Source organism: Adiantum capillus-veneris, chromosome 29 (assembly GCF_014529385.1).
Source record: "Adiantum capillus-veneris isolate H3 chromosome 29, ASM1452938v2, whole genome shotgun sequence".
In the NCBI taxonomy this organism is placed as follows: domain Eukaryota; kingdom Viridiplantae; phylum Streptophyta; class Polypodiopsida; order Polypodiales; family Pteridaceae; genus Adiantum; species Adiantum capillus-veneris.
Genome location: NC_140959.1, coordinates 9,181,156 through 9,325,334, shown reverse-complemented (window position 1 = coordinate 9,325,334; position 144,179 = coordinate 9,181,156). Strand labels below are relative to the sequence as shown.

Genomic DNA, 144,179 nt, shown 5'->3' with positions numbered 1-144,179 from the left:
CACACACACACACACACACACACACACACACACACACACACACACACACACACACACACACACACACACACACACACACACACAAGCTCCCTTTACACAAAGAGAACGAGGGACACATGTCAGCTCCCTAGCCCAGATGCCCACAAGGTGTACCCAATTCCTATTGGATGGCCTTGGAGGTTGACCAATGAGAATTAGGCTAGAGTAAATCTAGTTTAGTTAATTTAAAAACACTTAATAAAAGAACCAATGAGAATTAAGCTCTCTAGAAGACTATTGGACAGTCTCCCAAGGGGTCCAATGAGCATTCGGCAGCCCAATGGCTTGCCTGATTCCTAATGGACAGGAGGCAAAGGGGTCCAATGAGAGTTTATTTGCATTTATCAATTACATAAAGCTCTCACAAAAGGGGAAAGGGGGACACATGTTAGAAGGCTATCACTTATTCTGCTTAATTATCATTGGCTAGCCCTAGGGAGGTCCAATGAGAGTGGAGCATGAGCAAATAGCAAGAGGGGTCGACCAAGAGAGAGAGGGGGCTGATTTTTGCAAGGCATTATCACACACACACTCACACAATCTCATGTGTGAAGTAAAGAAGACTCTCTCTCCTTCTCAAGCTTTAATGGAAAGCTTACCACCTACTCCAAGCTTGTGAGAAGGGAGGCCTACACCAACAACTCTTGGCATTGTGATGCAAATCCAACCAAGAGCCAAGCTTCAATGCATGCTCATCTCCTCTACCATGCTAATTACAAAGCTAAGCTATGCTAATATGAGTGATTATGTGAGGAGATGTACATCTTTCTCGTAAGACTACTCCTTCTTCCTCTCAATCTACTCTCATACCCCGCTAGCTCTCACCATCTTTGAAGGTGTGTGAGGTCTTGGGTCTGAGACCGGAGAGAATTGATGTTGTGTTTGATAAGTGTTTTGCTTAGTGTATGAAGCTTTCATCTTCATTGTACTAGCTAGTCTTGAAGGAACACAAAGAATTGTATTGTACAATGTCTCTCTTGATGGGAGAAACCATAATACAAAGCCTTTTGGAGGGGGGACCGGCTCCATGTATATCCGGTCCTCAACTGTTGTCAATAGCTTAATTTCTCTCTCTTTTGAAAGTATTGTTCATGCTATCTAACTAGGTGTTATGCTTTTTTGTTGCTCTCTCCACCCAAGCACTCTTGTAATTCTCGTTAGGAATCTATTCTAATGAAATTCCCACTATGTTCATGCTAATTTCCGCTACACACAAGTTTTTAGGCCATTAAATGGTACATTGGTATCAGAGCACAAGGTTTCTCTTTTCTTGCTCAAGAAGGGAGGTCCTCAAGCTAGCTATAAATGGTTGGTATTATTAATTGCCTGTGAGTAAGTAGAATAGGGATTTTCAGCCTTGCAGTGCGCCTGCCTTCGTGCAGCTAACGGGGCATCACCATCGAGAGCTATGGTCTTAATAGTGGAGTCCTACGGGGCTTGCCTACGGCTTAACCACTATTGAGCTATTAGAAGCTTGACAGGAGCCGGTGCTATTTTGGTGTTGAACAACCCTCTCTTCTATTCCTTGCAATTAATGGTATTCGAGCCACGGGTACAATAGCTTGAGTGCTTTTTCTAAAGGGGTAAAGAGGAGTAGCAACTAGGGCTTGAAGTGTCAAAGTACACCTAAAAAGGTTACACCTAAAAGTTGTTAGAATGGCTAACATTAGTAAAGAGAGTGAAATTAATGTTGATAACTTTGATTTTACTAATGAGCAAGTTACTAATGATGCCCCGATGCTTATTAACTATCTTGTTTCTAGGCTTCAACAAGCCATGGGCAATCCATCTCTCCAAAGTGAAGTGCAACGGCAGCTCCGTGCTCATGGGATTCTCCAAGCTCCCCACCACGATGAGAGAACACCTAGGAAGCCTCCTTTTGAGACTTCCAAAAGAGGTCTCTCTCCGATTCGGGAAGAAGAAGAGAACCCATACGAAGGGCTCAAGAATTTACTTCTTGACGATGCATCTCCTTCTCAAAGGAGAACTCAAGAGCCTCCACTGAAGGAACGAGAAAGAAGTGAGTCTCCCGCCACCTTGGTGGAGATGGCTCCACGAAGACGGCGGGGTAAACGCTCTCCATCACCTCCAAAACGGAGAAGACCATCAATCCCTTCTCCACACCGTAATTCAAAGCGGGATGACAAAAAGCAAGAGAAGAAAAAGGCGAGAAAGAGGACACCCTCTTCTCCATCTTCTTCATCCTCTTCCTCTTATGAAAGTGATGGTGAAGACGATGAAGATTAAGAGAAGAAAAAGGCGAGAAAGAGGTCACCCTCTTCTCCACCTTCCTCAAATTCTTCACCTTCTGAAGAAAGTGATGGTGCAACCTTTGAACCATCAAAAAGAAGAGGCCATAGGAAATCCTATGCCGCATGAAAGAGGTCGTCCAAGCTGAAGAAGTTCAAAGAGGGAGGGAAGAGCATCTCTTTCCTTACCTATGATGGCACCTTTGGTGCTACGGACAAAGTCTTGGCCTTCATCCAACAATTTGATGCGACGTTCGGAGATGAGGGCTCCACGGAGTCCTCTAAGCTACGGCATGTAGCTATGCACTTTCAAACGTCCGCCAGGCAATGGTGGTCTAGCCTACAAGCCAACAATGAAGCTCCACGAACCTGGAAAGCTTTAAGAGTTTCCAGTATGAAGCAGTTTTTGGCCACCGATGCCAAAGACAAAGTACTCACCGAATGGCAAAGCTTAAAGATCTCTCCCTATGAATCCATCCACAAATATGTAGACGAGTATTGGGACCTACAACTCAAAGCCACTGTCTTCAAAAAGTTGGATTTTGGAGAGCAAAAGCAACAATTTTGTGCGGGCTTAACTGAAGAAATGGCGGAGTATGTCAACTCCCAAAGGCCACGTACCATATCGGCGGTAATACACCATACTATGGTGGCCTCTCGAATCAATTTCCAAACGGGGGCTAAAAGAAATAATAAGCCCACGGAAAACAAGGGTTCCAACGAGCCTAAGGGGAAGGACAATGTCCAAAAGTCTCCTAAGGGCAACTCCAACAAAGCTAAACAGAAGGGAGTTTACAAAGGTAAAAACAAACTCTCTCCTAAAGAGCTTGAGCGTTATCGCAAGGATAACCGGAGTTTCAAGTGCAGCGAACAAGGGCATGCGTACCGCGCTTGTCCCCAAAAGAACACCCGCCATGATCCTCCTAGAGCTACCTTGGTTGAAATCCAAGAGGAGGAGAATCACCAAACTCACCACAAAGGATCTCCTCTATGCCATGCTTGGGGAAAGGTGAGAGAACATGATGCTTTTATTCTCTTTGACCCTGGTTCTCTCACAATTTTATATCTATAGAGTTGGCCACCAAGCTAGGCATACAAGCCTATGAGATGGAAGATGTCCTAACCGCAGATAGTGCTTTCAAGGGGCAAGAAGCTTCAGTCACTCCCTTAATCAGGAAATTGAGGCTTCATGTCCATAGCTATGTGGACAAAGAGGACTTCTTTATCTCTCCTCTCAAGCATGAGGATGTAATCCTAGGGGCACCATGGTTTGATCGCCTGGTTGCCAATGTTAAATTCCCTGAAAGGAGAATCTCCTTTAAGTTCAGGGAAAAAGATATGTATATAGATGCTAAGGAAATGGGTAACACTATCCCCATTGTACATACACCAACTTTCAACAAGTCAATAAAGAGCTCTATTTCCGTGTACATGATTTTTGTTAAAGATTCTCAAAATGAACCTAATGCTTTAGCAAAAGAAAATAAAAGCAACCAAAATGAATTAGAGTTATCCAATTTTCTCAGGGGTTTCAAGATGTCTTTATTGGCGACATCCCTTGTGAGCTACCTCCTAAACAAGGTAATGATGACCATGCAATTGAACTTCTTCCAGGAAGTTCACCACCTAACAAACCTCCTTATAGAGTTTCTCAAGCTCAACAAGAGGAGATTATGCGGCAAGTGCATGAGTTAGTTGAGAAAGGCATGGTTAGGCCTAGCTCATCTCCATTTTTCTCACCTGTGCTATTAGTGCAAAAGAAAGACGGCACATATCGCATGTGTGTCGACTATAGAGCACTAGATAGGATCACTATCAAGAATAGGTTTCCCGTTCCACGGGTAGAAGACCTACTTGATAAGTTACAAGGATCAACCTACTTCAGTAGGATTGACCTAAAAAGTGGCTATCATCAAATAAGGATAGTTGATCAAGACATTGTAAAGACCGCATTTCGTACCACGTTTGCTCTTTACGAATACATTATCATGCCTTTTGGCTTGACCAATGCACCAACCACATTCAACCGCTTGATGGAGAAGTTGTTCAGGCCTCATCGAACCCTCACTAGAGTGTTCTTTGATGATATTATCATCTACTCTAATTCATTAGACGAACACAAGCAACACCTCCAGGTAATATTTCAAGTTTTAAGAGAGAATAAACTTTATGTAAATCAAAAGAAAATTTAATTTTTCTTGCAAGAGATTTAGTATTTAGGTCACATTATTTCTCAAGATGGCATCCAAATGGATCCATCAAAGTTAGAGGTAATAAAAGGATGGCCTAAACCAAAAGGAATCTTCATGAACTAATAAGCTTTATAGGCATGTGTGCATACTATAGATGCTTCATAGAAAAGTTCTCACAAATTGCGGGACCATTACATGACCTAACAAAGAAGAGCGTTAGGTATACATGGTCTACTAAGGAGAACAATGCTTTTGAAAAGCTTATCTCTCAACCTGTGCTTACATTACCGGATCTCTCAAAACCATTTGAGGTCCAATGTGATTCTTGTGGTGATTGCCTTGGAGTTGTTTTTCTTCAAGAAGGGCACACCATAGGCTATGAAAGTCGAAGGCTCAACCCAGTTGAGCAAGATCTAGGCATATATGAAAAGGAACTCCTTGCAGTTCTACATGCCTTAGACTCATGGAAGCACTATTTATTGGGGACTCCTTTCATTCTGCGAGAACGGATCACCAAAGTCTTAAGTACTTCATGACGCAGACCAAGCTCTTCGACAAACAAATGAGGTGGGCAAATTTCCTTTCGCAATTTCATTTTCATATTGCTCACATTGCTAGCAAGTATAATCAAGTAGCATATGCACTCTCAAGACGGCCGAGAGTAAATGCGGTTTCCATAGCAACTCACAATGATCTATCTTCAATGATAGATGAGTATGCTATTGATCCCGATTTTAGAGATGTGATTTCAACCCTTGCATTAGGAAAGAAAGAAGAACCATTTACTTTACAAGATGGTTATCTTCTCTATGGCAATAGACTATGCGTTACTAACTCACTACGTGAGAAAGTAATGTATGAATCTCATGCTCCTCCTTATGCGAGGCATAGAGAGATTCAGTCTACCTTAAAGGGAATTGAAACATATTTCTATTGGCCTACCATGAAAGGGAACATACAAGAGTATGTTTCTAAATGTGTGGTATGCCAAAAGACAAAATTTGATAGAGGGAAGCAACCTGGATTGCTTCAACCCTTGCCAATCCCTAATTCACCATGGGAGAGCATATTCATGGATTTTATCTTTGGATTGCCTAAGTCTATCCATGGGAATACAGGAATATGGACGATAGTAGATAGGTTTAGTAAACAAGCTCATTTTATACCTGTCAAAAAAACTATCAAAGCCCATCAAATGGCAACCCTCTTCATTTCACAAATTTTCAAGTACCATGGCTTGCCAATGTCCATAGTGTCGGATAGAGATCCTAGAATGACCAATAATTTCTAGAAGGGTCTCTTTGAGAATTTAGGGACAAGGCTAAACTTCTCTTCGACTTATCATCCACAAACGGATGGCCAAAGTGAAATAGCTAACCTAACAATCCTCGATCTACTAAAAGCCTATGTAACGGAAGTAGATCAAAGATCCCAATGGTAGAAGTACTTACCCTTAGTGGAGTCTGCTTACAATAACACTGTACATACTTCCACGGGAAAAGCACCTTTCGAGGTAATTGAGGGAAGATCAAAAAGTCCCTTGCTACTTAAGGTACATGGGAAGATCTTCGCTACAGATGAGTATAGCCGAGACCTACAAGAATCTTTTCAAAAGATTAAGGATTCTATCTCTATCTCACAACAAAGGCAAAAGGCTGCTGTTGACAAGCACAGAAGAGCCCAAGACTTGAGCCCAAGACTTTAAAGAAAATGAATGGGTCTTATTAAAATTTCCCAAGGCTTGATTAAGGCACACAACGGGCAAGAATCCTACGGGACACTAGAAGTACTATGCTAAACTAGAAAAACGGTACTATGGTCCCTTCCAGATTCTTAGGCCAATCAATGAGATGGCCTATCAAATCAAGTTGCCCAATCATTGGCTCATACACAATGCTTTCCATGTGAGCCTATTAAAGCCTTACAAAGGAGAGCCACCTCAAGAACCAACTACTGAAGACCCACCCGAGATCGAGGACCAAGAAGAGGTGCTACAACTCGAGTCCATTCTCCGACATGAAGACAAGGTACTAAGAGGCGGTAAGACTATCCGACGATATCTTATTAAGTTTAAGAATTATCCTTTTGAAGATGCTAGATGGATGCAAGGCATACAATTAAAGGATAACCTAAACCTTGTCAATGCTTACAATGCCTCCCAAGAGTAAGCAAATGTACAAAATGTTAAAAATGAACAAAGTTTTTGTCTTATAAGACTCTCTTTTTCTTTATTGTGCACAAAAATGAAGTAGTATGCATGCCTAGATCAAGTTTGCGGAGACGACGTCTCCCAAACACTAAGTAGAGCTTGTCACTCTACTATGGAATATTGATAGGACTAATGTGCAGACATGTTTGCGGCAGCCTCAGGCTCTCAAGCGCCAAATGGACTAGTCATCCATTGTGGAATGATGTTGTAGGGTAACATAGGGATCCTCTACCCGCTAAGAAAAGGACTAATGAATATGCTTTATCTTCTCTACCCATAGTCGAGGACGACTATGATTTCAAGAGAGAGGTAATGTCATAATAATCAATATCTAATTCTCCTAAATGATTTTCTCATGTTAAACTGATCATTTAATATGGGGAAGTGCCAGGGGAGAAAAAGCTAGAATATTGGTTAAGCTAGCAGGCCGGCCACAGTAGGGATCCAAAGGAGGGAAAATAGGGATCCAAAGAGGGGCCATCTACAAAAGAGCCATGTGCAACAATGGGCTTAAAAGACCCTAAGGTTCAGCCCATTAAGACTTCCAAAATGCTAAGGTTCCAAAATTCAAAGGTTGTGTCCAAAGGTCAAGCATGGGGGGAATTGGATGCTTTGTGTGTGTCCCAAAAGTCTTTATCAATCCCTACAAAGGAGGGGGCGAGCCTTGGGAGTAGGGGATGAGAGAGAAACTCTCTCTCTCTCACACACACAAGCTCCCTTTACACAAAGGGAATGAGGAACACATGTCAGCTCCCTAGCCCAGATGCCCACAAGGTGTACCCAATTCCTATTGGATGGCCTTGGAGGTGGACCAATGAGAATTAGGCTAGAGTAAATCTAGTTTAATTAATTTAAAAACACTTAATAAAAGAACCAATGAGAATTAAGCTCTCTAGAAGACTATTAGACAGTCTCCCAAGGGGTCCAATGAGCATTCAACAGCCCAATGGCTTGCCTGATTCCTATTGGCCAGGAGGCAAAGGGGTCCAATGAGAGTTTAGTTGCATTTATTAATTACATAAAGCTCTCACAAAAGGGGAAAGGTGGACACATGTCAAAAGGCTATCACTCATACTGCTTAATTATCATTGGCTAGCCCTAGGGAGGTCCAATGAGAGTGGAGCATGAGCAAATAGCAAGAGGGGTCGACCAAGAGAGAGAGGGGGCTGATTTTTGCAAGGCATTATCACACACACACTCAAACAATCTCATGTGTGAAGTAAAGAAGACTCTCTCTCCTTCTCAAGCTTTAATGGAAAGCTTACCACCTACTCCAAGCTTGTGAGAAGGGAGGCCTACACCAACAACTCTTGGCTTTGTGATGCAAATCCAACCAAGAGCCAAGCTTCAATGCATGCTCATCTCCTCTACCATGCTAATTACTAAGCTAAGCTATGCTAATATGAGTGATTATGTGAGGAGATGTACATCTTTCTCGTAAGACTACTCCTTCTTCCTCTCAATCTACTCTCATACCCCGCTAGCTCTCACCATCTTTGAAGGTGTGTGAGGTCTTGGGTCTGAGACCGGAGAGAATTGATGTTGTGTTTGATAAGTGTTTTGCTTAGTGCATGAAGCTTTCATCTTCATTGCACTAGCTAGTCTTGAAGGAACACAAAGAATTGTATTGTACAATGTCTCTCTTGATGGGAGAAACCATAATACAAAGCCTTCTGGAGGGGGGACCGGATCCATGTATATCCGGTCCTCAACTGTTGTCAATAGATTAATTTATCTCTCTTTTGAAAGTATTGTTCATGCTATCTAACTAGGTGTTATGCTTTTTTGTTGCTCTCTCCACCCAAGCACTCTTGTACTTCTCATTAGGAATCTATTCTAATGAAATGCGCACTATGTTCATGCTAATTTCCGCTACACACAAGTTTTTAGGCCATTAAATGTTACAGAGTGTGTTACTTAGTATGGAATGGAAAGATAGATAGCCCTAGAGTGATGGGCGTATATACAATGCTCGGGGGAAAAACCTCCTAAAGAGGGAAAAAATGCCCCGACGGTCCTAGTGTTTTCACACACATCACTACCACATGTATATGGTAAAACAATTAGGGTTGCAGAGAAACGCACACAGCTTGGAGAAGATGAAGGAAGCTGAAGGCACACAATAGAGAGTGTGTTACTTAGTATGCAATGGAAAGATAGATAGCCCTAGAGTGATGGGCGTAAATACAATGCTCGGGGGAAAAAACCTCCTAAAGAGGGAAAAAATGCCCCGACGGTCCTAGTGTGTTCACACACATCACTACCACATGTATATGGTAACAAATCCCCCCTGGAGTGATGCCGCGAAAGAGAGCTCGCGCATGAGTAAAGGGAAGTGCCATGACCTTAGGACATGATCAGTCCACAAAGGGGAGTAAGCCCAAAGCTTTGCGGAAAGCTTCAAGCTTCTCACGAGACAATGCCTTTGTGAAAAGATCTGCAAGGTTGTCCTGTGTTGGCACATAAACCAAGCTGATCTCTCCTGCTGAGAGCCTCTCCCTGACATAGTGGTAATGCACCTCTAATGTGCTTTGTGCGAGCATGAAAAACTAGGTTCCTCGCAAACTGCCAATGCGCTCTAACTGTCAGTGTAGATAGTGTTGGCAGTGTCCTGTCCAACACCCAAATCAACCATATGGCGTCTGAGCCATACACACTCAACCGTAGCTGTGAAGACTGCCCTGTACTCAGCCTCACAACTCGAAGTGGCCACAGTAGGTTGCTTGTTGCTCAACCATGATATACATGAACTGCCAAGCATGAAACAAAAACCACTTGTGGACACTCGCGTGTCGAAACAACCAGCCCAATCTGAGTCCGAAAAAGCATGTAAGTCTGGCGGAAATGATCCCCCCTTGGGATAAAACAAGCCAAGATGTAAAGTGCCACTAAGGTAGTGGAAAATCCTCTTGACAGCCTGCCAATGCTTAGACCCTAGGCTATGCATAAATCTGCTGACCTGTGAGACTGCAAATTGAATATCTAGCTTCATGTTGCATACATAAATGAGGCAGCCAACAACAGTTTGGTAAAGAGTGAAATCAGCATGATCGCCAACATCATGTAGACTCAACTTCAAACCTGTTTCCATGGGAGTAGCAATAGGTTTGCAATCCTCAAGTTCAAACTTACATAGCAATGTCTCTATGTAACTTTTTTGACACAAGGCAATACCACCATCACACTGCTTAAACTGTATACCCAAGTAATGATGCAACAACCCCAAATCTTTCATCTTGAAAGTAGCATTCAAATCAGCCTTAAATTCAGCAATATGTCTCTCAATTGGTCCATTGATCAGCAAATCATCGAATAAAGAACAACAATGAGAAGTAGATCACCCTCACGCTTTACATACAATGTGCTTTCTGTTGGACTGTTACGAAAGCCTCGTTTAACCAAATGAGTGTCAGCTTCCTCATACCAAGCACGAGGAGATTGCTTCAACCCATACAAAGCCTTCTTACATCTGCACACTTTGTCCTCTTGTCCTTTTATGACAAAACCGCGAGGCTGCGTTACATAAACTTCCTCAAATATGTCACCATTCAAGAAAGCAGTAACAATGTCTAATTGATGTACATCCCAACCAAAATGAGTTGCCAATGCACATAGAAAATGCACAGTAGTCATACGACAAGTGGGAGCAAAAGTCTCTTCATAATCTATGCCTTTTTGTTGTGCATAACCCTTTGCAACAAGTCGATCCTTATGGAGATCGATCTCACCATTCGGCTTGCGTTTCAACTTGTAAACCCACTTCGTACCAATGGCCTTTTTGCCAGGAGGCAAATCACATAAAGTCCATGTGTCATTTTCTATAAGTGCATCATATTCTGATTGCATGGCAGCCATCCAATTTTCTGAATTCTGTGCTTCATAAAAAGACAAAGGCTCCTCAACATCATGTAAGCTAGACACAACCAAAGCATAACAATCTGATGCATAAGATGGGTGGCGAGAGCCAGAACGAGTACGACTAGACAAAGGTGCATCCAATTTACTGTCACGCAAAGTGTGCACCAGCCATTTTGGCATACCTCTAGCGTGCTCATTTTCAGCCCTTTCCTCATCAAGTACATCATGTACATCTGCATCAGTAATAGGTTGATCTGTAACATTTTCAGAAACCCCCATAGGCTGTACATTTGCCTCATTGGAAATTACATTCGTATTTCCACCACTGAAAAGAGGCAACAAAGTGTCATAAATGTCTTGTGAGCTTACATTACTGTCTCTAGTACATGACAACAAGGGTTGAAAAGAATCTTCCACAAATACTACATTCCGTGAAACCAGAATACACTTTGTTTACGAATGATATAACCTGTAACCTTTGCTTTCAGCACTATAACGAACAAAAATACATTTGACAGCCTTGTCATCCAATTTTCTACGCTGTGTTTGTGGCACCAAAGCATATGCCAAACAGCCAAAAACACGCATGTGCTCAATAGAAGGCTTTCTATCATGCCATGCTTCATATGGAGTAATAGACTGCAAAGCTTTTGTAGGACACTTGTTAAGTACATAAGTGGCACACATGATGGCCTCAAGCCAAAAAGAATCTGGAAAAGCTTGACTTTTGACCATACATCGTGCCATTTCTTTCAATGACCTGTTTTTCCTCTCAGCAACACCATTTTGCTGAGGTGTATAAGGCACTGTACATTGGTGTTATCCCACGACTAGCCAGAAATGCATTAAATTCATAAGACATATACTCCCCCCCTCGATCGGAACGGAGGGTGCCCATACTACATTTCGAGACATTGAGTCAACCATAACCAGAAATTGTTTGAAGCACATAAAAACTTTGGACTTTGCTTTAAGAGGAAATACCCATGCATGCGTGGAGTAATCATCAATGAAAGTCACGAAATACAGGTAATTGCCCAAGGACGGAGTTTGCATGGGCCCACAAACATCACTATGCACAAGCTGCAACCTGTATGTGGCCTGAACTGAACCATCCTTTGGAAACTTAGAACGCTGCATCTTACCCAAAATACAGCCTTCACAAACATGTTTGGCATGTGCTTCAAGAGGCGGCAAAGAAGCAACCATATCAGATTTCTGCAAACGCAACAAACTGGCAAAATTCAGATGACCAAAATGTGCATGCCAAAGTTTTGCATCTGAAATAGCCCTTGAATCTGCAACAGCATTTGCAAAATTTTGTCCACACTTGTCATACAAAGTGAGCTTATACAGCCTACGGCACAAAAGGCCAGATGCAACAATTTCATCACCAAAACTGAGATCATGAACTATACATCTGTCATCCACAAATTTGACTACAAGTCCTAGCAAGTGCGGATACAGACAAGAGATTCTTCTTGATCCCAGGTACATAAAGTGCATCAACAAGTGTGAAGGAACTGCCATTTGCAGCAGTAAGCACAATCTTTCCAACTCCCTGAACCGGATAAGAGGCATTGTTGGCACAAGTGTGACTGAATTCCCATGAGGGACAGACTCGAGAGAGGTAAAAAATTTACGATGTGAGGTAATGTGCTTTGTAGCACCACTGTCGAAATACCACACATGTGAATCTGCAGCAACTGACAAGCATGCATCATGGACAATAGGATTGTAAGTGCACTCTGCGCTAAAAGCCCATTCTGCATCAACATCAGCAACACAGTCTCCTTTCACAGAAGACTCAACAATGGCTGCATTTGTAGTGGAACCAGCATTTGCAGTGGAACCACCCTCTCTCTTCTTAGCCTCTTTGGCCTTCAACTTAGGACACGATTTGATCAAGTGATCATTAGCTTTACAATAATGGCAACGCATCTTCTTTTTGGCCTTATCACCAGAATTTCCAGACGAATTGCTGCCAGCAGAAGCATTAGGAACAGAAATTTTGCCACTCGCAGCAGAACCATAAGAAGTGGCCGCATTGCTATTGCCACCCTTTCTTTGAGAAGCAATAAAAGCCTGTTCAACTGCACGCTGCCTAGTTCTATTTTTTCTCGAAAGTGACTCTTGCAACAGCAATGTGCATAATGCATCAAACTTGACAACGTCAGGATTTCCTTGGGTCATCAGTCTCCAAGTACTAGCAAAAGTCTGGTAGGAATCTGGTAAGGCATCAAGAACAGTCTGCACAAGGGAACTGTCTGAAATGACTTCACCTGCACAAATAAGTTGCTCATTGATATCGTTGACACCAGCAAGAAAGTGTCCATATCATCTTCCTCATGCATAATCTTCGACTCTAGCTCTTTACGCAGCAAAGCAATTTTAGCCTCATTGCAGCTTGCATAAAGACCTGCTAGAATATCCCAAGCTTGTTTTGCAGATTTTGCTGAACGAATGTGAGGAACAATGGTACGCTTCACAGACAACGCAATCAATGCATGAGCCTACGCATCCTTTACATCCCAACGAGCTTGTTCTGCCATAGACAAAACAACTCTAATAGCAGCAATCCTTGCAGCAAGACCTGCAACATCCTCAACATCGCCTACATCCTCAGAACCAGGATGTACATCAATGCCTTGCACAATGTTCCAGACGCCCTTTGACACAAGAACATGTTGCATCATATAAGCCCACATAGGGGAGTTGTCCCCATCCAACCTGTCCTCATCAACAAACATCTTGAACACATCTGTGTTGTTGTCAGCCATGGTAAGTGCTGCACTTGATGTGAAAACTGCCCGAAAATAGGAGAAACGGAGCGGGAACAACACGTGCTATATAGCACAAACCGTAGAAGACTATGAGGCACCTGTTATGCAGAAAACGGCACTGACAGAAATTTTGCACAAAATGACGAAATAGCCTGTGCAGTACTGCCTGTAGTGGAAACGGAGGCCGAAATGACCCCGTATCAAAAATCTGAGCAGATTGAGCTCTACAAGTTCTCCCGAAAGTTTTGTCGACCTGCGAACGCTTGCCAAAGCTCACTGAAATCGGAGAAAGTGAGCAGGCGTGTGCTGGAGCAGTTGGCGACTAAGCCCAGAAGGACGCAACCTGCTCTGATACGAATTGTTGGAATTGGGGTTGCAAAGAGACGCACACAGCTTGGAGAAGACGAAGGAAGCTCAAGGCACACAATAGAGAGTGTGTTACTTAGTATGCAGTGGAAAGATAGATAGCCCTAGAGTGATGGGCGTATATACAATGCTCGGGGGAAAAAACCTCCTAAAGAGGGAAAAAATGCCCCGACGGTCCTAGTGTGTTCACACACATCACTACCACATGTATATGGTAACAAGAAAACCAATATCTTGGAGACAACTTCTACTAGGAGATTCCGGAGGTATCCTGACCTGCTATTTGAACCTAACGAGGACTGAGTTTTTATGGATCATCTGGAAATCGAGAAACAATTATGTGTTTAATGTGGCTTACTAGGCTCCTAGCCTGAAAGCTCTCTTTGTGGATTTCAATCTGCAGGTCTTCAAACTGAAAATCAATGAAGTCAAAATCCACTATCTGAGGAACATGATTATCAAAGATGCAGAGAAAGCTCATACGGCAATGGATGAGGAGGATCTCGACCTTCCCATCAACAAGAGAAAACTGTTGGAAATAAGGAACATGCTGGTTGCCAACCAGGAAGCATGTCAGGCGGCCTATGAGGTGGTCTCCAAAGCTGAAAAATTCATGGAAAAAATACAGGACATGATTAATGCCTTGAAGGATTAATGTGGTCTGCAATACTGTCTAGTATGCATTGGGTTTGTTTATGTTGTATCTGTTCGGCATTACAGTCACTGTTATGTCATAGTTGTTCGACATTACAATTATGTTATATCTGGTCGGCAATACAATCAGGTTAGTTTTTATAACAAGGGAGAGTCTCCCTGGGGAATCACTCGGTCATGTGATGGATCATGGCAGTGATGTAATTTTTGTCTTCTCTCGTAACTGTTAATATAAAATTCACTGCTTTGTCGGGGAAAAAAAAAAAGGACTAGAGTTTAGTGCGACTTAAAACTTAGCGTTTTTAACAGCTCTCTCTCTCTCTCTCACACACACAGGTGGGCGTGGGCGCGCGCGCACATTCTTCCTGCCTCGCAGACACCATGTTGCCAAGCACAGTTTACGACAATGCCAAGGTTCGTCGCAGATCGCAGTTTAAGGTAAGATCTGGTGCCATGCTCATCCGATCTCTGAATGTCGGTCATGTGCCATTGGATTTGTAAGCGGATACGTAGTACGATAGCATCATGCATTTGTTTCCTCACAGAAGGACTTCTCTTGCTCAATTTTTTGGATATGAAGGCTTCTAGCTTGAGGTGAACATATCAAAATCTCCTTGCATTGCAGGTCATGACGCAATCATTGATGAACCGGGGCATCCGATGCAACTGTGGATCCTGCGGCATTGGAGGCATACTAGGGATTTTCATGCTTGTAGGGCTATTGTACCTTACTATTTTGCATTCGTCAGATCAAGCAAGGCCTCTCAGATCGTTGCAAAGCCTTAATTTACAGAATTCAAATGGCAAGGAGAGCTTAATTACTGAAGAGAAACAGTCTTTGTATGGCCGCCTTGGGCGCAAACCCCCACGTCTTCCACCTCGCTTGAAGTTTTTTGGTAGTGAATCATCACAAAGCAACCCGCTCAACCGCACCGATGGATCAGATCATGCTCACATGCTAAAGCAGAAAACTTCCATCAACTTGCTTTGGGAGAATAGGCAAGTGAAAGTTGTTGAAGCCTTTCGACATGCATGGCATGGATACAAAAGATATGCTTTGGGGTACGATGAATTGAAGCCAGTCAGTCATGCTGGAGAGGATGGTTTAGGTGGCTTGGGGGCTACAGTAGTGGATGCCTTAGACACAGCCATCATAATGGGTCTTGATGATATTGTGACAGAAGCAGGCACGTGGATTGAGAAAGAGCTTCAAACAAGAATAGAGACGAAAGGCCAAGTCAACCTCTTTGAAACGACAATACGCATTCTTGGCGGTCTTCTAAGTGCCTATCATTTAACTGGTGGAAGTAACAACACGACAACTGTAGCTCTAAATGCTAGTGTCACCATTCCGGGGCCAAAACCAGAAGTATACTTAGAGAGAGCAATATTCTTGGCAGATAGGCTCATGTCGGCATTTTCGGCGAGTCCAACAGCCATCCCTTACTCTGATGTTGTCTTGAGATCTAGTAGTGCTCATCCTGCTGTAGGAGATGGTGGGGCAAGTAGCACATCGGAGGCGACAACTTTGGAGCTGGAATTTGGATATCTTAGTGAAGTTTCGGGTGACCCTAAGTATGGTGCGGCTGCAATGTGTGTTCTGCAACATTTTAAAGACTTGCCCAAAACAGATGGATTGGTGCCTATCTACATCAGGTAATTTCACTGGCAAGTTGATCATATGGCTGTTAATAGGGTGCCACAAATCATTGTCTACGTAGCCTAGAAGGTTATTTTTGCAAGAATGTAGAAGAAAAGAATTGAGTTTTGAGAGCATTGCATTAAGTTATGCCCTTTTGTAATATAGTGTAAAATTCACTCACGCTATATTATCATCTGTTCAATATTCATCTTTTGTCCAATCTTTTGCAGCCCGCGCTCTGGGAAATTTCACGGAGGAAACATCAGGCTAGGCTCTCGTGGGGATAGCTATTATGAGTACTTGCTGAAGGTTTGGCTGAGACATGGTGGAGCTGTATCCAACAAGAAGTCTATCAGTTTTCTACGGGAAATGTACGATGAGGCGATGGAAGGTGTGAAAAGCCATTTGGTTAGGACATCCAAACCTAAAGGGTTGAAGTTTGTTGGTGAACTACCTAGTGGTTCAGGGGGCGACTTCAGTCCAAAAATGGATCACTTGGTATGTCTCATCTTCTCCAGCTCAAATGTAGGACATACTGATGTTTTCATGGAAAGATGATGGCTTGTTCTTGGAAAAAAGGTGTGCTTCTTAGCAGGAAACCTGGCTCTTGGCGCAACCAGGGGACTAATAAAGCAGGAGGCAATGGACAAGGGATTGTTTGATGCTCAAGATGTGGAAAACTTCCAGTTGGCAGAGGATTTGGCAAAGACATGCTATGAGATGTATTCTGTGACTGCAACTGGCCTTGCCCCTGAAATTGCCTACTTTCATATGGATGTGAGTCTCTTCTTTCTCACATTGAAGCCTTCTTCGTATGCATGCAAAATACTTCATTTGAATGCATGCAATCTCTTCAAGGCATTGCTTTAATTAGCCAATCTTTGGGCGTACACACAGGAAGAATACCCTGAGGGTTTAAGTGGAGGAAATGCAGGCTCAGAATTTAAAGAGGACATTATTATTCATGTTCGTGACCGGCACAACCTTTTGCGTCCAGAAACAGTGGAGTCTCTGTTCATTCTTTACCGAATCACTGGAGACTCAAAGTAAGTTTTGTGGGTTGCTCAAGTGGATGTTCTAGAATTGTAAGAGCAAGGATTCTCATCCAATTGTTCTTTACTTCTTTAGGTACCGGGATTGGGGATGGAAAATATTCCAAGCATTTGAGAGCCATACGAAAGTCGAGTCTGGCGGCTTTAGCTCTCTGGATGATGTGACTACTATTCCAGCCCCGAAGCGAGACAAGATGGAGACATTCTTCCTGGGAGAGACCTTGAAGTATTTTTACCTTTTATTTGGCGATGCTTCTGTGTTACCTTTAGATGAATATGTATTTAATACAGAAGCTCACCCCTTGCCGATTGTCTCCTTGACTGCTGCTCAAGCTCAATGAAGATAGCAAGGTGAAAATAGCAAGAACGCTTCTACTGTGGGAGGTTTTTTTATATATCCCACACTATCTGCATGAGAGGTGAATGCCAAACTTCTTGTGAGAACCACAGAGTTTACCCAATTTTGTTGCATTCTGGAGGGCATAAATACTGACTCGGTTGTAAGGATTGAATCCCAAATTGGGCCTTCATAACCCACAAATTGGCAGTGTAGTCATTGCCTTCCTTGTATAATTGTAACATGAGCAAAGGATCAAGAGAATGTATGAGGATGTTCTCTTTAAGCCCTTACACCCCCAGCTATTGAGGGTTATAGAATATTTCACAATTTGTTTATTAATTGAAGGGTCAACCATTTCTAATATGTCATTGTAGCAAGACATTCCTTACCAACCTTTCCATACTGAAGTCACAATCACATTGTGGCTACATTACCAAGTAGAGCCGCTAGTGTTATTCTTTGTCAAAGGCTGCTCTGTACATATGGGGATTGACCTTTTGAAGCAGGAATTTTATGATGAGATTATAGACATCATAAAGAGGAAGCGGCAGATACCATCTGGCCACCGGTAAGGATTGTTTTCATCATTTTGCCATTTGTTTGTGGGAGACAGTGTTGCTTCACTTTGTAGGCACCAACTTGAATTTCATTACATAAGTCAACATCATGTGTCATATAACATGGTGAGGATCAGTTCAGGCCTGCCCATTTGTGAGGATGTGTGTGAGACAGTTATATTCAGGCTGTTGCAAGAGCTTGAAGAGCATAGCCTTGAGGTTCCTCTAGTCAGTCCTTGATGGCAGGCCAGCTATGGATTTTCTGCCATTGGGCCTCTTTCCATTCTTGTCATGAAAGTGGAGTGGTCTTGTGCAAATTTAGTGCCTCTTGTCCTCGACTAAAGCTCCACTTGATCAATTGTGGGCCATGCTCGGTAATTTAAGACTTTGCTCGATACAATATTTTTCTATGAAATTTGTCCCCTTGATCAACACAATGGCTTGCTTAAGTCTCTACATGAAAATGAGTTTTTCTTTCTAAAGTCCTTTTCATAACGTGACTTATTTGTGAGTTAGTCATCAATTGCTCATATGTTGGTCCTAAGTCACTATATCTTCCTCATCTAGAGCGATGTCCGTTTCGCTATTTTGGTTTTGGAATACCACGTAAACTAGTAGGAATTGACCTATGGTCTTTCTATATTTATGCTTCATAGTACTAAAAAGGCTTTGCCATCATCTTTTATACACTATACCGAGAGTTACAAGCCTTTCTTAGATGTTTTGTCAGTCTTTGAGTGTTTTGTATGTCCCTTGGTGATTTTTGGACATGGTAGCGTAAGCATATTTGTTGCTCCACAAATATTTATGAGCTTTGGTTAATTAATTATTATATGGAAGTTTGCATGCATTTGAAAACGCAATGGCAAAGCACAGGTGGATTCCAACAATATTGTTCATGCGAAGTTTATAGTGCTTGTGTTGTCTGCTCTCAAACATGATAATGTTTTACCATGGCTTCCAAGAGCACCTTGGGCAGAACTTGGAGAAAAAGAAGGCATGTCAGTAAAGAAAGATTTGATAAGAGATTTACATCATAAAGGGCAACAATGCCTTTTGCTTTAGACAAGATTCACAACTTTGATCCTTGAGTCAATGCTTTCCAAATACATGCCAAAAAATGTTAGATTTAGTTTGTTGGTAATTCCTTTGCTCACAATACTCAAAGATGGAGACGGAATAGCTTTAATAAAGACTATTACTTGGGTATAGCCTTTGAATTTGTGTGACTCAATTGAGAATATGAAACCTTGCAACTCAAAACCTTAGAGAAGACATTTTTTAAAGTACAACACTAAACACTCTCTCTCTTTGAAGAGAAGAGGGTTATCAGCTTCAATTAGACATGCAACCATAAGTCAGTGAAAGCCAATATGGTAAAAAATGCTTACTATCTCATTACTAGTACACACAATTGCATCTTTTTGGAAATTGAAGAATGCATCGTCTACATAAGTTATGCTTGAAGAAATTTGCTACTGTTGACTGACGCGATGGAGAACCTTGTGTACCCTTCTATCGTGCGCGCGCGCACGCACACACACACACACACACACACACACACACACACACACACACACTCAATCCTACTACTATTCTCCACAGATGATGCATACAACCTCTTACCAATCATGCATCCTCCTCCTCCTCCTCCTCCTCCTCCTCTCTCTCTCTCTCTCTCTCTCTCTCTCTCTCTCTCTCTCTCTCTCAAGAAAAGTGACTAGCACGAAAGAGATGATATTTGAACTCCATAGCCAACACAACGATAGCATAGAAGGAGAGAGGAAATCTTGCAAACTATTGGTCTAAGTACAATTCCCAAAGTGAATGATAGATACTTAACACTCGGATATTCGATGTTGAACTAAAAGTAAATGTGCCAAAAATTGTAGACCTCTCTTTACATGAAGTTATTACCTATGAATACTCATCCACACAATGGCAAAGGCTTGTTCCCCTTGCGAGTTTATTTCCTAGCCGAAGTTACTTATAAAGTTATTGATAAGGAAATAACCATACGAGCTAATCTATTGGGAGTCGAGCGACACCGTTGTATGTCCACAAGTGTACACAAGCAAGAAGTGTATGCCAAAATTACAGAACATCCACGACGACCTTTAAGGAAGAGAAGCATAGAGTGAACAAGAAGAAGAGCACTCAAGAGAAAAATCAAAGTCCAAAATGAGTCACTAGTTGTGATTGTAATTATTTTGTCCCTATTTATTGAAATCATATGCACTTAATCATGTTGTTTTAAATAGATAGCCTTGGGATAAGCTCACTATGTTAGATAGTTTTTTTTGAGTCCTTTTGAGGGTTCCAAAGTTGGAGAGACCAATCACATAATATTGAAATTTTTGTGAACACAAAGGAACTCCATAGCTTCCATATCCTTTCAAGTGCTTCTACCTACTTGTATTTTCGTCCTTCCAACCACATGCTTCTTCATGCATGGTGGTTGAGAGTTTGAATAGAAAAAATGGGCTTGTCTATCTCTCTTTGTGCAATGTGTTTTGAAGTAGCTATTTAAGCATGTTTTCTAATTTGAATGCTCAATCCTTGTGTTGTGCTCTTTGAATCATCACTAGTGCTTAGGTTGTGCGTACTAGTGGCTATAGGGTAGGAAGCACGATTGGTAGTCCACCCTAGCACATACACTTGCTCTTTTGTGCACACATAAGGTGGCTACAACATCCTATGTTGCATTAGGTGAGAGTGCATTGAGAATTTGAGCTAACAAGCATACTGCATTGGTAAAAAAGGGCATCCATTGTGCTCCAAGTATTGTAGTTCATTGATTAGGAATGGTAGAGCTTGCAATGCAAGCATGATGCATCTCTCAAGACCACCAATGTAGTGGTAGGTGTACATAGTTTTGTGCTCTAGGTTAGGGAAAATTTTCTTGTTTTCCAAATTGACATTTTAGTTGTTTAATGCAAAAACTATACTATGCTGGCCACACAACATTCTTTTGGTACTATTTTCGGAGATTGAGAGAAGAAATAAAGCTTAAGAGAAGCATCATTGTTTGCATTGCATGTTCTTTGTGCCACATTTCACTCACAAGATTAACATTAGATTACGCATTAGCTTAGTAATCACATCCTTGAGTTAGAGGAGACTCGAAAACCCTCCATGCATCTTTGTAGTTGAGACATTATCCCAATGATTAGGTTTAGGTAAGTAGAATTACATTTAAGATTAAGAGAAGGATGAGAGTTAGGGTTAGCTAGTAGCTTAGGAAAGTGTGTATCATGGTTAGCGCTTGCAAGAGATAAGCCCTCCCTTTGCCTTTATTGATTAAGTGTTAAGTATGCCCTTGCTGATAAGTGCTAGATATGCCTTTGCTAATATCATCGTAGAGGGACATTCCAAGACTTTATATGGGGAGAAAGCCTCACTTTGCATCTACAAAAATGGCCCATATGCTCTTCTATTTCCCATTGCTTGGGCATAGATTTCTTAAGTGCATTCAAAGAGACCACATCTAGAGAGAAGCCCTCACTCAGCATTTGTTGAAAACTTATGCGGCATGAAAAGTGCTTAATAAAGTTCATTCCCGGTATCTATCTCTTGGAATGCATTGATTGAAGGACATGCTTGCCTATCAAGGTAGGGGTTTGAAGTAATTGATGTTTTTCGTGAATATGAGTAGAGGATTTCTTTCATGATATACTTGCAACTTGAAGCATGAGGCTCTATACAAGAAGCCAACATTGCTTTGCTCTACCGTGTGTATCACTCATAGAAGCAAAAAAAGTGCTTCACATTGTAAATGTCATCCTTAGAGTAGATCAATTGCAAGATATATTAAATAGGGTAGTCAAGGAAGCACTATTCTATTTAGAGAAAATATGAAGCGACTGTTTGTCTCCAAATGCAATCACATATGCTTGCATGTTAAAGGCTTTCATGATGAGATGGGTAGTTAGAGGCACTTGCAAAATGATGTGATTGGAATTTCTTTTGTCAGCATGCATGACATGTGTGGTCAACTAACAAACGTTTTTGATGAGCTTTCGATATAAGATGTGGTTTATCTTGGAATGCATTGATTGCATACTATGCTGTGTACAATAAGGTAATGCAAGGAGGAACCATTGGGATGTTTTAAGCAAATTCTCTTTTGTAGTATATGTCATAGCATGGTTAGGGAGAGAACCTCTAGGTTGTTTTTGTTGCATGCAATGACCTATGAAGACATGCCCAACAATGGCAAGGTATGGAAGCAACCAAGCATGGTGAGGAATAGTTCTTGTTACGATGTGCTAGCTCTTGGATTGCACTTATTGCAAGATATGTAAGTCTGGCAAAGAAGTTCTAGGTTGTTTTCATTGGATGCAAATTGAGGAGCTATACGTAAACAACAATAGTAGTAGGAGCCGAATTGCTAGAACTTGTAACATTCTCCACAAAAACGGGGCATATATCGTAACATTTAACAAATTTCCATACACTTTAGAAATGACTACATGCTGCATCATGTAAGCCCACAATGGATAGTTTTCTCCATCCAAATTTCCATGAGCTGACAAAATTTTGAAACATCATTGCTATTAGCCATAGTGAAATACTAAAATTGATGAAGAAAATGCTAAAATTAAGTAGAGACTAAAGGGAAACTTTATGTGCTATTATATAACACAAACCACATTAGGCTGTCAAAAAATTGTTATGAGAAACTTTGCAATGAAAGAAATTTTGCACAAAAGGATGAAATTACTTGTGCAGTGCCTATAGTATTTGGATCGGAGATTGACCAAGCAAGGTTGCTAGCAATACTATTTAGCTAATTATGACACTAAAATAGTACTAAAATCTAGCAAGCATAATGCCATGTGTGTGATTCTTTGAATGGAATGCCAAAAATTAATGCTATTAGTTTAGTTTAGAATGCATTACTTGATTGAATATCAGAGGTACAAAGAGGGATGCAATGTGTCATTTTCTCATGTGTGTTCCATACCCACCCCTCTTTATTACACAAAGGTAGAGAGATAGGGTACGCGCGCGCGCGCGCGAGAGAGAGAGAGAGAGAGAGAGAGAGAGAGAGAGAGAGAGAGAGAGAGAGAGAGAGAGAGAGAGAGAGAGAGAGAGAGAGAAGGGGGAGAGAGGTAGAAAAAGATAGCATAATGAACCATTCATGTTGGAAATGAACATTGTGATTGCATTAGATTAACTTTTGAGTATATACGGCCTTCTTATGTAGGGAGCATAGGTGACCTTTCTACATCTCTAAAAGAAAGTTGACTTTTCTTCAAAGGGTAAGGTGCTATCTTGGCCCTTCACCCTTCACATGGCCTATAGGGCATCACATGGTACACATGGCCTATAGGGCATCACATGGTACACATGGCTTATCACATGGCTAACACATTGGATAGGGGGAGTTTTTGAAGTGCAACAAAAAATAAAAAAAAATTCACACCTCAAAACCCTCCCCATGTGGGTTTTGCTGCACAATATGCTGATGATGATAAGTAGTATTCACACAAACTACCTCTCCTCAAAACACACAAAGGGTGAGGTACACAAATTGTCTCCCCTCACACAAAGGGTTTAGACACACAATCCTCCTCTAGAACACACCTAGATAGAAGGAACACCAAACCTCCCCTACACACAAATTAGGTTTGAGGAGCACACTCCTCCCCTACACAAAGAGGGTGGCACACAGTTGATGCTACACAATTTTACACACAAGGCTTATGGTTGTTTGTTGTTTGCCACACCTTTTATTGATATTTGCATTTTTGTTGTTGTTGCCATGTGCTTGACTGTTGTGGATTGCGTTCAAGCATTGTTTGTTGTTGTTGCTATCCTTTGTTTGTTAGTTGGTTAAAATTGCATGTGATGGTACTAATGATCATGTGAGGTTTGTCGTAGATGAATGATGCCTTTGTGATAGACATGACATATAACCCAATGGTGCACATGATTGTGGCCCATGAGGAAGATCTTACCATTTTGAAATGGTAGTGTTTAGACCTCTCACAAAAAATAGGCATACATGCGAACACATAGGTGTGTACATACATTCATTGTAGACTTTGTGTGCATGGATGTAGAATTTGCATATACAAGAGGTGTGTTATAGTTCAAAATCAAGATGGTGCACAATGTGGAAAAGAGCTCTTGTGGCTTTTGAGCCTGTGTGCAAGGCCTCTTACTACAAGGTAGCACTACTTCCATAGTGGGGAGAGTTCTTGTGGGAAAGATGGTGCACAATGTGGGAAAGATATCTTGTGGATTTTGAGCCTGTGTTCAAGGCCTCTTACTACAAGGTAGCACTGATTGCATGGTGGGGAGAGCCTTTTAATGAAGAATTGATGTTCCTCAACCTTTTAGGCCACTTTCCTTCTGGCAAGGATATCCCCTATCCTACCTTAGGGGTTCTTGTATTTTTTCCTTTTTTCTAATCAATTAAGCTCTTTTATTTAAAAAAAAAACTACCAAAAACCATGTCCTCAAATATACGTCAAATCCACAAAAAGTGACACAAACCATTGGCCCGTGTTCAACCATCCACTTGTGCACGGAAGGTCTGTGTGCTCTCAAGGGGACCTCTCTTCTTGTCAACCTAATCAACGCTCCAAGAATCCATACAAACATCAAGACACATGCTCATGCCACAGAGAGAGAGAGAGAGAGAGAGAGAGAGAGAGAGAGAGAGAGAGAGAGAGAGAGAGAGAGAGAGATTTCATTATCATCCTCGGAGGTCAAATATGACCTATGGGACCAAAGTTACATGTGATGTAGTATGTGTGTGGCTGATGAGTGATTCTTGATGCTGCAAAATTGTGGTGATGAGAGTCACAATGGAGAGTCCAAACTGTGGGTTGAGAGAGGAAAGTATGTAGGTCTAGGTCATGGCCAAAAATGTGAGGGAAGCAAGTTCAGATGTGACCAAAAGCTGAGCACTCTAGTAGTGTATGATACTCAAACTCTTGAACTTGCAATAAGCATAACGTGCACACTCAGACTCTTCTCCATTTGCCCAACACCCTGTCTTGCATCGAAGGAGTGGGAGCTAAACCAAATGGCTGCAATAGTGTGTATCACTAACAAGGGGATATGCTTAAGCATGTAAGGGTGAGTACGATTTCCTCTTTCAGCAAAGAACACGGTTTTGTAGTTGGGGGCAATATGGGTGGTGTAATGTATGAAGCGTGACCCCCCCAAATTTCTCCCAAGACGTAATACATTGTAGATGTAGAAAAGCTTTATGCACTTGGGAGTCTATTGAGGCATCATGTAGCAAGTGTAATACATCCCATCTTCTAAACTACTTCTTTATATCTTGCATCCATCCCGTGCTCAAGATATTGCTTTTATGCATCTTTTGAACTTTTTTGCTTGCTTCCCATGCAATTGTAGGAAGTCAATGTGAGGGGTTTGATGCATATTTATCATGTACACCACAACCCTTTCCATGCCCATAACCTCAATTGGAAGAGATCTTGACTCAAGAAATAGGAGCATCCATGGTGTTTGTGTCTTAACTTGGAGAAAGTATGTAAGAAAATGCTTTTGGAGAGAGAGAGAGAGAGAGAGAGAGAGAGAGAGAGAGAGAGAGAGAGAGAGAGAGAGAGAGAGAGAGAGAGAGACTCATCTATGCATAGGTAGCCACGAGTACACCATGGCCTTCTCTCTCTCTCTCTCACACACACACACACACACACACACACACACACACACACACACACACACACACACACACACACACACACAGAGAGAGAGAGAGAGAGAGAGAGAGAGAGAGAGAGAGAGAGAGAGAGAGAGAGAGAGAGAGAGAGAGAGACTCATCTATGCATAGGTAGCCACAAGTACACCATGGCCTTCATACACAGGGACAAGCTGCTGATTTCAATCGATGTTGTATTATGTTCATTCATTTACATATTTATAACAAACTTATTGTGTCTCTTCGTGCGCTCACACATGCAAATGATTATTACTTCCTACACTCCCCCTTAATACAAATGCCAGCATAAGGGTAAGTGAGAATCTCATGCTCAGTGCACATGTGTGTATGATTGTTTATCGTGTTTATCAAATTGTGCTACATCTAACCATAATTGCTAAGCATTAACATGTGTGCCTAACTAATAGTGTGTGGTCTTTGTTAGAAGCTTGAAAGCTGCAACTCTTGTCTTGAGGTGATTTATTGGTTCTCGATGCTTCTTGATATTAAAACATACTTATGATTCAATTTGATGTCAAAGCATACTTGTGCTTTTCTCTAACTTGTCTTCTGTTTCTCCCCCTCAAGAAGAGAATACTTCCATGCAAAATAATTAAAATCTTTAGTAGCCTTATTAGATTAAGTATAACATGTTTTTTTGATAAAAGTAATAATGTACTAAAAATTTCAACAAAATAATGTTATGCACATAATAATTTTACCTTTTTCCTTGTCCAAATCTGTTAGCTGTTTTTGGTACATCCAATGCCTCAATTTGGGTTTGGATTGATTTTTCAAGTCCACTTAATGCGGGTTGTGTGTGGAGAGCGATGTTAACTCCATGCTTGATGGCCATGTGGGTCCTACATTCTCTCCTACATGTCCATATAATGCCTCTATTTGGGCATGTGAGGAGTTTCCTCACCTTGAGAGGGTGCTCTCGTACACTTATGCTAAACTATGGTCTCTTTGGTTTCCATGCTTGCATGTCAATCTTTTGGCTAATCACTTTCCCATTCATTGTGAGAATATGGCCTTTCAGTGCCTTCATTGGGCAATAATTGATTGGTTTCTTCGGGGCAAGGCCTTGATAGGGCATCTTAATGCCTCATTTGGTATCTCAACGAGCAGCTTGGGTGTTTGTGTCTCTTGCATGCCTATGGCATGTTTGGCATGAAAAGGTTTCTTCATAGTTTGGGCTTTGGAAATGTCATCATAGATACTCAAAGCCTAGATGAGAATTAATTGAGAAATGTGAAGAGCTTGGCTTAAGGAGATGTGGAAGATATGATAGGAGTAGGATATGAACATGGAATGGACATTATGGATAGAAAGAATATGTAAGCAATAGAGGAATATGATGGGTACATCAATAGCAGAGGGAATAAAACATTGTTCAACATTAAAATATTATAACGATCAGCTAGGATTTGTCACATAAGAATCGGCTAGGGATTTCTCATAGGGAGAAGCTATTGATGGGGCTAAGAGAAGGTGGTTATGGTTAATTTTTTCATTTGATCTCAACATGTGTAAAGGTTTATAAGAATTGATACTCAAGCTAGTGACTTTTGTCAAGAGTGTCTTGGACCTCATTGGTGTGGATATGCATGCGGCCGTATCATTAGGCTTTATGTGTCCTAGATCAAGGCGTTCATTTCAGAAGCAAGGTATGCAAATCTCTTGACATGTTGAGAGACCAAACAAGTTAAAATATCGTTTATCAAGAACTATATTGTGCAAGGATTTTGCCAATATTTTAATAGTATCTTGATGTTCTACAAACAAGCATAAATCGCGACAAAATTTGCAAACATGGAAATGGTGGAACCCAAAGCTTGAAGAAGCATTTTCTTTACTAGTAATTTAGATGTTATTCTTTTTTGGAAAAAAATAATAGATATTACTTGAGATGCTTCAATTATTTTAGCAATAACATCAAATTAAGTGTGTGTGGACACATGGTGGAATCAATTATGCGTACTTGTTCCAAAACAAGAAAATGTGCAAAATAAGCAGATACGTAGAAGTCCAATTAACAAAGCAAAACAAGAGCTACTAGACATGCATGTGCAAGTTGAAGGTGGATGAGCGGTGAATGTGTAGGTGTAGAGGTGGTTATATGTAGGGTGTCCCCATAAAGGAAAAATAAACCTCAGGGGAGGGGCTTTCTTTTTGACCAAGAAAAAAAAGGAAAAATAATCCGACAAAGATGGTAGCGAGGTTCAAAAAATTGAGGGTGGCTTATTGAGGAGGCAAATGGAAGAGGATTGGTTCCCTAAGGTGGGTTGCAATGTTGGTGCTCAGTTTATGAGGAAAGGAGTTTGTGAGGGGAAGAGACGAAGTAGGTAAAGCTGGTGGTGTAGCATGAGTTGATGGATGCTATGTCAATGTTGTAAAGGGACATAGGGTGCTGAGGGAGGGTTCAAAGTGGGTGGAAGGCTTGGAGGTGCTGCAGGAGGGTTCAAGTTACACACAAGGGGTTGGGTATGTTAAGTCCTGCAAATATGCAACAAGGTGGCACTAGTTGTTGGGCAAGGGCTACTGAAGATGGGCTTGCAATGCAGCAAGGTGAAAGCATGTTTAGACACCCCTTTGTAAGTAAAAGTGTAAATCCCTTTTGGCAGAGAGGGAAGAATAAGGCGGACGGGCTTGGAATTTTTAAACGTATAGAAAACTAACTTGTACCATTAAACGCTATTGAACATTCTCTCGCCTGCCACTACCTATGGGCTCTGTTTGCTCAATGGGTCCCTCCCTCCCTAGGACTATTCTTGTGCCATCTCTCTCTCTCTCTCTCTCTCTCTCTCTCTCTCTCTCTCTCTCTCTCTCTCTCTCTCTCTCTTTGTGTGTGTGTCTCCTCCATTGCCTCTACTTTTGGGCTCCTTAGCTATGCTTGTCTTCCACATTAGGGCTCACATTGAACTCTATCTCTCTCCATTGTGGCCTCTATAACTGCTTCAAGGTGCACCATATCCAGTAGCTGCTAGCTTTCTCATTGTCTGGCCGCTGCAGTATCTCAACAACGTAGCATCTTAGTGTTCTCTCTCTCTCTCTCTCTCTCTCTCTCTCTCTCTCTCTCTCTCTCTCTCTCTCTCTCTCTCTCTCTCTCTCTCTCTCTCTCTCTCTCTCTCCCCTCCCCCCCCCCCCCCCCCCCCCCGAGTACTATGGCTATGTTTTGATGGTCTTCTTTGTTGTTTCATTAGCCTCGTTACACACATGGAATCACACGATGTCAGCAATGGCAATACATATACCCTATATCTTCCTCCATTGTCTATTACACAAGACACCCCAAAGGAACTTCTGCCGGGTCTACAAAACTACTGGGTTACAAAGAAGAGGGAAAAAAGAATTACTTAGAATAGGATGGCACAAATGCATGAGGATGGTGACATTGATGAGCGAGAGGCAAAGAAAATATGTAGCGTAATTGCTAAGTGTTGGCGTAATCAAACAAACGGGCCTTTTGAGGGTCTTCAAAATAAGATTCTATAACAATTCCTCAGTCATCCAACATTCTCATTGTTGCAACCCACATCGAAAAAAATCAAGAGAGTAATTTTCTCTAAGATTTTTCATACATTATCTGAGGTGAAGACACCTCATTCAAATAATGAGCTATTTTTGAAATGGGCTACTGTCTTGGCATGCCTCAATGGAGCAAGTGGGGGTAACAATCAAACAAGAAGTAGAGATGTTGCCAAGGCTTTAAGACTTCACCAAAGAAATGTCATTGTTGCCAGTTTTTGGCTGTAGCATGATGTGGAGGAGGGGCACTTCCTTAGACACTTTTCACTGTCAACTGCATAAAAGAAGCATCTTAACAAACCAAAATAAAGGAAGCATCTTAACAACCAAAATAAAAAGAAATTTGGTCGATGGAAACCCGCATCTCACCAAACAAAAAAGATGTTGTTCGAAAGAGAATAGGCAAGAGTGCGCATGTACTACATCCACTGCATCTACTTGATTTGCCTCAGTTGTATCAGCCTGAACATCTTGAGAGTGTGTCATAATGCTTTACTTACTGTTATTTAGGTGCATTACTATGTGCTTGTAATAGAATGCATTTACAGCTTGAAGGTGCCTTCAACTGTTTTCATGTGTATGGTAGTCCATTATAGTACTTATTCGTGCTATATAGTGCTTGATTGAGATCGATAAATGACTCCAATTGCTTATGATTGCCTATTAGTGCATCCTAGTGCTTCCAAATGTCCCATAAATGCTTAAGGGTCTTTCAGGTGCTTGACAATCCATTCTTGTGCGTTACCATGCCAAGTGCTTCTGAGTACCTCCATGTGTGGGTTAGTGATTATAACTGCTTCTTAGTGCTTTAAAAAGATTTCAAAGGCTTCCAAGTACTTGGAAGTGCTTCCGAAGACTTTTGAGTGATTTCAAATGCTTCTTTCTAAGTGCTTCCAATTTCTTTTTAATGTTTTATAGTGCTTTCAAGTGCTTCCATTAGCTTCTAAATACTTTAGAGTGCTTTCAAGAGCTCAATACAAACTTCAAGTGCTTCAAAGTTCTTCTGAAGAAAGTCCTTTGAGTGCTATTATGTACTTCCCAATGCTTCTCAGTGCTTCTAGTTCACCCCAATGCTTCCAAGTGCTTCCCAGTGCTTCTGAGTGCTTTCAAATGCTTCCTAGTGCTTCCCAACGCTTGTGAATGCTTCAAAGTGCTTTCAAATGCTTCCAAGCTCGTCTGAATGCTTCTCAGTGCTTCCAAAGCTTCCAAATACCTTAGAATGCTTTGGGGAGAAAATGAAAGACTCCAAGTGCTTTGAAGTGATTCTGGAGATAGTCCTTTGAGTGCTCTTGTGTGCTTCCAAATGCTTCCATGTGTTGCCGAATGCATTCCAGTGCTTACCAATGCTTTTGAAGGTTTTCAAGTGCTTGCAAGTTCTTCTCAATGCTTTAAAGTGCTTTAAAAATCTTCCAAGTGCTTTCAGGTGCTCCCAAAAGCTTTTAAATGCGTCTCAGTGATTCCAAGTGCTCATGACTGATTCCAAGTGCTTCTAAGTGCATCTTAGATCTAGCTATATGTGTTTTACTGTGATTGCAATTAGTTTCTAGTACTTAATATTGTGTCTTCTATTTCACAGAGAGACTTCTACATGCAATTCTAGGAGGCTCATCCTAATAATATGATCACCCTCAGATGCTTCGAGAGTCTGAAGCCATACTTCATATGCAAGTTGAAGGATCGCAAATCTTCCTGATGTGAATACCATGTTTAGCTTTTATAATTCAAGGAAGCCTTTGATCAGATGCACCGGGGAAGATACATGCTACATGGAACGTCATGCTTTTGCATGTGTGTTGTTTGCAATTCCCATGATGGAACAACGCAGGTGCACATCATCGAATGCCAAATCCCCATGCTTAACAGACCTATGGGAGTCTGTATTGTGTCCAAAGCCCATTGATAGTGCTTATCACCATAGAAAATGTCTTTTAGGAGAGGCAAACATTGTGGCATAGATAGGCTGTTGTTGTATCTAGGTGAATAGAGTGACGATGTCTCTAGGATGACTTTAAAGCTTTTTGATGAGGTTTCTACATAGGAAGTGGATGAGAAATGTAATAAAAAATCCCAAAAAGACCTCGTGGTTTGGCAAGTCATTCCACCGTGTTTTGTTTCCTTGCTTCAAAGCAATTAATGAACTTCAACAAACACAACTATATGCACAGATGGCAAGCTCAATAATTCAAGGAATGTTTAGATAACTCTCTTGACAATGTAGTGGTGTCTGTAGTGGATTTTGTAGGGAACTACTCCTTCAAGGTGCAGAATGAGAATGCATTGGTATTTAGCTCAACTCACAATTTTAGTTCACATTTCATACTTATGCGCTTGGTGCCATTCAAAAGATGAGTCACTTCTACATCTTTGATGACAAAACACATGACACTTTGTTTATGCATCACTGTTTCTTTTGCACATTGAGTGGCTGAAAAGTCAACTCTATAGTGTCAAGTGACACTGGGTGTGATCTAATGGTGCCGCTTCACTATTCAAAGCAAGGAGACCATTCTATTTTATAGGCCGATTCTTCAATATGACCGGTATCAAGATGATGCACAATTTCTTTGCTTTTGGCCATGGAAAGGGTGAACACGATAGGGCTGGTGCAGTGCTCAAAAGATCTCTCACACATGAGCAAATGAAATATGATGGATTTGCAAAGTGAGCTGTATTTCTAGCTATATATACTTCTTCTTTTTTGCAAAATCTAATCATTTCAATCTACCCCTAGCTGGTTGTACTAAATTTCTAAATAGCTCAAGGCTAAGTTGACACACTTTTTTGAAACACTGATTTGTGATCAAGAGGACTGTGTAAATTAATTGAAGAAATAACATTTCTCCCAAATTGAATCTACTCAAAACTAATCAATAATAAAGGTTAATACGAGAGTTTCAAGGCATTGTGATTGAAGCCTTTGTCATATAAGTACATTTGCATGATCCTCAGTATGAGTTGGCCCTATAAAAGAGGTTGCCATGGCCTTTCTCTATCACACATGGAAGCTATGGAAAGCTTGTAGGTTGAAAGAGAGAAGGTGAAGAGAATAATGGTAATTTGGATTATGGTTATGTCTTCTCTTGAGGAGAGAATTGTGTGTAGGTGTGTATGAAGAAGGATTAGCATTGGCTTTTCATGGCTCACTACCAAGCTTGCACTATCAAAATGTGTAGAGAAATGAAGTGAAGTGAAGCGTAGCGAAATGAAGAGAAGAAGTGTTTAATGAGTAGGGAAGGCCTCTTTTTAAGCTTAATTTGATAAGGCCTTTAACTTATCGTGATAAGTTACTTTACATATTTTGATATGCTTTCTTCCTTCTCAAAGCTTCTCCAACAAACTACTTATGCAAGAAGCTAATTTCCTACAAGTGGCTTATGCATGAAGCTACTTTTCCTACAAGTGGCTTCTTCAACAAGCTACTTTCAACTAGTGGATTTTTTTTTCAACAAGTTACTTTTTCACCTTACCCTATTCTTTTTTTGTTTTTCTTATGCACATTTATATTTTCTTGAGATAAAACCAATATCCCATGCATTGGTTATATCCACGTTCCCATGGTGAAAACAGAAAGTGTCTCATGGATAGCTTTGCATTGATTATACCCATGTTCCCATGGTTAAAACCGAAAGCGTCTTGTGGGTAGCTAGGGTGCTTTACTCGATCGTATTCGGAAAGTCGACGGCTTAGATATTTCAACAAGAGTAAGGCTAAGAGGAGGACCTTACATATACAGGGTTCTTCACTTGGTGAACAAAGTTTTTTGGGCCAGTGATCAATAACCTAACCTCCAGATTTGTAGGCTACTCAGCCATCAAGCTCAAGAACAGAGTCACTACGCAATTTTTGCACGTTCCAGACAAAGAAAGAAAGATCATATATGAGAAAGCTTTACATGCACGTAAAGATCACCTCGCCAGCCGTCAACCCAAAGATTATTTTAACCCATAAAGCTATGTCAAGGGACAACACAGGCGAGGAGGGAGAGAATGTTGGCAGCAAGCTAACTCGGATACCATTTTTCGGAGATCTCATTATAAAAACACTTATTATTTTGATGAATCGGAAATATTATAACTCCTATTTTTTGGATAAACTTTGTAATTGATGAGCCGGGGCTACAAGCTTCCAGATTGTATCAACCTGTCTTTAGTTAGAGCTCCCAGAATATTAGTTTTGACCACCAAAAACCTTGGCTAAGGTATAAAAGCCAATTTTTGTAAGTTATTATTAAGTTTTTGGATAATAGAAATGCAGTGTGAGCTAACAATGCTCACTTCTCTCTTCTTGCGCTTCCTACTCCCTCCCTGGTTGTCACATTGCAATTGCGTATGTTGTGTTGCAACCGCAAGTAAGATCTCTACGCATTGATGTAAGCATTTCATGGTATTTTGTAGCTTTTGGCGTCGCAAAACCACGGCCTAATTTCATCATAAGTAGGAATTTACGCTTCAAAATCAAAAACTAAGTATAGGCGGGGTATTGGGGCATCATTGCTAAGCATTTATGCATTCTGGGTCAAAAACGACTAGGTCAAAAACTCACTGCTCTTAATAATCGCAATTTTTCACTTGACCTAAAGTGAGATTTGAGACCATAAGCATGTGTGCTTAGGTCTTATAAACATATCTTAGAAGTTTTGCTACGTTTGGATGTTGTCTGATGCTGTAGCAAATGTGATTTGTTTGCCAATGAGTGATTGGCTTTTGGTGATTTCTGTCATCTGAGTATAGCCTAAGTTAGATGCGAGTTGTTTGTTGTTTTCCAAGAGATTGAAAACCTCTTATAGCCTCTATGCACTAGTTGAGTCAGCTTCGTCCCATGGATTGACAATTTATTTGTGGTTCTCGCTACATCTGCAATAAGATAGGAGTGAGGCTAGACACCCGTCCCACAGGGAAACACATATCTTATAAGGAGAGTCATCAATTAGCATCGTTCTTTGTGGATACATCCATAACCCATGGAAATTTTGGCTAGAGGCTTGAACATTGCCTCAATGTTTGGATTGTTGGGTCTAAATAATTTTTAGCTTTGGGCAACGTAACAACCTTCTTGATTCCAAATTGCAAAAAAAGGAAATTTATCTCTAGCTAAGTTTTCTAGTGCTCTAATGATTTGAAGCACATTGTTTCGATTAGCTATTGACCAAATTGCAACATTAAACCTCTCCAATATAGTCTTTAAGAATTGGATGCAACCTGGCCTCAATATAATATATCGTTTTGAATCTACCTGCACTGACTCATGATGTGAGGATGGTTGAGGAGAACGTTTCAATAATAGACCATTTAAATCCAATACAATGTGAGTGTGGATATCTCAACAGCTGAACTAGATGAAGTAGCAGCAATTGGCAATGAGTGGTGAGCATACTTTTCACTCTCTCTTAATGTAGGTTGCATTGTTGCATCACTAATTCCTTTATTCTTGTCATTGCAAGCTTGCTCAAGCTACACAACACCAAGCTTTGGTATAGAAGTATCATCCATCTTGGGCATATTAGAAATAATAGAACCAATGGATTCTACAATTGCTGACTGAACTATAGGGGCTTTATTCATCCCAGTTTGCGAATCCGAGAAAACACACATGCCATTGGTTGCTCAAAAATCACTAGAAATTATTTCACCATTTTTACATGTAGAACTCAAAGTAACGATCTTATACAAGGTAGAATCAATATTAGAGTCCTTGCACCAATTGATACACAAGGCACCAGTTGTTCAAGTTGACAAATAGTCCCAATGATACATGGACACATTCTTTTGGTTTGATGCTTGAAGATAAGCCTTGATGCAAAGGTAATAAATTTTCATCAAAAGTATGTCTTACTTTCATATGCACACTCATACAATGAGGACTATTTATATAAACCAACACATTTGTTTCTTTTAAAGAACCAAGAGTACTCCATCTATGCTTCTTTGAAACATGGAGAGAAGCAAGCTTCAGCACTTGGCCAAGCTTGAATCCATTGAGACTAAGACAAAAAAGAAGCTTTACCATCTGCCCAAAGTGGGGTGTATAAGAACATGGAGAACATTGATTTTTTGGTTTGAAGGTCCACCACTCGTTTAAGCTATACATTTGATAAATAGTGGACAATTTAGTCTAGTAGTCCAAAACATGCGTAGCCTTAGGAAAACGATGTATACCACTTGTCTAAGATGGGCATGGGGAAATGCTAATAGCTCCACCACTTGTCCATCCTAGGTGCCACGTCCACACCCAACCTCTAAGGCTATATCTTGAATGGTTTTTTCTTACCATTTGGATAACCCACGATATGTTGCTAATAAGATATTTTGTTCGAAGATCCACCACTTGTCCAAGCTAGCTCTATTGGAACATGAATAGAAGCAAAGATCCACCACTTGTCCAAGCTAGCTCTATTGGGCCTAGCATAGAAGAAAAGCTCCATTGCCTATTCTATCTGTGATTCTTTGAAACATGGAAAGAAGCAAGCTCCACCACTTGGCCAAGATCAAATCAATTGAGATTGGGACAAAAGTAAGCTTTAGCATATGTCCAAATTGGGCTCCATTAAAACATGGAGAATCTAAGATATGATGGACATTGAGTTTTTAGTTTGAAGGTCCACCACTTGTGCAAGCTACACTTCATAGATAGTAGACAATTTCTTAGTCTACATTGTCAACATGCTTAGCCTCAGAAATACAAGGAATACCACTTGTCTAAGATGGGCATGGAGAAATGATAAAAGGTGCATGACTTATTCATTCTTAGGATCTAAGCGCACGGTCCACCACTTGTCTATCTTGTAAAGCTTAACCTTGAATGGTTTTTCTTTCTCAACCTATACAAAGGGTTTTATTTCAAGGTCTATTGCTTGTCAATTCTAAGCTCATCATAACATGGAGAGAAGAAAATATCTACAACTTGTCCAACCTTTAGTAGCATGGTCCACCTTGTAATGCTTGAAGGTCCACCACTTGTCCAAGCTAGCTCCATTGAAGCATGGATAGAAGAAAATATCCACCACCTATCTCAGCTATGCTTCTTTGAAGTATGGAGAGATACAAGCTCCACCACTTGGCCAAGCTAGGATCCATTGAATCTAGGACAAATGCAAGATTTACCATACGTCCAGACTTGGCTCCATTAGAACATATGGAACTAATGCTTTGTCTGAAGGTCCACCACTTGTCCAAGCTACATTTCATAGATAGTAGACAATTTAATCTAGTAGTTCACACTGTGCCTATCCTTAGAAATACAAGGTATACCACATGCCTAAGATGAGCTTGGAGAAATAGTAATAGGTTCGCCACTTTCCATCTTAGGTGCAACGTCCACACCTGTTTTCTAAGGCTTTAGGCTTGAATGGTTTTTTTTCACCATTTGGATAGCCTATGATATGTGGTCAATGAGGGGTTTTGTTGGAAGGTTCACCACTTGTCCAAGCTGGCTCTATTGCAGCATGAATAGAAAAAAATCTCTACAACTTGTCCAGGATAGCTCTATTGGAGCTAGCATAGAGGATAAAATCCACCACGTAATCCATCTATGCTTCTTTCAAACATGAAGAGAAGTAAGCTTCACCACTTGGCCAAGCTTCAATCCATTGAGATTAAGACAAAAGAAAGCTTTACCATCTGTGCAAAGTGGGGTGTATAAGAACATGGAGAACATTGAGTTTTTGGTCTGAAGGTCCACCATTTGTCCAAGATATACACTTAATAAACATCAGACAATTTAGTATAGTAGTCCACAATGTGTGTAGCCTTAGGAAAACAATGTATACCGCTTGTCTAAGATGGGCATGGGAAATGGATAATAGGTCCACCACTTGTCCATCCTAGGTGCCAGGTCCACACCCAACCTCCATTAGGAAAAGTTTGGACTCAAAAATGGGCCTTGTAAGAATTGTTGATGTGGCATAGCTTTCAAAAAGTGGGGATCGGTAATTTTTTTGCAAATAAGATCCAAACTTGTTGGAGGTTGGATATTTAGAATCTACTTCTTCAAATGCTATCTATTGATATATAGCATGCATGTATCGGACATTGCCTTCATGTAGATCTAGAAAAAGGTGATTTTAGATTACCGTAACGGCCTGGATGATTGAAAAAAAATGGCATAGCTTTCATAGAAGTCATCCAAACTTTTCGGACCTTGGCTCTTTAGAATCCATTTTTCAAGAACTTTCCAATGATAGGTCATATCATGGGGTTCTAAGCAATATTTAGAGGGGTCTATCGGGTTGCTTTCTTTTGTACAACTTTGATGATGTGGCACTCTTAAAAGGCCCAAAAATGAGTTCAAAATTTTCCTAATGCTAAGGCTATATCTTGGGACAAAAGTAAGCTTTACCATATGTCCAAATTGGGCTCCATTAAAACATGGAGAATCTAAGATATGTCATACATCGAGTTTTTTGCCTAAAGGTCCACCACTAAGCTAAACTTCATAGATAGTAGACAGTTTACTCTAGTAGTCCACAAGGTCAACATGCTTAGCCTTAGAAATACAAGGTACACCGCTTGTTTAAGATGGGCATGGTGAAATGATAAAAGGTGAATGACTTATTATTTCTTAGGATCCAAGCGCACGGTCCACCAGTTGTCTATCTCATAAAGCTAAATCTTGAATGTTTCTTCTTTCTCAACCTATATAGAGGGTTTTATTTCAAGGTCCACCTATTGCCCAATCTAAGATCATCAGAACATGGAGAGAAGCAAAGCTCTACTACTTGTCCAAGAGATATTGATCAAAACATGGACAGAAGCAAATATCTACCACTCGTCTAAGCTTAGATACATAGATAGTAGATGGTTTAGTACAAATCTACATCAACTTTCCAACCTTTAGTAGCATGTTCCACCTTGTAATGCTTGAGGTCCACCACTTGTCCAAGCTAGCTCCATTGAAGCAATTGATAGAAGAAAATCTCCACCACCTATCTCAGCTATGATTCTTTGAAACATGGAGAGATACAAGCTCCACCACTTGGCCAAGCTAGGATCCATTGAATCTAGGAAAAATACAATCTTTACCATATTTCCAGATTTGACTCCATTAGAACATATGGAACCCATGCTATGCTGTATATTCAGTTTTTTGTCTGAAGGTCCACCACTTGTTGAAGCTACACTTCATAGATAGTAGACGGTTTAGTCTAGTAGTCCACAATGTGCCTATCCTTAGAAATACAAGGTAGTCCACTTATCTAAGATGAACTTGGAGAAATAGTAGTAGGTTCACCACTTGTCCATCCTAGGCGCAACGTCCAACACCATTTTCTAAGTCTATCTTGAATGTTTTTTTTTTCACCATTTGAATAGCCTATGATATGTTTTCAATAAGTGGTTTTGTTTGAAGGTTCATCACTTGTCCAAGCTAGCTCTATTGGAGCTAGCATATAAGATAAACTCCACCACATACTCCATCTATGCTTCTTTGAAACATGGAGAGAAGCAAGCTTAACCACTTGGAAGCTTCAATCCATTGAGACTGAGCTAAAAGAAAGCTATACCATTTGCCCAAAGTGGGCTCTATTAAAACATAGAGAACATTGAGTTTTTGTATGAAGGTCCACAACTTATCCAAGCTTTACACTTAATAAATAGTAGACAATTTAGTCTAGTAGTCCACAATGTGTGTAGCCTTAGGAAAACAATGCATACCACTTGTCTAAGATGGGTGTGGGGAAATGATAATAGGTCCACCACTTGTCCATCTTAGCTTCCAGCTCCACACCCAACCTCTAAGGCTATATCTTGAATGGTTTTTTCTCACCATTTGGATAACCCATGGTATGTTGTCAATAAGGGGTTTTGTTTGAAGGTCCACCACTTGTCCAAGCTAGCCCTATTGAAACATTTTTAGAAGGAAAGCTCCACCACTTATCAAAGATAGCTCTATTGGACCTAGCATAGAAGAAAAGATTCATCACCTATTCTATCTGTGCTTCCTTGAAACATGGAAATAAGCAAGCTCCACCACTTGGACAAGCTCAAATCAATTGATGTTGGGAAAAAAGTAAGCTTTACCATATGTCCAAAGTGGGCTACAATAAAATATGGAGAATCTAAGATATGCTATACATTGAGTTTTTTGCCTGAAGGTCCACCACTTGTCCATGCTACACTTCATAGATAGTAGATGGTTTACTCTAGTAGTCCACAATGTCAACATGTTTAGCCTTAGAAATACAAGGTATACCGCTTGTCTAAGATGGGCATGGAGAAATGATAAAAGGTGCATGAATTATTCAGTCTTAGGATCTAAGCGCATGGTCCACCACTTGTCTATCTTTTAAAGATAAATCTTGAATGGTTTTGCTTTCTCAACCTATACAGAGGGTGTTATTTCAAGGTCCACCACTTGTCCAATCTATGCTTAGAACTTGGAGAGAAGCGAAGCTCTACAACTTGTCCAAGCTAGACTGATCAACACATGGAGAGAAGCAAAGCACTACTACTTGTCTAAGCTTAGATACATAGATAATAGATGGTTTAATATAAAGCTCCACCAGTTGTCCAACCTTTAGTAGCATGGTACACCTTGTAATGCTTGAAGGTCCACCACTTGTCCAAGCTAGCTCTATTGAAGCAATGGATAGAAGAAAATCACCACCACCTTTGCCATTTCCCATCAAAGCTTACTTTTGAATGCACACTCATACAATGAGGACTATTTATATGACCCATCACATTTCTTTCTTTTAAAAAAGCAAGAGTGTATGATTGATCTTACTCTTGTTCTACATTTAAATCTTCCAAAAAAGAATAATTAGAAACATTGATAGAAGCAAAGTTCACCACCACTGCTCCAAACTAACATAAATAAATGAGTGTTGTTTCAAGGTCTAACACACTTGTTTGAACTAGACTACATGAAAGGTCCACCACTTGTTCAAGCAGTATGGGCTTGGTTTGAAGGTCTACCACACCTCTTTAGATTTCACATTCACCTTTTGTCAACATACGCCTCTAACGAGTACTGAAAGTACAGAAAATACAATACTCCCAGCCACCGTCATCACTTATCCGTGCTAGGCTCTAATGTAGAAATTGAAGAGGATATTAATAGGAGGTCTATAACTCATTAAAGTCAAGCTCTTAAGTCATTAAGTCTAGGTTAGGGTTTTTTTAAATCTAAGGATTCACCATTGAAAGAGTAATTTATCCTACACTTTCAAACCTTTAATTCTTACAATAAAAAAGATAGACACAAGTAGCACTATATAGAGAAAAAATTAACATTAGTACAAGGCCCACCCGCTTTAAAGAGAGGAAAGTATTAAATCAACAACAAGAAACATTCAAATGTACAAGAACTTTAAATCATATGTCTTTCCATTTCCAAAAAGTCCTCCATTGACAAAGGAGGTTGCTCTTCTTCTTTTGCTTATTCTTCTGGAGGAATCTCCTCTCTAATAGACACATTGTCACCTGATTGCAAAGCTGATTGTGCTGGTTTTGAAGGCCAACCCACTCTTGTTTTTGGCATCGGACTTAGCAAAATCTAGAAGCCTGATTGCTAAGGTTCTTTGCTCCTTCACACATTCAACTAAGCACATGACTTACTTTTTTTTTTATAGTCCTTCTAGTGCAACCAAAGAGCCATGACCAAAGAGATCAACAAGCTTGCGATCTTCAAAATAATATGTATGAATGTACTGCTTGACCAAAACTCTTTTTTTAGCTTCCAAATATTGCAAATTTGACATGTTTTCATTTGCTACTTGAAGCAAAGAGCAATCAATTGGCATGGGATGTTCCTCTGATCTTCTTCTAAGGTCTTCAAATACATCACCTTGTCCCAAGATGGAAATAACTACAAGGAACCGAATTTCTCCTTTACAAGGTGCTAATGGAAAGTGATGCAAGACACCACAACAATAGTAGCTCACATTATCTCCCATATTTTGAAATGCACATTGCAATTTTGTGAGTTTAGAGAAATCTACAAATGCAAGAAAGACAAATCCAAGATCTATTGATCCTCCAACAATAGCCAACATCCCATCCAAAGCCTTGTTAAATGTCTCCTCACTCCACTGCAAGCTGTCTCCATGATGTATTGCCAAATCTAAGCCGCTGATAGGCATTCTGTTGTCAAAGTGGCGCTTCAAGTAGAGATTTCCTTCCATCTATAGGCTCATCACATAGATGGACCATGAAAAATTTGAAGACTCTGCTTTCTCCTTTTGAAGATGAATTGCCCACAACATATATTTCACTGCTTCCTCGGGGAAAACCATTTTCTTTGTTCCACGCTTCAAACTAGATTTTAGCCATTGCTCACATAGCGTTATAATTGTTTTATAGACTATATCATTGATGTTATACATGTTGACTACTTCTTCCCAATCTCTACATGGTGATGACTCATTCAAATCATTGAAACCCTCAAGAAGTGCATCTTGAATGAACTTGTCTTGCTTGAGTTTCTTGATTCAATCATACATGTCAATTACATCACCATCTTTTGCAGTCTTCGACAATAATATCTTCTCACTTTTTATTTCTTCTTGAATAACTTGTACCTCTGATTCCTCAAGACCACAAAGGAGTCTAAACACAGTTGCTGGGAGTTACTTATCCTCCTCTTCTAGCCTTTCAATGACTTCTAACTAGCAGTCATGTATTGGATCGGAATATGTCACCATGTGTGCTTGTTTAGAAATCCAGCTTGCTCTTGCACTCATTTTGGCCAATCGAAGAAAAGCCTGAAAAGAAATATAGCAACAATTAGAAGATTGAACACTAATTCTAAATTATACACTATAGAAAGAAGAAAGAAGCCACTTATCCAACACAAGATGCATGTCCCCTTGCAACTCCAGTTGGTTCCCTCGGTGGTTGGTTTGAAAAGATCCAATTGACTTCGCAAATGTCTCAATATCTAATTGTAAGGTTGCTTAACATACATTGCTTTCGCCTTGTCATTTGCAATAGCAGATATAGCAGGTGAAACAATTGGAGTTGCATTACAACGGTGCAAGACTTTTTGGATCGATACACATCAATTAATCTTTGAAATACTTCTTTGTTTTTTGTTGTTGTTTGCAGCATAGATAGAATGTTGCCCATCAATAATCCAATAGTTGTAATCTTGTAGTTTGTCTTCTTCCACCTCTTCTATTGTCATAGGAGTAACCCCCTTTGTCTTTGAATCTCGAACATGCATCAAATACACACACATTGCAGGCTTAGTTGTACTCCACAAAAATCCAAACACCACGGTTTCAACATGTTTTTAATCCATAATACGAGCATTATAGTGATCAGGAGCATGCCATCAATTTTGAACAGGATGTCAAATTCTCTATATTGAAAAGGAAATTAATTTATATACTTATTCATTCCACCTGTATATTTTTTTTGTCCTTTCATGGCCTCAGCCTCTAAAACTTTTGGATTTACAATTCTTATCTTTGATGTTGAGCCTTGCGTTGAGGATGCCAAAGCGAAATTGCTTGTAATGCATGAAGGTCCACCACTTGTCCAAGCTAGCTCCATTGAGGCAATGGATAGAATAAAAGCTCTACCAGCTATCTCAGCTATGCTTCTTTGAAGCATGGAAAGAAACAAGCTCCACCACTTGGCCAAGCTTAAATCAATTGAGATTGGGACAAATGCAAGCTTTACCATATGTCTAGACTCGGCTCCATTAGAACATATGGAACCCATGCTATGATATACATTGAGTTTTTTGTTTGCAGGTCCACCACTTGTCCAAGCTACACTTTATAGAAAGTAGATGGTTTACTCTATTAGTCCTCAATGTCAACATTCTTAGCCTTAGAAATACAAGGTATACCGCTTGTCTAAGATGGGCATGGACAAATGATAAAAGGTGCACAACTTATTCTTTCTTAGGATCTAACCACACGGTCGACCACTTGTCTATCTTGTAAAGCTAAATGTTGAATGGTTTTGCTTTCTCAGCCTATACAAAGGGTTCTATCTCAAGGTCCACAACTTGCCCAATCTAAGCTCATGAGAACATGGAGAGAAGCAAAGCTCTACCACTTGTCCAAGCTAGAGTGATTAGAACATGGAGAGAAGCAAAGCTCTACCACTTATCTAAGATTAGATACATAGATAGTAGATGGTTTAGTATAAAGCTCCACCAATTGTCCAACCTTTAGTAGCATGGTCCACCTTGTAATGCTTGAAGGTCCACCACTTGTCCAAGCTAGCTCCATTGAAGCAATGGATAGAAGAAAATCTCCACAACCTATCTCAGCTATGCTTCTTTGAAGCATGGAGAGAAACAAGCTCCACCACTTGCTAGGATCCATTGAATCTAGGACAAATGCAAGATTTTCCATATGTCCAGACTCGGCTCCATTAGAACATATGGAACCCATGCAATGTTGTACATTGATTTTTCTGTCTGAAGGTCCACCACTTGTCCAAGCTACACTTTTTAGATAGTAGACGGTTTAGTCTAGTAGTCCACAATGTGCCTTCCCTTAGAAATACAAAGTATACCACTTGTCTAAGATGAACTTGGAGAAGTAGTAATAGGTTCACACCCAACCTCATAGGCTATATCTTCAATGGTGTTTTCTCACCATTTCGATAACCCATAATATGTTGTCAATGAGGGGTTTTGTTTGAAGGTCCACCACTTGTACTATCTAGTTCTATTGGAACATGAATAGAAACAAAGCTGCACACACCACTTGTCCAAGCTATCTCTATTGGACCTAGCATCGAAGAAAAGCTCTATCACCTATTCTATCTGTGCTTCTTTGAAACATGGAAAGAAGAAAGCTCCACCACTTGGCCAAGCTCAAATCAATTGAGATTGGGACAAAAGTAAGCTTTTGATTAGATGCCCAAGGTTGTAAGTTGGTGAATTTCAAATGTTTTGTGTGTTAGATCACACCACAACAAAAACTCATTATAGAAAGCATATGCATTGTTCATTTCAAGTTTGTCTGCTTTCAAGTTTGTTTTGCAAATTCGAAGGGGGGAGTAAGGGGATAGCTTCACTAATGTCGTGACCGTGTTGCTTGAACATAAAACTCCCAAAGCTTCCATGGAGATGCCCCATGGATGGAAAATGATGAAAAGGGACCAAAATGGGATTCATTGAAGTCGGGGATAACTTGAAACTTTCGTAGAGACAAAACCTTAAACTTCCATGAGATCCGTTGTTTTCTTAAGGTCTTGTTTGAGTAGAAAATTAAAAAGAATTACGAACTAAGGGTTTATAACTCAAGCAGCTTAATCTAAAATTTAAACAAGGATTAGAAAACTTTGTCGAGAAGATTGACGTGGATAGCCCTAGCATAACATAGCGATTTAAGTGTGAACTTGTCTTCATGTTTGGAAAAAGGTTGACGTAGGTGTTTACGTGTGGAATACAACGGGGGATGGTCTTTTTCGGCTAGGACTGATAACCATTGGTCTATGTTTGAGCTCACGGTTCATTCATTGCCATAGAAATGGGATTGAATGGGAGCGTGTTCTGGTCGGGTGGATGTGACCCGCGGATGTGTCTAGAAATCGGCCTAGTCTGGGTAGGCCAGATGCCGACAGGAAAAGGAGGAAGGAAAAAGGATCCATGGAGGGATCATGATAAGGGAGGAGGATGTGATTTAATTAAGGAACTCTTCAAATTGTTTGGGAAAAAGGAACCTTGGAAAGGCTAGGATCCTGAATGGGCTATTCCGCAATTGTCCTCATCAGCCGGACCTTTGCTCTTCTTCTCGGCATTATCGCTTTAAAAGAAACCTAAAGTAGATTATTTTTGAAGCCTTTCCCACACAAGATAAAGAAAAATAAGAATTGGAATCTGTGTAAAGGTACTGCCTTCTCACGTGGCGGAGGAGACAGGATACCCTGGTTCTGGGACGAGGATAGGGATATGCCTGGAGAAGTATATGTGACTGCTTGAAAGGTAACTAGATAATCTTAATAATATTAAAGGAAAAAGGAAGTAAAAATATTCTATAAAGGAAAAAGGTGGGAACGACCTGATAAATGCACATTTGCAAGGGTATGCAACAGTTTGCATGCTACTTTCAAATGATGAAAATGTATTCTTGGTTCGCCATGATTGGAATACTGATTTCTAGTATTATAATACTACCTTGTGAAGGTGCATTTATCAAACGGTTCGGTGGGTTGGCGGATTCCGGAGGGTTAATTGTTGGCCAGAAAGTTGAACCCAATTTTATGTTGTCTTAGCAATTAAGTCCAGAGCGGGGGAAAAGGGATTCTGATCTACGGAGCGGGGAACAACTTGGGATCGAGGGATTCGTGTAGATTATAATACACTCACCTTAGGGGAACGCATTGACGGCTGTGTTTGGTCCTAACCGGGAAAAAAGCATCAATGACCTTGAACCAAGGGTGAATTAGAGAACTCCCAGCAGTTGACCTTGGAAGGTTGAGTTCCAACTTAGTCTGATGACTTCGATTGGTAAGTTTGACGGGTAAGCAAAGGTTCTTCCAGGCTTAGGGATCCATATGAGAGAAAGTGAATGTTATCACCCCCTTGAGTTGGCATCAAAGAGCAGGAGGAGTCCTGTCTTGGTGTCGGTCTCAAGCGTGAGAGATGTCAGAGATCACGGTGTATCCATGTGGAGATGGTACAACCGGTCGTCCCCGGGCATGACCCTCACAAGTGGTATCAGAGTGTAGTTTGTGTCCTTGGATAGATAAAGGTTTTAATGGACTCTTGTAGAAAAGGGTGAGGTAATGGAAATTAACTTCTTAAATTGCAGATGATATGGACCTCTCAAGAAGAGGAAGTACTCAAAATTGTCCAAAAGCAAATGGAAGAACTTGATGTCTAGAAAGTACTAAAGAAGTGCTAGCCTATATCCGTATTTATTTCCCTGAGATGTATAAAGTTTTTGGCATAATAGAAAGAGAAAAAAGAAAAGCTTTAAACGAGAGAAAATAACAAAGAGTTTACCTTTTTGAAAGGTCTATCTCTAAAAAGAATTTAACTAGTCTTGTATACATGAAGGTTTTTCAACTCGATTGCTAAGAGGAAGGATATTTTTTTGTCATAGCAAAATGCCACGTAGACTCACAAGGAGTCAGGCTGCTTGGGATTTACCATTAGATCATGCACCCCTTGATTCACAAGTGCCACCAACACCCCAAGCAACACTTGTGCCACATTCCAACCAGAGGATGCTTGCTGCAGCCCTTGTAGAGGATTTTGGGCATGACAAAGATCTCAAGTCCCTTCTCAAATCTGTGCAACGGCATCCATGTTTAGGCACGGGTCTGATGTGCCTACCAAACTAGAAAAGTGGATAATTCAGATGGATGACTACTTTGCTCTTGCTGGTTACAATTCAATAGCTCAAGGAATAATGGGAAGATCCAAGCAGGAAGGACCATCAAAAACATGGTGGAAGCTCAACTGTCAAACTCGCCAACTAGCAGAAGTGACTCAAAGTTGGGATGAGTTAAAAGCATCATCTCAAGGAACGCTATCTTCCCCTAGACTACTCCACCACTAAGATGAATGAGTTTCTTTCATGCAAGCTGGGGAATAGGTCTGTCGAAGTTTACTATGAGGAATTTGTTTGGCTTTCGTGATATGCTCCTCTCATGACAGGGGAACAAAATCTAAGTCGCTTCATCCTTGGACTTAGAGGAGATTTGGCTTCCGAAGTATAGTCCCTCCGACCTGTTTCACTTGGAGACACTTTAATTCGGGCCAAGTCAAAGCATAAGAGCCTTTTTAAGGGAAGCACCAGAACTAATAGGAAGCAAGAATTTCCTTCTTACCACGGTCAGCCCTATCAAGCAAATAAAGTACCATTTATCCCAAAGCGAACTGCCCAACCCCAACCACCACCCCACCTTGTTCGTGTGAATGCCCTTCCTATCACACTCAAAGTTGAAGAAAAATTCAATGCTACAAGTGCCTAGAGTTTGGTCATAAGAAGGCCGAATGCCCTAAAGGAAATGAATCCAATTATTTGGTGCCTCCTGCTAACTGTCTGAATCCACCCAATCAAGAGGGATAATTGAGAAACCTTCACACCAGAGGGAGAAATCGAGCGCATGCAAGACCTAATCCTATGCCTCATCTTCATGGAAAAAAATCCAACCAACAACCCACCTAGATCATTAACTGTGAACTTCATTTCAATAAAGGATGAGATGGAGGAGCAAGCCCACATCTATGCTGCCTTGGACCCCAGTGGCCGAAATTGACAATTCTCCATTGTTGAGACTAAGGGATAGTATGAGGGTAAACCTCTTTCCTTTCTTATTGATTCTGGTAGCTCACATTCACTTTTTGTCACCTAACACTGTAAAAAGATTGCAAGTCACCTCCCAACCCACAGGCCGTAAGTTATGGGTTTCTCTAGCAACAGGATCCACCATTCTGACATATGAACAGATGGTAGACCTATCCTTTCAACTAGAAGGTCACTCAACCCAACAGAGATTTAGAATCCTAAAGATGGGCCGATTTGAAGGAATCTTAGGGATGGATTGGCTGAGCAAAAATAAAGCCAACATCCATTGTAGTGAAGGAAGCATCTCTTTTTCCAACTCAAAGGGTGAACAAGTCTTAATGCAAGGTAGAACAGGGAAAGCTCCCTTGAAGGTGGTCAAACCCAATCGTTTGGTTAAGGAATTAGAGAAAGGACTGTCAATTTTTCTTATCAGGCTCAATAAACTAGAGACCAAATCAAAAGAATCAGAGCCTGAATGGATAAATGAATATCAAGATATTTTTCCACAGGAATTGACAACTCTTCCATCACCTAGGGAATTAGTACACGAGATCGAGCTCATTCCTGGTGCCCAACCAATAGCAAGGACTCCCTATAAGATGTCACCTTCCGAATCCATAGAGTTGAAGAATCAGTTGACTCAGCTTTTGGAACAAGGTTTCATCAAACCGAGCGTCTCTCCCTGGGGTGCTCCTATACTCTTCCAAAAGAAGAAAGATGGAACGTTCAAACTTTGCATAGATTTTCAAGGCCTAAATCAGTGCACTGTCAAGAACAAGTACCCCTTGCCTCGCATAGATGAGCTGCTTGATGGACTCGGTGGTTCCAAACTTTTCACCAAGATTGATCTCAGGTCAGGCTATTACCAAGTTGGGATAAAAAGGAAGGATATTCTAGAAAAAAGCTTTTAACACAAGGTTTCGGCATTATGAGGTGATAGTGGATGCTTTCATACAAGGTATAGGTGAAATCCTACAGCAGGAAGGCAATCCCATAGCTTATGAATCACAACAGCTCAGGGTTCATGAGAAGAATTATCCCACCCATGACCTCAAACTACTGGATGTGGTTCATGTCCTCAAAAAGTGGAGACACTATCTTCTAGGTCAAATGTTTGAGCTTGTTACTGACCACAAAATTCTCAAGTGGATTTTCACTCAGCCAGATGTCAATATGCGACAAAGGCGATGGGTTGAGTTCCTACAAGAGTTCACTTTTGAGATCAAATTTAGACCAGGCAAGGAAAATCAAGCTGCCGATGCTCTAAGCCGACGAGTAGTGGCCCTTGCCATTACACTAGTCCATTCAACTCTCCCCGAAGAAGTTCAAAATGCCCTCTCAACTGATGAGCAATTTGGTCCATTGATCCAAGAAATCCAAGCTCAAGTTCAGAAAAGATATCTAGAAGGCTACTCTATTCAAGATGGAGTCTTATTCTTCAAAAATCGATTGTGCATACCTACGTGCTTAAGGATGCAAATTCGAAAGGAAGCTCATGAAACTCCCCTTGTAGCTCACCCAGGTTATCACAAAATGTGTGCTTCTCTTAAACAGAATTTCTACTGGCCTAAGATGAAAAAGGATACCTTAGAGTATGTTAAGAAGTGTTTGGTATGCCAAAAGGTGAAGGCTGAAAGAGTTATGATTCCTGAGAAGATACAACCATTGTATATAAGGCTACAATGAAGTGGGAGTGCATCAGTATGCATTTTGTAACAGGGTTACCCAAGACTGCTCAAAATTTTGATTCAATTTTCGTGGTGGTGGATAAACTCACCAAAGTAGCTCACCTTGTTCCAATCAAAACCACTGCCTCTGCAACAGATATTGCTCAAATTTTTGTAAAGGAAATGATCAGATTACATGGAATACTTGCTAGGATAATTAGTGATCGTGATGCTAAGTTTACCTCTAAGTTTTGGAAGGCCATGTTCCAATCCTTAGGCACTCAATTAAACCTTAGTTCAACCTATCACATCCAGAGACAGATGGACAAATTGAAAGATTTAATCAAGTCTTTGAAGATATGTTGAGATCATACTGTAGTCAACAACCTCATCTTTGGATCAAGTTTTTACCCTTAGTGGAATTTGCTTATAATTCTTCCTACCATAGAAGCCTAGGAATGTCACCATTAAAAGCTCTTTATGGACAAGATTGTATCATTCCGCTCAGAATGGCCGACCCAAGTCTCCCAGTACCTACAACAAAGAATACACTTGAAGAAATGGATCGTCAAATCCAAATTATAAGGGAAAACCTTAAGAGAGCAAGTGACAGGCAAAAGAGTTATGTTGATTGACATAGATCCCCCCGGATTTTAAACGTAGGAGATAGTGTTTTCCTTAGGGTCAAGCCAAAGAGAAGTTCACTCAAATTGGGAAAATACAGCAAGTTAGCATATAGATATTGTGGACCCTTTGAGATTTTGAGAAGTATAGGGGACCAACCTTACGAACTCGCTTTACCTCCTCACTTGCATGTGCACAATGTTTTTCATGTTAGCTTGCTAAAAAGATATGTTGCAGATCCCCTTCACATCCTAAATGACGAAGATACTATTCTTATCACACAGGAAGAATTCCAGATGGAGCCAGAACAAATTTTAGACATGAAGGAGCGGAAGCTACTACATCGAACAATTCAGGAGGCTTTAGTCCAGTGGAATGGCTATCCCATTGAAGATGCCTCTTGGGAAGATTGGGAATGCGTTACTTCTCAGTTTCCTCATCTTTTTTATCAGGATTCTCCTCTTTTTTGTACTCAAACTAAACCATGTTAGCCCATGTAACTACAAAATCCAAGTTCTATCTTACTGAACTTTTGTAACTTGACCTTTTGCTAAATAATAACAAGATTAGCGTTTTCCTTTACATCTTGTGACTTGGATCTCTGTATGGAATTACAAAATCAATAAATAGATTTCGCTAAGTTTGAAATTCTCTCAGGGACTTCTATCAAATACAAGATATAAGAACTCATAACCAATTTCATTATATCCATCAAGAAAAATAAGAGAAAGAAGGACTTAAGACAGGCACCAAGATCTTAGAACATGATGAACTTGTTAAGGGATATAACAAAGATACATTTTTTAGAGGTCAATAAGCCCATCACAAGCAGGGCACATATTAGGCCTCTCATCAATAGGAAAGATTCACTGTAAAATTATTGCACTAATCTCTCTAGTATGAGGTGTGAAGTTAGGGGAATCCCAAAATCCGAGCCAATAAAATCGAGCAAGGGGGAAACCGAGCAAAACTTATAATTTTTTTGACACAAAATTGAGCAAACCATAAACTTTGCAAAAGTTACAATGTATTTTTATATCCTTGTGCAATATATTAGTTGTATATATCTTGGAATTTTATTGGGTAAAGACACTCCTTACATAGTTTCTTTACATATAAAAATAATTTTTAAATTGTTCTATCACTAACACATGCCAAAAACCTTCCATCAACATTGAAATTAACCAAAAAGGTGTATCACATCTAAAAATCAAAATGGAGAGCGCAACAACTAAAATACTGCCGCACAATTTGAGGCAAAAGTTAATACCGATAAGCACATATCACCCGAAAAACTACTTCTCAAAACCATTGCAACGTCCACAAGCCTTTAAGGTTGCATTAGCACCCATGAACCTCCAAGTGCTTGGACTAACTCCAATTTCGTTAGAGCAGCCTGATGCATGAACTCAGGAGCATGAGGGTCAAGGCCAAGTACTTGCAGAAATATGAAATAAATGTGCTTACATGGCATATACACAAGGCGCTTGCTTTCTCGGCTTTGAAAATCCTCGCAAGTACATCTAGGAAAATCTGACATTGTCACAGAGTATGTCACTCCCTTTGCACTTGACCCCACAGTCTTAACATAGAAAACATGTGTTTCATTGCAAACCACAATGACCTCTCGCACCAACTCTACTGCCATGGTTCTACCCACTTCAATCTTGCCATGAAACTCCTTTGTTAATCGTGATCTCCATTTCACAATCTTTCCATCTCTAAATTTGGGACGAACGCTGCTAGCAACTCTTTGGTTCAATGGAACTGTTTCATGCATTTTTGTTGCTGATGTCACTCCTGTTTGCAAAACAAAACCATTGGCTTGCAATTGCGTTACCTCTTGAGGTTGCAAATTTGTGCCCTCTGCAACCACCCAAACACCGGGAACTGGACCTGGTGGCCCTTCAACAATGCTGTGAACCTTCCATGTGTGCATGTTATTGGAGTTACAAAACTAAATGTACCCTTCCACAAGGCCTCCCTGTTGTGAACCAGATGGAGGATATTTTCTGTGACTCTAAAAACAAGGAGTTGGCACCCCTATTTTGGCATCCATTGAACAATCATTAATGAACCGCCCACATCGAGCTTGGCTGCAATATTCACCTCCATTGTCGGATCTGAGGCATTTAACCATGGTACCTGTTTCATTCTCCACAAAGGCTTTCCATCTTTGAAATATGGAAAATACATCGGACTTATTCTTCATGACATAAACCCATGTTTTTCTAGTGGCATCGTCTATGAATGTTACATAGTACAATGAGCCACCAAGTGATGGTGTACTTGCAGGACCCCAAACATCAGAATGAACCAACTCAAGTTTTTTATTTTTTCGTTCATTTCCTGATTTTTGAAATTTCACCCTCTTTTGTTTACCATAAACACAATCTTCACAGAACTGTAAGTCCACTTCTTTCAAACCTGGTAGAAGCTTCTTTGTTTGAAGGATTTGCATTCCTTTGGCACTCATATGCCCAAGCCGGTAGTACCACACCGCACTGTCAACTTTTGTAGTCAACACGAAGAGCCAACAGCCCGTCACCACTAATAGTGCTAAGAATTCTAGATGGATATCTTGTCATCAACTACAAAATCGGGGCTTCTACAAAGGAAACAATTAGTTATGGATAAAAAAGTGTTAAGTATGGAGCTTGATTTACCCTTGTATTTTTCTGTGGTAAAAGCGCACATTTGTAAGGACCCCATTATGAGGAGAAGCCATTGTGCGTGAAGGTAAATCACTCACCGGAAACCAAAATTTTCATAGTAAAAAACCAGGGGTAACTTTAGGGGCCTCGGGGGTGGAAGCCCCCGAGACTTTTTTTTTCACTCATCGGAATATTATGGCCGGACGGCGGCCGGAAAGTGGTCGGAAAACAACCTCGGTTGGCCGGTAGTCAATGGCCGGTGGCCGGTGGTCGGAAGTCAATGGCCGGTGGCCGAATTCAAAAGCAGACTTGTCTTCTCAAGGGTGGCCACACATGGGCGGATTGGAGGGTCCGATTTGGACTTATTCACACAAGGGCGGCTACACATGGCTGCCTCTCATAAGAGAGGGCAACCCTTTTGGCCTATAAAAGGAGGCCATTTCTACACACCCATAAAAGTGTGAAGTTGATGCAACAAGGTGAGTGTGAGGTGGTGAGAGTGAAGCAAGGCGGGAGCTCCATTAAGGGTATAATCCCTTTGTAAACTCCTTCTTGTTTTAAAGTACTAAAGCCATTGAGTGGTTGCTTTCCCGTGGATGTAGCCCACGGGACGTAGCCCACATTGGGTGAACCACGTATATCGTGTGTACTGTCTCTCTCTCTCTCTCTCTCTCTACTCTATAAGCTTGTGGTGGCTGCTTTCCCGTGGACGTAGCCCACATTGGGTGAACCACGTATATCGTTTGTACTCTCTCTCTCTTTCTCTCTACCCTATAATCTTGTGTACATAAATTTGTCTCTCTCCATTAAGTAATCTACTCAATTATCTATTTAGCTACATCTTATTTCCTAACAACTGGTATCAGAGCAAGGTTTGCTCGTAGCTAAATTATCTCAAGGAAAGGATTCCTTGAATTGAGTGGGAGTTATGGCGGAGGAAGGGAAGCTCAAGATTGAGAAGTTCAATGGCAAAAACTACCAACATTGGAAGATGCAGATTGAAGACTATCTCTACCAGAAGGACCTCTATTTGCCACTAGGCGGCGGTCTTGCAAAGAAGCCCGCAACGATGGTAGATGAAGCATGGATTGTCCTTGATCGAAAGGCACTGGGAACAATCCGGTTTAGCTTAGCGTCAACGGTGGCCTTCAATGTTTCGGAGATGAAGACCACGGAGGACTTGATGAAGTCACTTGACGACTTCTACAAGAAACCATCGGCATCCAATAAGGTATTTCTTATGAAGCGCTTGTTCAATCTAAAGATGGCAGAGAATGGTTCAGTTGCGGAACACCTAAATGAATTTAACACAAACATAAGTCAACTTCGATCGGTGAAAATCAATTTCGATGACGAAGTGCGAGCTCTCCTTATACTATCATCTCTACCGGATAGTTGGGACAGCCTTGTGATGGCTGTAAGTAATTCTATTTCTGGTACAAATACTCTTAAGTTTGATGATGTTGTGGGTGTTCTCCTAAGCGAGGAAATACGAAGGAGAAGCACAGGAGAATCATCAAGTGCTGCACTGCCAGTGGAAACAAGAGGAAGGCCTAAGGAGAGGTTCAAAAACCAAAAGGGTCGTGATCGCTCAAGGCGGAGCAAGTCATGCACAAAGTCAGTTCTTGAATGTTGGAACTGCTGCAAGAAGGGCCACGTCAAGAAGGATTGCTGGTCAAGAAGGATTGTTGGTCCAAGAAGAAGAAGGAGACAGATTCTCAAGACAACAAGCCAACATTGGAGGCCAATGTGGCAGGTAAAGTAGAGCAAGATGCTCTAATTCTCTCATTAGACAATGTGTCTAATTCCTGGATAGTAGATTCCGGGGCTTCATTCCATGCGACACCACACAAGCAACATTTCCAAGACTACACCAAAGGTAATTTTGGGTATGTATACTTGGGAGATGATGAAGCTTGTGAGATTGTTGGCAAAGGTACAGTTTCTGTCAAAACTGCTAACGGAAATGAATGGAAGCTTAAAGATGTTAGGCATGTTCCTTCTCTTCGCAAAAATTTAATCTCTACAGGACAATTGGACGATGAAGGTCACAACATTGCATTCGGAAACAAACGGAGGAAGATCTCAAAGGGATCTTTGGTGGTTGCCAAGGGAGAAAAAGTCGGTACACTTTACTTGTGTACTGTTAGCACGCAACCTTCAGCTTGTGCAGCAACTACAGAAGTTGACAGTGCAGTGTGGCACTACCGGCTTGGGCATATGAGTGCCAAAGGAATGCAAATCCTTCAAACAAAGAAGCTTCTACCAGGTTTGAAAGAAGTGGACTTACAGTTCTGTGAAGATTATGTTTATGGTAAACAAAAGAGTGTAAAATTTCAAAAATCAAGAAATGAAAGAAAAAATAAAAAACTTGAGTTGGTTCATTCTGATGTTTGGGGTCTTGCAAGTACACCATCACTTGGTGGCTCATTGTACTATGTAACATTCATAGACGATGCGACTAGAAAAACATGGGTTTATGTCATGAAGAATAAATCCGATGTATTTTCCATATTTCAAAGGTGGAAAGCCTTTGTGGAGAATGAAACAGGTACCAAGGTTAAATGCCTCAGATCTGACAATGGAGGTGAATATTGCAGCCAAGCTTTTGAAAGCTTTTGTGCTAGCAATGGCATTCGGAGGCAAAAGAAAACCCCAAGGAGACCTCAGCAAAATGGTATTTCGGAAAGGATGAACAGGACAATCATGGAGCGAGCACGAAGCATGCGGCTACATGCAGGCCTACCGCTTGAGCTTTGGGCGGAAGTTGTAAGTACGTCTGTGTACTTAATCAATCGGTCCCCCTCAACGGTATTGGATGGGGGAGTTCGAGAAGAGGCATGGACAGGTAAACCGGTGAATTATGCACTTCTCAAAGTGTTTGGGTGTGAGGCTTTCATGCACATAGATAGAAGCCTAAGATCAAAGCTAGATGCAAAGTCCAAAAAGAGTTTCTTCATTGACTATGGAGAAGGTGACTTTGGGTATCGCCTATGGAATCCTGAAGATGGTAAAATCTTAAGGAGTAGGGATGTAATTTTTAACGAACAAAATATGTACAAAGATTACTTGGAAAGAAAACAAACAAAAGAAACAGGTGATGAGTACATGGAGCTTGAGGACGGTGAAGACTCAAGGACTGCAAATGGTGACAATGTGCAACAACGTCAACCAAATGATGAGCCTCAACGTATTCCCCGAAGATCTACAAGAGCAAGTAGATCTCCAGAAAGGTTTGTTCCTTCCTTCAACCATATCTTGATCTCAGATTCTAGAGAGCCAGAATCATACGAAGAAGCTATGCAACATGAATCCAAAGAAGAATGGACGAAGAGCATGCAAGTGGAGATGGACTCACTACATCGCAACCAAACATGGGAGTTGGTTGAGTTGCCTAAAGGTAAGCGGACACTTCAAAACAAATGGGTGTACAAGCTGAAGGAAGAAGAAGGTGGGAAGAAAAGGTACAAGTCTAGGCTTGTGGTAAAAGGGTTTTCTCAAAAGAAAGGTATTGACTTTAATGAAACATTTTCTCCTGTTGTAAAAATGAACTCAATTAGGCTTGTCTTAAGCCTTGTGGATACTCATGATCTAAATCTCGAGCAAATGGATGTAAATACGGCATTCCCTCACGGTGACTTAGAGGAGGAAATCTACATGCTTCAACCAAAGGGGTATGAAGTAAAAGGTAAGGAGAAAATGGTTTGCAGATTAAAGAAGAGCTTGTATGTTTAAAGCAAGCATCAAGACAATGGTGCTTGAAGTTTGATCGATGGATGTTGGATCATGGATTCACAAGATGCAACTCGGATCACTGCGTCTACACGAAGAATTTGGAAGATGGGAAATTCATCATCCTAATGTTATATGTTGATGACATGTTGATTGCATGTGCTAACATGCAGGACATCAAAGACCTAAAAGAGGAGCTGTCTAAATCTTTTTCAATGAAAGATTTAGGTGCTGCAAAGAGGATACTTGGTATGAAAATATCAAGGGACGGGACGAAGAAGACAATAAATCTATCTCAAGAAGATTACATCAAGAAGGTACTAGAAAGGTTTGCAATGCAAAATGCAAAACCAGTTTCTACACCTTTGGCTGGTCATTTTAAACTAATGAAGGATATGTGTCCAAAGACACAAGAGGAGATAGCCTATATGTCTAAAGTTCCATATGTTGCAGCGGTAGGTTCTCTAATGTATGCTATGGTCTGGACAAGGCCAGACATTGCTCATGCAATGGGAGTTGTGAGTAGGTTCATGGACAACCCAGGTAAAGAGCATTGGCAAGCTGTGAAGTGGATACTTAGGTATTCAAAAGGGACAACAACAAATGCTTTGTGTTTTGGAGGAACTGATATTTTTCTAGAAGGGTATGCTGATGCAGATATGGCAGGTGACAAAGATACTCGAAGGAGCACTACTGGCTATGTGTTCACGGTTGGAGGCACAACAGTAAGCTGGGATTCAAAGCTGTAGAAAGTGGTTTCACTTTCTACCACGGAAGCAGAGTATGTAGCAATGACGGAGGCAAGCAAAGAAATTCTATGGCTTCACAGATTCTTAGAAGAGCTTGGATTCAAACAAGACAATTGTGTCTTGTATAGTGATAGCCAAAGCGCTATCCATCTTGCGAAGAACTCAGCCTTTCATTCAAGGACAAAGCACATTGAGGTGAGATATCACTTCATACGCACTCTTTTGGAAGAGGGACAGCTAAAGCTAGAAAAGGTGCATAGAAGTGAAAATCCTGTAGACATGTTTACAAAGGTGGTAAACAAGGAGAAGTTGAGCTTTTGCTCATCTTCAATCGGCATTCAACAGTCATAGGTTTTGTTTGGAGATCAGTCTCCAAGTGGGAGATTGTTAAGTATGGAGCCTGATTTACCCTTGTAATTTTTTGTGGTAAAAGCGCACATTTGTAAGGCCCCCATTATGAGGAGAAGCCATCGTGCGTGAAGGTAAATCACTCACTGGAAACCAAAATTTTCACAGTCAAAAACCGGGGGCAACTTTAGGGGCCTCGGGGGCGGAAGCCCCCGAGACTTTTTTTTTCCCTCGCCGGAATATTATGGCCGGACGGCGGCCGGAAAGTGGTCGGAAAACAACCGTCGGTTGGCCGGTGGCCGGTAGTCAATGGCCGGTGGCCGGTGGTCGAAAGTCAATGGCTGGTGGCCGGTGGCCGAATTCAAAAGCGGACTTGTCTTCTCAAGGGCGGCCACACATGGGCGGATTGGAGGGTCCGATTTGGACTTATTCACACAAGGGCGGCTACACATGGCTGCCTCTCATAAGAGAAGGCAACCCTTTTGGCCTATAAAAGGAGGCCATTTCTACACACCCATAAAAGTGTGAAGTTGATGCAACAAGGTGAGTGTGAGGTGGTGAGAGTGAAGCAAGGCGGGAGCTCCATTAAGGGTATAATCCCTTTGTAAACTACTTCTTGTTTTGAAGTACTAAAGCCATTGAGCGGCTGCTTTCCCGTGGACGTAGCCCACATTGGGTGAACCACGTATATCGTGTGTACTCTCTCTCTCTCTCTTCTCTATAATCTTGTGTATGTAAATTTGTCTCTCTCCATTAAGTAATCTACTCAATTATCTATTTAGCTACGTCTTATTTCCTAACAAAAATCCTAGTGTCCATCAAGTCATTGAGAAAAAGAAGCAAATGCAAAAGACAGTCACACAAGGACCAAAAACAAGATGGGTTCCAAAATTGATAGTGGAAACTCAATCGCAAGGAACCCAAACACATCAACAACCACTTCTTATGCAATATACAGCAAAGGCTACATCAGTCCCTACAAGAACTGAAAGGACTTCTTTCACAAAGCAGTGTGAACATACAATAAGCAAGTCAATAGGAGCCAAAACATGCCAACCTACTTGACAAAATGGTGGCATCCAATAACCAAAACAATGGAAGAAGCCTAAATTTCTAGAACATATGGAATTGGGTTTCTGGCCTTGAACATGTAAGTCCAAATCGCCATTAAAAATACATGGCATAAAAGTCAAAGTCGTGCAGCTAAGCCACTAAATGAGCAAGGTGTTAGACCTAAACCTTCATGTAATATTATATGTGGTCTATGTGTCTTAGTTATTCTAGGTATTGCTCAAGCTGGAAGAGTTGAGCATAATTATGTTGTGTCACTCATGCTGGTATAGGTGAGCATAAGAGTCAAAGTCATTGTAGTATAGTGGTAAGTGAAGAAGGAAGTCCAAAAGACACTCACACACTTAGCACAGTGAGGTATGAGTGGACAAGCTTCTACATCAAAAACCCTTCTCAGAAACGTGGAAGCTATTGGGATGTTCTTTGATGTCACAAGTGCTACATTTTTTCCTTGAAGCACCCATCAACTCCATCTTTTACACTACATGCTTTTGTTTGAAAAATTTCTTGTATACATATAGAGTGTCCTATAATTGGCACTTGCATTAGGCACTCTTTCTTTGTTTCTTCCAAGCACTCACCTTGCATGATAGGTACTTCAATTCCAAATGCTCAACTGCAATAAGAGCGTATATCAAAGGCACTTTTTTCACATTGAGTTTTTTCCCTTTGGTCATCCAAGTTCTAAGACCCTAATCTAGAAACCCTCATCATCAACTTCTTGTATATATTCCTTCTATATCAACAATAAGGAAATGGCTATCCAAGTCATTTGTAAAAGAGAGAAACAGTTGCAGGTCTCCATATGCTTATCAAGAGCATCTTTTATCTTCAAGGGCGACAACAAAGCTCCATTAAAAAATGGCAAGTTAAAGAATGGCCTACAATGACAAGCAATGAAAAATTCCACAAGAGATTCATCAACAACAATCAAAAGTAGCTCACACAGTGCTTCAACATTGGTGACCTATTGCAAACAACTCAAATTGCAGTGGACCTTGAAAGAAAATCCCTCATAAACTCCACACCACAAAGAGGATTAGTTCATCTTTACAGAGGCTAAGAATGGCAACAAAGAGGAGAACGCAAAACAAGACAAAAAGCTACCTCAAACAATCAAAGCTCAAATCATGTATGAACAACACGGCAACTATGCATCACTCAAGGAAGGGGGGGAGCGTCATCAACAACAAAGCACTTCCCAAGCTAAAGACCAACCTTGAAGACAAAGTTGAAGACAACCCTATGAGGGGGAATGTTAGGAGACAGACCAAATGGGCGTCCACCTGGCTGGACACGTAGCCGAAAACCACAATTGTACTCTATTATTTTGTCGAGCTAGTGTAGTAATACTTTGTGTAAATCTTGATTCCAGAGTAGTGGATCAATTCCCGAAGTTGTAATGCTGTAATGATATTTTGTAAAGGTCCATGTGAGTCGGCCACTGGCCATTTAGAATGCCCTAGGTATAAAGGTCAATAACCTTATTGTGAAAGAAGGCTTATCTTTAGAGAAGAAGGGAGCTCTAAAAACGTACCCTCAAGGTACAAAGAAGTTCCAACTTGTAATCATCGCAACTAATGATTGGGTAATTAATTTTCACTTTAAAAATGTGCATTGTGTTCCTCTCTCTTTGCTCTTTGATTCAAGTGTAAGCATCGTCAGTTTTGTTGAGGTATGTGACTACGCATTAGTGAGCCTAATCATCAGATTTGTGTGCTTAAATCATTGTTTTTATTCATTTTGACAATAGGAGAGTGTTCCTAGACCATAAGGTGACATTTCTATATGTTTTGTTGCAGGATTTAGGACCTTTTTCATGATGGATTGTAACATTTAATGGCCTAGTAACTTGTGTGTAGCGGAAAATAGCATGAACATAGTGAGCATTTCATTAAAATAGATTCCTAATGAGAATAGCAAGAGTGCTTGGGTGGAGAGAGCAACAAAAAACATAACACCTAGTTAGATAGCATGAACAATACTTCAAAAGAGAGAGAAATTAAGCAATTGACAACAATTGAGGATCGGATTTTCATGGAGCCATTCCCCCCTCCAAAAGGCTTTGTATTATGGTTTCTCCCATCAAGAGAGACATTTTACAATAAAATTCTTTGTGCTCCTTCAATACTAGCTAGTGCAATGAAGATGGAAACTTCAAGAACTAATAAAAAAACTTATCAAACAAAACATCAATTCCCTCACGGTCGCAAACCCAAGACCTCACACACCTTCGAAGATGGTGAGAGCTAGCGGGGTATGAGAGTAGATTGAGAGGAAGGAGTAGTCTTACGAGAAAGATGTATATCTCCTCACATAATCACTCATATTAGCATATCTTAGCTTAGTAATTTGCATGGTAGAGGAGATGAGCATGCATTGAAGCTTGGCTCTTGGTTGGATTTGCATCACAAAGCCAAGAGTTGTTGGTGTAGGCCTCCCTTCTCACAAGCTTGGAGTAGGTGATAAGCTTTCCATTAAAGCTTGAGAAGAGAGAGAGAGAGTCTTCTTACTCTACACATCAGCTTGTGTGAGTGTGGTGTGGATATTGCCTTGCAAAAATCAGCCCCCCCTCTCTCTTGGTCGACCCCTCTCGCTATTTGCTCTTGCTAGCACCTCATTGGACCTCCCCAGGCTTAGCCAATAGGATTTCAGGAGCATAAGTGATAGCCTTCTGACATGTGTCCCCCTTTCCACTTTTGTGAGAGCTTTAGGTAATTAATAAATGCAATTAAACTCTAGACCCCTTTGTCTCCTGGCCTATAGGAATCAGGCAAGCCATTGGGCTGCTGAAAGCTCATTGGAACCCTTGGGAGACTATCCAATAGTCTTCTAGAGAGCTTAATTCTTATTGGTTCTTTTATTAAGTTTTTTTAAATTAATTAAACTAGATTTACTCTAGCCTAATTCTCATTGGTCCACCTCCAAGGCCATCCAGTAGGATTTGAGTACACCTTGTGGGCATGTGGCCTAGGGAGCTGACATGTGTCCCTGTTTCTCCTTGTGTACAAATGAAGCTTGTGAGTATGTGTGGGTGTTCTCTCTTATCCCCTACTTCTTGGGCTCGCCCCTCCTATGTAGGGACTTGTGAAGACTTTTGTACACACACACACAAAGCATCCAAATTTCCTAATCTTTGACCTTTTGACACAACCTTTGAATTTTGGAACCTTAGCATTTTGGAAGTCTGAATGGGCTGAACCCTAAGGTCTTTGGAGCCCATTGTTGCACATATCTCTTTTGCAGATGGCCCCTCTTTTGGATCCCTATTTTCCCTCCTTCAGATCCCTAGTGTGGCCGGTCTGCCAGCTTTAACCAATATTGTAGCTTTTTCTCCCCTAGCACTTCCCCATATTAAATGATCAGTTTAGCATGAGAAAATCATTTAGGAGAATTAGATAGTATTTATTATGACATTAGCTCTCTCTTGAAATCATAGTTGTCCTCGAATATGGGGTAGAGAAGATAAAGCATATTCATTAGTCCTTTTCCTAGCAGGTAGAGGATCCTATGTTACCCTACGACATTGTTCCAGAATGGATGACTAGTCCATTTGGCGCTTGAGAGCCTAAGAAACCGCAGGCATGCCTGCACATTAGTCCTATCAATCTTCCATAGTAGAGTGACAAGCTCTACTTGGTGTTCGGGAGATGTCGTCTCCGCAAACTTGATCTAAGCATGCATCCTACTTCATTATTGCGCACAATAAAGAACAAGAGAGTCTTATAAGACAAAAAATTTGCTCATTTTAAACATTTGTACATTTGCTTACTCTTGGGAAGCATTGTAAGAATTAACAAGGTTTAGGTTATCCTTTTATTGTATGTCTTGCATCCATCTAGCATCTTCAAAAGGATAATTCTTAAACTTAATAAGATATTGTCAGATATTCTTACCGCCTCTTAGTACCTTGTCTTCATGTCAGAGGATGGACTCGGGTTGTAGCACCTCTTCTAGGTCTTTGATCTCTGGTTGGTCTTCAATAGTTGGTTCTTGAGGTGGCTCTCCTTTGTAAGGCTTTAGTAGGCTCACATGGAAAGCATTGTGTAATATGAGCAATGACTAGGCAACTTGAGTTGATAGGACATTTCATTGATTGGCCTAAGAATCTAGAATGGACCATAGTACCTTTTTGTTAACTTAGCATAGTACTTTTGGTGTCCCATAGGATTCTTGCCCATCATGTGCCTTAATCGAGCCTTGGAAAATTTGAGTAAGACCCAATCATTTTCTTTAGAGGCTTGGGCTCTTTTGTGCTTGTCAGCAGCAGCAGCCTTTTGCCTTTGCTGTGAGATAGAGATAGCATCCTTAAAATTTTGGAAAGATTCTTGTAGGTCTTAGCTATACTCATCTGCAGCAAATATCTTCCCGTGTACCTTAAGTACCAGGGGACTTTTTGATCTTCCCTCAATTACCTTGAAAGGTGCTTTTCTCGTGGAAATATGTACAATGTTATTGTAGGCATACTCCACTAAGGGTAAGTACTTCTCCCATTGGGATCATTGATCTACTTCATTTACATAGGCTTTTAGTAGATCGAGGATTGTTAGGTTAGCTATTTCACTTTGGCCATACATTTGCGGTTGATAGGCTAAAGAGAAGTTTAGCCTTGTTCCTAAATTCTCAAAGAGACCCTTCCAGAAATTACTAGTCATTCTAGGATCTCTATCCGACATATGGACATTGGCAAGCCATGGTACTTGAAGATTTGTGAAATGAAGAGGGTTGCCATTTGATGGGCTTTGATAGTCTTTTTGACAGGTATAAAATGAGCTTGTTTACGGAACCTGTCTAATATTGTCCATATTCCCGTATTCCGATGGATAGACTTAGGCAATCCAAAGATAAAATCCATGGATATGCTCTCCCATGGTGAATTAGGGATTGCAAAAGGTTGAAGCAATCCAGGTTGCTTCCCTCTATCAAACTTTGTCTTTTGGCATACCACACATTTAGAAACATACTCTTGTATGTTTGATTTAATGGTAGGCCAATAGAAATATGTTTCAATCCCCTTTAGGGTAGACTAAATCCCTCTATGCCCTGCATAAGGAGGAGCATGAGATTCATACATTACTTTCTCACGTAGTGAGCTAGTAACGCATAGTCTATTTCCATATAGAAGATAACCATCTTGTAAAGTAAATGGTTCCTCTTTCTTCCCTAATGCAAGGGCTGAAATCACATCTCTAAAAATAGGATCAATAGCATACTCATCTATCATAGAAGATAGATCATTGTGAGTTGCTATGGAAACGTCATTCACTCTCGGCCATCTTGAGAGTGCATCGGCTACTTGATTATGCTTGCCAGCAATGTGAGCAATATGAAAATGAAATTGTGAAAGTAAATTTTCCCACCTCATTCGTTTGTCGAAGAGTTTGTTTTGCGTCATGAAGTACTTAAGACTTTGGTGATCCATTCGCAGAATGAAAGGAGTCCCCAATAAATAGTGCTTCCATGATTCTAAGGCATGTAGAACTGCGAGGAGTTCCTTTTCATATATGCCTAGACCTTGATCAACAGGGTCGAGCCTTTGACTTTCATAGCCTATGGCATGCTCTTCTTGGAGAAAAACAGCTCCAAGGCAATCACCACAAACATCACATTGTACCTCAAATGGCTTTGAGAGATCCGGTAGTGTAAGCACAGGTTGAGAGATAAGCTTTTCTTTGAGCTTTTCAAAAGCATTGTTCTCCTTGGCAGACCATGTTTACCTAATTTTTTTCTTTGTTAGGTCATGTAATGGTCCTGCTACTAGTGATAACTTTTCTATGAAGCGTCTATAGTATGCACACATACCTATAAAGATTCTTAGTTCATGAAGATTACTTGGTTTAGGCCATCCTTTTATTACCTCTAACTTTGACGGATCCATTTGGATGCCATCTTGAGAGATGATGTGACCTAAATATTGAATCTCTTGTAAGAAAAATTCACTTTTCTGTCAATTAACATAAAGTTTATTCTCTCTTAAAACTTAAAATATTACAAGGAGGTGTTGCTTGTGTTCGTCTAATGAATTAGAGTAGATGATGATATCATCAAAGAACACTCCAATAAAGGTTCGGTGAGGCCTAAATAGCTTCTCCATCAAGTGGTTGAATGTGGCTGGTGCATTGGTCAAGACAAAAGGCATGACAATGTATTCGTAAAGACTAAACGTAGTGCGAAATGCGGTCTTTACGATGTCTTGATCAACTATCCTTATTTGATGATAGCCACTTTTTAGGTCAATCCTACTGAAGTAAGTGGACCCTTGTAGCTTATCAAATAGGTCTTCTACCCATGGAATGGGAAACCTATTCTTGATAGTGATCCTATTTAGTGCTCTATAGTTGACACACATACGATATGTGCCATCTTTCTTTTGCACTAATAGCACAGGAGAACAAAATGAAGATGAGCTAGGCCTAACCATGCCCTTCTCAACTAACTCCTGCACTTGCCGCATAATCTCCTCTTGTTGAGCTTGAGAAACTCTATAAGGAGGTTTGTTAGGCGGTGAACTTCCTGGAAGAAGTTCAATTGCATGGTCATCATTTTCTTGTTTAGGAGGTATCTCACAAGGGATGTCGTCAATAAAGACATCTTGAAACCCCTTGAGAAAATTGGATAACTCTAATTACTTTTGATTGTGTTTATTTTCTTTTGCTAAAACATTAGGTTCATTTTGAGAGTCTTTAACAAAAATCATGTACACGGAAGTAGAGCTCTTTATTGACTTATTGAAAGCTTGCGTATGTACAATGGGTATGGTGTTACCTATTTCCTTACCATCTATGTACATATGTTTTTTCCTGAACCTAAAGGAGATTCTCCTTTCAGGGAATTTAACATTGGTAGCCATGCGATCAAACCATGGTGCCCCTAGGATTACTCCTCATGCTTGAGAGGAGAGATAAAGAAGTCCTCTTTGTCCACATAGCTTTAGACACGGAGCCTCAATTTCTCGATTAAGGGAGTGACTGAAGCTTCTTGCCCCTTGAAAGCACCGTCTACGGGTAGGACATCTCCCATCTCGTAAGCTTGTATGCCTAGCTTGGTGGCCAACTCTATGGATATGAAATTATGAGTAGAACCAAGGTCAAAGAGAATAAAAGAATCATGGTCTCTTACCTTTCCCCAAGCATGGCATAGAGGAGATCCTTTGTGGTGAGTTTCCTCCTCTTGGATTTTGACCAAGGTAGCTCTAGGAGGCTCATGGCGGGTGTTCTTTTGGGGACAAGCGTGTACACATGGCCTTGCTCCTCGCACTTGAAACAGCGGTTATCCTTGCGATAACACTCAAGCTCTTCAAGAGAGAGTTTATTTTTTCCTTTGTAAACTCCCTTCGCTTTATCTTTGTTGGAGTTGCCCTTAGGAGACTTTTGGACATTGTCCTTCCCCTTAGGCTCATTGGAACCCTTGTTTTTCGTGGGCTTAGAATTTCTTTTAGCCCCCATTTGGAAATTGATTCAAGAAGCCACCATAGTATGATGTATAACCACCGATATGGTGTGTGGCCTTTGGGAGTTGACATACTCAGCCATTTCTTCAGTAAAGCCCGCAAAAAATTGTTGCTTTTGCTCTCCAAAATCCAACTTTTTGAAGACAGCGGCTTTGAGTTGTAGGTCCCAAAACTTGTCTACATATTTGTGAATGGATTCATAGGGAGAGAGCTTCAAGCTTCGCCATTAAATGAGTACTTTGTCTTTGGCATCGGTGGCCAAAAACTGCTTCATAATGGAAGCTCTTAAATCTTTCCATGTTCATGGAGCTTCATCGTTGGCCCGTAGGCTAGGCCCGTAGGCCAGACCACCATTGCCTGGCGGACTTTTGAAAGTGCATAGCTACATGGTGTAGCTTAGAGGACTACGTGAAGCCCTCATCTCCAAACGCCGCATCGAACTGTTGGATAAAGGCCAAGACTTTGTCCATAGCACCAAAGGTGCCATCGTAGATAAGGAAAGAGATGCTCTTCACTCCCTCTTTGAACTTCTTGAGCTTGGACGACCTCTTCCATGCGGCATAGGATTTCCTATGGCCTCTTCTTTTTTATGGTTCAAAGGTTTCACCATCACTTTCTTCAGAAGGTGAAGAATTTCAGGAAGATGGAGAAGAGGGTGACCTCTTTCTCGCCTTTTTCTTGCCTTGATCTTCTTTGTCTTCACCATCACTTTCATAAGAATAAGAGGATGAAGAAGATGGAGAAAGAGGGTGTCCCCTTTCTCACCTTTTTCTTCTCTAGTAACTTGCAAAATGTTGACCTCGATTCTACTTATGCAGCTTGCAATGGTTGCACGATGGGCTCTTTTCCATCACTCAAGTTGTGGTGGTCTAAAGCATCCCTTGAGTTCAAAGCATGTGATAGAGAGATACTACTCCTTGGTAGTCCATTTGTTGCTAGATCACCAAGAGGGTGCTTATCTATCCTCTCTAAGTGATGTAAACAATTAGCAATTGAGCCAATTGTAAGATTTGGATCAACTGGACACAAACCATTCAAGATAAAGGGACCATAATGACCTTCTCCATGGCCATGAGTGATCATACCAATCAAAGCCACCTGCAAATTGTATCCTAAATCCACACCCTTAAGAACAATGCGTAATCTAGGAATGGAAGTCTTCTTTTGATCCATCTTATCATGGATTATACAACCATACTCTTGTGGTTGAGTTTTTGAATATGTGCACCATGCATAATATAAGCTCCTACATACTTAACTACTACAAATTCAGGAAGACAGTAGTCTATCAAACATCATCAAACAACAAGCAGCATGCAATCTGTTGCATACCCTCGTTCAGGGAAATTCATCTGGTTGTTCCCACCAGATCTTTATTTAGAAACTTTTAATTTATTTCCTTTCCTTTATCTGCTATAATTAGCTTGTAACTAGTTTCCTAACTAATCATGCAACACATTTAGTTTCAACCAATTCATCTTACCTCCCCATTCAGACCAAGATAATCGGTTACAAGCCATCAAAATGGCATCACCTTCACAATATTTCCCAGGATTAAGTGTTTGGGAAAGGCTCATCAAGTAATTTAATCATTCCTTCCTAAGCATTTTATTTCAAGAGGTATAGCACCATCTGGTGACAGATGCACATGATAGCCCTAATATTCCTAGCCTTTCCAAATCCCTTTTAAGCAACCAAGTCGAAAAAATTTCCTTAATTAAATTCACATCATCCTCCCTAAGTATAACCTTCTCATCCAACTATTGGCATCAGGCCATACCCGGATTATGGCCGATTTCCAATAAGATACCGCAGGTACTTCACCCGGCCGGGAAAAAATAAAACAAACCCATTCATCCCTTATCCCTCAGGCATGAATGACCTAGGTATAACAACTTGCCGGTTACATTGCCCTAGCCGAAAAGGGCCAATCTCCGACAAGTTCCCCAAGAGAATCCTCTCAATGGGCCGGCCTTTCAATCAAATTGACCCCAAGAAGATCCATCTTGGTTCCCGGTCATTTCCAGACAATCTTCAAAACTCCTAGTTAAATCTATGTTTTGCAATGGGCTATCCCTATCACCTCTCGAGATTCCTTTTTAACTCCTAGTTGGTAATTTCTAGGTTCATTCATTTATCAACCTTAATTCCTCCTTTCATTAGTTATCTACCAGCCAAGTTTATTTAGAAAATACAAGCGAGTTTTTTGCCATAGGCATGTGATGGTTAATGTCTCTTCAAAAATGCCAACTTTTTAAGTTCAATCCCCGTTTTGTCGATTCTTAGGTTTTTGCAATCCTTTGCCATCCATGGGGCATCTCCATGGAAGCTTGTAGAGTTTTCGGTTCAAACAACACGGAGACCAATTCCGCGAAGTTATCCCCTATCTCTCCCCATCCCGTATTTGCAAACAAACTTGAAATTGAAAACTTTAGAAATACTCTTCAATACCAAAAATTGAACTACTTCTATCGAGCTTAAACAACTACTTTTTTCTTATGGTACCTAGCTTTCCATTTTAGGAAGCTAAAAGGTCATCCTATAATTTATGAGTTTTCTAGCTTTCCATTAAAGCTTAAACCAAAAATACAAGGTAGTCACTAAAGCTTACACCTAAGTGCAAAGTTACCATTAATGCTTAGCTTAAGAGTGCAAATCTACCTTTGAAACTTAACTTAATGATGTATAGATACTCTTAGCACTTAACCTATTTGTGAGGTTTCCATTAAAGCTTAAACCTAATGTAAGGTCTCCGACCCCGATCAAAAAGAGCACCCTTGTACCATGAAATGAACATAATGGAAAAAGTTACTATTTTTAGCAGTTTTCTGAATCCTGTCAGTGCCATGATGTTTAGAATGTTTTAAAGCTTTGAAATGTGAATTAAAATAATTTTTGTAAAAAAAATTCCAAAAATAGTAAGTTTTTGGTCACCGGGCCCGTCCAGTTTTGACTGTCTCGAAAAAATGCACCCGTACCCCGAAATAGAAAAAAATGCATTTTCGAATCCCGGGGGCTGCTAAATATGGCAGGTACTCGGGCCAGTACGCCTTAGTTAGGGCTTGGTATAGCAATTTTCGGCATCAAATTCCGACTCGTATGACCCGTTTTAGCCTAAAATCATTTTTTCCCAAAATTGTCCTGGGAGGCACCGGGGGCTCGAGGCTGTCTAGGAGCATGTTTCAGCCCACTCCAGGTCAGCTTTAACAGCTAGGGGGCACCCTTTTTCCTTGTTGGAGTCTTGGGAGAGTTTCCAAGCTTGCTACTAAGTGTGAGAGTCAGTAAACCAAGCCAGCTGGACACTTGGTGGGTAGGCAACTGGACTTGCCATGCTTGATTGAAGTAGCTCCCAGATGTAAAATAGCAACCCAGATCGATTTTCAGCTTGAGGAGGCCTATTTAAAGGTATGCTCACACACACACACACACACACACACACACACACACACACACACACACACACACACACACACACACACACACACACACACACACACACACACACACACACACATGCTCACTACACACACCTTGGGGAGGTGCTGCCGGCACACACATAGTTTTTGAAGGAGAAGCAAGGAGGGAGGCACTGCCGAAATTCTCATCTTGAGATTCACTAGATCAAAAAAATTAGAGGATTCTCAGCCCCTAATCACGGTAATTATGGTTTAATTACGGTTCTCCTTAATTCTCGTCATTACTCTCCCATATTCTTCGTCTACTATGCCTACTTTCAGCTATAATTCCCTATAGCTGCTCTCTAAGTTTACATAGCTATACTCCGTTACATAATCGTCATTCAATTAGCTAAATTATGTAGCCATTCATCATCCTTAATCAAGGATTAATACATGATTAGGAAAGATTCTCTCTCTACGCAGCATAGTTAATAAATTGTCAGCCAGTAATAGTGTAGATTTGATGAAATTCATTCTTTTACCACTCACTGGTGTTTTAATTAAATTAGACTCAATTTTCTCCCACATTAAAATGTGATTAAGGCTGAAAATTAAACCGTCACTAGGCCATTAAGAAAAGAATTTTCTATCACACATGCCTACGATAATCTTGCATCTTCAAATTGCTCTAGGAAAATGATTGAACTTGCTTACTTCATCTCTTTTGTAAATCAATTAGTAAAATTCTAAATTTCTTAATCATCTAAGCCAAGTGATTAACCCTAGAGCCAGTTCCCTAGGGCAATAAAAGAATTACCATAAAATTGCTAGGTCTCGAAAAAAAAATCTAATCTCTTGCATAAGGAGGATTCTTTAATGATTCTAATCTACCATTCGGTTTGTCATGATGCTCTCGGACCTTAGCTCTTTTTCTTCAAGTTTATCATTTGAAGTAGTGAGTATAAAATGGCCCCGGTTAAGAGAACTCGCTTCGGTGGTGCCCACGACCGTGAGGCGGGAACGAGCAATGTGAATGGAAAGGGAAACGCTCCCATGGACAAACAAGCACCGACCATCTCACGGGCCATCGACGAAGAAATGTAAGAGGTAGGTCACAATTTTATTCAAGTCGTTTAAATTAACATTGCACACGTTTAGCTAGGAATGAACATATCCCCAAACATGTTGGAGAAATCCGACGAAAACCTCGGCATTGAATTCATTTGTACATTAAAGTCTAAAGTAGGAAAGAATTGATTGATAGGTATGCTGTTTGCAACAGGAAAGAATGTCTGCTAGGAAAAATGTAGCTCGACATGTTCATTCTATTTCCAATGTTGAATCAGTCCTGACCCCCCTACTGATCACAGGGGGTAGAGTTCCTCCTTAAGGGCTCTTGAATCCACGACTTGATTTTTATGCGGTGGATACCCACGACTTGCTTTCTATGCGGTGGGAACCCACGTCTTGCTTTCTATGCGATGGGAGTGTCCATGACGTGCTTTCTATGCGGTGGACATACCTAGTTGTATGGGCAGCTAGGCGACAACGGGAGGAGTAAACTCTCGCTGGAGGGGGTATGTTGTACCTCTAGAACATTGGAATTTTAATGAATAAGTTTGAGTAGAATTTTTATTAGAATACTGTCTTGGTGCCGTTTGCAATACTGGTTGAAGGGCTGTCTTAATGAACAATGTGATTCGGAATCTAATCAAGGATTCTTTATGTTGAACAACCATTGTGGTAGTAATTAGGACACAGAAGGAAGTGTGAGTGTGGGGGTGCAAAGTGGGGACTTGGCTCAGGTTGCCAATGCCTATGAGAAGGGTGGTCTCGATTGGTCGGGAACTCTCTGTCCCCAATTCAATACTAGTAATACTCATTGCCCCTAGAGCGGTGAAATCTCGAGAGTACGTGCCTCTGAAACATGGGGAAAAAGGCACTCGGGGTTTCTCTCCTCTTGGAAGGTGGGTCTTAGGATCGCTAGATAGGTAAAGTACACTTCCCCTGCGAGGTGGAGCTAGATCTCATTGCTAGTAGGCTCGAACTCGACTCACTTTGTGATGAGAGATTGTCCGCTAGTTGAACCCTGAACCACTTTGTTTGCTTCCGCTATAGATGTAGTGGCCACCAGGTTCACCATCAGATCCGCCGTTTGATACGGTGGGGTGGGGACCTCACACCTGGTATCAGAGCCTAGGTTAGGCTGAGAAATAAAGTCGTATTGTTTGAATATTTAAAAAGAACTGAAAGTATATAGGTAGCTAATCCGAATTCCTTGCATTGGTGTTGCAGGAAGACCCCGTGCTAGAATATCGGAAGTTCCAAGTGTTTGAGCTTATTTATGAGCAAGCTCAAAGATCCCCAGTTTACAAGTTCAGGCGAGATGTCATGGAGATACTGATGAAGGCTCATACGCCACACTCCACTCGCATCGATAGAGGACGGGGACTTGATTGGACACTTGCAGGAGGGGTTTACTACATCAACCCTCCGAAGCTAGGATGCCTGGCTACCGATGTGAAGAAGATACGTTGGGGAGAAGAGTTGAGGGTAGTGGAGTTATTCTACCTGCTGCCTACCCGATTGGACCTGACTGTTTCAGGTGACTCCAATCAAACCATCAACGACTGGCTCTTGGAAAAGGTTACTGAGGTGATCCCAACGAACAAAGTCAGAACTTTTCGAGTACCAAAAGAAGAATCCCGACTTGACACTATAGTTTATTATCCACTCAAAGATGAGTATAGAGACTACTTCACGAACAAAGTAGTGCATCATGTGAACACAATCTCCTAGGCGTATTTTATACGCAATCCAAAAATCCATGTAATAAGTTGATCATCAGTTATCCTAAACCTTGAGGGGTTTCGATTATAATAAATTTTCATCAATAAAGTGCTTTTTGTCTCTGAATCTCTATCTCTTGATAAAATGGAATCTTGAACTTTATTTAAAGTCTCATATCTATTTTGAAATCCAAGTAATGGTATCAAGAATCTCGTATAACCCATGTAGGCACCGCCTGTTGCTCTATACTCGGTAGCACAAGAGAAGAAGCTCCTCCTTAAGCAAGCCCAAGCTCCGATCTTTAAGGGCGAGGGGGCAAATGTGGAGAGAGAGGCGGAAGTGTGGATGGAAGCCATGGACGACTACTTTGAAGCTGCGGGGACCCAGCCCGTAAATCAGACCACGCTTGCGATGTTCCGCTTGACTGGTGATGCCATGATATGGTGGAAGCAACATTGCAGGGACCTGGATATTAAGGGATCTTCCCAATCCTGGGAAGACATTAAAGCTGCGATAATGGGGAGTTATTTACCACCTGCCTATAGAACCTTGAAAATGAATGAATTCTTTTCAGTTCGACGGAGCTGACTTCATCCGTCGAAGAATATTATGCAAAGTTTTTCACTCTTCGGAGATATGCTCCTAAGATGACCTTGGAACAACAGGTGGCAACGTTCTGCCAAGGGCTAATTGACCCTTTGAATACTCGGTTGGAAGCTCTCAGGCCAACGACACTACAGGATGCCTTGTTGAGGGCCAAACCTCTAGCTCTTGAAGTACAAAAGGTTAATCAGAACAGGAGAAATTATTGGAAAAAAAGGGCAAGGACGACTACTTGGAATAACAGACCAGCCAATCAGGCATATGACCAGCGTCCTATTGTGGCTACCACCACAACCATGGAGTTTCCAGATGTTTGATGCTATGGTTGCAGTGAGTACGGACATTACAGGTCCAAGTGCGTGAGGAACATTCAGGCAACCAACGCCAATGCCATACCCTTGAATACCCATGGGCGTGGCCAAGCTAATGGAAGAGGAGGACGAGGAAGGATGAACAGAGGGCGAGGGCGTGGAGCTACCGCCAGAGTGAATGCCGCAGTGGTACAACCAACTGTGGGTGACGAAGCAGTGGAGAGAGAACCCTGCATGCTGCAATTGACAATCCCAATGGTTGCGAGCAATACACAGTCATTAATACGCTAGGATCTCTCAGAGGTGAACAAGTTAACTTCCTTATAGATTGTGGTAGTACTCTTTCATTTCTTTCACCCAGATGCATGAGGAAGCTAAAGCTAGATAAGTATCGAACAAGCAAGCTAGTTGTAGAGTTAGCAAACGGCAAGGAAGTAGTATCTCAACATTCTGTAGGAAAAATCGACTTTGATTTAGGGGGACACCCAACTTCTGCCCAATTCCGAACCCTCCCCTTAGGATTCTTTGATGGGATACTAGGGATGGACTGGTTAAAGAAAAATACGGCCCACATACATTGTGCTCAAGGAAACTTTACCTTTACAGATAACTTGGGTAATGAAGCCTTAATACAGGGGGAAAATGGGAGACCTAGGGCTACTCTAGGTAAGGCCAACAGACTTTTGAAGGGACTAAGAAAGGGACAACAAATTTATGCGATAAATCTCAACAAGGTGGACCAATCAGATACCCCACTTTGACCAAACTGGTTGAGAGAGTATGATGATTTATTCCCTGAAGACCTTACGAATCTTCCGCCACATAGAGAGGTTGATCATGAGAATGAGACTATCCTTGGATGTGAACCTATCTTTAAAAGACCTTATAAAATGTCACTTCCAGAGGCCATCGAACTCAAGGAACAACTTAGGCAACTCATTGAGCAAGGATTCATTTGACCCAGTACTTCTCCTTGGGGTGCTCCAATTCTTTTTCAGAAGAAGAAGGATGGAACCTTAAGGCTATGCATAGATTACCGTGGATTGAACCAGGTAACTGCTGTCAAGAACAAGTATCCAATTCCAAGGATTGACGAACTCTTGCGCAGACTCCACGGCGCCAAAATATTTACAAAGATAGATCTAAGGTCAGGATATTACCAAATCAAGATCAAGGAATCAGATATTCCAAAGACGGCTTTTAACACTAGGTATGGACACTACGAATTCACAATAATGTCTTTTGGTCTAACAAATGCTCCTGCGAGCTTCAATCGACTTAGGCAGGATATTTTCAGACCTTACCTGGATGATTTTGTCTTGGTTTTCTTTGATGACATTCTGATCTATTCTAAGAACGAGGCAGGTCACGAAGAACATGTTCGCAAAGTACTTGATCTTCTTCGGGAACACCAACTTTACGCTAAAGAGAGCAAGTGCACCTTCTGCTCACCTAAGGTCAATTATCTTGGATTTGTCATATCGGCTGAAGGGATTTCAGTGGACCCAGACAAAGTCAAGGAAATCATTGATTGGCCTCAACCATCCACCGTCAGTGAAGTAAGAGGATTTCTTGGAATAACGGGATGGTACTGGATTTTTGTCAAGGATTATGTACGTATTGCTGCACCTTTGACGGAACTCCTGAAGAAAGGAATGAGGATCGAATGGAAGACCGAGCACGAGTCTAGCTTTGCTAAGCTAAAAGAATTCTTGGTCTCAGCTCCTATTTTAAAGCTTCCAGACTTCAGTAAGGAATTTGAAGTAGCGACAGATGCTAGCAAATTTGCTTTAGGCGGAGTTCTTACTCAAGAAGGAAGACCGGTGGCATATACTTCGCGAAAGCTGAGGGATCATGAGAAGAATTATCCTACTCATGATTTGAAACTTTTAGCAGTTATACAGGCGCTAAAGTTATGGAGACATTATCTTCTTGGGCACAAGTTTCAGCTGATTACAGACCACAAGAGCTTAAAATGGATTTTTACTCAACCTATTCTCAACATGCGACAACGGCGATGGATAGAACTATTACAGGAATATGACCTCGACATAAAGTATAGACCAGGGAAGGAAAATGCAGTTGCAGATGGTCTTAGCCGTAAATACTTTCTCGGGGCTATCTCTATTCCAAATAACCCTATCTGGGATAGAATCAAAGAAGCATCTTTAGTAGATCCAGAATACCAGCGTATAGTATCACTAGTCCAGCAGAATAAGATGCCTGAAGCTAAAGATTACTCTCTTATGGGAGGATGTCTTTACTACAGACATAGACTCTGTGTACCCAGAGATCCAACCTTAAAGAAGGCCATTTTATATGAAGCACACGATAGCTCTACATCCGGACATCCAGGCTATGCTAAGACTCTTCATGCTGTCAGGAGGAGTTATTTTTGGTCTGGAATGAAAGGAGACATACTTCGCTATGTGAGGCCATTTCTTTCTTGTCAGCGGATAAAGGCCGAAAGAATCAAGTTACCAGGGCAACTTCAACCTCTTGACATACCCCAGATGAAATGGGAATGCATTAGTATGGATTTTGTTACAGGATTACCTTCTACAGGAGGTTATGATTCTGCTTTCGTGGTTGTTGATATGCTCACAAAAGTGGCTCATCTAATACCCGTAAAGACAACCTTCACTGCTTCAGATGTTAGCCGGGTATTCATCAGGAGATTTTTAGGCTACATGGTCTACCCAAGCGTATCGTGAGCGATAGAGATGCCAAGTTTACATCAAAATTTTGGACTTCTCTTTTCCAATCTATTGGGTCACAATTAGCCTTCAGCACTTCGTATCATCCACAGACAGATGGGCAAACTGAAAGAGTTAATCAAGTCATCGAGGACATTCTCAGAGCCTATTGTTCGCAAGAACCAAAGAAGTGGTTACAATATCTACCTTTGGTGGAGTATGTTTATAATTCTTCCGAACACAGAAGCATTAAAATGTCACCTTTCAAAGCTCTTTATGGACATGACTGTTTAACACTACTGAAATTCTCGGATCCAACCATCAGGGTAGAAGCCTCTAGGAAGATGAAGAAGATATGGGAGCTCAGACTGGAGCTATTTGCTAGGACATTCATGCAGCTCAGGATAGGCAAAAGCACTATGCAGATAAGAACCGTTCAGAAAGAACTTTCAAAGAAGGGGATAAAGTTTTTCTCCGAGTCCGACCAAAGAAAAGCAACTTATCACTAGGCAAATATAAGAAGCTAAGCCCAAGGTATTGTGGGCCATTCGAGATCATTAAGGTTGTGAGTGACCAAGCCTACAAGCTAAAGTTACCTACAAACTTGACGGTTCATGATGTGTTCCACGTCAGCTTACTCAAACCCTATATTCCTAACCCTGATCAATTCTTGGACTGAGATCAAATAGTCATTCCAACACAAGAAGTTCTCAAGATCCAACCGGACTATGTACTTGAAACAAGGGAAAGGAAATTATGCAACAGAACTATCATGGAGCATCTAGTAAAGTGGAAGGATTACCCTGAAGAAGATGCAACTTGGGAGGACGAAACCACGCTCATAAAGGATTACCCAGACACATTCTTGAGATGAGGACATCTCATATTTTTCACGTTGGGGAGGTTGTAAGGTCTCCGACCCCGATCAAAAAGAGCACCCTTGTACCATGAAATGAACATAATGGAAAAAAGTTACTATTTTTAGCAGTTTTCCGAATTCTGTCAGTTCCATGATGTTTAGAATGTTTTAAAGCTTCTAAATGTGAATTAAAATAATTTTTGTTCAAAAATTCCAAAAATAGTAAGTTTTTGGTCACCCGACCTGTCCAGTTTTGACCGTCTCGAAAAACTGCACCCGTACCCCGAATTTGAAAAAAATGCATTTTCGAACCCGGGGGCTGCTAAATATGACAGGTACTCGGGCCAGTGTGCCTTAGTTAGGGCTTGGTATAGCAATTTTTGGCATCAAATTCCGACTCGTATGACCCGTTTTAGCCTAAAATCAATTTTTTCCAAAATTGTCCGGGGAGGCACCGGGGGCTCGAGGCTGTGTGGGAGAAGGTTCTAGCCCACTCCAGGTCAGCTTTAGCAGCTAGGGGGTGCCCTTTTGCCTTGTGGGAGTCTTGGGAGAGTTTCCAAGCTTGCTACTAAGTGTGAGAGTCAGTTAACCAAGCCAACTGGACACTTGGTGGGTAGGCAACTGGACTTGCCATGCTTGACTGAAGTAGCTCCGAAATGCAAATAGCAACCCAGATCCATTTTAAGCCTGAGGAGACCTATTTAAAGGTGTGCTCACACACACACACACACACACACACACACACACACACACACACACACACACACACACACACACACCTACACACACCTTGGGGAGGTGCTGCCGGCACACAGACAGTTTTTGAAGGAGAAGCAAGGAGGGAGGTGCTGCCGAAATTCTCATCTTGAGGATTCATTGGATCAGAAAAATCAGAGGATTCTCAGCCCCTAATCACGGTAATTATGGTTTAATTATGGTTCTTCTCAATTCTCATCATTACTCTCCCATATTCTTCGTCTACTATGCCTACTTTCAGCTATAATTCCCGATAGTTGCTCTCTAAGTTTACATAGCTATACTCCGTTACATAATAATCATTCAATTAGATAAATTATGCAGCCATTCATCATCCTTAGTCAAGGATTAATACATGATTAGGAAAGATTCTCTCTCTAGGCCGCATAGTTAATAAATTGTCAGCCAATAATAGTGTAGATTTGATGAAATTCATTCTTTTACCACTCAATAGTGTTGTAATTAAATTAGACTCAATTTTCTCCCACATTAAAATGTGATTAAAGCTGAAAATTAAACCGTCACTAGGCCATTAAGAAAAGAATTTTCTATCACACATGCCTGCGGTAATCCTGCATCTTCAAATTGCTCTAGGAAAATGATTGAACTTGCTTACTACTTCATCTCTTTTGTAAATCAATTAGTAAAATTCTAAATTTCTTAATCATTTAAGCTAAGTGATTAACCTTAGAGCCAGTTCCCATAGGGCAATAAAAGAATTACCATAAAATTGCTAGGTCTCGAAGGAAAAATCTAATCTGTTGCATAAGGAGGATTCTTTAATGATTCTAATCCGCCATTCGGTTTGTCATGATGCTCTCAGACCTTAGCTCTTTTTCTTCAAGTTTATCATTTGAAGTAGTGAGTATAAAATGGCCCCGGTTAAGAGAACTCGCTTCGGTGGTGCCCACGACCGCGAGGCGGGAATGAGCAATGTGGAAAGGGAAAAGCTCCCATGGACGAACAAGCACCGGCCATCTCACGGGCCATCGACGAAGAAATGGAAGAGGCAGGTCACAATTTTATTCAAGTCGTTTAAATTAACATTGCACACGTTTAGCTAGGAATGAACATATCCCCAAACATGTTGGAGAAATCTGACGGAAACCTCGGCATTGAATTCATTTGTACATTAAAGTCTAAAGTAGGAAAGAAATGATTGATGGGTATGCTGTTTGCAATAGGAAATAATTTCTGCTAGGAAAAATTTAGCTTGACATGTTCATTCTATTTCCAATGTTGAATCAGTCCTGACCCCCCTACTGATCACAGGGGGTAGAGTTCCTCTCTAAGGGCTCTTGAATCCACGACTTGCTTTTTATGCGGTGGATACCCTCGACTTGCTTTCTATGCGGTGGGAACCCACGTCTTCCTTTCTATGTGATGGGAGTGTCCATGACGTGCTTTCTATGCGGTGGACATACCTAGTTGTATGGGCAGCTAGGCAACAACGGGAGGAGTAAACTCTCGCTGGAGGGGGTATGTTGTACCTCCAGAACATTGGAATTTTAATGAATAAGTTTGAGTATAATTTTTACTAGAATATTGTCTTGGTGCCGTTTGCAATACTGGTTGAAGGGCTGTCTTAACGAGCAATGTGATTCGGAATCTAATCAAGGAATCTTTATGTTGAACAACCATTGTGGTAGTAATTAGGACACACAAGGAAGTGTGAGTGTGGGGGTGGAAAGTGGGGACTTGGCTCAGGTTGCCAATGCCTATGAGAAGGGTGGTCCCGATTGGTCGGGAAATCTCTTTCCCCAATTCGATACTAGTAATACTCATTGCCCCTAGAGCGGTGAAATATCGAGAGTACGTGCCTCTGAAACATGGAAAAAAAGGCACTCGAGGTTTCTCTCCTGTTGGAAGGTGGGTCTTAGGATCGCTAGATAGGTCAAGTACGCTTCCCCTGCGAGGTGGAGCTAGATCTCATTGCTAGTAGGTCGAACTCGACTCACTTTGTGATGAGAGATTGTCCGTAGTTGAACGCTGAACCACTTTGTTTGCTTCCGCTAAAGATCTAGTGGCCACCAGGTTCACCATCAGATCCACCGTTTGATACGGTGGGGTGGGGACCTCACACCTGGTATCAGAGCCTAGGTTAGGCTGAGAAATAAAGTCGTATTGTTTGAATATTTAAAAAGAACTGAAAGTATATAGGTAGCTGATCCGAATTCCTTGCATTGGTGTTGCAGGAAGACCCCGTGCTAGAATATCGGAAGCTCCAAGTGTTTGAGCTTATTTATGAGCAAGCTCGAAGATCCCCAGTTTACCAGTTCAAGCGAGATGTCATGGAGATACTGATGAAGGCTCATACGCCACACTCCACTCGCATCGATAGAGGATGGGGACTTGATTGGACACTTGCAGGAGGGGTTTACTACATCAACGCTTGGAAGCTAGGATGCCTGGTTACCAATTTGAAGAAGATACGTTGGGGAGAAGAGTTGAGGGTAGTGGCGTTATTCTACCTGCTGCCTACCCGATTGGACCTGACTGTTTCAGGCGACTCCAATCAAACCATCAATGACTGGCTCTTGGAAAAGGTCACCGAGGTGATCCCAGCGAACAGAGTCAGAACTTTTCGAGTACCAAAAGAAGAATCCCGACTTGACACTATAGTTTATTATCCACTCAAAGATGAGTATAGAGACTACTTCAGGAACAAAGTAGTGGATCATGTGAACACAATCACGCAATCCAAAAATCCATGTAATAAGTTGATCATCAGTTATCCTAAACCTTCATCAGTTATCCTAAACCTTGAGGGGTTTCGATTGTAATAAATTTGCATCAATAAAGTGCTTTTTGTCTCTGAATCTTTGTCTCTTGATAAAGTGGAATCTTGAATTTTATTTAAAGTCTCGTATCTATTTTGAAATCCAAGTAATGGTATCAAGAATCTCGTATAACCCATGTAGGCGCCGCCTGTTGCTCTATACTCGGCAGCACAAGAGAAGAAGCTCCTCCTTAAGCAAGCCCAAGCTCCGATCTTTAAGGGCGAGGGGGCAAATGTGGAGAGAGACGCGGAAGTGTGGATGGAAGCCATGGACGACTACTTTGAAGCTACGGGGACCCAACCCGTAAATCAGACCATGCTTGCGATGTTTCGCTTGACTAGTGATGCCAAGATATGGTGGAAGCAACATTGTAGGGACCTAGATATTAAGGGATCTTCCCAATCCTGGGAAGACATCAAAGCTGCGATAATGGGGCGTTATTTACCACCTGCCTATAGAACCTTGAAAATGAATGAATTCTTTTCACTTTGGCAGTAGAGCTGACTTCATCTGTCAAAGAATATTATGCAAAGTTTGTCACTCTTCGGAGATATGCTCCTAAGATGACCTTGGAACAACAGGTGTCAAGGTTCTGCCAAGGGATAATCGACCCTTTGAATACCCGGTTGTAAGCTCTCAGGCCAAATACACTTCAAGATGCCTTGTTGAGGGCCAAACCTCTAGCTCTTGAAGTACAAAAGGTTAATCAGAACAGGAGAAATCATTGGGCAAAAAGGGCAAGGAGGACTACTTGGAATAATAGACTAGCTAATCAGGCATATGACTAGCGTCCTATTGTGGCTACCACCACAACCATGGAGTTTCCAGATGTTCGATGCTATGGTTGCGGTGAGTATGGACATTACAGATCCAAGTGCCCGAGGAACATTCAGGAAACCAACGCCAATGCCATACCCTTGAATACCCATGGGCATGGCCAAGCTAATGGAAGAGGAGGACAAGGAAGGATGAATAGAGGGCGAGAGCGTGGAGCTACCGCCAGAGTGAATGACGCAGTGGTACAACCAACTGTGCGTGACGAAGAAGTGGAGAGAGCAACCGTGCATTCTGCAATTGACAATCCCAATTGCAAAGTTTCCATTAAAGCTTAAAACCTAGAAATGCAAGGTAATCACTAAAACTTACATCTAAGTGTAAAGTTACCATTAAAGCTTAACTTACGAGTGCAAATCTACCTTTGAAGCTTAACTTTATGATGCGTAGATACTCTTATCACTTAACCCTAATTGCAAGGTTTCCATTAAAGCTTAAAATCTAAAAATGCAAGGTAATCACTAAAGCGTACATCTAAGTGCAAAGTTACCATTAAAGATTAGCTTACGAGTGCAAATCTACCTTTGAAGCGTAATTTTATGATGAGTAGATACTCTTATCACTTAACCCTAATTGCAAGGTTTCCATTAAAGCTTAAGACCTAAAAATGCAAGGTAATCACTAAAGCTTACATCTAAGTGCAAAGTTACCATTAAAGCTTAGCTTACGAGTGCAAATCTACCTTTGAAGCGTAATTTTATGATGCGTAGATACTCTTATCACTTAACCCTAATTGCAAGGTTTCCATTAAAGCTTAAAACCTAAAATGATGCACATAAACCTTCCTAGTATTAAAACACATGGATTAATAATCTTACTAGAAATGAAGATTACCTCCTCTAAGCAAGAGGGAAGTGGGGTTGAAGTCCTTCTTGAAGAGATGTGAGGCTCACGGAGGAAGGAAAGGAAGTTAGGATGAAGAGGAAGGAGAGAGGAGCTTCTTCACAAAACCCTCAAGGGTTTGGACTTCAAGAGAGGAAGAGAGTTGAGGGTTTGTCCTTCAAGAGAGGGAGAGAGCAAGAGCAAGGTTTAATGGAAACCTTGATTTCCTTAAGCATAATCTTGAGCATGGCAAGTATGCAAGTAGCTTAGCAATCTATGTGTGTAAAAATACAAAGGAGAGGGGGTGTTTATATAGGAAATGGTGGGTGGAATTCTCTTCTCAATTCCTATTGGACCCCAATTCTCTTCTCAATTCTTATTGGACCCCAAATTCTCTTCTCAAATGCTATTGGACCCTATTTCTCTTCTCAAATGCTATTGGACCCCAATTCTCTTCTTAATTCCTATTGGACCCCAATTTTTCTTCTTAGTTATTATCTCTTAACTTTATCTTTTAATCAAGTTAGTCCCTTCCCGATCTAGATCAGTTCCTACGCGGATCTTCACGAAGAAGTATAAAAATAATCTTAATCTTTTTGAAAAAATATAGGGACGACGTAATTTCTTATCCAAAATATCCTTGTCTTTTCATTCTGGAGTAAAGTCTCTTTGTCCGCATGACTTCTTTGTCGGTTTTGCCTTTTTTGAATTATTTTCGAGGTTGAAAAAAGTTTCGAATGGCTCTAGGGTTTAGGGAGGGACCTTACACCCTTGCTTCTTTTAATGGAAGGAGTAAGGTTGGACAAGTGGTGGAGTTTGAAACTAGAAGTCCCTTTTATATATGAGAGTAAATCTTGGACAAGTGGTGGACCTAGTTTTAATGGCCAGTGTCCAAGGCGGTGTAGGAACTTGGTTCCCAATGTCCAAGTATCTCTTGCTTATTTCAATGCAAGTAAGGTTGGACAAGTGGTGGATCTTGAGACCAAAAGTCCCTTTCTAAATGAGAGTAAAGGTTGGACAAGTGGTGGACCTAGTTTTAATGACCAATGTCCAAGGGGAACTATTGTAGGGTCTTGCTTCTCAATGTCCAAGTAGCCCTTGCTTATTTTAATGGAAGCAAAATTGGAGCAGTGGTGGATCTTGAAACAAAAACCCCCCTACTATATTTGAGGGTAGCTTGGACAAGTGGTGGACCCAATTTTAATGGCCAATGTTCAAGGTGAACTACAAGCAAATAAATCCATTGGTTGGAGAAGTGGTGAATATTGGACCAAGACCTACTATGATAGAGTATAGCTTGGACAAGTGGTGGACCTATAAGTTTTAATGGAAAATATAGGACAATTGCAAGGCCTTGCTTCCCAATTTCCCAGTAGCCCTTGCTTAATTCAATGGAAGCAAGGTCGATAGTAGGGCCTTTCTTCTCAATTTCCAAGCAGCCCTTGATTTCTTCAATGGAAGCTTGGAGAAGTGGTGGACAAAATTGTCAATCTTGAAACCAAAACCTCCTTGCTATAATAGGGCATATTTTGGACAAGTGGTGGACATAGTTTTAATGGACAGTGCTCAAGGTGAACTACTAGAAGAGCAAATAGCTTTCTACAGTCAAAGAAGTACTTGCTTCAACAAGGACAAGTGGTTAATCTTGAAACCAAAACCCCCTATGTAAGAGTTTAGCTTTGAAAAATGGTGGACCTTACCTTTGATGGGAAATGGCAAAGGTGTACTACAAGAAAGAAACATTGCTTTTTAATGTAACATTTAATGGCCTAGTAACTTGTGTGTAGTGGAAAATAGCATGATGAACATAGTGAGCATTTCATTAGAATAGATTCCTAATGTAAAATTTCTTTTTAATGTAACATTTAATGGCCTAGTAACTTGTGTGTAGTGGAAAATAGCATTGAACATAGTGAGCATTTCATTAGAATAGATTCCTAATGAGAATAACAAGAGTGCTTGGGTGGAGAGAGCAACAAAAAGCATAACACCTAGTTAGATAGCATGAACAATACTTCAAAAGAGAGAGAAATTAAGCAATTGACAACAGTTGAGGACCGGATTTGCATGGAGCCGGTCCCCCCTCCAAAAGGCTTTGTATTATGGTTTCTCCCATCAAGAGAGACATTTTACAATACAATTCTATGTGTTCCTTCAATAATAGCTAGTGCAATGAAGATGGAAACTTCAAGCACTAAGCAAAACACTTATCAAACACAACATCAATTCCCTCACGGTCTCAAATCCAAGACCTCACACACCTTCAAAGATGGTGAGACCTAGCGGGGTATGAGAGTAGATTGAGAGGAAGAAAGAGTAGTCTTACAAGAAAGATGTACATCTTCTCACATAATCACTCATATTAGCATAGCTTAGCTTAGTAATTAGCATGGTAGAGGGGATGAGCATGCATTGAAGCTTGGCTCTTGGTTGGATTTGCATCACAAGCCAAGAGTTGTTGGTGTAGGCCTCCCTTCTCACAAGCTTGGAGTAGGTGATAAGATTTCCATTAAAGCTTGGGAAGAGAGAGATTCTTCTTACTCCACACATAGACTACTGTGAGTGTGTAATGCCATAATGCCTTCAAAAAATCAGTCCTCCTCTCTCTCTTGCTCAACCCATCTTGCTATTTTCTCATGCAGACACCCCATTGGACCTCCCTAGGCTTAGGCAATAGGATTTGAGGAGCATAAGTGATAGCCTTCTGACATGTGTCCCCCTTTCCCCTTTTGTGAGAGATTTAAGTGATTAATTAGTGCAACTAAAATCTCATTGGACCCCTTTATCTCTTGGCCAATAGGAATCAAACAAGCCATTGGACTGTTGAATGCTCATTGGACCCCTTGGGAGACTGTCCAATAGTCTTCTAGAGAGCTTAATTCTTATTGGCTCTTTTATTAAGTGTTTTTAAATTAATTAAACTAGATTTACTCTAGCCTAATTCTCATTGGTCCACCTCCAAGGACATCCAATAGGATTTGAGTACACCTTGTGGGAATCTGGGCTAGGGAGCTGAAATGTGTCCCTACTTCCCCTTGTGTACAAATGAAGCTTGTGAGTGTGTGTGGGTGTTTCTCTCTCATCCCCTACTTCTTGGGCTCGCCCCCTCCTATGTAGGGACTTGTGAAGACTTTTGTACACACACATAAAGCATCCAAATTTCCTAATCTTTGACCTTTGGACACAACCTTCTCTTGATAAGAAAGATTTGACAAGTGGTGAAATATGAAACAAAAACCCCCAAGCTTGCTATGATGAGAATAGCTTTGAGCATAGCTTGAGCATTTGGTGGATATGGTCAATGTCCAAGGAAAATTTTGAGTTTTGAGCTCCAAAATAGTGTTATTTTTCATCACCACTTATTTATGTTGATTGTCCTTGGTGAGTTCTGAAGCTAGGAAAGAGACTGGGTTTTAGATGCATAGCTTATCTAAGCTAGGCCACAATTGAGAAAGTGGAACAGAGTGGTGCAATAAGAGGTTAGAGCAAGGTTTGGAGTAGCACCCCAAGCAGGGTCTAGGGACGGCAGCCACCGTGGGGTTTAGGGCATCACCTCAAGCACGGTCAAGGGGACGTAGTCCCTGCGGGGTTTGGGTAGCATCCCAAGCGGGGTCAAGGGGTAGCAGCCCCTATGGGGTTTGGGGCAACACCCCTAGCAGGGTCAAGGGGCGACAGCCCCCATGGGGTTTGGGCAGCACCCCAAGCGGGGTCAAGTGTCTGCAAAAATTCACATTGTTTTATCTCTTTTCAACAAAATTTCTTTGCTTTTTGGAGCAAAGTCAATACTAATATAAAAGGGGATAATACAACTTACGTGGAATTTTAGTAAGCGACCCTATTAAACACAAAAAGAAACAAACACTCACAGAGTTACGCGCAGAGAGGTCAAAAAACACAGACAATCCACACACACAACACACTCAAGAGACTCTTATGTACGCGCAGAGAAGTCGCCATCATACTCAGCACATGTAGGAGACCATCAGTGTGTAGAGATAGGAGGTTGCTGCAGTGTAGATGCTGCAAGAGACCATCATCACGGCAAAATAGAAGCAAGCTTATTTGCCTGACAGAGTAAACTTGTTTTCTTGTCAAAGGAAAGCTTGAGAACATCATCGTGCTCAATAGAGGAGAGCTTTTGAAAGGTCCAACCCTCTCTCTCTCTGCGACTCTCTCTATTTTTTTGTTTTCATGTGCAACTAATGACTCTATGTCATTCACTTCCGATTTAGATTTTGATTCAGTTTCAGATAGTGATTCAAATTTTGTCTCAGTTCTTGATACTGGTTTAGGTTCTGATTTGTGCACAAAATACAAGGTTTAGGGTTTTCAATATTGAATATTGTTCTCATTGCCCATCTGACTCAATTCCTCAAGACACATGAACTCTAATTGTTGCCCATCTGACTCAATTCCCACTCAAGACACATGAACTCTAATTGTTGTTTCCCTCTCTCTCTTGCACATGGAAAAGAACACTCAGATTTTTTCATTCTTGCTCTCTATCTTTGTTGAAAATAAAAAGAGAACACATTCATGTCCTCTCACACTTGCTCACTTTGTCCTCTTTCCTTTTGCACAGATGATCAAAATATCACATACAAAGATTTCATTTTAATGCATAACATAGATAAACAATAACATCACTAATGCAACAAACACTCACATAGCATGCATACACATATACATAAATATCAGAGATAGTTAAAACAATAGAGTACTTGTAAACCAAAATATATGGAGGACTTACTTGTGTGATCCGTTTATGAATCTTTTTGAAAGTGGTGGATCGTGTTGGGTTGCCTTTCATCTAAATTTTTTGTAAATTTAATTATAACTTTTGCCTCTCAGCAAAAGTAATATAGTCTTATGAGATGCCTTATTCACATGAATGGTTGACACTATGATAAGTACACAAATAATATTTGGACTAGACATATGCTAGATGTTTAATGTTGGCACTTCTCTAAGCGGGAATGATTAGGCAAGTGGGTGACCTTGAGGCTTGGGGAGTGTAAGGACCTCCAAACACAATACCTTCTTGGTGTGCTTGGCTGGACATGTGGTCAACCTTGCTTAGATTCATGTGCAAAAATATGATTTGATATGATCCACTTTAACTTTAGGTGGGAAATCCACCAAATATGGTTTAGATTTAGGTGGGATATTTCACATTTAGGCGGTTCTCTCACATCAATTTTGGTAAATTTGAATTTGAATTTGAATTTGGGTGGGAAAATTTGAATCTAGGTGGGATAATAAACTCAACTTTGAATTTGAATTTGGATGAGATGTTTACAATTTAGGCAGGCCACTTCTGAATCTTGAACTAAAATCTTCATAATACAATGGAGTGTAGGGTGGACAAGTGGTGGGCCTCTAAGCCAAACCATCCATGGTACCAAACATAGTAGCTATGCTCCATTGAAACATGCAGCTTGACGGTAGAGCTTATTTCTCTCCATGTTTCAATGGACCTTAGCTTGGACAAATGGTGGAGATTTCTTATCTTCATGTTCTCATGGAGCCTACCTTGGACAAGTGGTGGAGCTTTTGCTCTCTATGTTTCAATGAGCTTAGCTTGGACAAGTGGTGGAGCTTTGATTCTCTTTATGTTTCAATGGAGCTTAGCTTGGACAAGTGCTAGAGATTTGCGGTCTAGAGATGCTCCAATACAGCTACCTTGGATAGTTGGTGGACCTTCAAAAAAAACCTCTCATGGACAACATATCATGGGTTATCTAGTTGGTGAAGAAAAACCATTCAAGTTATAGCCTTAGCAATTGGGTGTGGACTCATATTACGGGCTAGGTGAAGCTTGCACCTAGATACTAGGATGAATAAGTAATCCTAGATACTAGGATGAATAAGTCATGCACCTTTTATCATTTTTCCACACCCATCTTAGACAAGCAGTATACCTTATATTTCTATGGCTAAGCATGTTGTGGACTACTAGACCAAACTGTCTACTATCTATGAAGTGCAGCTTGGACATGTGGTGGACCTTCAGAAAAAAAACTCAATGTTTAACATAGCTTGGGTTCTCCATGTTTTAATGGATCCTAGTTTGGATATATGGTAAAGCTTACCTTTTTCCCAGTCTCAATGGATCCTAGCTTCACCAGGTGGTGTAGCTTGCTCCTTTCCATGTTTCACAAAAACATGGAGGTGGAGCTTTTCTTCTATGCTAGCTCCAATAGAGCTAGCTTGGACAAGTGCTGGAGCTTTGTTTCTATTCATGTTCCAATAGAGTTAGCTTAGAAAAGTGGTGAACCTTCAAAAAAAACTCCTCATTGAAAACATATCAAGGGTTATCTAAATCGTGAAAAAACCCATTCAAGTAGCCGTAGAGTTTGGGTGTGGACCTTGTACCTAGGATGTACAGGTGGTGGACCTATTATTATTTATCCAGATCCATCTTAGGGCAAGCGATAAACCTTGTATTTCTAAGGATAGGAACATTGTGGACTAGTAGACTAAACCATATACTATCTATGAAGAGTAGCTTGGACAAGTGGTGGACCTTAAGACATAAAACTTAATGTACATCATAGCATGGGTTCTCCATGTTCTAATGAAGCCTAGTTTGGACATATGGTGAAGCTTGCTTTTGTCCTAGTTTCAATGGAGCCTAGCTTGGACAAGTGGTGGACCTTGTATCTCTCCATGCTTCAAAGAAGGATACAAGATGGATAGGTGGTGGAGCTTTACTTCTATCTTGGACAAGTGGCAGACCTTCAAGAAAATTTACTTATGGGGTCAACATGTCATGGGTTATCCACATAGTGAAAAAAAACTAGTAAAGGTACAACATTACAACATGGACCATGCTACCAAAGGTTGGACATATGGTGGAGCTATATACTAAACGACCTATTATCTATGAGTCTCAGCTTGGCAAGTGGTAAATCTTTGTTTCTCTCCATGTTTTGATGAGCCCAGCTTGGGCAAGTGGTAGAGCTTTACTTCTCTCCATGTTTTGATGAGCCTAGATTGGACAAGTTGTGGACCTTGAAACAAAACCCCCTATATAGGTTGAGAAAGAAAAACCATTCAAGATTTAGCTTTACAGATTGGACAATTGGTGGACCTTGCACCTAAATACTAGGATGAGAAAGTCATGCACCTTTTATCATTTCTCCATGCCCATCTTAGGCTATGCATGTTCTGGAATATTAGACTACACCGTCTACTATCCTATGAATTGTAGCTTGGACTTGTGGTGGTGAAACTTCAGACAAAAAACTCAATGTATAGCATAACTTGGATTCTCCATATTTTAATGGAGCCTAGTTTGGACATATGATAAAGCCTACTTTTGTCCCAATCTCAATGGATCTTTTCTTACATGCTAGGTCCAATAGAGCTAGCTTGGACAAGTGGTGGAGCATTGCTTCTATTCATGTTCTAATAGAACTAGCTTGGACAAGTGGTGAAACTTCAAACTTAATCCCTCATTGATAACATATCATAGGCTATCCAAATGTTGAAAAAAAACCATTCAAGATAAAGCCTTAGAAAATGGGTGTGGACGTTGCTCCTAGGATGGACAAGTGGTAAACCTATTACTATTTTCTCCAAGTTCATCTTAGACAAGTGGTATACCTTGTATTTTTAAACATACGCACATTGTGGACTACTAGACTAAACCATCTACTATCTATCAAGTGTAGCTTGGACAAGTGGTGGACCTTCAGACAAAAAACTCAATGTATAGTAGCATGGGTTCCATATGTTCTAATGGAGCCGAGTCTGGACATATGGTAAAGCTTACATTTGTCTTAGATTCAATGGATCCTAGCTTGGCCAAGTGGTGGAGCTTGTTCTTCAAAGAAGCATAGCTGATATAGGTGGTGGAGCTTTCCTTCTATCCATGCATCAATGGATCTAGCTTGGACAAGTAGTATACCTTCAAGCATTACAAGATGGACCATGCTACTAAAGGTTGGACAACTGGTGGATCTTTATATTAAACCATCTACTATCTATGTATCTAAGCTTAGACAAGTGGTAAATCTTTGCTTCTCTCCATGTTCTCATCAATCTATCTTGGACAAGTTGTAGATCTTTGCTTCTCTCCATGTTATAATGAGCTTAGATTGGACAAGTAGTGGACCTAGAAATTAAATCCTCTGTATAGGTTGAGAAAAAAAAACCATTCAAGATTATTTTTACAAGATAGACAAGTGGTGGACCGTGTGCTTAGATCCTAAGAACAAATAAGTCATGAACCTTTTATCATTTCTCCATGCCCATATTAAACAAGCGGTATACCTTGTATTTCTAAGGCTAAGCATGTTGACATTGTGGGCTACTAGAGTAACACGTCTACTATCTATGAAGTGTAGCATGGACAACCGTTATACCTTGTATTTCTAAGGCAAAGCATGTTAACATTGTGGACTACTAGAGTAAACCATCTACTATCGATGAAGTGTAGCTTGGACAAGTGGTGGACCTTCAGGCAAAAAACTCAAGGTACAACATATCTTAGATTCTCCATGTTTTAATGGAGCCCAATTTGGACATATGGTAAAGCTTAATTTTGTCCCAATGTCAATTGATTTGAGCTTGGCCAAGTGGTGGAGCTTGCTTCTTTCTATGTTTCAAAGAAGCACAGTTAGAATAGGTGATGGAACTTTTCTTCGATGCTAGGTCCAATAGAGCTAGCTTGGACAAGTTGTTGAGCTTTGCTTCTATTCGTGTTCCAATAGAACTAGCTTGGACAAGTGGTGGACCTTCAAACAAAACCCCTTATTGACAAGATATTATGGGTTATCCAAATGGTGAGAAAACACCATTCAAGATATAGCCTTAGAGGTTGGGTGTGGACCTGGCACCTAGGATGGACAAGTGGGGGACCTATTATCATTTCCCCATGCCCATCTTAGACAAGTGGTATACATTGTTTTCTTAAGGCTACACACATTATGGACTGCTACACTAAATTGTCTACTATTTATTAGCTATATACCTTGGACGAGTGGTGGACCTTCAGACCAAAAACTCAATGTTCTCCATATTTTATTAGAGCCTACTTTGGGCAGATGGTAAATCTTCCTTTTCTCTTGGTCTCAATGGATTGAAGCTTGGCCAAGTCATGAAACTTACTTCTCTCCATGTTTCAGAGAAGCATAGATGGAGTACATGGTGGAGTTTATCTTTTATGCTAGCTCTAATAGAGCTAGCTTGGACAAGTGGTGGAGCTTTGCTTCTATACATGTTCCAATAGAGATAGCTTGGACAAGTGGTGAACCTTCAAACAAAACCCCTCATTAACAACATATTGTAGACTATCCAAATGGTGAGAAAAAACCATTCAAGCAAAAGCCTTAGAAAACGAGGGTGGACGCTGCACCTGGGATGGACAAGTGGTGAAAATGTTACTATTTCTCCAAGTTCATCTTAGAAAAGTGGTATACCTTGTATTTATAAGGATAGGCACATTGTGAACTACTAGACTAAACCGTCTACTATCTATAAAGTGTAGTTTGGACAAGTGGTGGACCGTCAGATAAAAAACTCAATGTACACATAGCATGGGTTCCATATGTTCTAATGGAGCCGAGTTTGGACATATGGTAAAGCTTGCATTTGTCCTAGATTCAATGGATCCTAGAAAGTGGTGGACCTTGTTTCTCTCCATGCTTCAAAGAAGTATAGCTGAGAGAGGTGGTGGAGCTTTTCTTATATCCATTGCTTCAATGGAGCTAGCTTGGACTAGTGGTAGACCTATAAGCATTACAAGGTGGACCATGCTACTAAAGGTTGGACAATTGGTGGCGATTTATACCAAACCATCTACTAGACTAAACCATCTACTATCTATGAAGTGTAGCTTGGACAAGTGGTGGACCTTCACACAAAAACTCAATGTACAACATAGCATGGGTTCCATATGTTCTAATGGATCCAAGTCTAGACGCATGGTAAAGCTTGCATTCGTCCTAGATTCAAGGGATCCTAGTTTAGCCAAGCGGTGGATCTTGTATCTCTTCATGCTTCAAAGAAGCATAGTTGAGATAGGTGGTGGAACTTTTCTTCTATGCATGATTCAATGGAGCTAGCTTGGACTAGTGGTGTACCTTCAAGCATTACAAGATGTACCATGCTACTAAAAGTTGGACAACAGCTGGAGCTTTGATACTAAACCATCTACTATCTATGTATCTAAGCTTAGACAAGTGGTAAAGCTTTGCTTCTCTCCATGTTTTGATCTGTAAAGCTTGGACAAGTTGTAGAGCTTTGCTTCTCTCCATGTTCTGATGATCTTAGATTGGACAAGTGGTGGACCTTGAAATAAAACCCTCTGAATAGGTTGAGAAAGAACAACCATTCAAGATTTAGCTTTACAAAATAGACAAGTGGTGGACCCTGCACTTAGATCCTAAGAATAAATAAGTCATGCACCTTTTATCAGTTCTCCATGCCCATCTTATACAAGCAGTATACCTTGTATTTCTAAGGTTAAGTATTTTGACAATATGGACTACTAGAGTAAACCGTCTACTATCTATGAAGTGAATCTTGAACAAGTGGTGGACCCTCAAACAAAAAACTCAATGTATAGCATAGCTTAGATTCTCCATGTTTTGATGGATCCCAATTTGGACATATGGTAAAGCTTACTTTTGTCCCAATCTTAATTGATTGAGCTTGGCCAAGTGGTGGAGCTTGCTTCTTTCCATGTTTCAAAGAAGCACAGACATAATAGGTGATGGATTTTTTCTTCTATGCTAGGTCCAATAGAGATAGTTTGGACAAGTGGTGGAGCTTTGCTTCTATTCATGTTCCAATAGAGCTATCTTGAACAAGTGGTGGACCTTCAAACAAAATCCCTTATTGACAACATATCATTGGTTATTGAAATGGTGAGAAAACACCATTCAAGACATAGCCTTAGAGGTTGGGTGTGGACCTGGCACCTAGGATGGACAAGTGGTGGACCTATTATATTTCCCCATGCCCATCTTAGACAAGTGGTATACATTGTTTTCCTAATGCTACGCACATTGTAGACTACTAGACTAAATTGTCTACTATTTATAAAGTGTATAGCTTGGACGCGAGTGGTGGACCTTCAGACCAAAACCTAAATTTTCTCCACATTTTAATAGAGCCCACTTTGGGCACATGGTAAAGCTTTCTTTTGTCTCAGTGTTAATGCATTGAAGCTTGGCCAAGTGGTGAAGCCTGATTCTCTTCATCTTTCAAAGAAGCATAGATGGACTACGTGGTGGATTTTATCTTCTGTGCTAGCTCCAATACAACTAGATTGGACAAGTGGTGGATCGTTGCTTCTATTCATGTTCTAATAGAACTAGATTGTACAAGTGGTGGACCTTCAAACAAAACCCCTTATTGACAACATATCATGGGTTATCCAAATGGTGAGAAAACAACATTCAAGATATAGCCTTAGAGGTTGAGTGTGGCACCTAGGACGGGCAAGTGGTGGACCTATTATCACTTCCCCATGCCCATTAGTCAAGTGGTATACATTGTTTTCCTAAGGCTATGCACATTATGGACTACTAGACTAAATTTTCTACTATTTATTAAGTATATAGCTTGGACGAGTGGTGGACCTTCATATCAAAAACTCAATGTTCTCCATGTTTTACTAGAGCCCAGTTTGGGCAGATGGTAAAGCTTTCTTTTATCTCAGTTTCAATGGACTGAAGCTTGGCCAAGTGGTGAAGTTTGCTTCTCTCCATGTTTCAAAGAAGCATAGATGTACTACATGGTGGAGTTTATCTTATATGATAATTCCAATGGAGCTAGCTTGGACAGGTGGTGGAGCTTTTCTTGTATTCATGTTCCAATAGAGATAGCTTGGACAAGTGGTAAACCTTCAAACAAAACCCCTCATTGACAACATATTATAGGCTATCCAGTGAAAAAACCAATTCAAGCTAAAGCCTTATAAAACAAGTGTGGACGTTGCATCTAGGATTGACAAGTGGTGAACCTATTACTATTTCTCCAAGTTCATCTTAGACAAGTGGTATACCTTGTATTTCTAAGGATAGGCACATTGTGGACTACTAGAATAAACTGTCTATCATCTATGAAGTGTAGCTTGGAAAAATGGTGGACCTTCAAACAAAAAACTTAATGTATAGCATAGTATGGGCTCCATATGTTCTAATGGAGCCAAGTTTGGACATATGGTAAAGCTTTCATTTGTCCTAGGTTCAATGGATTGTAGTTTGGCCAAGTGGTGGAGCTTGTATCTCTCCATGCTTCAAAGCAGCCTAGTTGAAATAGGTCGTGGATATTTTCTTCTATCCATGATTTAATGGAGCTCTATCTGGACAAGTTCAAGCATTACAAAGTGGGGCATGCTACTAAAGGTTGGACAATCGGTGGAATTTTATACTAAACCATCTACTATCTAGGTATCTAAGCTTAGACAAGTGGTGAAGCTTTGCTTCCTTCCATGTTTTGATTAGTCTATCTTGGACAAAATGTAGAGCTTTGCTTCTCTCCATGTTTTGATGAGCCTAGATTGGACAAGTGGTGGACCTTGAAATAAAACCCTCTGTATAGGTTGAGAAAGAAAAAACCATTCAAGATTTAGCTTTACAAAATAGACAAGCGGTGGACTGTGCGCTTACATCCTAAGAATGAATAAGTAAGGCACCTTTTATCAGTTTTCCATGCCCATCTTATACAAGAGGTATACCTTGTATTTCTAAGGCTAAGCATGTTGACAATGTTGACTACTAGAGTAAATTGTCTACTATCTATGAAGTGTAGCTTGAACAAGTGGTGGACCTTTAAACAAAAAACTGAATGTATAGTATAGCTTAGATTCTTCATGTTTTAATGGAGCCCAATTAGGACATATGGTAAGCCTTACTTTTGTCCCAATCTCAATTAATTTGAGCTTGGCCAAGTGGTGGAGCTTGCTTCTTTCCATGTTTCAAAGAAGCACCGATAGAAAAGGTGATGGAGATTGTCTTCTATGCTAGGTCCAATAGAGCTAGCTTGGACAAGTGATGGACCTTCAAACAAAACCCCTTATTGACAACATATCATGGGTTATCAAAATGGTGAGAAAACACCATTCAAGATATAGCCTAAGAGGTTGGGTGTGGACCTGGCACCTAGGATGGAGAAGTGGTGGACCTATTATCATTTCCCCACACCCATCTTAGGCAAGTGGTATACATTGTTTTCCTAAGGCTAGGCACATTGTGGACTACTAGACTAAATTGTTTACTATTTACTAAGTGTATAGCTTGGACGAGTGGTGGACCTTCATACCAAAAACTCAATGTTCTCCATGTTTTAATAGAGCCCACTTTGGGCAGATGTTAATGTCTTATTTTGTCTCAGTCTCAACGGACTGAAGCTTGGCCAAGTGGTAAAGAATGCTTCTCTCCATGTTTCAAAGAAGCATAGATGGAGTACGTGGTGGAGTTTATCTTCTATGCTAGCTCCAATAGAGCTAGATTGGACAAGTGGTGGATGTTTGCTTCTATTCATGTTCCAATAGAGATAGCTTGGATAGGTGGTGAACCTTCACACAAAACCCCTCATTGACAACATATAATAGGCTATCCAAATGGTGAAAAAAACCATTCATGATAAAGCCTTAGAAAATGGGTGTGGACATTGCACCTAGGATGGACAAGTGGTGAACCTATTACTATTTTTTCAAGTTCATCTTAGACAAGTGGTATACCTTGTATTCTAAGGATACGTACATTGTGGACTACTAGACAAAACCGTCTACTATCTATAAAGTGTGGTTTGGACAAGTGGTGGACCTCTAGAAAAAAAACTCAATGTACTAATGGAGCCGAGTTTGGACATATGGTAAAGCTTTCATTTGTCCTAGATTCAATGGATCCTTGCAAGCGGTGGTGCTTGTTTCTCTCCATGCTTCAAAGAAGCATAGCTGAGATAGGTGGTGGAGATTTTCTTCTATCCATTTCTTCAATGGAGCTCGCTTGGACAAGTGGTGGACCTAAAAGCATTACAAGGTGGACCATGCTACTAAAGGTTTGACAATTGGTGGAGTTCTATACTAAACCATCTACTATCTATGTATCTAAGCTTAGACAAGTGGTAGAGCTTTGCTTCTCTCCATGTTTTGATCACTCTAGCTTGGACAAGTGGAAGAGCTTTGCTTTTCTCCATGTTCTCATGACCTTAGATTGGACAAGTGGTGGACCTTGAAATAAAACCCTCTGTATAGGATGAGAAGAAAAATCATTCAAGATTTAGCTTTACAAAATAGACAAGTGGTGGACCGTGCGCTTAGATCTTAAGAATAAATAAGCCATGCACCTTTTATCATTTCTCCATGCCCATCTTAGACAAGCTGTATACCTTTTATTTCTAAGGCTAAGCATGTTGACATTGTGGACTCCTAGAGTAAACCGTCTACGATCTATGAAGTGTAGCTTGGACAAGTGGTGGACATTCAAGAAAAAAACTCAATGCTTAGCATATCTTAGATTCTCCATGTTTTAATGGAACCCAATTTGGACATATGGTAAAGCTTAGTTTTGTCCCAATATCAATTGATTTAAGCTTGGCCAAGTGATGGAGCTTGCTTCTTTCCATGTTTCAAAGAAGCACAGATAGAATAGGTGATGGAGTTTTTCGTCTATGCTAGTTCCAATAGAGCTAGCTTGGCCAAGTGGTGGAGCTTTGTTTCTATTCATGTTCCAATGGAGCTAGCTTGGACAAGTGGTGGACCTTCAAACCAAACCCCCCTTATTGACAACATATCATGGGTTATCAAAATGGTGAGAAAACACCATTCAAGATATAGCCTTAGAGGTTGGGTGTGGACTAGCACCTAGGATGGACAAGTGGTGGACATATTATCATTTCCCCACACCCATCTTAGACAAGTGGTATACATTATTTTCTTAATGCTACGCACATTGTGGACTACTAGACTAAATTTCCTACTATTTATTAAGTTTATAGCTTGAACGAGTGGTGGACCTTCATACCAAAATTTCAATGGTCTTCATGTTCTAATAGAGCCCACTTTGGGCACATGGTAAAGCTTTCTTTTATCTCAGTTTCAATGGACTGAATGTGGGACGCATGTCTAACCTCACCATCCTATCTTATTGCAGTATTAGCGAGAACCACAATTAATTTTTCAAACCATGGGACAAAGCTGACTCGACTAGTGCATAGGTTGTCAACTCTCAGAAAAAAACTAACAACTCGCATCTAACTCAGGCTACACTCAAGTGACTGAAATCACCAAAAGCCAATCTCTCACATAGGCAAGCAAATCACATATGTTACAACATCAAATGACATCCAAACGTAACAAAACTTCTAGGACATGTTTATAAGACCTAAGAACACATGCTCATGGTCTCAAACCCCACTTTATGTCAAGTTCCAAAATCGCGGTTATTAACAGCAGTGGATTTTTGACCTACTCGCTTTCGACCCAAAATGCATCCAAATGCTTAGCAATGATGCCCCAATACCCTGCCTATGCTTAGTTTTCAATTTAAAAGTGTAAATTCCTAGTTATGATGAAATTAGGCCGCGGGTTGGCGACGCCAAAATCTACAAAATACTATGAATGGCTGACGTCAATGCATAGAGCTCTTACCTGTGGTTGCAATACAACAAACACAATCGCAATGTGACAACCGGAGAGGGAGTAGGAAGCATGAGAAGAAGAGAAGTGAGCGTCGTTAGCTCACGCTATGTATTTCTTATCCAAAACTTGTAAAAAACTTACAAAAATTGGCTTTTATACCTTAGCCAAGGTTTTTGGGTGGTCAAAATCAATAATCTGGAGTTCTACCAAAGGTGGGAAATGACTGGCTGATACAATATAGAAGCTTGTAGCCCCACTCATTAATTACAAAGTTTATCTGAGAAAATAGGAGTTACAATATTCCCAATTTATCAAAATAATAAATGTTTTACAAAGAGAACTCCAAAAAATGGTGCCCGTGTTAGCTTGCTGTTAACATTCCCCCCCTTCTCGCCTGTGTCGTCCCTTGACACACCTTTATGGGCTGAAATAGTCTTCGAGTTGACGCCTGGCGAGGCGGTCTTTAAGCGCGTCCAATGCCTTCTGGTATCTGATTCTTCTTTCCTTGTCAGGCACTTGCAGAAATTGCATTGTTACTTTATTTTTCAGCTCCACCATTGAGTAGACTACAAACCTAGATGTTAGATTGCTGATCACCAGTGAAAATATCTTCGTTTGCCAGGTGAAGAATCCAGTGTAGAATGCTTCTTCAAAGGCAAGCATATTATTCGACGGTAAGAACCTACATCTAGCATAGAATCCGTAAAGGACTTCTTCTAAAGGCTGTCCACTTAGATCGTAGCATAAGCCTTTGTTTCCTTCCAAGAATGATAGCCATGGGGCTCCAGTTTTCTCAGGCTCATTAAAAACTTGTATACATATTAGAAACATCCTGCAGATCTTTTATAACATGGCACATGAGAGATCTGGTAGACTCTTGAAGAAAGACATGGCGCCCATTAGGGTTTTCACCATGTATTCCTCTGTCGCTTGGCCTCTCTCTAGAGCTGGTAGCCTAGGGAAGTTGAGCCAAGTTGGCCTCTTCTTTTGCAGTGCTTGATGCACTTACCATGTCCTTACTCTGGGTACAGGATAGAAGGTTGGATCTCTTTGAAGGGCTCTTGTGAACAGAATCAAGTATCTCGGATTCTTGTTCAACCAGCTAAACCTCCACTTTAGGTGGTCTTTATCTACGCCATCTTCTTGCATATCCTTGTATAGCCTTTCTTTCACCTGTAATAGTTCCAGTTTGATGAGAGGGTACGGCAGGGATTGTTGATGCCATTGAGCATTGATCTGATTGGGAGTGAGTTGAGTGACGTTGACAGAGTGTAAAAATCTCAACTCCCAATCCATTGCAGCTTTCCGCTGCTCATCCATCTCTAGGGTGATCTTCTCCTTCAGTGCGTCTTCTTCAGCTTTTGACAACTGGACCATTGGCACTGTGTCTTCATTCATGATGTTAATCTAAAAATCGTCATCACCACTCGGCTCTGTTGTTGACTGTGTCTCAAACTCTGCAAACGAGACCGAGGGTATGTCTATCTGTGGCGGCTCTGAAGTGCCTGCCTCTTCCTGCGTGTCTGGTTTTCCATCTCTCAGGAGTTGATTAATCTGCTTGAGTTCTGCTATCTCCTTTAGAAGCTCCTCCTCTCTCTGAACCTGCATCAATGCCAGGTCCCTGCGTTGTGATTGTTCTAGTTTTAATTCTAATTCTAGGTCTTTGTTTTTTTTTCAAGTGCCTTGTACACTTCATCAGTTACTTTGATCGAGGCCATGGCTAGATTTTCTCTTATTTGCCGTAAGCAAATGGCTTGATCATTGATCCGCTGCTCCGAGTACTGCAGAGAAGCATTGACAACATCTAATTGTACCTGAATTTTCTGAGCTGACAGAGATGTTGTAAGAAGTTCATTCATAACTTCTATCAGCTGCTTATCTTTTGCTTTGCAGGCATTGGATAGTTTGGTGAGTAGATCACCTAACTCCTCCATTTCCTTTTGTTGCCTATCTCTGGGTAACTGATGCTGTTCCGCTTCTGCCTTCAAATCTTGCACCTGCCTTTGAAGATCAGTGATGACAGTCATCCTACCTTCTAACTCTCCTTGGAAAGCGTCAATCACCATCTCAAGTTCTTTGGCCTTGGTGCTATGGTTTAATGCTGTTGAGCGGAGTCTCTCCGTCATTTCCTGCATTTGCCGTGCATATTCATTGACCTGTACTATTACTTCATCGTTTGACTGCCACTCCTCCTGTCTTGCCAGCTGGGATGTGTTTGCAGCCTTCATGTGTGGCTTCCTACTACGTCGTAACTGCTGGTGGTTCTTGTGTACAGATAGATGGTCGGTCTTCTTCTTTGGTATCCTGAGGCTTTGATGCCTCGGCTGTTTCTGGTTGAGTGGAAGTAGATGATGTTGGATCAGACCTTGCTGTCTCTTTAGGTGTCGGCCTTTCTTCTTTCTCTGGCTCAGGTTCTGTCTCATGTGCACTCCTAGACTCTTTTTCCGCGTCTGCTTCCTTACCAGTCTCTTGTTTAGATCTACTTGCCTTTTCCTCTTCTGGCTTTTGAGTGTCTTCTTGTTGCCTTCTCCAGTTTTGGCTCGGCTTCTTTTTCTTTTTGTCCGTCGGGGTGGTCGGCTTCTTTTGCGGATTTTGTTTGTGCTCATGGGTTTGGGCCCCATGGCCTGTGCCATCTTTGTCTTTCTCAGGCTCTGCTTCTTCATTGGTGTCTTTGCCTGTAGGTGATGGTGGTGGACTAGGCATGGGGAGGTCTTGTAGTTCTGTAGACGGTGAGGTGGGTCGGGGAGATCCATGAATTTGCTCTTGTCTAGCCATTTCCTTGGCTTGACTTTGGTCTTGCGCCTCCTTGGATTTTTCAGCAGCCTCTTCTACCTCCTTCAGCTTTAGAGCTTCAGCCTCTTGGTACATTCTGTCTAAATTCTCTGTTGGATCATCCGCCTCTTTTCTTGTGTGATGCTTTGTTCGAGGGCCTACAGGTACCCATTTTTCTGAGACCTTCCCTTGTGCTTGCCTACTATGCTGGTATGCCTATTTCTCTCTTTCAAAGTGCACTTGTCTTTGAGCTGGCTCTTCTTGGTGTGCGTCCACATCTTTTCTTTTCATCTCTTCTCTTTGAGATCTCTTTTCTTCGTTGTCAGAGCTCTCGTTGTTGTGCCTTTCCGGCGAGCTATCAGCTCACTCTTCATCAAATTTATATGGTCTTTTACCTGACCTTGTAGCTCTTGGAAAGGGTTGTGCTGCCAATATCCATGTGTTTTGATCAGGGGTGGTAGGTTGTCGGCCATGCCAATGGCATGATATGCTATTCGAGTCAAGACCTCTGGAACACCCAAGTACATGATTTTTCCTTCCTTCTTGGTGACCTTCAAGGTTGTCAAGACATACTGCACATGGTCCACTGGTTGTCTTGTTGTCGACTTGAGAACCTGAGTGAATGTAGTGGCCACCACATGATTGGGTGTAGTGTACCTTGGTGGCCTTTTTGCCAAGAAATGGAAGTGCAGGTGGTACAAACGGGCTGGCTCTTCCACTTGTTTGTGAATGAGGTCTGCAAATGTAGCCGCGACTGTCTCTTTGGTAAATGTGCCTGTGGTTTTCTTGTCTCTTGCTCGCATGGTCATTCCTTCTGTGGGCAGTCCAAGTGCCTCTACCACTATCTCTTTTGTGATCAATACTTCGACCTTGTTCCCTTGGGTGTCAGATATATGTGCGGTTCCGTCTTCTTTGATGGTGGACAGAAGCTCATAAGCCTTCTGAAAATCCTCTCCGCAAGGCTCTTGTTTGTAGAAATGCTTGAGCCCCAGCCTGCGGTTAGCCTCTTTTGTCTCTGGCTTTGTGGTTGCATCGTAGACTTCTTTGGGCAGGAGTTGCAACTCCACCTGATACCCCTCTTCACTTTTAAACCTGCCAGTGAAAATTGTAGTGTGGTGCTCTTCCAGCTATTCTCTGGAAAGGTAGGATTCCTTTGCTACTTTGACTGACTCAAGGCCTAGTTGATACGCGGACAGTTCCTGTAGTTTCTCTTTCTGGTTGAGCTTCTTTTTAGCCCTCTCCGCTGCTTGCATGGATCCTGTTTAGTGAATAGGGTGCAAAGTTAGCAGATTTATCGGAATTTTCTCTGAAATGTCCTTTTAGACTGAAATGCTGACAATTTGGTCCACTTTGCTTCAAATCAATTTTTGAAGAAGCAAAGATGCATAGAAACATGCAAGGAACAAAACTGTATGGTCAAAACAAAAATTTGCAACCAAAGAAAATAATCGCGATTATTTACAGCTAAGGGAAATTTTCAACTTTTTGCAAACTTGGATTTATAGGCTTGAAGTGTATACCAAATACATGCTCTGATTGAATTATGGGTTCATTTGGATGCATAGGGTGAAAATGGTACCCAATTTTGGCTTTAGGTCACTGAAACAGTAGATATAAAGGAAATTTGAGATTTTGAGCTCCAAACTGATTTAAAATTGGCTAGTTGACTCAACACATCATGTACTTTGGATGTATGATGGCAAAATATCATAATTCTCCAATTTTGACCAAAAAGTAAATAATCGCGATTATTAACTTTTCTTCCAGAATTGATATTTTTTGGTACAAATTGGTTCTAGGCATTCTATAGACCTTGGGTATGAGATATGAAGTGATTTGGATCAAGAAATGTTGGCCATAACCCAAATTTTGGCTTGCAAAGACTTCTTTGCATTTTTTGGCAATTTTACAAGTAATGGGTGGTCATTTTGGCTCATACTTGATTTTTGGCATGTAATAGGTATGTACACATGATAGGTAGATGATTTGACAATTTTCAAGCAAAATTGATGCAAAAGTAAATAATCGCGATTATTTACAACAGTGTGACAAAAACTTTGCAAAACCTAAAATTTTTGACCTAGACATGTTTCATACACCTAATACAAGTTCTAAATTGAATTTGGTCAAGTTTGGTCATGCTGGCATCACTTTGTGCTCTGTCAACTCTGAAATCACCGTTTTTTGTGACTACTCTGTCTGTTGGGTTGATCGATCAAATTTGAGGCTTTGGACTTGTCCGCAACATAGTCGTGAAGCAATTTGTCCAATTTTGGCTCATTTGGAGTCAGTTTGACACTGTATGTCGAATTTGACGCTTTGTAACCTTCAAGTCGTTTTCTGCTTTTCGAGGGCTTTGCTTGATGGATTTCACCAAACCAATCATATACATTGGATATGGAACTCACATACAAGCCATCTATGGAGTCAGGTTGGAATTTTGGCATTTGCCAAAAACCTAACTTTTCTACTGGGGACCCCCTTGACCCCTGCTAAATGGTCATCCAAAAGGTTCTATTATGCTAGGGCATGCTATGGTTCAAATCCCATCCGATTTGGTCAAGCTGGCAGGCCGCTATGGTCAGTTTAGGTTGTAGATCTTCGTGCACTACTCGGTTTCTAAGGTTTTTCCAGGGCTTTGGACTAGCTACCGGCCGTACAAAATGGATCATTGTTGAGTAAAGAACTTACCCCTCATGTCTCGTGTGACACGGCGCTGAAAATGGTCAAGTGTGGGCTCCGGAAAAGTCGTGCGAAAGAGGCCAAAATCTCTCTCTACAAAGGCTCCAAGTGGAAATGAGGTGATTTTAGTCTACCTGGGATATCTATACCCGGACTTCCTGAACCAAATTTCCCAAGATTTCCCCATTAGTCCTACTAGTCCATGAAATCTATGCTAGACTCAAAAACGTCCCTAATCGGATTCCTGTTGCTCATTCTACAAGAATTTTGCAAAAGTAGGCCTGGTCGCCTAATTTAGGCTTCCCACTTCCAGCTTCTGATTTTTTTGAAAATTTTTGTGCTTGTTCGCGTTGTCTTTCTGATTGCCATCGTGTCTTTCATTTTTCCATCCAAGCTTCCCTGCTATTTATTATTAGTTTTTAACCTGTTTATTTGAAAAAATCAAGAAAATAGCAAAATACTTTAAAAAAGTAAAGTAAAAATCCAATAATTAAGAAAATCCCTTGAAAAACATAGCTTTATTGTTTTTTTGTTGGATTTCTCTATTTTCAAGCCTCATTATCAATAAAAATGATGAAAAATATCCAAAATGACTATTTTTTATGATTTTTTGATAGTATATACACTATTCACACGCATCGGGAAGATATTATCTGTGAATTTTTCCTTGATGATGAATTATAAGGGCATTATTAGGTAGTTTTGCAAAAAATCACACGTTAACATCAAACTTTTTCCTCCCTCTTCAAACATTGCCCTTAATTACTTAGTACTTAGTGCCCTTCCACCACTCCTAGATGGCGTACTCTGGGACGAGTGTGTGCATGGGTTGAACAATCGTGTCTATGCATAGCCGTGATTGGCTCTACCATGATATGAAGATCAATGCAATTCTAACCACTATGTTGTGCAAGAGCTGGGTCTTGAGTACTTAACTCAAGGGTTTTCGATGTCGAGGTTTGCTGATGATGTCTTCCAAAGAGAAAATCTTGTAGCTTGTGTGCTCTCTATTTGATTGTACATCATGATGCTTTAGCAAACTGATTGCTTGGGTTGTTGGTAGCACCTTTGACTGTTGTCGAGATTTTTCTCGCCATTGGTAATTTGATCGGCGTGGTGCTGCATGGTGTGGTGGAGTTTCTTAAGACTTAACTCACCATTGCTTGATTGGTTTTGCGGGTTGTGGAGAAGATAAGTGCTCCTTTTTCTTCCAAACCATTTCCATGTTACGTTCCTTGCTTGGAGATGCTCTTCTCTGTGTTCAAACCCTTGGAAACTTCTTTGTTTTGTTGGTGGCACCCAGATTTGAACCGGCTTATCCTTAAGATGTGCTTTTGGTACCCAAATTTGCCCGACTTCTTGCATGCTACTTGTAGCATTTGATTGTTGAGGGGATGGAGAAGATTGACTACTTCATGGTTTGGTCTATTGATTACTTCTTTTCCATTCCTCCTTGCTTAGTGCAATTGGAGCAATGAGTTGCCCTCCTTTAGGTGATAACTTTAGCTAATTCATATCCCAATCTGGTATTTTTTTGTATGTATGCATCCATGGAATTCCAAGAATTATCGTCTCATTCATGTGTTCATCGGGCAAGCATACAAATTGATGAGGATATGAACATCCATGTACTATCATGTTTAAGTTGACTATTCCCAATGTTGGAGTTGGGTTCTTGTTGCATCCTTTGATTGTCTCTATTCCTGCCGTCAATGCTTGACTTGTGGCCTTCTTGTATGTGGAATAACTGACTGCATTACTCTAGCTCATGTGTCGACCAAAGCATTGGTGCTATGATTGTTGAGCTTTACTTTGATGCACATGTCCATTCCGTCTAACCAGTCATCATCTATTGAAACTGCATCTTTAGATAATTCCCATTATCGATCATCTATTTCCAAAGTGTTGATGGGAATTGATATCTGTTGATTCTTGAGAGCAGCTTTCCACTTGAGTACCCAAAACCTAGATTCCTCTTGGGCTTCATCAATAACCTATTGTCGTTTGATCTTTCTTTGCTTGGCTGCATGCATTCTTTCTAGCGAATTGTTGGTTAGTGGAAAATTGTATTTCTTTAAACGACATCCACTAATCCAATTAGCCATTGGTTCACCATCTAGGGTGGACAATTGTACTGCTCCACTTGGAGATACATCTTCAATGATAAATGGTCTGTTTCCCTTTTTTTTAAACTTGGGAATGTGTTGCTTAAGGGAATAGACTAGAACTAAGTCCCCTTTCTTGAAGATTTTTGTGATTAAGGCTGGGTTCACAAAGCATGGCAGAAATTGTTGCGTGCAAGAGTTTCGCCAATCAAAAGTTGTTGGCTCAGCAAGGCCTGTTCACAAGGCGCGGCGGTAATGAAAGCTGAACCTGCCAGCGCACAGAACAAACTCTTCGATTTTCTTCCGACCCCCCCCCCCCCCCCCCCCCCCGGCCAGTTGCGGCTTCCGCCCTCCACGTAAGCCTCAATGCATGCCAACTTGCAACGGTCAGCCCGTTAACATTACAAAAGACTCAACGTTCCATTTTTTTTTTCCAACAAAGGCCTAATGTTCCAATCTTTTTCCAAGGACTATAAATAGGACCCATTTGAGCTAAAGAGCCCTTCATATTTTTCACAGAGCACAACATGAAGTTGCAAGGAGCATTTTGAGGGTTGGAAGCATCCTTTGTGGTAAAAGTTTTTTGCATGAAGAACCTCTTCTCTTCCTCTCCTCTTTTTCATTTTGTGTTGACGCAATGATGTAATGTCCATGTTCTTTGATATACTAACCTTTATACTTGTGTGCCTTGATAGATTAAAGATACTTGGAGAGTTACGACATGCAAAGCTTGTGAAAAGGTATACATGCTTATGTATTGAAGCACGCTCTATTTTAAGTGTTTTTTGATGAGCATGTACTAACACTCTCTCTTGTTTGCTTGTGATAGGTAACATGGAGTCCAACACCTCTCAATTTTATGATTCTCAAAGAGAGGACGATGACACCATTCTCTCTCAAACACAATTCTCCCAACCTTATTTCAATCATTTCTCTCATTTACCATTTCCTATGCCTTCTCATGGTTTTACGGCCATGTTGAATTCTCCATCTCCAACCTCTCCTTTCATGATGTGCCCTTCCAGCCAACCAACCATATCCCTCACCTCCTCTAAGTGGCTCAAGCCCTAATTCTCCTATGCTACAACAAGCTAGTCCGAGCACTCCTCAAGCATCACCCAATCTAATTCCGTACCCTATACCTCCACCCCCTCCCCCCTCTCAATCTTCCAAAGGCCGTTCAAAAGCATCCAAGAAGAGACCAACCAATAATGAGGAGGTAGCCCAAGGGAGCCAAGTGCCATTGAAGAAGCCAAAGACAACCAAAAACAAGGTTGTTGTTGACTTGAGGGATGATGATGACAACGACAACAAAGGGAAGGGTAAGTGGAAGGACTTTTGGGTTGACCAATTGGTTCACATTTGGGGAGGCATGAATGAGGAATTCAACAATCCTCAAAAGCAAGGAGTCATCTTGTGGGCCAAGGTGGCCACTCAATTGGCCGGCACTTATCCCAAGTTTGATAAAGATAGTGAAAGCTGTCGTAAAAATTTTCAAGCTGTGGTAGCGCAATACAGGATAGATAAAGTCCATAATAACATTTCTGGCAATGTTAGGAAGCAGACTTGCAAATGGTATGATGTGAAAGATGAATACTACCATGATAGAGCTTCGATCACACCTCTTAGTCATGCTTCCTCAACCACCCAAGATCATGCTGCTCTTGGAGGTGACAATAGTGCTTGCTACAGGAACAAACCTTGATCCCATAGGTGATCTCCATGGGTGTGCTAAAAGGATAGTGTGTAAAATTGTCCATGAATTTTCTAGGGAAATTGTGACATCCGGCCTTAGGAATCTCTATATTAGATGGCCTTCAAACTCACATTTTGCCACACTGGCAAGTGAGTTTGAGGAAATACGACACATTCCCTTTGTAGTTGGTGCCATAGATGGTTCTCACATTCCCATCATTGCCCCAAGGGACAACCATGTAGATTACTTCAATCGCAAAGGGTTTCATTCAATCCTGCTACAGTTAACCGTGGCCCCAAATTGTTCAATATGGAATTATGATGTGGGGTGGGCTGGGTTAGTCCATGACTCCTTAAACTTCACTAGAAGCGAGCTAGGGCAACGATGTACAAAAGGTGACTTGGGCAATTATTGTTTGGTGGGCGATTGCACTTACCCAGCACGGCCTTACATGCTAGTGCCCTTCAAGGGATGCAAAGAAGGATTGTCACATGCAAAGCACTATTGGAATTTCATACAATCAAGCACTAGGATGCCACCTGAGAGAGCCTTTGGCATGTTGAAGGCAAGGTTTTGTATATTGTTGAAAAGATGTGACATGAATTTAAAATATGTGCCAGATGTTGTTGCTGCTTTCCTTGTGCTCCACAATATTTGCATTTGCCACGGAGAAAGTTTTGACATGGAATGGGTACGAGAAGCTGAAGCAAACTTGGCACTTATGGTTCAAAGGGAAGAGGATCGAAGAACAGTTGCATGCTCCTTCAGGAGCTATGCGCTAGTAGGCCGATACAAATAGAGGACGCAATGGAACGTGCTCAAGGAGGCGATGAAGGTTATGACTTTGGTTCAGGTTCAGATCGGTGAGACAATCTCGCTAGGACAATGTATAGAGAGCATGTAAGGGTTAATGTACAAGAATTATTTGGCAATGATGCCTTGGTAGAGATGGATTTATCATCATTGGAAGCATCATCATTGTTAACTTCTTCCTCTTCTACATAGAACTTTGTAACGAAACCTTTCATTGTGAAACTGGCATGCTTATTATGTTTATGTCCTCTTTCAGCTTGTATCTCATGAGATTCCTTTAATACATCTTCAATGTAGCTTCTCTATATGTGTTTCATTTTCTAAAGGTTTTTATGTTAATCAAATTTCTCTTCCACCACTCTGTGTGAATGCATGGGGCGGCGGAAGATATGTTGGTTCTCTATTTCCACCTCCCGTGTGAACTGATGGACGGCGAAAGAGTTGGAAATGAAGCTCTTCCTTTGCTATTTCCGCCGCCCTCTTGTGAACCCAGCCTAAGTGGGAATCAAAAAACTGTTTTTGTTTTCGCTTTTGTACATAGATATGAGCTACATCAGTTAGCCTTTGCTCGTCTAGCTTTTCCAAATCTTCAAGTCTTTCTGACAATTCATGTCCAGTCCACTCAAGATTCTGTGCTACCCTTAATGTCAGCAATAGAAAATCTATTGTAAGTATGGCATCAAGACCAAAACAAGGTTAAAGGGTATAGCATTTAGAGCTATTTTGAATGAAACTCGATAAGCCCATAGAGCAGCATGGAGATTCATTTCCCAGTCTGTCCTTCTTGAACTAACCACTTTAGTCAGCACCAAGCTAAGAATCTTATTTTATGCTCAGCTTGTCCGTTTGCTTGTGGGTGATATGGAGCTGATTTGTTATGGATGACCATAAACTCATTAAGCAAATACTCTATCACCTCCTTGAGGAAATGAGTTCCCCGATCACTGACAATCTCTATTGGCAGTCCATATCTCGTGAATACATACTCATATAAGAATGCAGCAGTGGTTTTGGCATCATTATTTTGAGTTTCTTTAGCCTCAGCCCACTTGATCAAATAGTCCATAGCTACAATGATATATTGAGCTTGGGTTCTATAAGTAGGTGGCTGTATTGGTCCAACAAAATCTATACCCCATTTTGCAAAAGCTCTAGCCCCCATCATTGGTCTTAAGGGCATGCTATCTACTCATGTTGGCATTTTTGCTCGTTGACAAGAATCACACCTTCGAACATATTATTTAGCATCTACAAAAAGTGTTGGCCACCATATGTCTGCCATCAATATTGCTCTTGCGGTGGTCTCACTAGAAAAGTGACCTCCACCTATTCCAGCATGTGCTTGTTCTATAATCGGAATATACTCGTTTTCATTTGCACAAAGACGCAAATGTTGATCTTTACCTCTCTGATACAATTGGTTCCCAATAATAGCATAGTCTCTTGCTTTAGTTTCAATTTCTCTTTGATGCCGTTTACTCATATCCTCAAGAAATGTTCGGCTCAATAAGTAAGTAACCAAATAATTACTCCACTTAGGAATAGGTGACATTTGAAACAATGTTACATGAGGAATGGGTGTTTTTTTTTTTGACATTAAGGGAAATCCTTTACAAAAGATCTAACATCTCTCCTCATAGTCGGCCAAAATACTCCAAGTCTCAAGATTCGTTGCATAGTTTGGTCTTGTGCAAAGTGAAGTCCTACTATGGTAACATGTGCTTGACTTAGGTACTATTCTTTTTCTTCAGGATTAATGCATAAAAGCAATAGTCCATCCTGATTTCTTTTGTATAGCCTTCCAGCTAGTAATTGATAGGAAGTGGTATTTGTGAATCCACTTGAGCTATTGTCATTAATGACACAATGTTTTTCGACCATCTAGATATCATTTCTACAGAGAACAAATAGGCATCTGGTAAATCATCATCTACCCCTTTAGGTGATTCTCCTGAAACAATCCTTGATAAATGATCTGCTTGTTGATGTGTAGTGCCTTTTTTTACAACCACAGTGGAATCAAATTCGAGGAGAATGATGAACCATCTCACTATTCTCCGTGTGCTGCATGTCTTGTTAACCAAATACAACAAGCTTGGTGGTCCACAAAGAACACAAACTTGCTGGCTAGTAGGTAATGTCTATCCTTTTTTACGACATAGATCATTCCTAGTCCTTCTCTTTTGGTGGTGGTGTGATTCTTTTCTGCCATGTTCAATTGTTAGCTAGCTTAAGAAATAGGAAAGTCAATTTTCATGTCTCTCTGTTGAGCTAGTATACAACCGATAGCAAAATTAGAAGCATCTACATGTACGTGGAATACATTATCCCAATCTGGTGCTTTCAATATTGGAGCTAAGGTGAGAGCTTGCTTAAGCTTCATGAAGGATTCTTCACAGGCCTTGGTCCATTCAAAGTGCGTAATCAAGCTATACATGGTTTTTGCAATTATAACGTACATGTAGATGACCGTCGGTAATATCCACAATGCCCCATGAAGGCTTGTACTCCCTTGACTGTTGTTGGTCTAGGAAAATCTGCAATGACATGAATCTTCTCAACATTAGTAGCTATGCCATTTTAGACACTATATGTCCAAGAATTTTTCCTTGTCTACCCATGAATGTGCACTTTTCAGGATTTAAGCAAATCCTATAAAGTCTACATTTTTTGAATACCTTTTTGAGGTGTTCAAAATGCAGCCTGGATTGATGAATGTACGCATAGATCATCCATATATACTTCTAAGAATTTCCTAAGATACTCTTAGAAACCATGGCCCATCAACCTTTGAAACATGGCTAGGGCATTAGTTAACCCAAATGGCATAACCCGATAGGCAAATATACCCCATTTTGTTGCAAAAGCAGTCTTATGCTGATCTTTTGGGTCAACCAAAAGTTGATTGTATCTTGAAAAGCCGTCTAAGAAGCTGTAAGCTTCTTTTCCTGCAACTCGTTCTAAAACATGCTCAGTTATCGGAAGAGGAAAGTTGTCTCTGATGGTAGTTGCATTCACCTTTTTGAGATTAGCACACACTCGTAATTTTCCATTCTATTTGGGTACTATGTAAGGTCCCCAATCCCATCGACACCAAAAACGGGATGGTACCATTCACAGGTCTCTAGGCCTACTAAAGTCAGAGTCCTTAAATAAGAAAAATTCTAGGGAATTCACCCTTACCATTGAAAATGGTTTAGGTTTATAGCCCTAGAAGAGACCTAGTCCTGTCTCGCAGTGGAAATGGGACCATAAAAAAATTTTCCGGCCCTATGTCTTCATCCTTCAGATTAAGGTTTCCTTAGCCAACTCTTTTTTCCCCCTAACATATGTGAGGGAACAGCCATTGGTGGATTCCTCTTCCAAGTGAAAAAGTTTCTAAACATTTTAGTGCGCGGGAATGGATAGTTACCTGATTAATCAGGTCCACCCATCCATGATTGAAAACCTTAGTCAATCCCCACTTACCACTCCGCACTCACACAAGATTTCTGTGTTGTTTAATTACTACCACATTCTTTTCATAATTAAAACAATGATTCCTTTTAACTTTTACACTGCATTTCATTAAAACAACTATGAAAACAGTATTGAAAACATTCTTTCAGCAAACAAACATCTTTAGACTTAAGACAAGGTACTGTCATTCTGAAGTATTTCTGACCAGTACTGGCTTGTCTCAAGACCACATATACAGGGGTGAAAAACGGCACCGATTCCTTATTTATAAACATCGGGGTGGAAAAAGCCATCACCCAAAGTCCCCCAAAGTCTGGGCGCCCATACGCCAAAACCAGTTGCCCATACAACCGGGCGGTTCCTCTAGGATAAACTTGAAAGTACTATCCACAAACATAAACAAGCACGGGGTAAAGACTCCACACCTGCTGAGGAAACCGACTCTTCCATGATGGTATCTCCATCATTACTCATTACCTGGAGTAAAATATTTCCAAGGAATCAGAGGTGTCTTGAGACAAGCTGTCTTAAGGATGGTCAAACATTTCTTTCCTAGGTCATTCAATCATAACCCAATCATTTCTTTCCTAGGTCATTCAATCATAACCCAATCATTTCTTTCCTATTTAAAATCATTGCTCATTGGTTTCATGGAAGTTACCTTCCATTTACATCCAGTTTATCCTTCCTAACTTACGTATGCAATGTTAACTTAAAAATGAACTTGAAAAGATTTTAAGTGAAAAAAATAGAAATCCACCTGGGAGTGCTCGTCCATGTGCTGTGGGGCGGGTACCCGTAGACTCTCCTCTGTTGGCCTATGGCTAGGCCCAGCCTCATGGTCATTAGTTGCTTTGTTTTGCTTGTAACATCCTCTTCCTCAGTAAGAGGATTTCCCCTGGTCCTCTTTGGAGCCATGTCGGTAGCCTTATAAAAAGACTTAATCCATTAGAAGTGTAATTGATGAATAATGTTCTTTTTCCTTGTTTACCCAAAAATAAGGATTTTTGGAGTAAGTAGATATCTTTAATAGTCAATTTGATGAGATATTCCTCCAGTAACTTATTTATGCTGTAAGTAATTTCCCATCATTATCGTTTAATTTGAGAAACCCTTTTTCTAGGTTTCTCCTTAGTCTATTTTCCATTTTAACCTTATTAAATTATAAATTTCTATCGGCTAATGGATTACTCTCACTAAATTGTAATTGAATATGTTCTATCTTTAGGAATTTTCATAAATTTGATTTATAACCTTTTCCTCCTATACTTATGGTCTAAATTAGGTAAAATTTTACTGATAGTAACTTCATATACCATCTATTTATGCCGAGGTAATTTTCCTACCCTTCAATAGTGATTTTGGGCCGATCTCCGGCAGCGGCACCAAATGTGGGACTCATGTCTAACCTCACCATCCTATCTTATTGCAATATTAGCAAGAACCACGATTAATTTGTCAAACCATGGGACGAAGCTGACTTGACTAGTGCATAGAGGCTACAAGAGGTTTTCAATCTCTCGGAAAACAACTAACAACTCGCATCTAACTCAGGCTACACTCAAGTGACTGAAATCAACAAAAGCCAATCGCTCATCGGCAAGCAAATCACATCTGTTACAGCATCAAATGACATCCAAACGTAACAAAACTTCTAGGACAAGTTTATAAGACCTAAGCACACATGCTTATGGTCTCAAACCCCACTTTAGGTCAAGTTTCAAAATTGCAATTATTAACAGCAGTGGTTTTTTGACCTGGTTGTTTTTGACCCAGAATGCATCTAAATGCTTAGCAATGATGCCCCAATACCTCGCCTATGCTTAGTTTCAATTTAAAAGTGTGAATTCCTAGTTATGATGAAATTAGGCCGCAGGTCGGTGACGCCAAAAGCTACGAAATACTGTGAATGGATTACGTCAATGCGTAGAGCTCTTACCTGCGGCTGTAATATTGCAACAAACGCAATCGCAATGTGACAAACGGAGAGGGAGTAGGAAGCGCGAGAAGGAGAGAAGTGAGAGACGTTAGCTGACGCTGTGTATTTCTTATCCAAAACTTATAAAAAAACTTACAAAAATTGGCTTTTATATCTTAGCCAAGGTTTTTGGGTGGTCAAAACTAATAATCTGGAATTTTACCAAAGCTTGGAAATGACTAGTTGATACAATCTGGAAGCTTGTAGCCCGGTCTCATTAATTACAAAGTTTATCTGAGAAAATAGGAGTTATAATATTTCCGATTTATCAAAATAATAAATTTTTTACAAAGAGAACTCCGAAAAATGGTGTCTGTGTTAGCTTACTGCTAACACTGAAGCTTGACCATGTGGGAAGCTTGCTTCTCTCCATCTTTCAAAGAAGCATAGATGGAGTACATGGTGGAGTTTATCTTCTATGCTATCTTCAATAGAGCTAGCTTGGACAATTGGTAAACCTTCAAACAAAACCCCTCATCAACAACATATCATAGGCTATCCAAATGATGAAAAAAAACCATTCATGCTAAAGCCTTAGAAAACAGGTGTGGATGTTGCACCTATGAAGGACAAGTACTGAACATATTACTATTTCTCCAAGATCATCTTAGAAAAGTGATATACATTGTATTTCTAAGGATAGACACATTGTGGACTACTAGACTAAACCGTCTACTATCTATGCAGTGTAGCTTAGACAAGTGGTGCACCTTCAGACAAAAGACTCAATGTACAGCATAGCATGGGTTCCATATGTTCTAATGGAGACAAGTCTAGATGTATGGGAAAGCTTGCATTTGTCCTAGATTCAATGGATCCTAGTTTGGCCAAGTGGTGGAGCTTGTATCTCTCCATGCTTCAAAAAATCATAGCTGAGATATGTGGTGGAGCTTTTCTACTATCCATGCTTCAATGGAGCTAGCTTGGACAAGTGTGGAACTTCAAGCATTACAAGGTGGACCATGCTCCTAAAGGTTGGACAACTGGTGGAGCTTTATACTAAACCATCTACCATCTATGTATCTAAGATTAGACAAGTGGTAAAGCTTTGCTTCTCTCCATGTTTTCATCAGTCTACCTTGGACAAGTTGTAGAGATTTTCTTCCCTCCATGTTTTGATGAGCTTAGCTTGGACAAGTGGTGGACCTTGAAATAAAACCCTCTGTATAGGTTGAGAAAGAAAAACCATTCAAAATTTAGCTTGACAAGATAGACAAGTGCTGGACCGTACGCTTAGATCCTAAGAATGAATAAGTCATGCACTCTTATCATTTCTCCATGTTTTAATGGAAGCCCAATTTGGAGATATGGTAAAGCTTACTTTTGTCACAATCTGGGTTGATTTAAGCTTGGCCAAGTGGTGGTCTTGCTTCTTTCCATGTTTCAAAGAAGCACAGATAGAATAAGTGATGGAGCTTTTTTCTATGCTAGGTCCAATAGAGCTAGCTTGGACAATTGGTGGAGCTTCACTTCTATTCACGTTCCAATAGAACTAGCTTGGACGAATGGTGGACCTTCAAACAAAACCCCTTATTGACAACATAGCATGGGTTATCCAAATGGCGAGAAAATACCATTCAAGATATACCCTTAGAGGTTGGGTGTTGACCTGGCACCTAGGATGGACAAGTGGTGGACCTATTATCATTTCCCCATGCCCATCTTAGAGAAGTGGTATACATTATTTCCCTAAGGCTACACACATTGTGGACTACTAGACTAAATTGTCTACTATTTATTAAGTGTATAGCTTGGACAAGTGGTGGACCTTCAGACCAAAAACTCAATGTTCTCCATGTTTTAATAAAACCCACTTTGGGCGGGTGGTAAAGCTTTGTTTTTTCTCAATATCAATGGATTGAATCTTGGCCAAGTGTTGAAGCTTGCTTCTCTCCATGTTTCAAAGAAGCATAGATGGAGTACGTGGTGGAGTTTATCCTCTATGCTAGCTCCAATAGATCTTGCTTGGACAAGTGGTGGAGCTTTGCTTCTATTCATGTTCCAATAGAGCTACCTTGGACAACTGGTAAACCTTCAAACAAAACCCCTCATTGACAACATATCATACGCTATCCAAATGGTGAAAAAAAACCATTCAAGCTAAAGCCTTAGAAAACGGGTGTGGACATTGCACCTAGGATGGACAAGTGGTGAACCTATTACTATTTCTCCAAGTTCATCTTAGACAAGTGGTGTAACTTGTATTTCTAAGGATAGGCACATTGTGGACTACTACATTAAACCGTCTACTATCTATGAAGTGTAGCTTGGACAAGTGAGTGTTGGACCTTTAGACAAAAAACTTAATGTACAGCATAGCATGGGTTCCATATGTTCTAATGGAGACAAGTATGGACGTATGGTAAAGCTTTCATTTGTCCTAGATTCAATGGATCCTAGCTTGTCCAAGTGGTGGAGCTTGTATCTCTCCATGTGTCAAAGAAGCATAGCTAAGATAGGTGGTGAAGCTTTTCTTCTATCCATGCTTCAATGGATCTAGTTTGGACAAGTGGTGGTCCTTCAAGCATTACAAGGTGGACCATGTGACTAAAGGTTGGACAACTAGTGGAGCTTTATGCTAAACCATCTACTATCTATATATCTAAGCTTAGACAAGTGGTAGTTATTTGCTTCTCTCCATGTTTTGGTTAGTTTAGCTTGGACAAGTAGTAGAGCGTTGCTTCTCTCCATGTTCTTATAAGCTTAGATTGGATAACAGATGGACCTTGAAATAAAACCCTCTGTATAGGTTGAGAAAGAAAAAAAATTCAAGATTTAGCTTTACAAGATAGACAAGTGGTGGACCATGCACGTAGATCCTAAGAATGAATAAGTCATGCACATTTTATCGTTTCTCCCTGCCCATCTTAGACAAGCGGTATACCTTGTATTTCTAAGACTAAGCATGTTGACATTGTGAACTACTAGAATAAACCATCTACTATCTATAAAGTGTAGCTTGGACAAGTGGTGGACCTTCAGGAAAAAAACTCAATGTACAACATATCTTAGATTCTCCATGTTTGAATGGATCCCAATTTGGACTCTAGAGCATGTAGAACTACCTAGAGTTTCTTCTCATATATGCCTAGAGCTTGCTCAATAGAGTTGAGACTTCGACTTTCATAGGCTATGGCGTGCCCTTCTTGGAGCAAAACAACTTCAAGGCAATCACCACAAGCATCACATTGGACCTCAAATGGCTTTGAGAGATCCGACAGTGTAAGCACAGGTTGAGAGATAAGCTTTTTTTTAGTCTTTTTGAAAGCATTGTTCTCCTTGGTGGACCATGTATACCTAACATTTTTCTTTGTTAGGTCATGTAATGGTTCCGCGATTTGTGAGAAATTTTCTATGAAGCGTCTATAGTAGGCACACATACCTATAAAGCTTCTTAGTTCATGTAGATTCCTTGGATTAGGCCATCCTTTTATTACCTCTAGTTTTAATGGATCCATTTGGATGCCATCTTGAGAGATACTGTAACCTAATGTTAACTAAGTCAACATGAGTTAACAGAAGCTGCTAAAGACCGAAGACGTATGGATGCACATCGAAGATCAATACGAAGAAGCAGTAAAGATTGGAGGTACACATTTTTCCAAAATAGTCACGTATTGTAAATTTCTGATTTATTTCAAGCCATTGTAATATTTTAATGTGTTACGGGATCAATGGGACTTCCAAGCTGTAAAGAATAGGTCCATTAGTGTGCCTAGGTAGCAGATTTAGTAAGTGGTGTAGCCCTAAAGGCCTTGGGCACCAAGACATTGCATATTTTTACCCTAGGTATATAAGGTAGTGTGTAAAAGAAATTAGGGTTCTCAAGCTCATTTATTGAGAGTACTCTTTGGTGAGAGCTCTTGCTGTGTGTGGCTGTGGAGTCATTGAGCTTCTCGTTGCTCATATGACTTGATTAACACTAATCAATGCTTAATTCTCTTTTACTATGCCTCTCTCATGCTTTTTATGATTGCCTATGATGCTTAGATTAGCTATATCTTAACTAATTAATGGTTAATCCTTCTCTAATCTTATGTGATTTCACTCTTTTGCTTGTGTGTGCATGTAAGTTTGATTGGAGTGTGGTGCTTGATAGATCTATGTGTGTGTGCTCGTGATTAGTGTGTTGCATGATAGGATTAGTATTTTGTGCGTCTTGCAATCGTTAGTGTGTGTGATTGGGTTGATTGGAGGTGAAGGGAAGTGGATGTGGAGATTTCTCTTCATTGTGGCTTAGCTCCTCCATAGGCCGAGAAGCTCCCCTCATATAGTTAACCATTCGTGTTGCCATAATTAGCTCACTAATCGTATGAGTGTTTCCATGCCCTAGTCGGGTAGCTCATCCCTCCAGATTGATGATTTTGTTGGTCATTGGAGCTATGCAACGATGAAACCCCCAACATTTAGCACCGTTGCTGGGGACGATGGCCTACGCTAGTGTAATTGTGGCATAATCGAATGTGTTTCCTCACTAATTTCACTACTGATTTCACTTATGTGTTATATGTTTTTGTGGATTTTGGATGTGTGTGCATGAAGAATTATGTTCATAATTCTCTAATTTGTCATCGTATCTTGCCATTTGTGTGTTTACACACTCTAATTTCACACTATCCCCTTGCTAATTTCACTAATTTTTGCTAACACACTAATTTGCTATTAAGGATTGGAGCTTTCAACCGTTCAATCGATCTTCAAGGAAAGGTAATCAAGGTGGTATTCTCAAACTTCCTAGAATCTAAAGATGTGTAGAATTGTGTAGAGATCCCACCATGATGCGATGCAATGTAATGCCAATGCAATGTTGATGCTATGTTGCTTTGAAAATTTTTTATTTGTTCGTTTTCATGCCGTCGTAATGCCGAAATTTTTGAGGTTTGATGGCGTATGGATTTGAGAAGTTCAATTGTTAATTGGTGATTGTGCATTGCTAATTGGGTGCGTGCGTGACTAAACTCAAGTGTGTGTGCATTAATTGAGCGTGTGTATGCCTAATTCTAGGTGTGTGTGCACTATTTTGCCCTTGTTTCTGCAACTAAAAATCAATGTGTGCTTAAGATTTTTCAATTGTGATGATTGATTTGTGTTGTGGTCATGCCCAACTAGAGATTTGTGAAATCACATTGCAATTTTGATAAGATTAACCCTTTTGTGTGCGCTCCTAAAGATTGGTAAAAACTGTCAATTATTAGTGTGTGTGTGTGTGTGCCTAAAAAGTGCTTAATGTGCATGATTGATCCAATTTTTGACTGCATAGTTGATGTGTGTAATGGTTAATTGCTGCATTTTTTAGCTCAAAACAGGGATTTACACACTTCAATTGCATCAAATTTTGACCTAGTATTACCGCTAATTTTATCGATTTAATTGCCTAGTTTGGATTTTATTGATGAAATTGATTGGCAATTGAATTGATGTGATTTTTGTGATTTTATTTGGCTGCATTAATTCCCTAGGTGTGGAGAATTTTTTTAAAAAATTGGTATTTTTTGGATAATTTTTGCATTAATTTTTGGTTAATTCCGTAAAATTTTGATATCTTGCGATCTTTATGAACTGTAATGAATGTGTGTTTACGGCTTGATTTCAAGCGCATTTGGCTTTCCTTTGCCAAATTTTAAGCCTTTTACTATTTCTGCGGGCCGGGTTGACGATTTTGTCAAATTTGGCGTTTTCAATAAAAACTGTTATTTTTGTGTGCTTTTGTGTGCGTGTTGGAAGTGTTTGATTTTAATTGTCAATGACTTTTAGATATTTTTGGATTTTTTTGTCAATTTTTGGGATTGTCGGATGATTTTCGATATTTTTAGCCTATTTTTGGCATTTTTGGACGTTTGAAAATAATTTTTTTTTTAAAAAAAAACCGGTTTCGAGTTCGATGCCCGTGCCTTATGATGCATAAAATTCCTCATCATATAGATCTTTACGATCTTGTGGGATAGTTTCCTACGACGTTAAAATAATCTTCTTCGTGTTTCTTCTTCTGCTTCTGACACCGTTCTTGCGCTTCGCGGCGCGTGAACACCCTCTCGCCTACACTCCCTCTCTCTTCTCTCTCTCTCTCTCTCTCTCTCTTCCCCAACCCCCATTAACAATTATTGTTACTCTCTATCTTCCCCACCCCCTCCCGTTACGATTGTTTACATACTCTCTGTAAACCTCTCTCGCTCTCTCTCTCTCTCTCTCTCTCTCTCTCTCTCTCTCTCTCTCTCTCTCTAACTCTCTCTCTCTCTCCAACGTGCATTCTCTCTCCCCCTTTTTTCGCTTCCCCTCCTTTGTTGTGTAGCCCCCAGGGCCCCTGCCACGCTTTGGCATGTAGCTCCAACACACACACACGCACACTCCTGCCGTCTCTCTCTCTCTCTCTCTCTCTCTCTCTCTCTCTCTCTCTCTCTCTCTCTCCCCTCCTGCACGCGCTACCCACCTCCTCTCTACTCTCTCTCTGTTGTCCCGTACTCCACGCCAGGCACAGCTTCGCCTCCTGCTGTGCGTGTTGCCTGCTAACAAGCCACATCACCAGCCGCTGCTCGACCCCGCCACACCAGGCCACACACACACACTCACACTCTTCTCTACATCGGGCCGCTGACGGCCACGTCACCAGCCGCCGTTGCTCGACCCTGCTGAACTAGCCATATCAGCAGGCCAACTCTCCACGCCTGCCTCATCTCGTCTGAGCCGTCTTTGCTTTTCCGCTGACTACCCAACGCCATCCACGCACTGTCATGTACTCTCTGTTGTTCGCCTTCAATCGCGCACGACGCTCGTGCTGCCTACTCGCTGTAGAATCTCCATGCGCAAGCGCAGCCAGGTAAGCACATGTGAGCATTGTTTTAATTATTTTATTTTATTATTATTTGTCTTGCATTTAAATAAATAAATAAATAAAATTTTAAAAAAACTTTTAAAATTTTCATAAATCACAAATTAGAAAACCAAAAAACAATGAAAAAATCAAAAATCCAATAAAATTTTTAAAAAAAGAATAAAAAATTAAAAATAGAAAAAAACTTATAAATTTAAAAAAAAACCTCATAAAAAAAATAAAAAAACACAGATAATTCACAAAAGAATATAAAAAATTCATAAAAAGTCACAAAAACTAAAAAATGACACTGATAAATCACCAAAAATTGTAGAAAAATAAGAAAATTCCATCAAAAATCCAAAATTGTCCAAAAAACACAATAAATCACAAAAATTTCCTAAAACCTTCAAAAAATTCCACAAAACTTACAAAATTCATTAAAAAAATAAAAAATTCACAAAAAATTATTAAAAAATAAAAACCTTTTTAAAAAAATCATAAAAATACCAAAAAATTTAGAAAATTCAAAATTTCACAAAATATTAATAGAAATAAAAAGAAAGTCGTCGAAGGAGCCAGAAAGACCCAAAAAAGCAAAAAAGCAAAGCCAGAGAATCACACCGAACAAACCACGAAAAAGCTAGAAGAGCCACAAACCGAGTAGACCATGCAAAAGCGAACAAGTCAAAACAAGCAAGGCCGAGAAAATTACACACCACAAAGCGAACCAGATTAGCAGAGCAATAACTGAAAATGATCAACTCAAAGCCGTTTGAGGAGCAGACAAATTTTAAAATTTGGCACGCTAGAAATGGGCAAGTGCAAGCAATTGCATTGCAAACTAGCTTCTAATCGGATGAACAGGGGCACAACTCACATGTGATTGTAGATTAGGCTAGTACAAGCAGGAGAAATTTAGCTAATCAATACCAAAATCTGCTAGAAGACAGTTTTGATAGATCAAGCCGAGCAAGCTAGTAGCATATGCACAACTGCAACGGAGCAGATTTTACAGCTATATGGCTACAATGGAGATAAAGTCTTATGTACAGATTCAGAAGGCCATAAATACTTGATGAGGAGCAAAAGCAACACAAGAGCCAAGATCCTATTGATCAGAGTAAAGCCAGATTTAGAGAATTCTTAGTTGTTCACAAATTTCAGTGGAGCCACTGGGTATTGCAAGCTTAAAGATGAAGTGCAAAAAATTGACCCTAGTGGTTATCCAGAAATCTGCACATGTCAACAAAACATACAGTTGGTGTCATAAAATATAATATCTAACTTTATCAAATGATTTTCTCATATTAAACTAATCACTTAATATGGGAAGATAAAAGGGGAACAAGAGTTAGGATATATATGTGTGCTTCTAGACCTATCTCAACAGGGGACCAAAAGGAGGAATTGTTGCATCTCAATAGGGGTCCAAAAGGAGACGGTCTACCAAAGAGCAATGTGCAATAAGTGCTTCTAGGTTTACCTCAGCAAGGGACCAAGAGGAGAGATGATAACATCTTAAAAGGGGTCCAAACGGAGGTAGTCTATCAAAGAGCAATGTGCATCTAATGGAGCCAAAAAGACCTTAGGGTTAGCTTCATTAAAGACCTCCAAAAGTTAGTGTTAAAAAGTCCTTTGACCTTATGCAAGCTAGGACTAACCTCGATGTGGAAACCCTACCCAAGCATGAGGTGATTTTTATGCTTAAATGACTAAGGTTTTTGAAATGTTAAATTCAAAGAAAAATTCTCAAGAGGCATGAACGTTTCCATGCTTGATTGACTAAGGCTTGAAGTATTCAATTCAAAACAAATGACTTAAGAAGCATAAAAGACACATGCTTGCTTGATTGACAGAGTCCTTGAAGTATTCAATTCAACCAAATGACTTAATAAGCATAAAAGACACATGTTCAAATGATCCTCCACATGTGGCCCTCGTGATGTGCTTTAATGCTATTGGATAGGTTTTAAAGGGGTCCAATGAGAATTTAGATACATAAAAATAAATAATTAAGTTCTTTCTCTCAAAGAGGAAAAAGAGGACACATGTCCAAATGAACTAATAAAATAATACAAGAGGGAGAGAGGGCCGGGGGGGGGGGGGGAGAGAGGTGTGGACCAAATTCTCTGATTCTATGGAGTGCAAAGTGCAAGAGCTCCATCTCCTTCTCCAAGCTTGTTGAGAAGTGGAGAGCCTACACCAACACTCTTGGCTATGGAATGCAAATCCAACCAGGAGCCATGCTTCAATGCTTAAGCTTTACATCTTCTTCATCTTCATTACTATGCTATTATGTTATGCTAAGCAAGAAGAGTGATGATAAGTGAGGAACTATTTCTTTCTCCTATGGAATGTTTCTTCTTCCTCTTCCCTGCCCTCATTCCCCACTAGCTCTCTCCACCTTCGAAGGTGTTTGAGGCCTTGAGATTGAGGCTTGGGATAGTTAATGATTTTTGTAAATTTTATGTTAAGCTCGTGATGCATGAAGCTTTCCATCTTCATAGCATCACCAAGGCTACAAGGAACGCAAAGATTGTATTGTAACAAAGTCTCTCTTGATGGGAGAATCTATAATACAAACTTCTTTTGGAGGGGGGAACGCGGCTCCAAGTAAATCCGGTCCTCAACTATTGTCATGTTCTCTAATACTCTCTCTCTCGCAAAAGTATTGTTCATGCCAAGTTAATTAAGTACTATGTTTATGTTTCTACCATCAATTAAGGTCACCCTCTATGTTCTCAAAGTGATCTCACAAAAATGCTCACCTTAATTCTCTTAATTCCGCTATTCTCAAAGTTCATAGACCATTCCCATTACAATTCGTGCATATGCAATCAAGGTCATTGTACATGGATTACAGTGGTTATATCTACAATCAAGAGCTAGAATTGCAAGATCCAACCGATCAACCAATAGGAGCCAGTCTAATTGGAGAACCAAGCCAAAGACAATACAAAGGTCAAGATGAAGCATTCTACAGCTTGATACTTAGTGTTCTGAAAGAAGATGCCAACAACTTGGTAAGCATAGAAGCAGAAGCTTCTCAGTAAGAGCTTGACATGACAGATCCAAGTGAAATCCCACCAGTCATGGCGTATTGCTCAGATTGTGGAAGAAAAGCTGGACATTTTTCTGAAGATTGTCCAAGAAATCCTGACAACAGGGATACATCAAATGTCAAGCAAGGTACATAGAAAATTGGAAATGCGAATCTCGATGTAAGTACATTTAACTCGTCACATTTAATGCAATCAAATGATTCTGCATTATTGTTAGAAGCACCAGTAAAAGCACTACAAGTTCAAAATCATCATAAAGATGCACAAGCACTTGAAAAGCTTAAAATTGATTCTTTGAACAACAAATTCCTGCATGAATTTGGTCAAGGTGTCCAGATATCACCGAATGTTGAAAAGACTGTAGGGTTAGAAAATTATTTTGCATCCACTGCCACAAGTGTGCAATCATTTAGGAGTCTAAGGGACACATCAAACAGACTGTTGATAGCATTGTATGGTACACATCATTCATATGAACACTATGTAGACCAAAAGGGAAACTGTACAAAAAGGATCAAACAGTGTTTGAACGACCCACATATCAACTCATAGAAGTACGTCCAATGATAGATAGAAAAGGATGGTCATTTTGAGGAAATAATCTAATATAGCCCATCCTCTCTAAAGCTGAAGGATATTACCCGAGTGAACCCAGAAATTTGTTTAGAGCCAAACTCTCCTCGATCGGAAATCAAACTTTGATGTTGTGACCAAACAAACATATACTTTGACCAAAACACTCGTAGATATAGACAAGAGTCTAGCATCTATGATGCATTGGGTCCTGTAACCACAGAAACTCATATCATAGGAGACCCATGGGATAGACAATATCAGGGCAAAGATAATGCTATTTATAGCTTGACTTGGGGACTAATTTGTCATGTTTCATGGAGATGCATAGGAAACTATGCAGAAAGTTCACAAATGCCAAATGTCAACAGTGCTACCCAAAGTGTACCTTCACAATCCCAAATGGTGAGACTAAATCAGAGCCAAAAAATTTTGAACTCTTACAATGAAGCACGCTATAGTGATCACCCTAGGAAGGGGGGAGCTACAAATCCATCAATCTCAGCTTATGTACCAGGAAATGGTACACTAGTTAGAAGCCCTAGAGCCTTTAACCAACAAACCCCTTCAAAGCAGAAACAATTGAAAGATCATATGGTTGTTGAAAGTTTCTAATTGACCCAGATTCCATTAGAGTCAACAGATAAATGCCTCTATGAAGATCATCAAGGACAAAAGTTTCAGTTGATCTCCACAAGTCAGAGTCAAAAGCCGCCAAATACAATAGTTTTCAAACAATTACATGTGATCAAGCTTACATATTCATATCAAGATGCACAGAGTAACGAATATCAGCAAGATCATGACCTTGTACAAACCCCTATGGATGGTACAACTGAGGTCAAAGATTATCTGAAGATGATGCAAAGCCTCAAGCTACTAGAACAGTTGATAGAATAGTCAAAGTCAATGAAAGCTAAAATCCAGAAGGATACACAAAGGTCACCACCAAAATCTCCTCCACAGAAGAGATAGATTCTGCCAAAAATTACAATGGGTCTTCTAAGATCAAAGGTTACTCAGATGCAAGTAGACAATGCTCAACAATTGCAAAAAGGTGCAATATTACTGCCAATGGAGTCAACATTGTTGAACCGGGTGATCAAAGCAAAAACATTGTTGGTGAGAATGAAGAAAAACTCTCAAGTGAAGTAAAGCTAGATTTTCAGTTAGACAATAACCTCATGTCTATTTGCACTTGGAAAATATGTGGCCAACCATAGCTGGAAGATGCTCCTAACTTTGTGAGCATATCAGGAGACAAATGCGCAGAATGTCGGGGAATCATCTCCACCACCATTGAAGTAAGTTCACAGATCATCATAGCTCAATTCCATGAGATCACAACAAAAGATATGCCAGACGACATCATAATGGGAATGCCAATGGCCCATAAGATGTTAGAGATACAAAATGCAAACATGATGCAGTCTTCAGAAACAACAAATAATGGAGACCAAGACTGGTCACTCATAAACCACAACACAAGGTCCTTAAGCACAGTTAAAATGGAGACTTATATCAAAGCATATCTTATTGAAGAACGAGCAAACATTGATAGCTATTGAGCAGAGAATGCACCAAAGCCAGAAGTTGAGAAGAATGAGGTTATAGACAACCAGGAAGCAATAGGAAGTCCAAAGGCAATCACTCATTGCCAGCTAAATCAGCTGATGAAACTCAAATTGGAAAACAAAGTCTCAAGCCACCCTCCATAAAGACACCGTTAGATCAAGATGAGACCTTGACAAAAGCTGGACAAAGATCTTCGATAGAACCAAATGCTAATACTCTCTTTTCCAAGAGGTAGTAAGCAACAATTACATGTACCGTTAATGCTAGATTCAGAGTTGCAGAAGTCACAAGAATCAAAGACAAATCTTGTAGATAAAGGTTAAGCCAAAGTGGACCCTCCACCGATTAGCAAAGAAGGCGTGAGAGCATATGCATCTACATCAAATAACCCTCATGGATCAACTTCTTCAAGTAAATCAGGCTTTCAAAATTTCAAGACAATTGTTGACCCAATTGAAACCTCTAAGGAGACAACCAGAAAAGCAAAGGTATATCAGCCAAAGTACTCAAGAAAGCAAAGGAAATTCAAGCAAGTGTTTGCAGTAAATGTTGTCTTGCTTTCTTTCTGCATGTGAGCTTGTATGTCTATGTGCTCTCTCAACACACACACACACAAAATTACATGAGTCCTTTCTCACGCTTCACTACATAAATTGGACAAAAAAATCCTCAGGCGGCTTAGATTTTAAAAAAAACCCCTTTTTATTATTCACCATTACATCTCTATCAAACCATCCATTACATGATCACACAAGCAGTTGTCACAGTAATAACACGTGTTTGGATGATCGGCCAAAGGTAAGATACGGTTGGCCAAAATTACACCATACTCCCTGGTGCGGGGTGTGCTGTTAAAATATCCTCTGAGGGGCTGGCCAAACCTGCAATACAAAAAAATCTTATGGTGTGGAAGAAACTGCGCTAGCAAGTATAATCGCTCAAAAAATCCACGCTTCATTGAATGTTCCACATAATAATACTGTGGCACCATCCTAGACGGATATTGTTCCTCAAGTGCTCTCGATCCCAAAGGGTCACCCGTGTCACTGTATCCTGATATGTCCACCACTTCATCTGCGTAGCTGATGTTCCTAATTGATGGAATAAAAGACGCTCATAACAGAGTATAGTGGTTCTCCTAATGGACTCACTCAACTGCTGAAGATGAGCAATGGTTATGTTTAAATCTTGATCTTGATTATAAGTCATAGCAGATAATGTGTATGATACAACTTAAGACAAAGAATCAGTTGATTATAAACTCTTTGAAATTTACTCAAGATTGTTGCAATGCACTCTGAAGTTTAAAAACGCCCGTCTTTTATAGACCTGCATAGCTACATGAACCTAATGAATATCTGTACGAATAGCCCAAGCTACTTACCATCTCTTATTGGGTCCAATATTACATTAACTCACCTCTTTGTGATTGGCATATGTTTCTTCTAGTAGCTTACCCAACTGGCTAGCTTACCAATAATAGTCTCATTTGATATGTCGATTTTATGAGTAATTTTTTGTTTGTGACCATCCAAAGTTAGAGGATATACCTCTTTAGGAATTTTAAGTGCCGCGTATTAACCTAGCTAAAGTAGCCTGGAAATTTCAAACTAGCTTCTCTTTGCATTACTTCTCTTTCATCAGCCTGGTCGCACGCTACCCTCTGCATGCATATAGTGTGTTCACAAGTGCGCGACTGCACCGCTTCTGACTTGACACTTGCTAATCTCGATCGGATCGTGTGCTGAGAGAAATCCGTGGAAAGAGGGTCTTTAATGGCGACCTCGATTACGGGAATGCCTTGCATAATCCGGGTCCCTTCTGCTACGATGGGGCATCATCATCTATAAAACCTTCACTAATTTACATCAGGTGAGTACTTTACTCACTTAGCATCGTGGTTCTATGATTACAACTTGTGCATTCAAAACTTGTAAGCTATTGTGACTTCAACATGCCTAAAAGTATGGAGAAAATTTTGGTGGAGTCATCATCCTCTCCAAGTCTATAGGTTATCTATTTGTTCGGCACTCATGTAGCCTTTAAAAATATTGGCTTGGACTGGTTTGGATAAAATGAAGGTGCTTAAATTGAATAGATGGTAATCTTTGTTTGTTTAATCTCTAGCTAATTGGACAATTTTTTTATTAAAAATGATGCTCTGATTTGGGGAAGTTTGTTTTTCACTGGAATCTTTGAAGAAATTGAGAAAATTCACTATTGCTTAAACTCAGGTCACTGAGGTGCTGCCAGGTCTCTAAAATATCAAGAAGATTCATTGTCTGCTGCAGCCAGTTATTGAAAAAATTCATAGAGGATGTTGAGAATCACATACCCGAATAATGTAGTGTTTTTTATGTTGTTTAAAGCTAGAATACTTTTTGCCTTCTTACATCACTTGCCCGATTGATCACCACTTGCAGTTTGTATATATTGCTGACTTATGGTTACTAGATACATCTTGCTTGTTATGGTTTGGGTCACCGGCTTTAAAATAATCTAAGCCATGCTTCGTTTAAACTTACCCTTATTTTATCTCATTATATCAGTGCATAGGAGGATGATGCATACCTGCATGATGCCGTGAAGAAGAATATAAAAATGGTTATCTCCAGCTAGTGTGTAGATATCTATAAAGGGCTGATGGTATATTTGGTACTCGCTAGTATGAGAGATGGTATTTGACTAAGCTTGTGATGGTCTCTAGCCTTTTTTATTCTGGTTTTGGCTGAATGCCTTTTTCCTAGGGATTAGACCTTCGCGATTGGCCTTGCTATGATTTTATCAGAACATATTAGACATTCAACATGGGGTAATGGCTACTCTTTGGTGAGTGAGAGGATGACTTTGGGAAAATACTTCGGTTGATCTCTGTTTTTTCTTACTATATCTCTGGCTTGTACTGCTTGGGCCTTTTCTAGCTTGATGCTATGACTTGCCTTGCTGTGCAGGTTATTTTTCAGAGAATGGCACTTTGGCCTGCACTATAAAAACATAATGTCAAGACCCTCCCAAGAAAGAAGGCCCACAAGGTATCAACTTTGAAAATATCCTAGGATACCTAAGAAGAAGGTATACAAGAGAACAACATCAAAAGATGCTAAAGTCTACCACAGCTCACAAGAGGATACAGAACAAAGACGAATCTCAAAGAATCTTCCTCTTAGACAAGGATTCTACATAGGGTATACAAAGATTTGGCTACCAGTCAACCACAAGCCAACTGCAACTACACCAGACCTACATGAATATCTCAAGAACTCAACAAGACTTAGAGTGAAGCAAAGTCAAGAAAGGAGATACAATGGTCATCGAGAGATTTGAATTCCTAAGTCTTCCAATTCTCCTAGTCAAAAGCCAAATGCCGAAAGTGAATATAGGCTTACAACAAAATCAAAGACTCCTATCAATAGGCCTATTTGGAGAAACAAACAGATAATGGAGTGTTCACAATTAAAGAAGGACCACCCAACTAACGTGAATGAAGATTCAAAGAAGATAAAGCAAGTATGGAAAAAGAAACCTTCAATGCCAACTTGGTCCTTTACTACTCCTCTTTTTGAGGATTCAAGCTTACTTTTACTTGAAGAAATGTTTGTAGTAAGCACAAGAATGTAAAACGTCAAGTCACCAGGGTGCAAAAAAAACTCTTTGGTATAGTCAAAGCTGGGATGTTGAGCCATAAAATGAGCAAAGCATTAGTCCCAAATCTTCAAATCATATTAAACTCTATGCTAAGAGTTGTAGTTATTAGGCTTACACTCAACCTGGAAGGATTGAGCATATCTAAGTCATGTCGCTCATGCTGGATGAGATGAGCATAAGAGTCGAAGTCTATTAACTTACAATTGGTGGAGTGTCGTAAAGTCCAACACTCATGCACAGTGCACAGTAAGATGAGAGAACATATCCTCGTCAACAAAAACCATTCTTAAATGGATGCTAGCTTGCAAAGCCATGTCATATGATTTTATAGCTACACCATCTTTCTGACGAACCTCTCAAAATCCTTCTTGCACAGCATATTGTTTTCCATGCATTTCTGTGCATGGATAAATAGGATGTCCCACCATTGGACATATGCATTAGACACTCTTTTTTGCTTCCACCTATACACCTTGAGTGAACTACAATAGGAAAACCAATGTTCCATCATGCTACCCTCTCATATTTGCTGCCTTTTTAATTCTATATCTATCAACAAATAATCCCTTCAGTACTTATTAATATTTCCCATGCTAATAAGTACTTCAATAATGTGCATATCCCAAAGACACTTTTTTCCCACTGGGGTTTTTCCCTTTGGTCATCCAGATATTATTAGACCCTAATTTAGAACCTCATCATTTTACTTCCCTTGTACATACTTTTCATAAATAAACAACAGCCTCATCATTATGCTATTACAACGGACAAATGAAACATCATCTCTCATATCAGACATATTTAGACCAATGAAGATGCTGCAACAAATTCAACCTCATCAACAAATTCAAACACAAATGAAGACAATCAGCCCATCAACAACCAATCAAAACCTTCCACAGCCTCCACAAACACTTTTCAACGGTGCCCGAGGACGGGCATTCAAATCGGACGGGGGGAATGTTTGTTACTTGCTATATGGAAGATTATGTCGGCTATGACATAGAAAGAGAATCAGTTGTTAATAATGATGGTATTTGAAAGGATTTAATTGGTTCTTAATTCTAGTAATGTTATAGTTTGAAAAAATCCAAACATCTGTTTCAGACTCCTTTGGTTGGTCTGCTAGTCCTGTACCTTACTGTATCGCTCTCATGTATGTTGGTTTGGCTTTCGCTAATATACTACAGAGGCCTTTTAGGCTTTGTAAATGAAATAAAAATCAAGCTCTAACTTCGTTCAAATAAATCTGGAACTAACTTGATATATAGTAGCTTTGTGGGAATCTCACTCTCCGGGATAGATTGGCTAAAAACCAAGGACTCTTATTCTATTAAAAAAAAAAATACATGTAGAGAATTGTTTGTTTTTTCATTGCATCATGGATAAAAACTAGGATGCCCAGCATCACCTGCATACAGTCACATGCTAATTAATTGTTTTCTTGTGGCTATGGGTGCAAGTGAGGGCTATCTTCTTTGATAAAAACATTCTGTTCTATGTGGTTGATGACTTGTGGTGTATCTCTTACCTTGAAGCAGCATCACCCCAGACTTCGGGATTACTTTCTCCCATGTTGTACTTTGTTATCTTCATTACCTTGTACAAAATTTATTCTCAACTGCAAATAAATTATTGTACAAATCCATTGTATTTGCCTAGAATTATTGGTCTATGAACAGGTAGTGTTAGTTTGCATGTATGTATCTATTTACAACTGCTACACACACAATAAACTCAAAAGAGTGATTGACTTGTCTTTCTCTCTCAGACCTTAGATCTAGTGCTAAACACCTATTATAGTATAACTTATTATATTCTAATAGGCGGGGGTGCTATCACATAGTCTCAGTGGTCCCCTTTGACCTTATTGGTGAAAGGTTGCTAGCATGACCATTCCATCTATACTAAAGATTCTTGTTCTCTCTTTCTAAACAACCTTTTTTCCTTGTCATTTCACTATTTTATTACTTCTGTCTACCAGGTTACTGAAAAACTCACTGCAAGAATGAAGGTCTGCTATGAACTAGTAAAAAGAGCTCCGATTTTGGAGAAATTATGACTTGCTAGAGAAATAAAAAGCGTCTTTCCTAATATCTCTCTTAGGATTAGGCCCTATCTTCATAGGGCTGTAAAATTCAAAAAGAAGTTACAATCTGTATAAGCTCTTCGGGTCTACTCAGCTCTTCCAAAATGCGGTAATCTAACTGTTGCTACTGAAATCTTTGCAGATTGTCTCCCTTTCCCAAGGGCTCACTCTTCCTATGGAACCCCTATCCTTTGCTTCTCTACTTGTGTTGAAATGTATACAAGATAGCAAAGCTTTAGCTCTAATTTTTGATACCTCAAATGATTCTAGTCTGTCACTTGTCCAAATTATTTCCTATGACCAATGGGTGAAAGTTCTCGCTCTCCTCATTAAGAATAAAACTGAAGGTATCAACCTACTACTCAAATTTACTTCTAATTTGGCTGGTCTATCCAAAGCCCATATTCAAGACTTAGCTTCCTTCTCTTCTAAAGGCTCTGAACTATCCAATCTTCTCAAATAAATTTGCAGGCTTAGTCATCTTTGTTACTGCTCCCTATACGCCAATAGTCCCTCCACCTAACAGCCTCTTTTGTAGAGATGCTGCTGCATTGGAAGCTGTAAAAGAATTTTAGAAGGACCTTTGTTCACTTAGTGAAGCTTCCCTTTTGGATATGGTGCCTAAAGTCTCTAGGGCCTTTCCTTTTTTATCGTCACGATAGATTGAAGTAGAATCCTTGGGTGTAGAGCACAAACTTTGGTTGTTCCCAAATAAGGGGTTTCTTGCACCCATTTCTATGGAAACTTGGGTCTTCCTTGCCAACCTGGCACCTGCCAATATTAAAGAATGCAAGCTTGATGTTCTTAAAGGGATTCAACTCTTGGATAAAGGAGATCTAATTAAATCTCCTTTCAATATAAATTTCCTTGATGATACAAAATGCGGATCTAATACAGGTTTATATGCAAGAACCAAAGGTGTGATGACCTTTAGTAAAAATAATGTTGATTACTACACTAAAACAGTATGGAATGTGTTCAGACCTTAACTTAAGCGTGCATGTAAATTTTTAGATCCTAAAGCTGCTTGTGAGAGCATCATTTGGTTTGACCATGCTATTTGGTAAGCCCTCAACAATCTTCCAAATATCTTTCCTGACAAATCAAAAGAGTTTCATCTTTCCCTCTTCTGTTCGTGGCTTGGTGGACAAGCTAAGGATCTAGTCTTAGCTCAAATTTTCTTTATACATTACAGATCAATTATGTGTGACACCCTCCAAGAGCTTGGTTATGAAGGTTGTGGCACACTATTAACCACTTATGGAGGTTATAAAGGAATCAAAAATATGGTTGGGAAAATCAAGCCTAATATTGATGATGATGAAACTCAAGTTTCCAAACACCCCAACACTCTTGTCTCTCCGTCAGCTTCTTACACCTCTTTCTTGACTCCCTCCTCTAGTGATTTTGTTTTTGGGAGAGGGAGAGCTAGAAGTTATATTAGAGGCCGTGGCAAAAACCTACCAATCCAAAATCTTTTGGATATGTAATGTGCAGGTACGAAGGAACACCTGTGGAAGACTTTACCTACCTCCAAAGGAAGAATCATGTAATAGAATATTTTCACACTGCTTGTTTACTGGCAAGATTTTGGAAATTTTTACTCCCCAATCTATTTTTAGTGAATGCTTTAGAACGTTTTTGGATCAAATCTATTGCTAAAAGATGTGATGTTTGGATGGAAATACTTTCTGTCTCTATCAAAAATCTTTTTTATTCGAATGATTTCCTCCACAATGAAGATGTTCCTGTCTGCGCTTGTCACCTATTTTTGAAGTTTTGTGAGACTTTTACTAACTTTGGCTTACATGTTTGTACTTCTAACTTAGAAATCATTTCTGGTACTCCTATGAGGAGCCTCTTGAGTTCACATTCTACTTACCTCAACACTCAAAGAAATTTTCTGGAAAAAGATCAGTCTTATGTCGCAGGTGTGGCTAAGTACTGAGACTACCTGGCTAACTCCTAAAATTAAGACTTCCATCTCTGATATTAAGGAGAGATGGTTCATTATTGGCCTTAATAGAGCCTCGAATACTTCTTCCTTTATATGTAAAAAACTAGCTTTTGATTCTGCCTATTCCAAACTCAATGGTGTTGATTTTTTTAAACTTGATACCTCTCTGCTTAGAACTTCTACACTTCTAAATAATGATTTATCAGGACTTGGTTATTGTCCTAACTCTCTGAAAATTCTTGTACTCTTCCCAACTTATAAAAATCATACATAAATTTAGATGGATTTTGAAGCATCTAATAGCTTGTTTTCCTGTATTACTAGTGACATTACCTTTTGCTTAAGTTTTATTCTACTAGAAATTGAAGCAATTTGCGCCATCAAGAGTAATAATCTTAGATGACTTGGAAATTTAGATTGCTGCCCGTTTTGGATTATAAAAAATGCGGCAGAGGTTTCTATTAACCTCCCAAAAAACATTTTCTCTATCTTTACGATAGACATAACACAATGTTATGAGAATATTCCTCTAAAAAGATCTTATGATCTTTTTAATACATTATCTAATCTTATAAAGCTAGCTTTTTCCCACAAAGAGAAATTGGGATATACATGTATCTATAAAAAAGAATAAAGGTTGGGTAAAAAATCAAAAAAGTCTACACCTTTCATCTTTAAACAAGATGATCTATATAGATATATCTTGTGGTTCCTTAATAATTGCTGTCTCCAAATAGGGGTTACTTGCTACAAACAAATTTTAGGGATCCCAACTCTCTTGTCATGTGTAATCTCTATCTTTGTCACTTCGAATACCAATGGCTCTTAAAAATGTTAAGTGACCCTGCCAGGGATTTGTTACTCACACACTTTGTTCATTTGTTTAGGTTTATGGATGACCTGTGTAGCCTTAACAATCCCATGTTCGAAGATACACTTAAAGATATATATCCTCCTTGTCTTAATATTGAATCTACGTTCTCTGATAGAATATTGTGGCTTGATAAATGGGTCATTTCTAGGACTCACTTCCTGAATATCAAGATTTCTCTGACTCCCCCATTCTTGGGTAATTCTTATACTCATTTCTTCTAGAAAAGAGATAATCTTAAACTCGTATCCTCTGGATTCACAAAAAGAAAAAGCAATAGACCCTTTAAAAACTTGTTACACACCTGTCTAGGAATTCTTTTTCTTATAATGTATGCCTCGTCAGATAGTTTTTCAACATATGAAGACAATTTTTCACTCGACTGCTGAAGATGAGCAATGGTTATGTCTAAAATCTGATCTTGATTATAAGTCATAGCAGATAATGTGTATGACACAGCTTAAGACAAGTAATCAGTTGGCTATAAACTCTTTGAAATTTACTCAAGACTGTTACAGTGCACTCTGAAGTTTAAAAACGCCTGTCTTTTATAGACCTACATAGCTACCTGAACCTAATGAATATCTGTACGAATAGCCCAAGCTACTTGCCATCTCTTATTGGGTCCAGTATTACATTAACTCACCTCTTTGTGATTGGCATATGTTTCTTATGGTAACTTACCCAACCGTCTAGCTTACCGATAATAGTCTCGTTTGATATGTCAGTTTTATGAGTAATTTTTTGTTTGTGACCATCCAGAGTTAGAGGCTATACCTCTTTAGGAATTTTAAGTGCCACGTATCGACTTAGCTAAAGTAGTCTGGAAATTTCAAACTAGCTGCTGCCACAAAAATATTGATGCTCATAAAGGATTTTTTTTGGTATCCTCATTTCATATGTTCAAAGCTTGTCTTTATTTTTATCTTTCAATTACCCTAGAAATGCCTTACACCTCTATTGCGTGTATTCTGAGTAACCCTCTGCAATACTTCTCTTTCATTGGCCTGGTCGCACGCTACCCTTTGTATGCATATAGTGTGTTCACAGGTGCGCAGCTGCAGCGCTTATGACTCGACACTTGCTATTCTTGACCGGATCGAGTGTTGAGAGAAATCCCTGAAAATAGGGTCTTTAATAGGGACCTCGATTACGGGAATGCCTGGCATAATCCGGGTCCCTTCTGCTACGACGAGGCATCATCATCTATAAAACTTTCACTGATTTACATGAGGTGAGTACTTTACTCACTTAGCATCGTGGTTCTGTGAGCTTGTACATTCAAAACTTGTAAGCTGTTGTGACTTCAATATGCCTAAAAGTATGGAGAAAATTTTGGTGAAGTTGTCATCCTCTGGCTAATTGGACAAATTTTTTTTAAAGATGATGCTTTGATTCGGGGAAGTTTGTTTTTCACTGGAATCTTTGAAGAAATTAAGAAAAATCACTATTGCTTAAACTCAGGTCACTGAGGTGCTGCCAGGTCTCTAAAATATCAAGAAGATTCACTGTCTGCTTACTGAGGTGTAGCCAGCTAATTAAAAATTCATAGAGGATGTTGAGAATCACATGCCCAAATAATGTAGTGTTTTTTATGTTGTTTAAATCTAGAATACTTTTTTCCTTCTTACATCACTTGCCCGCTTGATCACCACTTGCAGTTTGTATATATTGCTGACTTATGGTTATTGGATATATCTTGCCTGTTATGGTTTGGGTCACCGGCTTTAAAATAATCTAATCCATGCTCCGTTTAAACTTACCCTTATTTACTCTCATTATATCAGTGCATAAGAGGATGATTGCATACCTGCATGATGCTTTGAAGAAGAATATAAAAATGGTTATCTCCAGCTAGTGTGTAGATATCTATAAAGGGATAATGGTATATTTGGTACTCACTAGTATGAGAGATGGTCTTTGACTAAGCCTGTGATGGTCTCTGGCCTTTTTTGTTTGGTTTTGGTTGAATGCCTTTTTCCTAGGGATTAGATTTTCCCGGCTGGTCTTGTTGTGATTTTATCATAACATATTAGACATTCAACATGGGGTAATGGCTACTCTTTGGCAAGTGAGAGGATGAATTTGGGAAAATACTTCTGGTGATCTTTGTTTTTTTTTTACTATATCTCTGGCTTGTACTGCTTGGGCCTTTTCTAGCTTGATGCTATGACCTGCCCTGCTGTGCAGGTTATTTTTCAGAGAATGGCACTTGGGCCTGCACTATAAAAACATACTTTCTTATTTGTCCGCTCTCTTTTTCATAACGAGGAGAACAAATCTGCAAGTTTTGTTTAATTTTGGGTAAATAGTTGATGAGAGTGATTTTATTATATACTCGATTAGCAAGAACAAAAACAGGTATTTGTTACTTGCTATATGGAAGATTATGTCTGCTATGACATAGGAAGAGAATCCGTTGTTAATAATGATGGTATTTGAAAGGATTTAATTGGTTCTTAATTCTAGTATTGGTATAGTTTGAAAAAATCCAAACATATGTTTCAAACTCCTCTGGTTGGTCTGCTAGTCCTGTACCTTACTGTGTCGCTCTGATGTATGTTGGTTTGGCTTGTGTTAATATACTAGAGAGGCCTTTTAGGCTTTGTAAATGAAATAAAAATCAAGCTCTAACTTCGTTCAGACATAACTAGGCGGTCCTTTATCTCTTAAAGAGGTGTTTTAGCCATTTAAGATCTAATATCTAGTGTAGAATTATATGTCTCGAGCTAACCTGGGCTTGCTCCTATGGGGTTAAAATCTCCTTGATCTGGTTAAAGAATGAGTGTGGAATTTTTTTATATAAAAACTTAGTTTTTTGATAATCTCTTCAAAGCTCTTGAAACTAAGGTTAGGCATCGGAAAATTCTATAAATAAATCTGGAACTAACTTGATATATAGTAGCTTTGTGGGAATCTCACTCTCCGGGATAGATTGGCTAAAAACCAAGGACTCTTATTCTATTTATAAATAAATAAAATACATGTTGAGAATTGTTTGTTTTTCATTGCAACATGGATAACAACTGGGATGCCCAGCATCACCTGCGTACATTCACGTGCTAATGAATTTTTTTATTGTGGTTATGGGTGCAGGTGAGGGCTACCTTCTTTGATAAAAACATTCTGTTCTATGTGGTTGATGACTTGTGGCGTATCACTTACCTTGAAGCAGCATCACCCCAAACTTTGGGATTACTTTCTCCCATGTTGTACTTTGTTATCTTCATTACCTTGTACAAAATTTATTCTCAACTGCAAATAAATTATTGTACAAATCCATTGTATTTGCTTAGAATTATTAGTATGTGAATAGGTAGTGTTTGTTTACATGTATGTATCTATTTAGAAGTGCTACACACACACACACACACAATATTTATGTCGTCATCGATAATGCACAACCCACATGCACACACACATGAACACAAAGGTAGATAGGCTATTTGCACAATTGAATAGAATTCACGATCATGTTTTGCATGACATGTTTTGATGTGTTTGAACTGACATTTATCTTATGTTAGCATATCGCACGTGGCTTCTCAAGGCAGTTTTCCAATGGACCTCAACAACGAGGACGATAGCACGGCTCCATCCTCCTTGCACAAATTCTACTCCGAATTGCATATGAAGACATTCCCAACTTCGCTCATGTGACAGGTGGCAACTATGGTGTGGGCACCCTGCGTGTCTCACCAATCATTTTGGCTACTAAACACCTAGAATTGGTCAATCCTCCTAAAGTTTGTAAGGCAATCAAGGCTCAGCGTTGCAAGTGGCACCCTATGCGCTAGGGCCTACGACCTCTCTTCTTATGTGGGGTCTAATGCCACCTCATGTGCCACCTAGGGCGAATATCCCACCAACACTAGCCACTTGTCCTACAATGGTCTGCTCGGATTGTCCACCCTACCACAATGCAATTGACATCAAGGGTAATAACAAAACCACACCTTTGGTTTTGCTCTCTCTCCCCCCGTCAACACTAAAGCCCACACGTATTGAATGAAGGGCTCGAGGTGGGATCACTCAAGAGGTGCGCACATGAGCGCCTTTACAAGCCGTTGTGGATCCAACATCTGACATGGCATTAAAAGTGAATCCGCTGCGGTTTTTGCTTGAAAGTAGGGCAATGAACGTAGTTGACCTCTATGTTTGCTGTTATTGCGGGTACCTTTTGGAATTGCCACCATGCGAGCCACTTGCCGATGGTTTCCTCTAACTGCAGTGCCATCATAGGGCAGCAACCCACCCTACTTGGTAGCAAACTCCACCTGCAGTCTCCAAAATCAACTGGTAGTATTTACCAGCTAACAAGGGATGAACTACTACACTCGAACAGGTGTGCTCAATCTTCAAGTAAGTGCAACTACGTCTTGGATTACTAGATGCAATTGCACCAGTTCCTTACCAAATTTCCACCACCTACAGCCTCGACTATTGAGCCACATCAAAATAGCACTTAAAGGCACTGCAGTTCTCTCTTAAAAGGCTTAGCCATGTCTATGTTTCTAAGGGAAGAAACTGAGAGCTAGCAAGCTGAAACCTCCACACAACCACCTGAACCATCCCTCCACACTAAGGTATCCTCTCTCTCACTCTCTCTCTCTCTCTCTCTCTCTCTCTCTCTCTCTCTCTCTCTCTCTCTCTCTCTCTCTCTCTCTCTCTCTCTCTCTCTCTCTCTCTCTCTCTCTCTCTCTCTCTCTCTCGGGAAGGCACATACCAAATTATCACCTTTCCCACATTAATGGGAATGAAAACAATACTTTTTGTGTTAAAGTAGCAATACTTACCTCGCCTTATAACTAATGGTGGATGTTCTAATGCTTGCAAGGAAATAAAATGGAGCAAAAACGCCCTACTCATTTGCGACTAAGCACTACACTTTTGAGTGTGTTCACAACATATGGCCTCCATGTTCCGTCCACCGGAAACAACCACCCCCTCCAATTTAGCCACGATTTCTACCCATGGAGACAGTCCCCTCATCACCACCACCCGGTGGATTCTGTCAACTTCTGCAAGCTGGCAACTGGGTGAAAGCATGAAAAGGTGGTGAAGAAGTAGTGTATTTGACACTACTTTGTACACATATGGACACTCAACTAAATGTTTAAAATAGAGATGTACATGATGTGCCACATATGAGGAGAAAGCTCTTGATGAGAGGAATGTACACATGTAGTCTTTGAAACTTTTTAGTCTTTTTTAAGAATATTTTTCCATGTGCCCATTTTTCGTGAAAGTCCTTGGAAGGTAGAAAATAATGACCACCATTTCATGCTTTTGCCCAACTAAATTATGCACGATCATGAAGTAAGTTCAACCACAAATCCTATGTCTTCAGCAGTGGTGGCACAAAGAGATCCAAAGAGAAAGGCTAAAAAACCTTCCAACTCAAAAGGTTTGGAGTGGTCAACTACAAGGGTCTTCTGCTTGATCGACTTCTTCCAGGAGCACTAGACTAGCCTAGGCATAGGAAACTTCAAGAAAAATCATTGGTCCGGTCTTGCGCTACAAATGAACTCGAAGTTTTTGTCCACCTACTCGGTCCAACAATGCAAAAATAAATGGGATTCTCTTTGCAAAACTTAGTAGAGAGAGAAAAGGGTTGAAGAAGGCACTGGTGCATCCCCATCTACTTGGGGATTTTTTGATAAGATGTCTCAGGTTCTTGGGAGAACACCCAAGGTGTGTGGTTTGGCTAGTGGCTTCAATGGGGAGGACTTTCTACCTGGGCACCAAAGGAGGATGAAGATGATGATAATAGTGATCCACACAATGAAGACGTCAACATCCCTAACCATGACGAGCATAAAAATGTAGCAACCCCCCTCCCAAGAGGGACCACCAACCACACCAATTACTAGTGTACCGAGCAATGCAAGTGCCGGAGAAAGTTCTGGTGGTAGGCCAGCCAACTCTATTCGGGGCCAGCAATGCAAGAAGAAACACCGTCTCTCCGAAGCCGACTCCTCCTTGGGTGCTCAACTGAAGGAAGGACTCTCCAGTTTTGCAGAAACCATGGAGGACGAGCTCCGTAGGATTGAGGTTGAAGTGCGTCAAATTGAAGCAAATGAAAGACGTGCATAGAAAGCTCTTGAGATTCAATTGGAGATAGCAAGAATTTTGGTAGGTGGGTCAGATGCTTGATGTCAAATTTCATCTTGTCAGGTTCTCTATTGATGTAATACAGCAATAAAATAAATCAATGCTTGCATCTTTTCTTTTGAAATGGTCTCTCTCCACTCTCTATGTCTCTCTTGCACAGCGCTGCTCTGTTTGTTTGTCTCTCTCTCTCTCTCTCTCTCTCTCTCTCTCTCTCTCTCTCTCTCTCTCTCTCTCTCTCTCTCTCTTTCTCTTTCTCTCCACTAACTTGGTGAACTCAAACAAAGAGACTTAGTGAGTGTTATATCAACTCAAAGTTGGTGTCAGAGAGAGTTTCAAATTTGGTGTGGTAGAGTGAGATTTTAAGAGATTTGTAGAGTTAATGCAATTTGGAGTTAGACAAATAGCAAATGGGAGAGTTAGCTATCAAGTACTCGTTGCTTGTCCCTTTCCCTATCTAAAACTAAATTTTTATGGTGGTCTCATTGTCAATTACTTTACAAACAAGTGGCGTAGTGATCTTCATTTGAGCACTATTCTCTTCAACTCTTTCTCTAACTTCCTCTCTCTCTATTGTTTGATAGACATAGATCGTTTAGAGTATGATAGAAAGAGAGTTTCTCTCTCTCTCTCTCTCTCTCTCACACACACACACACACACACACACACACACACACACACACACACACACACACACACACACACACAGAGAGAGAGAGAGAGAGAGAGAGGGAGAGAGAGAGAGAGAGAGAGAGAGAGAGAGAGAGAGAGAGAGAGAGAGTTTGGCATAGAATTAGAGTTACAAAGACATTGATCACTTAGAATATTCGTTTGATAATTACATTATGACTTAGAATGAGAGCTACATAGAGATAGTGGGAGATAAGTGGGAGGTGGAGTTAGAGCCTTGTTAGAGAGTTAGCTAGAGGCGTTCGGAAAAAGAGGGAGTTAGGGATAAATCTAGAGAGGAAGTTAGAGTTACAGTTAAAATAATAGAGACATACAATTTTTGTTACAGTTAGAGTTAGAGAGACAGCTAGATGGGTTCAAAGAAAGAGGGAGTTTGGGATAAACTTAGAGAATAAGGTAGTGTTAGTGTTATAGTTAGAGTTAGAGAGAGAGATAGTTAGTGTTATGGCTAGATGTGTACATAGAGAGTTAGAAAGATAGAGTGGTTGGGTAGTTAGAGTATAAATTAGAGGGAGAGTTATATAGAGAGAGTTAGAGTGAAGTATGGAGTTACATACAGAGAGTTGGAGATAAGGGGGAGATGGAGGTAGAGCCCCGTTGGAGAGTTAAATAGAGAGAGTATAGAGACATAGACATTTAGAAAGATAGTTAGAGTGGTTGGGTAGTTAAAGTATGACTTTGAGTGAGAGTTAGTTAGAGTGACATCTAGAATTAGATAGAGAGAGTTAGAGTTAGAGAGACAAATAGTTAGTGTTATAGCTAGATGTTGACATAGAGAGTTAGAAAGATAGTAAGACTGGTTGGGTAGTTAGAGTACAACTTAGATTGAGATTTAGAGTGACTTCTACAGCTAGATAGCGAGAGGTAGAGATAAGGGGGATATGGAGTTAGAGCCTCATTGTAGAGCTAGAGATAGAGGGGTTAAGAGAAAGAGGGAGTAAGGGATAAAGCTAGAGAATAAGTTAGCATTATAGTTAGAGTTAGAGAGATAGATATATGCGTAAGAGTTAGAGAGACAAATAGTTAGCGTTATAGTTAGATGTTGACATAGAGAGTTAGAAACATAGTTAGAGTGGTTGGGTAGTTAGAGTATGACTTTGAGTGAGTTAGTCAGAGTGACATCTAGAGTTAGATAGAGGGAGATAAAGGGGAGATAGAGTTAGAACCTCATTGGAGAGTTAGAGATGAGGTTAGCATACAAGTTAGTAAGAGATGAAGTTAGAGTAAGGTAGTCACTGGGATAGTGAGTTATGTCGTGAGATATGAACATAGAAAGGTAGAAACATGGAGACAAGGTGCAAGAGTGCAAGTACCAACTATGTGGATCACTGCAATGGACAAGTGTGAAGAATCCCTGTAAGTCTCATCTGGCATTGTTATTCGCTAATTGATATCGGGCAACCCGGTCCCTATACAAAATGTTGCACATTCTCTGACCTAGAATACGCTCTCTCCTTCTGGCATTGTTATTCGCTAATTGTGATATCGGGCAACCCGGTCCCTATACAAAGTGTTGCACATTCTCTGACCTAGAATATGCTCTCTCCTAGCACTTCTTGGAGCAAGCAAAATATTTGGATGGGGATCAAATTTCTCTTCTCTATCCATGGCATGCACACCATGCTCTGCCAAAAGATTATGAAGCACACAACATGAAATCGCATAAATTGGAGCTCGACGAAGGTCCACAAACATAATTTGCAAAATTCTCCACCTATTCTTCATGGTGCCAAAAACATTTTCTATTACAACGCATCCTCTAGAAATTTGACGGCGGCTGAATTCATTCGTTGGCGGGTCGCCGCGACGGACGTCTGCAGCATAGCTCTTTTGCACTAACATAATGTCAATGTGCAAGGAAGCGACTCGGGGTGGGGCACGGAGACTTAATGAGGATGTCAATCTCACCAAATTGAACTCGAAGACTACTCGCTTTTACAATAAAAGCAAATCAACCACTTCCTAGTCAGACAATCAGTATGCGTCCATTCTCAACAGAGTCAACACAATCACGCCGTTTTGGTATCCAAACGAGTCCGGAAGGTCACGAAACTTAAGGAGAGGTATCACAACACTTATGGGCTCAATTCTACCAAGTTCTGTCACCATCTGGGAAGGTACATAAATCACGATCCATCACAAAAAAATGTGCAGAAAACTGAAACAGAAGTACTTGGAAAGATCCTCCTTAAGCATAGAAACACTTATCCAAGGTCAAAACATCAAAAAACAACCATTTTAACTCCCAAATCAACGCATTTAGCTCACAACAAATGACTCGTCATGAACCATAGCAGAATTGGAAATGATTACACTTAGATTGAAGAGTAAGAGACAAGGAACACAATGTACTATTCGGAATAGAATTCTGATTACCCGTTCAGGAGAAATGATGATTACAAACTGTAGTCATAAGAAGCTTTAGCACCGCACGTTTTCTTCTCCAAGCTAATAATAATAATCCTTTCAAAACTAAGGGTTTTGACTTTAAAAATTAGGGGGCTTTCCCATGGCCAACCGGCCTCTTACAAGGGATAGACTCAGAGAGCATAAAAAAAGAATATGGTCTAATATTCTTCTGATTACAACTCATTTTAGGCAGAATTACAAGGTTTTTGTCAAAACAATAGAGTATCCGCCGGGTTTGGTGTGCATACGCTTGCTCACTCATATCCATCAAACATTCCCCCCTTCCTATTCATTTGCACTCCCTCGTGCAAGCCTCATCTGAGGGAAGTCACTTTAGTGCCTTCTTTCTAATGTTGTAGTGAGATTTTTGAACTTTTGCGCTCTAGCTTCGATCTCGACTTTGGTTGCCAGTTCTCTGAAAGGATTATTTGCAATGGTGCTCTGATAAGCAATGTGACAAGTTGCTAGATCTTTCGTCATTGGATTAAATATGGAAGAGTCCACTTCAAAGAAACCTATCATGAAAGCTTCTTCGAAGGTCTGCATGTATTGAGATGGCAGAAACATGACTCTTGCATATAATCCCATGATAATATTTCTGATGGGGATTTCTGTCTCCATGTTCCAGCAGATGCCCCGTGTTCCCTCAACAAATACCTGCCATGGATGCTCTGCCACTTCAATGTCTCTAAAGGCTGTAATGCACGTGATGAGCATTTTGGCAATCTTTACTAGCATATGGCAAGCGAGATCTGGGATCTCCTTCATCATATTGATGACTCCTTTCAAAGTTTGCACCATGTAATGCTCTGATGGGGGGTTGTTATTCATCGGCTTGGTTATGATAGGGTAGTTCATCACTGCCAGTCTTTTTCTTTGCCAATTGTAAAAACTGTCCCAGGATTGTAGCCTATTGATTGGACAGTAAGTGGGGTCGATCCTGAGATGTTGGGGCACATTCTTGTAATACGTTTCGTCAGTTTCAATCTGAAGAGCTGTAATTGGGACCTCTCTGTAATCCCCTCTACTCTTTGGTTCAATTTCTGGGAGCATCTTTTGCTACTTTGATCGAACCTCTTGTCGCATCAACGGTAGAGCGATCATTTTGTGCCCAAAAGTTTTTACAACCTCATTTGGAGTGATCATGAGGAGGGCAGCTGATTCCAGCACTTTCAATTCATATTGCAGATATGCCTTGTGCGACGGGTCTTTGACTTCTGAGATCCAACGCTGAATTTCATCTTTGGCCGACTCCGAGGTGGATGTCGTGGTTGGATCTGTAGACTCTTGCGTGCCTTTTCCAATGCTTGTAGTTGTTATCTCTGTTTGTTGAGTTTCAAACTCGAAGTGATTTGACCTTTCTCCCTGCTCAAATTCTCCTGTGTCCGGCTGATCCTTTGTTTGATTGGCTTTCAGATCCTCTACTTCCTTTCTTGCCTGAGCTAGCTGCTTTTTCAAGTCTTCCATTCCTCATCCTTTTCCTGCTGTAGGGCCCTATGACCTGCTGTCATGATCTATCTATCATATTTTTCTTGTTTTAGGGCTTCTTTTAACTCCTTGATCTCTGGCTCAAGGAAGTAGATCCTACAGGCATGGTCAAAGAGGAGGGTGTCTCCTGTATTTCCAATAGTTGAGTGAGAGACCTACTAACCATGGCATACGAGCCTTGTAGCTTCTCATTCTGTTACTTTTCCTAGTTAGCTCCTCCTTGAGGCATTGTTGTTCGATCTGTAATGTTGAATTCGCCTCATTGAATTCCTGCACTTCTTTATAATAGTAGCTTG

At 40.4% G+C, this 144,179-nt stretch overlaps 1 protein-coding gene across 1 annotated transcript; it reads left to right on the top strand.

Annotated features, from left to right (window-relative positions):
• The first annotated feature begins 14,631 nt into the window (after nucleotides 1–14,631).
• On the top strand, nucleotides 14,632–17,747 carry MNS3 (alpha-mannosidase 3). Its single transcript, XM_086505995.1, has 6 exons — nucleotides 14,632–14,788; nucleotides 14,976–16,006; nucleotides 16,223–16,490; nucleotides 16,572–16,769; nucleotides 16,890–17,038; nucleotides 17,121–17,747. The coding sequence occupies exons 1-6, from the start codon at nucleotides 14,732–14,734 to the stop codon at nucleotides 17,383–17,385; spliced, it is 1,968 nt and encodes a 655-aa protein (XP_086362121.1). The 5' UTR covers nucleotides 14,632–14,731; the 3' UTR covers nucleotides 17,386–17,747.
• Nucleotides 17,748–144,179: the final 126,432 nt, after the last annotated feature.

Coding starts and splice junctions, on each gene's coding strand:
- MNS3 (XM_086505995.1), top strand. CDS start 14,732: ATGTTGCCAAGCACAGTTTACGACAATGCCAAGGTTCGTCGCAGATCG. Junction 16,007..16,222: donor TTGGTGCCTATCTACATCAG/GTAATTTCACTG, acceptor AATCTTTTGCAG/CCCGCGCTCTGGGAAATTTC. Junction 16,770..16,889: donor TTGCCTACTTTCATATGGAT/GTGAGTCTCTTC, acceptor GCGTACACACAG/GAAGAATACCCTGAGGGTTT.